The sequence below is a fragment of the Syngnathus scovelli genome, chromosome 11, assembly GCF_024217435.2.
Source record: "Syngnathus scovelli strain Florida chromosome 11, RoL_Ssco_1.2, whole genome shotgun sequence".
Classification (NCBI taxonomy): domain Eukaryota; kingdom Metazoa; phylum Chordata; class Actinopteri; order Syngnathiformes; family Syngnathidae; genus Syngnathus; species Syngnathus scovelli.
Genome location: NC_090857.1, coordinates 4,088,775 through 4,210,670, shown reverse-complemented (window position 1 = coordinate 4,210,670; position 121,896 = coordinate 4,088,775). Strand labels below are relative to the sequence as shown.

The window sequence follows — 121,896 nt, the reverse complement described above, 5'->3', positions numbered from 1 at the left end:
TATTTAGCATATTCAAAAAGGAAGAAAGCTTCAAAATAAATGCTTTTACAAAACCTCACCTTTTTGACTGTCAAACAACTCATGTATAATCTAAACTTTAAAAAAGTGTTTTAGGGTTCCTTTCGTTTGCAAGTCATGTGAAAACTACCCCGTGCAGTTTTCTGAACGAGCAGCAGACGGCGCTGCGAGTCAACTCTGCGCAAAAGGCTCCAGACGCGTGAATATGACGTCACAAGATGTTCCTTAACTTGCAGCTACCAACTTACGTCGCCTGGATTCAAAGTAATTTTTAAAAACCTTCGACATCACGTAGATGCTAGTGACACCGTTGGTTGAACTGCATCCACTAAAATTAATATTATGCACACAAAAAATACGTAGCATAATAATTCTGGTTTTACACTGACTAACTAACTATGCTCTGTGTTGATCGAAAAGTGAGTGTTTAGCAACGTTGTATTTTCTACAGAACGTGCAGTTGTCTAAAAGTGTTTCAAGTGTCTTGTTTCCTGTCATTGTCACTGTCACACGAGAGGCAGAATATTACGTCAGAATCTCTCAATATGATGCAATGTGCACTATTGTAACAACCACACGAATCCAGCATGTAGAATAATTTGGTAAATTAATTACGAACACGCCCATATAAGTGGTTATTTTATTTATTTAATAGGATTGCTGTCCAGTCCATGGTGTATCCTGCCTCAGCCTCAAAGTCAGGTGCTACTGACTCAAGGTAAGCTGCATCCCTAATAAGCAGCAGTATATTAAAAAATAATGGATGGAAGGACATTGGAGCTACGTGTCAAAACAATATTCTGGAGATTCAGAATTCAAAAGATTGTTGCTGTAGGGCCTAGGCCTAGGAATAAATGTACCACAACATGTGGCTGTCACTGAAGGTTGTTCACTCATTGAGTCGCTCTTCTTTTTTTCCCTCCCTGCTCCAGGCAACTCCTCGACTCACTTGCGAGTGACTGAGCTGGCGTGCAAAATCAAGGTAAGCGAGGTGACTGTGCTCAGAGTATGTCAAATATTCTCATCCGTGGTGCATATTTGAGACTTTTTCCCGTTTCGCGTGTGCATTTGCAAAAAGAGGAGCGATGCCCCCTTCCAATATTTTTTATTGGCACTCGGAGTTATTTTCATGCACGCTCAAATGGGTTTAAGTCTGGAGAATGCTACATGACTGCTTTCACCCGTTGTTTTCAGTCTTTCGTTACAGCTCTCCAAATGTTTCCGTCGTTATTTTCCTCGGTGTACCCTTTCGACGTCTGTTAGTACATCTGCGGTTTCTCTCTTCTTCACGACATTCCAAATGGTTGTTCGGGCTATGCCAATGTTTGTCCAACAGGCTTTGATTGATTCTCCTGCTTATGTCAAGTTCCCAATAACTTGTTTTTCATCTGTTGAAGCATAGATTTCTTGTCTCGGAGTCATCTGTTGATGTCAAAACCAAATGTTGGGTGGCTTCTTCAATCATTCACTGCCAGCCCAATGGATATTTGACGTCTATCGCCGTCAATGGCAGTGAATGAGTTAATTTGCGAAAGCCAAAAGTGAACTTTTAAACGGACTCACAAGCGTTATAGGTTGGTTGCCTTTCGTCTGCTTGTCTTGTCTCCCCCTCCCACGCTGCCTACCCTCCAGTGTCTCATCTCCATCCATCTGTGCTCTTCCCTCCCTGACTTCTCGGTTCCTCCGAAGGCTTTTCAGCCGCATTGTGTACTGTTTTGATGTGTTTTTACTTCTAATGAGCCAATTGTTCCAGTGTTTAAGTACCCCCTTAGGGAGAGAAACGTAGCTCACAAAAACAGTTTAAAACATAGTCACCACCGCTCCAAGGAGAGATTAAGGCGAGGAGGGGAGCGGGGTGCGGGGGTAAGAGAAAAATGGCCCAGAGCACGTACAAAGTGAAAAATGTGCCGATGACAGTTCATGACAGCGCATTCTTTTCCCGTCAATTAAGACTGCGGTTATTCAAAAGCAATTTGCAACTCCCTGCAGTGGAAAATGTACGCCATCTCCCGGGGCCGTGCTCTGTGATTGTGTAAGTGATGGATCCATTCCATTTCTCCGTGTGGGTCCAAGCTGAAGAAGCAGAAGTATTATTAAGGCTCGATCCGAGTCGAGCCGCAGCACTCCATCTTTGGTAGTGCTCTTTCACAGACAGCCACGAGCTGTGCGCGCATGCTGAAAGAGGCCGCCGAGTATTGATAGCACCGGTGTTGCTGTTCCTGATTAATTGACATGACATTTTGCTATTCCTGCTAAATGTCATAGCCCATGCTGCGTGCTCAGTTCAAGGACGTCTGCCCATTGCAGGCAACTTCCTCCCTTTTGTCTCTTTCGCCATCCACCTCGTCTTTACCCAAAGGTCAGACTCTATGTGATTCATGAGCTAGAATTGATACGTGACTGTGATATCTTTTGATGTCCGTCCCTTGGACAGTTCCTCCAGGGCAGCTTCGCGGCCTCCAAGGTTCATTTCCGTCCTCATCATGACAGCAGCAGCTCGAAAAGAGCTTAAGGTGGTGTCCTTCGCTTTAGTTTGCAGTAAAAGTGTGATGATGAGAGGTGATAGCGGGGAGCGCTACCTTCATGTACGCTCCGTCCCCCAAGACCCAATTTAGGTTTGTCTCTATATCTCCGATGGGAGGGGGAGGTTATGGAGAAATAGCTTTGGTTCGCAAGTGAATGAGTTTGCTCTATCTTAATGAGGTTTGTCGTGTCGGAGGGAACAGTTCACCGCCTGCATGCTAAACAGGCAGAAATTGGACCAGAGTATTAGCAAGCCCCCCCCGAACTACAAGAATACATTCTTTCACTCCACTTGTACTTCCAACTTTGCTACGCAATTACCCTCATACACAATTTTATCTTGTCGCTTCCAGATGAGAATAAGAGCGCCCACCATCTTGTATTTTTCCATTCTTTTAGGAAAACTAATTCCAGAATCTAATTAACTGCAGCAAAACATGCCACCAGTCAAATTGGAGACATTGAGTGCAAGTTATGCAAATGAACCCGAGGATTGTCGGATGCCATTTGACAGAATCTCATTCTGGATGGTGCCAGAGAAGATAGAGAGATTACCCGGCCGTATCTGAGCGCCGGCAAACAGGAAGCGACGAGCCTCGTAATTTATTGTGTTGGTATTTCTCTTGTTTGACTTGAGACAGCTCATTACGGAGCCTCTTGTCACACGGGCCGGACAGAGAGACAGACTTTAATAAGCCGTCTTGCGCTCTGTCAGCATCAGCGCTTTCCTGCCCTACGCCGTGACGTCTTTAAAATGCACGGCCGGCTGAGGTTTTACACAATTCATCATCTTGCTCCCTCTCCCGGGAAGGAGTTATTTCATCCTCCCACTTGTCGTTAGCCTGCTTGCAGGGCTGCTTCGGGGCAGCCGTTCAGACATGGCCACTGGGTAGAAATAAGGAGAGGCACTTTATAAAAAGCTGCTTGTGGGCTTTAAGTGTCACTCTGCTGAGGCTGCTCAAACATCTGCATATGCTCTCACAATCCTCAACGTCTCATTAAATCGCTTCATGTTTTGCTTTTATTTGGCGTACAGGAGAACAGAAATAAACAAAGTAGCTCCCTGCAGCGCCGATGTTTTCTCAATGCCGATGTCATTTATCTGCGTTAAAACCCGTCAGCTTCTCATTGCGTGCCTTCCATATATGCGCACGAAAAAGAAGAAAGGTCCACTCTGCTACAAACAAGACATTAATTATTGAGAAAACCAAACACGGCCGTTTGCTAATTTACATATTTGTTGAAAGTCTTTTCATTTACAATTCAGGCCCGTCACTCTCGCGACTGACTTGAAAGATTCTAGTGGTGCATTCAAGTGCACTCTTAATGGAAATGGAATATTACATACTTGCTGGAAAATCCACTCAGGAATGATTGGTTAGGTGTACCTAATTAAGTGTCTGGTAAGTGCTTGAGGATAAAAGATATAAACACAAAATATACAGATATAAATGTAAACCTGGAGGAAATGTGTTCATCAAGTAACCAGTCCATCTGATAACTAGCCATATAAATAATTTTGGGAACCTGAAGGAGGAGGAATGAAATTATTAGTCCCAGTGGTTTTGCGCCTCTGCGTCGCCGCCCTCGTGACGCTTTAAACTGATTACAAATGTATTTGTGCGGAAAACACCGGGGTGCCTTGTTAGACAAGCCCACAAGCGCTTCTTATTAATATGTTTGGCAGACATAACGCCGAGCGTCGTACATCCCGAATGCAAATAACGTGCCGTCAAAGGGGGTTCGACTAATTGTCTAGAAATGTGCTGGCTCTTGGCCCCTAGCGCCTCGCGTTCCTTGAGATCGCAGACCTCTCGGGGGGGGAAAAGGCGGTTTGATCGGGAGCAGGGGGGTTTGGAGGCGGGAGGGGGGGGTCTCTTTGATGTGTGGATCTCACGCTCTGCAAGCAGTTCTTCAATGTCTGCCAACCTGCTGTGGACTTGAATACAGTAGATCGGGAGGTGCGGGTGCCCCTTCTGCACATGTTCGTGGAACTGAGTGAGACGCTACTGTGATTTTCAAAAACGCTCCCAGAAATGACAAAGGCCTGGAGACTTTTGCCGCTTACAATATCCTCCAGCTAGTCTCGCTACGGCAAATGTTCTCAAATGCCGTTGTGCACCGCTTGCTAATATCCACAGTTATTAATTGTGAAATATGTTTTTATGGATATAATCTTGCTGCTGTATCCGTTTACTTTGGGGAGCTGTTGACTAAAAAGCTGAGCTCAGGTGGAAGTAATGAGATGCACAACACAGACACACAAAATACACAAACACGGGAAAAGCACAAGACGCTCCAGAGGCCCTAAAATAAACAAAAAAGTCCCGACAGCATTGCTACGCTTAGTTTCAATAACGTGCAGTATTGTCAGAAACATTGAAATTAAAACGGTAAGGCAAAAAAAGCAATCGTTTTAGAATCGGTTATCCAATCGATTATGACTGGATGACTTGAGTAAAGGTAATCTAGTAAAAAAAAATCCAGCTATGGAATCCATCTGGTGTTCAATGCTAAAGCCAATTAGAAGACAGATGAAGAGCATGCAAGAGTGAGCGAGAGAGTTGTGGAGCATGAATAATCCATGTGCCTAAGTATTGTCAACAGGCTGCTGTGTTGCTATGACGCCACCACTGTCTCTTAAGCATTGCGTACAATCCATCAAGCAAGTTACAGAATTCTTTAACGTACAGGGTGACAGCCTCAACATCATCTGATAAGCATTGATATCATTCACATCACATGACCAAAATAAGAAAGCAGGTGAGCCGTGATTGGTTGTGACCCAAGCAAGCAATTATGATGTCATTTTCAGTCGACAACAAGTGGCAAAATGGCCGCCCCCTGAGTAGGATGAAAACAGGTGGATTTTATGGCATAATTCAAATTCCACAAACACAATCAGAATATCGTCTTCAAACTAGCGGAGCTACGTCGAACAGATTCTTGTAAAGACATTTTTCAAACTGACTTGCCCTTTAAATATATTTACGTTTAGGTAAATTTACATATTTTCTTAGCAGCGTGGGTTTAACTTTATCCATTGACGTAAAATTCAGTTTGGCCAAGATGTAGGATGAATGATTCATTTTCAGGCTTGTAATTGAAAATATTGAGTGAGGGTGGACAATTAATCTTTCTCTGCCTCTGCTTCAAATTTCCATGGCGAAATACCTTCACACTCAGATAATAGTTTAGATTGATGTTGTTTGGGGAGGAGTTCTCCATCACCAATCTCTCTGGCTGTGACTGCATCTAAATAACCTGCAGAAAGGGCTAAACAGTTGCATCCATCATGGAGGACAATGATTGATATCTCTGCCCTCTGCTTTGCCTCTCCCTCCACGGTCGGGGTTAGGAAGTGACACGTGAACTCGGGAAATACTATACCTGGTATCAAACAAGGGGGAGAAGCTCCAACCTGATTGTTGCTGAGCGATTGCTCATCCAGGCTTGAATTGTCCTCTCTCTTGGCTGTGTAGGATTACCCGTCTTGGTAGATACTGTTTGTTTTGACAAAAATAAATGATTTTTCTGGATTTGTGGTGTGAAGTCAGTCGTGAAAGGGGTTTGCATGCTTGTGGAGACCGCCCCGGCGTTTCGCTTCTGTTTGTGTGCCGATGAGCCCGATCCCGAGTGTTGCCTGCTTGCTGGCCTCGGATGTGCCAGCCTGATGGATATTGTGTGTGTGCCAGGCTTGGCGAGCCTTCCCTCCCCTTCCCCGCCCCTGCCCCACTGAAGATTGATCCCTCATTCCCTCCCATTTCTTTCTCTCACTCCCCTGTGTGCCTCTTTGCTTTTATCAGCCTGTGAATAGGTGAAGCTCTCTGGCTCCGACAGATGGTCAGAGATGCAGATGAGAAAGTGTTACCAAAGTAAGCATCGCATGAGAAGTTAAAACTTGAGAGAGCGGGTCAGGTGAAGGTTGAAAAAGCCACGAGGATTAAGGCTGACGACACGATGAGGGAATGAGGGAGAGAAATGCGGGAGGGGAGGGCTGGGGGTAAATCAGGCAAAATTGAATTGTAAATAAAGAGAGAAAGTCTCTCCTCCCTCGTTCCCTCCCTCTTGTATTTATCGAGTGTGAGACCACGCCTCTCTCCTTTCACTTGTCAGTGAGCTATCTGCACCGGGGCTGCACGGGGGGTGGGAAGCGATCCTCACTTCAGGCGACCGGATCTCAACACACCGGACAAGGATTAGATGCTACGGACTTGCCGGCGCAGGTGTGTGCTATTCTATTTGTGTGCATGACCAAAAAGGGACCTACGTTATGTGTGAGCCTGTAGGTGGTCGCTCGGTCCTCTGTCAGACTTGTCTGCTGTGTAGAAGATTCAGGGCTGAAGCTTTGCCCTAGTTTACACATGAATGCTCTCATCTGTTGTGTTCGTCAATGAGATGTAGCGCTGCTCGTCGGGCTAAGACAAAACTGGACTTCTTGTATTATGCGGCTGGCTTTACCCTGAGCCTTTTGCTACTTGGTATCCAGGGGCAGAAGTTGCAACTTGACTCTTTTTATACTCTGTGTTTTCCAAAGTGTTTTCACAACTGTTGTTTCCCGCATCAGGATGTTTAATTCATCATCAGATGTGATGTTGAGCATCTGCTGGATGAAATGGTCTCAGCGTTTAGGTGTGGACTCTTTGTCTCAGCTGCTGCTGTTTTTAAAATACGCTACATTGTGTCAGCCTCAGTTTACTCAGCCAAATATAAGCTGAACACTTGCCGAGTCTAAATTTAGAGGCAACTTCAAGGCTATCCCCTGTTGGACACTTTTGGATTGTTTACCTCTTCCACATCTTTTTTTTTCCCCAAGCCACTCACCATCCGTCCATTCAAGGCTCGCCATTATCGCGATCGCTGCTGCCTCTCCCATATTCTCGGCACGCCGATATACTCGCTATCCGTGTTTTGTCAATATCTTTATGGGTCAAGAGCTTGTGTCACCACTTCCCACTAAGCCACGGAGGTTATGATAGTGGAAGGGGGCTCAGAGAAGTGACCCGGAGGCTGAAATATTCATGTTGGAGCCGGCTCAATGGTCCGTGCTGTTAGCAAGCGATATGGCTGGATGGATGAACAAATGTGAGGATGGAGGGATGCAAGAAAGGAAGGAAGCTCAGGGAGAGACTTGTTCTTAAAGCATTCATTATTTATCGCCACGCACTCTTCCATGGAAGCTCTGAGCCCCACATCAACTGGCCTCTTTTCTCACCGAGATGCCTGCGGACTGAAGTAGGAGGATGCTTCTTAGACTGAGTCCACCTGTCTGCTTGTCCCCAAGGCAATACACGCTCACGCACAGACGTCCATGCACACCCACAAATGCGCATGACCTTTTTTGCATACTCACTGCATAAATGGCAAGTGAGCACAAAATCACAGCCACTCCTGTGGTAGTGTGTAAGTCTAGTATTTTTCACCCTACCTCATTTCTGAGGCAAATTCAAATTGAGGAACGGCGACCTTGAGACCTGTTGATGTTTGCGGCCAACGTGGCGTGAATACTTAAGTGACCGCGTGGGATTCGTAAGCCGCTCGACGTGCCGATTTCTAAAGTGGCCGGCAAAAACTGTGCGGAAGAGGTGGCGAAGTAGCCCAGGCGCTCGCATGAATATGGATTGCATGCTAATGCGGCGGCTGTTGACTCAAGCTGTTGATAAAGCAAAGGACATCGTCCTCATGGCGTGCTATCGATAAACTCATTGTGGATGGATGCGGGCTGACAGGTGGCGGCTATCAGTGACAGTTGGCAAGGTGACACCACACAATGATCTCTGGAGGCATCACAGATGACTAGAGATGCACTGACTTTTGCTCACTTGACTGTCACCATGACAAAAAAAAAAAAATGCATATATCCATATATATCCATATGTATATATAGATTTATTTTAGGGCTTCACAATATATTGAAAAATATACTGTATATATACATATATATATATATAAGCAGAAGAAAACATCTGACATCAGAAACAGTACAGTAGTACCTGTAATAATAAAATAATATATATATATTAGGGCTGCAAAATATATTGAAAAATAAATAGCCGTGAATCGCACCCTGTCATCTTTTGTTAACTGGGCATGCTCCGAAGCAGCATCTGGAGATCTGTGTGTAAATCACAGTGCTGCCATTCCAATGATACAATGGCAGAGGGTCTCTTTTGATGAGCCCTCGCACACTCTCCCATCCCTGCAAGAGCAAATACCGCGCTGTGTGTGCGTGCATGTGTGTGCTTTAATTCCAGTGTGGATGGGACGTGTTTGAGCAATCAAGATTCCAATTATTTCTCCATATGTGTCTGAACCGCAGCGGTGCAGGTGCCGGACGGGCTGCTGCAGCGAGACCCCTGCTAGCCTTTGAGAGGAAATTCACTGCTCTTTCAGTCCCATGAGACTCGGTGTCATTAAATAGCAAAGATGATGCTAAAGTCTTGTAATATTTTATATTGGGGCCTTGCTCCAATCAAATTTGAGATCCCCGGGTCGTGGCTGACCTTTTGCTGCAGTTTTGTCGCAGCTGTGAATAAGTTATGACAGTATTAAATCGCTAAAGGCGGCGAGTGGGAGGTTGGCAGCCCTCCCTCTGCAGCGATCCCTGTCGGATAAGACAAATCTCATTTCCATAATCGTAATTACCACCGTAATTATTTTAATCTGCTTCATCCAAAGTTTGAGTGTCAACTATAGATTTGAAGCGTTTTTAAGTATTTTAATCTTCTTGTCTCAACTGCCATCTAATGAGTGCAGTGGCCTCCGGTGTCTGCAGCTGGCTCCTCAGGTGCTTCAAAAGTAAAGTAGCAGACACAGGCCGACTTTGTGAAACATCGAGGGCACTCAACGACAGGCTGAGAGGTTTGCACAATGCTCTGAAGATGTGGGGGCACGTTAGAAGAATGGATAAAAACAATTCCCCAATTCGATTTGGATAAAACCCAAAAGGAACCACCAGATGAGATTTGCGGAAGCAAGAAAATGCATGACAGTATTGCGAAACCTCGCACCTCTCAGTACTGATAACAACACAGATTTATTTATCAATGAATTAATTAATCACTTAGGGAGTGAAATTACTTACCACCAACACCTAGAATATTCTGTGGTATTTTGCACTTCATATAAAATTGCGGACATTCGTGGACAAAAATAATGCCGTTGCAGACTTTTGGGATATTGAGACGTAACAAATAGAGATTCCCGCTAACTACATTCACATTTTCGTCTTGCGTCTTATGTGACAAGTCCCCTTTTGTTTTGTTGTTAGTGTGCTTTGACAACAAGGCTGCTGGCCTAATGGGCCCCCCCCATTAAGGGAAATTCCCACATCCCCTTGTGTCAATTCAATGTATACGTGCAGGTGTGTCACTCGACACGGGCCAATGTCAGCCGTCTCTTGAGGCCACCTCCGGCTCCAGGCTCGAGGCAATGACACCCTGTTGTGGTGTCTCTGTGCCTGCGTATGGACTGCTAATGAGCGAAGCAATCACTGACCGCCCACTTGCTAATTTCACCATGGGAGCCTCGCTCGCTCGCTCAGTCATAGTCAGAAAAGCAATCCGCTTATTTTCCCCTTCCCTTATTTCTCACACTCCAACTACCTCCATTTCTGTGTCCGTCAGACTGCTCATGCCCCACGTCGAGCTCGGTCACACCTCCGGCACGCAGTGTCCCTCCGCTCCTACGTGCCTCGGGGTGCAGCAGCCATTGTGTTGCCGTAATAAGGTTTATGGAATTACAGATCTCTGAAATTGGATTTTCTCACTCTGCCATAGCGGTGCGACTACAGGTTTAAAACCTCGTGCATCAGGGAAACAAGTGACCTCCGACTGAACTGCTTTTCTCTTCGACAGAATCCTCAAGGTAGGCGAGAAAGAACACATGTCAATTAAATCCAATCCGTCAGGAATTGTTTATTCTCCTCCCAAGTCAACTCAACTCATAAACAAAAATAAAACTTTGGCTTCTTTGCTCCCGCAACTTTGACAGCGCATTTGATGTAAATCTTACCCAGTTCATATTTTGATCTACTTTACCCGACACTCATGTCAAAGTCGCTATAAATTCTTCAAATATGGCTTTTCCACGTGAAGAAAGTCATAGGAAATCTTCCATCCTCATCAACTTCTTCAAAAGGTTTTGAGTGGAAGAGTAGTGGGCAAGTGAGGCCGAAATAGGAGAGAAGACACCAAAGAGTCACATTTAGGTGTTGGCAAGGACTTGGCATTCATTAGGAGTATTCTATAGTGGCGGCTTAGTGAACTCTTAATTGGAAAAGAGAGAGCGTTTGGGATGGGGAGGATCAATAGGGGCAGTCCGGGGGGTTCCAGCCCACTGAAATCAATCAGCCTCCTACCAGATGAGGAGACGGCAGACAATCAAAGAAAAGACCATCAGGGCCGCTGCCTGCCCGTTTATCCTCCCGGCCCAAAGTCATCAGGCTCAACCTGAACAGATTCATTCCAGCCCATCGCACTCGGGGAAGGAAGGGAGGGGCCGAGTGGAATCGAGAGCTTTTCCCTGTTGTTGAATAAATTTGATCTCATTGCATGACAATCCCCATGCAATAATCTTGTAACAAAGCATAGACATAAAAATAATAAAAAATAAAAAAAAGTCTCATCCCCTCCCACCTCTTTTCCAATTCGGTTGCCTAAAACCTTCCTATTCTCTTTCCCTTACTAAGATGCAAATCCTTCTCTGTTCATTACATAACGTTAAAATGATTGTTCCAAATAAAATATGATTAATACTCGGGGATTCGATGGAAATATGAAATGAATCCCCAGTGTATTTCTTACTCTGCCGTTAAAAATAATCCCTTTCTCCTCATTTTCTTCCGGCGGGTAATAGCCATTGCTCTTCCCTGTGACTTTTTGATATATGGTGCTCTTCTTCACATCAAGGACAAGGCCAGGTGTCGCATTTTCTCTCAGTTGTCATGCCTGTCACACGACGCTGTTGCCCGCAGCCTGTTTCAATCCATTCCTCTCTTCCTCCCCCTCGCTTCTTATTTATATTCAACCCGTCACTCCTTTATTGTCACGAGACAAACGAAAAGTATATCTCCCTTGCAGACTGCCGCATTAGCTGGCGTACACAAAGTAATGCCCATGTCGTGTTGGGCCAAATAATCCCGTCAAAATGAATAATGTCTGCCGTGTCCTCGTTTTTGTGCCCCTGATTCAGAAATAAGAGCAAAGTGACGATCTTATTGGGTTTTGATCGCTCCAAATGGACAGATGGGAGAGATTGACAGGCACAGGTGTCCAGTCACCTCTGTTTGATGCCCGTGAGCGCTTTGGTAGAACCGTACCGGAGAGAGAACAGCTGGGATTAGAGACGTGCCTTGGCACAAACATATATGTGAGCTTACCCGCCTCTCAGGCGGATTCTAAAACTGGCGACACATTTGTGTGTGTCCGTACGTTGGGCTAAACGTTGGAAAGGAACCCCAAAAGGAGGGGCCGTGCAGTAATTAAAGTTGGATGGGTTCATCTCACACTAGACACTGACACATGCAAAAAAAAAAGTAAGAATTAGAAATAATTTCACTGACTGTATAATGAGTTGTTCCAAATTTGCGACTTACCTCAAATGCGCCTTTGCGGTGTTTCATAAAACTCTTCAGAGGGTTTTTGTTCTGTGTTGCCATTCCCAATGTTTATAAAGAGAAGTTTTTTTTTAAAAAAGAAAGTAAAAGTATGTCGGAACTGTTTGAAACTGAAAGAGAGAAGTGTTCCAAAACAAAAGTCACTCATTAAAAGACATTTGGACTTTGTGTTTTGCTTCACAGTGAGCGGCTTGTAAAGCAGACAGCGTCCGGCTCCTCTTGTTCTAAAGGCAGCTAAGCTTAATTGGAGACCTGAGGTAACACTTGTTTTCAAATGACCATTTTGGGATGCACTTACAATGTGATTGTCATTAGTGTGGTCTATGGGTCATAAAAACATTTTCACTGTGGACTGAAAGTGAGTTTTGACTTTTCACTAAAAGCCACTAAGCCTTTGCATTACCTGGCTTCAGTTCAGGTAAATAACAATGAAGATTTAATCGGCGTGAAATCGGCGCTCCGATATTCAATCTGTCCGCTTCCGATATATGGTCTCATTATTTGTTTGGCTGTTACACTAACTGATTTGTATTGGTTCATATGCATGTTTATTCCATTTTATTATTTTTATTATGATTGTATTACCTTTATTTATTTATTTATTTATTTATTTATTTATTTATTTATTTACATTTTAATTATTTATTTATTTACATTTGATTCATTTTCATTTGTTTACACTTTTTTTTTACATTTAGTCTGTCTGATTATTTCTTCGTGGATGTACGCCACGGGAATGCGCAGGTGTACCTAATGAATTGGTTTTTCTTCAAAGAGGAATACATTCCAACTCCGATTATTGTTCCCACTTTGGTCGATTTGTCATACCTTGGGTGAGACCAACAATACAGCAGACTTTTGTTAACCTCCCCCAATTTTTTGTTTTTCTATAAATTTGTCACATCCCAGAGACAGCCCAGGCATCTTTTGAGTCCTCGATTCGTCACTTCAATTCATCTGTCTGACCATGATGAGCACAAAGAGGAGAGCGTGCTCATTGTTGGCTCCTTTGGATGAATCGGTGATGGTATGGCCCAGTAGTGGTCTCAGCACATTTGCCCGCTCTGGTTGTCAAGGCTCTATGCTAATTAGGAAGAGACGAGGATAGAGTGAAATGAAAAGATCGAGGAGAGAGTGAGCAAAAAAAAAATAGAAGCATTAATGAGCAAGGCAAGGAAAGATGGGATTATTAAAGCAATAACTGGAAAAATAGCCTTCACGTCTCAAGGCTTGAAGCTGTAAACCCGCTTTCATCTCTAAACAAGCAAGGAATGCGGGCCTGTTTCATGCTTGAAATTACTTTTTGAGCTCTTATGGGTTTTTTTTTTTTAGTGGCGTATCAAATAATTATTTGGACATCTCACTGACTGGAGCCGTTCAGTGTGAATCAAAGCACGAGAGTCATGTCCAGGAGCCAAATCAGAATCATTTGATGGCCAGCTGTTCATTTAGTAAGTCATAAAAAAAATACTGGACAAAGCTGCTCATTTTTGTCTGCATCTGGAAATTAAAATCCTGTTTTTATGGATCTCCAGGGGGAAGAACTTTGATTCTCTTTTTTTGTCTCAACGACACTATCAGGAGTCGACAGGTGAATGATATGCCTTTGGTAAGCTATTCTGTTTGAGGTCTTCAAGTCCCCAGTATGAGGACACAGCTTCCAATTCCCTTTTCTTCTCTTCTCTGTGGCACAAGCCTGCTGCAGTGCAGGAAAGCCCAAAGTATTTCCATCTGGAAAATTGTTCATTCGGCATATGTCGATTTCATCAATCGCATCAACTGGCCTTCCGTTGAGCTTGGTGTGTTTTTCGAGCGAATTTTTCCTCTCAGCTGCTTGCAGGCGTGTGATCTGATGTACTTTCTCATCCCGCGAGGGGGCAAGAGGTTATTTTCCCTTTCCAATGTGACCATCTTGTTTGAGGCTTTTTCTCACCTCCTCCATGGGCGCATGCAACACACCGCACGGTCCCTTCAGTGTCCCTCATTTTCTACATCAGCAAGACTGGAAGTGCCAGCTTGCTTCCATGCTCCACTGATTAGAAGTCAAATATTAAAGTGCTGTGTTGTGAGCTCAGCCTAATTGATTCCTTCCGCATGGTGCACACATAAATGGCCTGACAGCAGGCGATACCAGGCTTTGTCAACAATGGGCACGCTGCCCAGGATGGCACCCCGGTGTAGCCCCTCCCCCCCCCCCGAGTGTGCCAACCTGCGGCCCCACATGCACAGAGGCTGCTTGGCAGACTCCCCAGCGGCAGCTCATTGTCGGTGTCATCAGTCGCCTCCTTACTGGCGAGGGAGTGGTTAGCAAGAGTGTATTTGTGCATCATGCAAAAAAAAAAAAAAATTCAGACACCACTTCTCTGATATCATCACAATTCCCGCGCTCTCGCTTGCCCTGTTAACACACCATTAAGATAATTGCTCTAATAGCTTTTAACGATACGCGTTTAACAAGGAGCTAAACAAGCTAAACGTGGATCATCGCTGTCCGCCGTTGTTGAGAAAGGCTAGCTATGGATCCCCCGTCCCTCTCTTGGCTACTTAAGCCATGAATTTATCGGCCATTTTATGTGCATCCTGAATGGACCTGGATCCGTATTTATTTTTAATGCCTGTGATGCAGGCAAGGCAAGACCCCGTGTCACGCCGTGTTCACGGAGGACACACATTCGTCCACGGTCGTCTTCTCATGAATCTGATTGACCTTCTCGCTCAGTGTGACCTACGGTAAATGCTGAAAGGTGCCTATTCATCTCCTGCTGATTGGAACCCTCGCAGAATCTGCTGTTCTGGCTGATGGTCCATTTTCTATAGAAGGGGGGGGTGGGTGTTGTCGAGTTTGTCGCCAAGTACGCTAATTGCACTATTACTGAAACGGAACCACGCTGACATTCATTACGACACGGGGTGATAAACTCGATCAGGCCGTTGCTGTTTTCTATGAAGTGGGAAAATATTGCGAGTGAACACAAATGGAAGGTGGTAAGGAGAGAGCTGGTTGTTATTGGGGGGGGTGGAGTGTTTGTCCGTGTGGAACATTTGGACAAAATCCCAACATGTAGCCTTTTCCAGCCATGAAAATCCTCCGAATTTCATACTCGAACGTTTCATTTCGCTGTGACCAATCAGCAGCACAGCTGTGAAACTCGGGGCGGCTTTGGTTGTCAAGGCCACAGAAAAGTAATCACAATGTCCTCTCCCCTGAGAACCCAACAGGGTTTTCATTTCTACCTCCGTCCTGCCACTTTGCTGCCATAGATCCCGGCTGGGGGTGGGGTGAGGGGGGGGACACGGTCTGACTGGGGGGTCGTGATTGCAACCACAGGAGGGGGTGACAGTTGGCTTCCTCTCTGATAGCAGTCTAATCGAGGTCTAATGGGAGTCCCGAAGACCTCTGCTGTTATGAGGGAAGCTGTAGAGGGACAAAAAGGTGAGAAGAGAATAACAGGCCAGTCAACCATCCCTCTTTCTCTCTTTCATTTCTGTTTGATTTTTGCTGACTTGAGAATCTTTTGACAAGTAAAATGGTGGATGCCACTTAAGCTGCACAAATACTGACTTGTATACACATCACACAAATCTGCTAATTTGGGTTGCCTTTGGCTCTATTTTTTTTAACTAAATGAATATTTATTCGAACATTAGAAAGCAGACAACCCTTTGGAAACAACCAATAAGAAGCATCCGCCGTAAAGGGAGAAGGAATGATTACTAGCTGATCAATCTGAGCGCTCATTAAAAGGCTGCCAAGGTCTCGGCAACCCGATACAACATCAATAGTGTAACAGCCGCAGTCCTACGGGCATGTTTGGCAAGCTGCTGGCAGCTTCACTGTCATTCCGAGGTGGGCAACATGCCAGGGACCCCCTTGGCGGGGCACTTAGGCCTCCCCGCGGTCCCCAAGCACAGGTCAGGACAGACAGATGGGCCGTCTGGGCAGCTATCCCACGGCGAGACCGCAGCGAGATGGATACCGACCTATCGAGACGCCAGCCATGTGCTCTCCCAGTGTGAGGCCCGCTTTGCCAATTGACTGCAGTAGCGAGACCTTTTTGTTTCATTTTGAGGCCCGTCGCAAACTCAAATGCGTCTTTCACATACTACCCGCTGAGCTTCTTAGCTGCTACACGTTGAAAAAAAACAAAAAAAAAAACATCATTAGGTTTTGATACATCTCCCCAAATTCCTGCTGGGAAAGCCACATTGACGGAATCATTCACTGTGGTGATTTTGGAGCAAAGCGCACACACACAGTGGAAATACGCGTAAGCAGCCGAGCGGAAAAAGTCTGTGTAATTTCAGGTCTTCCCTCTGTGCTCCAATCTTAAACCCCCTGTGTGGCTCCAATAGGGGAGGGAGCGAAAACCCCATTAATCCCTTGACAAAAGGTCCCACAGAAAGCTAGCTAGCGATGCAAGGGGTTACAACAGCGAATGGGTGGAGAGCAAAAGTAAAGGTGCTCCCCTTGCCTCCTGAGCCCCAACTCCCAACGGCATCCTTAGACAAGATGAGATAATGCACCCTCCAACTGTCATCACCCCACAAAATAATCCCACACAGCCAATGGCCTTGAAGTAGTCCAAGCTGTTGTCATCAAATAAATTTTCCTCAAATCTCCGGTGATCACTTCCGTGGCTGTTGAACTGTAACTTCCAAACATCTTGGTGATTTCCTCTGTGAATAATTCAGCGGGATAGAAAGCCTTGAATGGATGCTGGGTGTAATCATGGCTAAGCAAAAGCCATTATGAAAAGTCCCTGTTGCAGATGCTAATTAGATTGCGGTCATGATTAAAAAAAACAAAAAAAATAACAGTTAAATTATCTAAGAGCCTAATTATCTAGTAACACGTTCCCAGTATTTAAACTAGCTGGTCATATTTGAGAAAATTAATATCACGATTGAGAGATGTCAACAAATCACAACATGTCTAATTGGTTTTAGCAGGGTGGAAGTCACGCGCATTGACGTCTCTGGGAACTTGCTAAATTGGTCGTAGCAGCGCAACAATGGCGGCTGACTGATTTGTCTGTAATCCATTTGACCGAGATGTGATTCACTGTAGGGGGGCTTTGCTCGTTGTTAGTAAGTGCCAATAAGGAACGGCCATCACTCAGCGGGCTGTCCTGTCCACCAGCTTGCTCGCTTGTTTCAACTGTCAAGCCCCGGCTCAAAGGAGCGAGGCCAGGCCACTGGGCCGCTCTGTCACAGGAACCACAAATAGCTCCTTATCAAAACCACAATAGGACAGAAAAGGCTGAGACATCAGCGGACTGTAAAGCAGCCGATCGACGTGGACGCAAAAAAAAATGCTCTGATGTGAAAACAGTTGCGTGTTTACAAAACGCCATTGACGGGCTCTTCTTTCTTCCTTCTAAATCCGTGGGGGGGGGTTAACCCAAAGTCGGGCACAATCGGGGGTCTGTGTGTGTTTTCTGTGTTCTCTTTTTTGGGGCTCTCTTGGAGCACACCACCGAGTTGCACGGGAGGAGGGGCAAATGTCGCGACCCCTCTTTAGGACCACCACGCTAGCGCTACATGCCACTTGGTTGTCCCGGATACAGCCAAATGACAAGCGTCAATGTCATCGGAGGCGGGGCATAAATTCAACCGGCACAAAAAACATCGTTATATGGGACGTGGCCGCAATCCAAGTACAAATTCACTTTTGTTGGATGAGTGAGTGTGTTCAGTGTGGAGGCGACACAAAAGGCAAATCGGCGGGTGCTTGATGGCCCAACGCTGGGCGCGACAATGCGCACTCTTCATATTCTGCACATTCACAGACAATTAGTCTGACTCTTGTCCTTCTCTTTTGTCAGGGGAAGATTTGACGTCTGATACACAGCATTAGTGCATGTTTTTTTGTGCGTATCACTTTTTGTGTGTTTGGGGGGACATTTATACTCAGCAGAGCGAAGCCGGAGAATCCGTCACAGCTCTTTTGTTCTCTGAGGAACATTTCCTCACTGGTCCTTGATGTCTCTCTAGCTTCTCATCCTCGCCTTTTTATTTGCCAGTAAACTCTTCACCAGGCATCCCATCTCACAGAGTCAGAAGCATTTAAAAGATAATGGACCTTGTAGATCACAGACTTGCCGAGATGGCACACCGGCGTGATTAGTAGTTATTATCTAAGGTCTGGGTGAAGTCCAAGCTCTTCAATTGTTGGGAAGCCTTTCAAAATACAGCAAGACCACTCCAGAGCTTATTATTACACAAAATGGAGGTTCAACTCACTCGTAGTTGTGAATTTCTTCTCAGCTCAAACTGTTCTATTTCTGGAAATCAATGTCCAGTATCTGCCGCAAGAGTCAGAGAGGCACTCAACGCCTACTGGCGAGTTCACATGATTTCTTCTTCTGGCAAGTTAGAAGGAAAAAAATGTCAGGCAAAACTTGAGAACAGTGACTTGGAGACTAAAAATACAGTTGGCTGTTTTCTGATCTGTATCATGCAATCTCTAAATCAAAAAGTGCCTCGTCAAATTTGGTGATTTTTAATTTTGTTTTTCCCCTGCTGGCCATTTTGACTCATGTTGTCAATGTGAATGTTTTTTTTCTCTCTCTTTCTTACAATTGAAGACCTGCCTTTGTTATTACCTTCGCATGTATGAGGTCTATATTTGAATATAATTTATTTCATGAAATTATAACGTTCCCACTCAGTAGAATCGAAACACCCACGCATGACTCTCTCTCTCTCTCTCGCTCTGCTGCGTTCTGCAAAAACCTTTGGCATACACGTATTTTTCTATTGTAACAGCTTCTACTATTCTGGGAAAGATTTATTAGACTGTATCCGCGGAAATTTGCTTTACATTATTACGGTTGCTGGATGTTGCGCAATAAGCACGACTTTGCGCCGAGCTCTAAGCTTTTTTTTATCCAGGCAGGTTTTTATGAATGTACAAATTATATTTTATAATTATGCTGATTTATTTGGAAGCCGCTGCTCTAAGATCACAACAGTTTGATGGACTACCCCAGATTGAGTTCTAAAAGTTGGAGTTGACTTTTTAAAGTTACATTAAACTCTGTCAAGCAGCATTTTACTCTTACTGTGGAGTCATCAGACTCACTGCAGGATTAACAATGCGTTAAGCACCTCATTTGCTCTCATTCCTCACCGATTGCCCAAACAGCACATTCCACATCGCATTAAGGATTAAGAAAAATGGACCCATCGAGGAAAAAAAAAAACACAATCAGTAACTGTTGTACGGCGGCGAATGCCACTCAACGCAACCGTTGACAACTCTGATTCTCACAATTTATTTTAAACTTAGATTGGTAATAGAGAAATGACAAGCAGGTTCTGACAGCTGTAGTAGCGAGCTTATCAGAACCTTAGGCAAATCTAAATGAAATCTCGGCGTTGAAGGGGAGCTCAGCTTTTGCATTTATCTCTGTCATTCTCCAACGTTGCACATTAGGAAGTAAAAGCACATCTTGGAAAAAGACAGGCAAGAAGAGTCAGAAATCAAACTGTTGGTGTATACTCCAAGTATCCCCATAATATAAACTTTTAGTAGCGTAGGAGGCCTACATTTTTTTTCCAAACTTTACAGCAGTAGAGGAAAAGCTGATGATGAAAGATGGCTGTTTAATATTACGCTACAAAAAAAAGGGTTCAATACTGTTTTGACAAGTCCGAATTCATTCTTCCGAGTCCACGGCCAATTTCGCTTTCTCGCTCCCTCTCACGCACAGCAACTGACAGAAGTTTGCCTCATATAAATGTATGCCGTTGCAGAATTTACATCTCAATGCCAACTTTTGTTGGTAAATTGAAGGGTCCTTGGGGATTTCTCACATTCTGTTCCGAGGGAGGCGTGCCAATGGGAACAAAGTCACACTTGAGCAAAGCCCTGCCAGCCTCAATTACCACCAAAAGAATCGGCTCGGTAGCCTTCCGGCAGACAACCTTGTTTTTTTTTTTTTAACTCTCATATTGCTTATTTAATACAAGCAACAAAATATCGATCATTCTGATGTCGAGCAAATCCGATCTTGTGTTTTATCAACGCCTCGAATGTTAATGTCGACTCCATCTGCTACTGAGGTGCTTCCGCTTTGTTCCTTCCTGACTACACGCCTCGAGCTTCGTTCCTTTCTTCAAGCCTTCTCCGTCTTCTTCCCTGCGTCTCTTTTGCTCTCAAAATTCGTTTGCGGGAAAGATTTGGAGCCTGGCCTTTCTCATCCCCGCATACAAGATCCCACCGACGTGATTAGATTGAAACGTGTAATGTGCCTGGACTTGTTTCCCTTCAGTTTGTAACAAACATCTCCCCCCACCATGTTTTTCTCATATTCTAGCTTTCAATCTGTCTCAGGGGGTGGCAGAAGGGATGAATCAGACTTTTATGCCTCGCAACACCCCGTGTGTTTTATTTATAGGGGAACAGTACATTAACGCCTCGGCAAAGTCTTTGGAAGATTTATCAAGCGCTCGCTGCCTGCCTCGCTTGAGTTGGGAAATGTAAAAGCGCCGTTATCGGCCAGTGTGACGAGCCGATCCGGTTCGCGTAGCCACCCGTGCCACGGCGGTCTTGCCATGGCGCCCGTGCTGCGACACTGTTGTCGCTGCATTTATAATTCAGTTTGTTCAATAAAAGATGTGCAAGCGTTAAGTTTTTATCTAGTGATGCGGCGCTCCCGCTGTCTTGAGCCTCTTACAAGCGCATGACTGAAGAGCACAAGTTTCCTTCGCCGGCGGCATCACTTTGCATTAGCGTCCCCTTACGTGATCCGTGTTCCCCGTGCATGCTTTTAGTAGCTCATTCCCTATGATATCATCTTCTGCCCTTTCTACCTTGTTTGCCAGCAAGTGTTAAGATTTTAAAGAGTCTTGCCGGGAGTTACTTATGTTGTTCCCTAGTTTGAATTGAAATAAAATATGTTCTTTTAGAGTGACTCAGCTATTCAACCGAGAGCTGAAACAGGAATGAGAAAGAGAAACAACATGGCTTCCATGTTGACACTCTTTGTCTGCTTGGAGATTTTTATGCAGGCAGATAATAAAGGGAGATGAAAGAGCGTATGCGGGGAGAAAATGGAATAGAAAGGAATATGTGTGAGTTGGAGCTGATGAAAGCCTGAAAATCCAATTAGTCCTTTAGGTATCAAGTGGGTCTCTTGGGAGAAATGTCAGGACATATCCTCAGCCGCAGTATGTCAATAGTCCGATAATTCACATACTCCGCTATTGACGGAACACCAAGTCATGTTGAGCTTCAAATGTTTTCACGGGAACAAATTTGGCACCTTTTTGTCCGCAACGACTCGGAAGATCTATCAAATGGAAACGCTGAACATTGCAAACCACAAATGATGAAAAGCGGACTTGGTCGCAGTGGATCGTTTTAATTCCAGCACACTGAGTTCATTCTTTGTCAGCCGTAGATGCCCTTGAATCCGTTTTCGTCACCGGGTATTTGCTGCTGGTTGCAGCCTTTTAGGGGAGTTTCTTTCTGTTGCCAAGCCTTTTTTTTTTCCTGCGCGGTTTCATAGCCGGTGTTTTTTCTCATGCCAAAAAAGTCAAGGCAATAAAAGCATGGAGAACATTCTAGTCATGTGGTCTGCTTTTCCGTTCTCATTATGGTTATTTTGAATAAACCAAAGTAGATGAAGTGAATGGCAGCCATCCATCCGACATTACTTCTTTATCTTTATAGATTTTTTGGAGCTCTGCTCATCTGTGGCTCGGTGATGTCATCTGAGGTGAATGGCGTGTCTTTTGCCTAGTCATTTGTTAAACCCCGCTATATTTCTGTAACGCAGGAGTCCCACTGGACTCAATTGTTGTTGTTGTCTTCATCTGCAGACAAGAATCGTTCTGACCGCATCCTCCTCGAGGTTACACGCACGCGTGTAACGCAACACGCACGCTTTCCTCTTCCTGACAGCCGAGCGTCTCGGCAGCCATGCTTCAGCTGCCTGCAAAGTGTTTATGATTCTGGTCACTGGGGTGTCTGTCTGCTTTGATTGTGTCATTAGATAAACACATTATTGCGGCGCTTTAGTTCTGCTTGGCAGCTCAATCGATGGCGTGGGGTGCCGCGTTCTGTAATTTGGTTTATTTAGTCGGCTCTGTGGGGTTTTATTCATGTAATAATTGCAACGGTGTTATTGAAGGTCGATGTTTCCTGTAGAGTGTTTAAAAATAACTCACTGCAGAGTGATGCCTTTAATAGATAGGTTTCGGCGAAACTACCGAGATGAGTAATTACTGCACGCTGCCATCATGAAACCTTTGTTGTGAGCCTTTAGTTCATCGTATGGTATTGTGTAAATAGCTAATCATCACAATGTACTCTGTATTATTTTGCTTTGTTTTACTCACTTGTCTACACCCGGCGCTGCAAATGGGAATCTCAATTGCCTTGACTGCTAATTAAAGTTGAATAAAAAAATGGTTAATAATATAAATAGTGTTTTCCTTTTTTTTTTTTTCATGTAATGCTCAAGTCACCCACGTCAAAGTAAATATGTTGCATGAATTTTTTCTTTGCACCTTTCACTTGTAGTGTTGCGTTTACTGACGGTAGTAATATTTTTTCTCGTTTGCACATTTTTAATTAATCTGAGTTTGATTATTTTCGGAATCTTGCTGCTAATTGACCTCTGCCCCCATTTCCATCCTGTCATCCCCTTATCCTTTTGAGTCCACCTCTGCTCCCCATCCCTCCCTCCCTCTCACAGGGTGGTGGGGGCCGAGCTGGCCCCCAGCCCAAGCCCATTAGCCCCCTTCCTTGCAGCCATGTGTTCATCACCAGAGATCATTACACCAAGCCAATGACACCACTCTAATGCATCATTAATGATTGATTAACGAGCTGAGCTCAGCTCAAACGAGCGCATTCGTATGGAAGAGCAGCCCGGAATGGCTGCGTCAGGCTTGCATCTGCTCTTCCTCACCCGTTCTCTGTATACGTGATGCGCATCATTCTCAATCCAGGCCTTGTCTCCTAGGTCGAGGCAGCGGAGCGCAAAAGTGGCTGTGTGACGGAGGTGGAAGTGACCAGCGTCATGGCAGAGCTGCGACTTTCCACCCCTCTTCCACTTCTCCTCCTTCTCCTCATCCTTGGAGGAGTTCTCCCAGCGGCACAGGGTTCCAGTTATCTGTCGGGCTATCGCACGAGGTCTCGCCTCCAGCGGGACCGGCAAATTCGCAACGTTCGACCAAACATCATTCTCATCCTCACAGATGATCAGGATATCGAGCTGGGTAAGAGTCTTATTCTATTTGGGCACTCCATCTGTCCGTGTCCATCTCCCATGCACATGATTATTCTGTCCAGAACCAGAAAGTTGGCCTCGAGCAGCCTCTTGGCACTGTGACAACTGGCTTAGTCAAAGTCATGTGCCTCGCTTTGCCTCCCTCTCCCATGGCTGGCATGAAAAACAGGCCGCCTATGCCGAGCATTGTTAAGGTGCCAAACGCTTGCCTTCTCCCTACCCACTTAGGGTCTTTAGTTGGGATTGGACCAGAGTGGCCGCATAATAGCCCGGGTGACATCTTTTGTCCTCCGTTGATGGCTAGTGAGAAGACTCTCGGTGAAAAGCAGGAATTTATGGTCAAGCATCTGTTTCCCCAAACAATTACCATCAGCTTGAAAAGCCTTTACGACACACGAGTCCAAATGGGTCACACTTAAGCAAAAAAGATTGATTCTTTCACGGCCGCGCACGTCTTCTTCTTCTTCCCGCCATCCGATGTAATGGCTTTATGTTTATTTTTTCACTTTGTACCCTTTTACTCGCTTTTTAGCTCTTCAACTGTTGTCGTGTTTCTTTCATTTGTTTCTGACTCTCACCCCCCCCCTCCCTTCCACCCTCTCTACTGTTTTGTCCCTAGGCTCAATGCAGGCCATGAATAAAACTCGGCAGATCATGGACAAGGGCGGAACCCATTTCACCAACGCTTTCTCCACCACGCCCATGTGCTGCCCGTCGCGCTCCTCCATCCTGACCGGCAAGTACGTCCACAACCACCACACCTACACCAACAACGAGAACTGCTCCTCGCCCTCGTGGCAGGCCCACCACGAACCGCACACCTTCGCCGTGCACCTCAACAACTCGGGCTACAGGACCGGTAAATGTCCAAACAGATTCCAAACATCACATCATTTATTACGTGTAACGATGTGTGTTCTTTCATGTTGATTGACTAGCTTTTTTCGGAAAGTATCTCAACGAATATAACGGCTCCTATGTGCCCCCTGGCTGGAGGGAGTGGGTAGCGCTGGTGAAGAACTCGCGCTTCTACAACTACACACTCTGCCGAAATGGAGTTCGAGAGAAACACAGCAGCGACTATTCAAAGGTACCTTCGAAAATTCAGTTTTGTCGCTCTGACTTTGTGGCTTATTTTATCTCCGTGCCCTACCACAGGATTACCTAACGGACGTCATCACCAACGACAGCGTCAACTACTTCCGAATGTCCAAGCGGATGTATCCCAACCGTCCGGTCATGATGGTTCTGAGCCACGTTGCCCCTCACGGCCCAGAAGACTCGGCCCCGCAGTACAGCTCCGCCTTCCCCAACGCTTCGCAGCACATGTGAGAACTTAAGCGACCTTCCCAACGCACACATCAAGCCCACTCCAGTCTAGGTTTAATTGCCCCTGAAGCTTTTTTTTTTTCTATATGGACTTGCAACTCCATTCAAGCCATCTACTTATGCAGCTCTACTTTATTACCTTATTAATCGTCACTGATGAGCACGGAGATCCATTTTTACATTTTGACACGCACGGCTATAAACTCGCTCGTAAGTCATCTTCACATTGAAGCTTCATTTCATTCCACCAATAATTCAATAATCACATATGGGTGATCTCTTCCTCCACTTGCCGGGATGTTGTTGGCAGCCGAGCCTCTCGTGAGTGCGGCTCCGATTTATTTGGCTGACGTGTCGTTCGCACCGTCGGCGCCGCTGTAACGAGTCCTGCTAATTTGTTCCATTTTGTCAGGAGAGATGTGAATGTTGTCAAGCTAATGATGACAGACTCATATCGTCCGACACAGCAGAGCGCCGTTGTCTTTTCGACGCCTCGTGCTCCTTCCTGACTGGCCGACCCATACCGCTGGCTAATAGAAGGTCCGCAATGGGCCTCAAGGGAGAATTCTCAGACCAGTAATTAGACTGTGTTTTGCACCCCCCCCCCTCCCTTCTTGATGAATCTAATCCCCCCCCTAGCATCATTAACCTGTGCCACGCAGGCTATAGGCGCTGAATATTTCTAAATTCAGCCCCAGTGTCTTCTTGCAAACTTTTAATTGCTCTTCTTCCATACATTTCCATCCCTTGGGTCATTTTTCAGTCTGCGTCTGTTTTTCTGTCTGCATCTCCCGCCTGTCCTCAATGAGCGCCAGTGATTTCCTGTTGTCCTCTGTTGATGGACCTTCCCACCTTGGCACCTTGTTCACACTACATTTCATTTGCTACTGTGAATCCAAGCGCACAACTTCCGCCTTTATTTCAGTTTCATCGATCCCATTTAAGAGATTAAATTCATTTGCTTCCAGAATGGCCTTGATTTAGTGTTGTTTATTTCCAAATAATGAAACATCCATGTGCTTTGGAGAGGATATTGATCAAACTGTGCAAGCGCATTGATTGTGCTGCTTTGCATTTTACATGTCTGGCAGTTTAGCATTGCATTAACATTTTTCCCGTTACTTTGCAAAGAAATAGGTCAGCAGAAATCGACAAAGGTCATTACTGAAAAGTTTCCATGCTGTAGAGCGCAACATGAGGTCAAAGATAATCCATCCACAAAATCTAGCTCAGGTTCTCTTGTATATTCAAATGTTAATGACTTCAAGTAAGATTGCATTAGGAAGTGGAGAGAGAGTTTTGCCGAAGGCTGGGTAAGGTCATATAAATAACCAACGTCTATGATATCACGGCCGGACATTGTAAATGACTGTTGCCATGGTAGCGAGGAGCTCCATCGATGGCGGGCTATTCTTTGCTGTAAGTGCATTCAGTTCGCCACCTTTTGATGTCGGTTGTCATCTCGCAAGATATGTGGAGGTGTCTTCATCCAAAAGCACCTATCATTTAAGCAGTATTGAATTTCTGAAATTCCACTGTAATATCATTTCCAGTTGAAGATCAAATATGACAGAAAGTAGCTCTCCATCTTTTCCATCTCAGAAAATATTCTCTTCTCCTTCCAGAACGCCAAGCTACAACTACGCTCCGAACCCGGACAAACACTGGATCCTCCGCTACACGGGGCCGATGAGGCCCGTGCACATGCAGTTCACCAACATGCTGCAGCGCAGGAGGATGCAGACCTTGCTGTCTGTGGATGACAGCATGGAGAAGGTAGGAGGGCAAGCACACAGCCTCTCTACGCTTTGGCAAAGACACACCGTACATGCGTCAGCGCACCCGCAGAGAAGAAAAGCAGACCTTGAGACTTATTAATACATTCACCGGCGCACTTCAGTTTTGGGTTCAAACTTGTGCTGCAAAGCATTTCTTTTCATCCCTTTTAGCTGTATAATGTTTTGGTGGAGACGGGCGAATTGGACAACACCTACATCGTCTACACGTCGGATCACGGCTACCATATTGGCCAGTTTGGGCTCGTGAAGGGCAAATCCATGCCTTATGAGTTTGACATTCGCGTTCCTTTCTATGTACGAGGGCCCAATGTGGAGCAAGGTGCCATGTGAGTGACAGATTTTTTTTATTCATACAACTTGATATGACGTAATGCTGGGTGATTTTGAGCTCCTCTGAAATTCCAAAGCCAGGTAATGTTTTGCATTTGTTGCCATGTAGTAACCCCCATATGGTCCTGAACATTGACTTAGCACCAACTCTGCTGGACATGGCCGGTGTTGATATACCTGCAGACATGGATGGAAAGTCCATCCTCAAGCTGCTCGACACTGACAAACCAGTGAACAGGTGATTGTTTATTTTTATCCCTGTATCAAAAGTTTAAAATGAGGTTTGAAAAAGTATGTTTGATTTAAGTATTATTTATTTATTTATTTTATTTACACTTGAATGCTTACAATGTTTGTTCTCCCTTTTAACAGGTTCAATTTGAACAGGAAAGGGAAAATGTGGAGAGACTCCTTCCTTGTCGAACGAGGGTAAGTCTCAATGCTACTTTAATTACGACATGTTTTTAAATGCGGCGTTGTCCTCTGCTGACACCAGCCTCGTCGTCCCTGACTTCCTTGCTATGTTTCAATTCTTTGTTCCTACAGAAAGCCTCTGCACAAGAGGGCCGATGGGAAGGAAATGGCTCAGGAAGAGAACTTCCTGCCCAAATACCAGCGAGTGAGGGAGCTGTGCCAGAAGGCAGAGTACCAGACTTCCTGTCAACAGCCGGGACAGGTATCTGTCACACATATTGGTCATTGTACTGATAAGATTTGATGATGATGCGCATTAATAAAGCAATTAGTCTTTTTGCTTTTACGTGAATATCAACATTCCGTTTCCCACTAGAAGTGGCAGTGCGTGGAGGACCCTTCTGGCAAGCTGAGGCTTCATAAGTGCAAAGGCATGGCCAGTCTCTATGCCCCCCGGATGCAGGCCCTGATGGCCAGCGGTGGTCCCCAGCTGTCGCTTTCGTCCACTGCAGACGGCTGCGACTGCGGCAACATAGGCTTTAAAACAGCCGTCTTGAAGCGAAAGAAACTGCTCACTAAGAAAAGTAAGCTTTTTTAAAAATTACTCACTATTATATAGTTATTAATAAATCCGTTTTTTTTATTGAGATTTATGTTTTTTAGTTTCAATGTCCTTGCAAATCCATATAATATGGGATATTATTTGCAACAAGGTTTTGAAGGGTCATGAAAATAGAAAAATGGACCTCTGCTGCCATCAAGTGGTCAAAACGAGATATGTCGTTTTTCCTGATAGCATCGTTGTCAAGTCACAATAAATAGAAAATGAAATAAGTGGCTCGGCTCTATAAAAGCTGGGAAACACTGCACTCATGTGGAGGTCTTGCATATCACCGTAAAAAAAATATTTTTTTAAATCATCTTAAATTAGGATATGCAGTGTAAGCACATTTTTATTTTTTTCTCAAAAATAACAGATTGTTTTCTCATCATAATCAAAGCTCTCCGTCTTGTCCTTCCCAGAGATCAAATCCATCAAGTCTGCCTCTAGGCAGCGTTGGGCTCGCTCAGTGTCCTTTGAGCTGGATGGAGATATGTACGCTGTGGATCTTGAAGAGTCCCACCATCCCGCAGTGTCCCACAACACCACTTGGTCTTCGGACAGAAGCAGAGGAGCATGGCACGAGGAGGATGATGACGAGTTCAGCGGGATAGGCGTCACAGCTAGGCCCACCACTGACAACAGTGTGACTTCGCCTGCTGCTCTCAAGGTCACATACAGGTTTGTATGGACATCTAAAAATATCACATCATTCACATGAATTGACACCTTTGGCGTTTTATCACGACAGATGCTCCATTCTAATGAATGACACCGTAAAATGCGACGGTGGCCTCTATAAGTCTCTGCAGGCATGGAAAGACCACAAAATGCACATTGAGCATGAGGTATGGTTTTGATTGGATTCTTATGAGACTTTCTACCTTGCTTAACTTGGCTGTGTGTGTTGTTGCTAGATTGAAACCTTGCAGACAAAGATAAAGAACCTGCGTGAGGTCAAAGGACACCTGAAACAAGTACGACCAGAGGAATGTCAGTGTAACGCTCCCAAGTGAGTATTCATCTCTGGCTGCCGCTGGGAAACTCAGAAGAAAAATCTGAGCTCTACTTCCTCCACACTTTTCTTGATCGACCACTTCATGACTTGATCTGCTTTTTATTACCCGGCAGTTGAGTCCAAATGTTTATAGTGAGAGTTTTTATTTTTGTCTTTACAGCTATCTGCTCAAAACTAAAGAGAACTTTCTGCTGGGTACTGGACGCATACATTCGATGAGGTACATATTATTGTGTATGGCATTAATGAGCAGCGGGTGTTTGTGTTTTAGCTTTGTTTATCTCCTTTCATCAGATTGCCAAAGCAGAAGACGCAGTGGCTGCAGAAGGAGCAGAAGCGCAGGAAGAAACTCCGGAAATTCCTGAAAAGACTCCAGAACAACGACACTTGCAGCATGCCGGGCCTCACTTGCTTCACCCATGACAATCATCACTGGCAGACTGCCCCCTTCTGGACAAGTAAGAAATTGCACACAACATTTCTGGCTTACCTGTTGTTGAGAGTTGGGGAGTTTTGTTTAGACCAAAATAATGCTTTGCCGCCATTTTGTGGCACTAACCTTGTTGAGAGGCATCAATGACTCATGTATTTTTGTTTTTCGTGGCAGGGCTCAATGAATACATGAACTTGTCACTTGTGATGGGCGTTTGCTGGAAACTTGGTCTATGTTTAGCTAGCGCACATCCCAGGACAGCAATGATGAAAACAATAGTTTGGCTAGCTGCTGTGATTAGCTTTTTCCATCTCTCTCAGTGGGGCCGTTCTGTGCCTGCACCAGTGCCAACAACAACACCTACTGGTGCCTGAGGACCATCAATGACACACACAACTTCCTCTTCTGTGAGTTCGCCACCGGCTTCCTGGAGTATTTTGACCTCAACACGGACCCTTACCAGGTACGTCCTACATGGAGTGCGCGCAATCACATTTTCACATCTTCACCTTTGTTATTTGGTTACGTTTGGATTGTCACCGCAGCTGATAAATGCTGTCAGCACCCTGGACCGCAACGCTTTGAATTCGATGCATCAACAGTTGATGGAATTACGGGCTTGCAAGGGACACAAGCAGTGCAACCCCGAGAAGGGTGAGCGTACCCCGAGGCAAACGTGATGGATTGCAACCGCTCCGCTCATGTCAGAGTCAGACTAATGTTGCTTCCATTTCCTTTCAGGAGGCAAAGAGCGAAACTACTTTAGTGAATACAGGTATTTTTTTTCCCCACTTTTCTTTCTTCTGATTACTTTTACAAACGCCGCAGATGGAATTCACGTTACAATAAGAACTCGGGGAGGTTTCGGCTTTCCTGATAGTTGTTTTCCTGCTCAAATTACTTTGCCGAAGTTCCGACTGCCATGAAAGCCTTTTTACTCATCCACGAGCAGAAAATACAAGACTTACATTTTACGTCTAATTTCTCTAATCGCTGCTGTTTGTGTGCGTGTGTGTTTGTGTGCGTGTGTGTGCATGTGTTTGTCTCCTTGCATTCGCTCTGCACGTTCCCGTGCTGTGCATGCTTCAGGCCGGTTTATCGTCGAAAGAGGCCAAAAGTGAAGAAACCATCGTCCAAATCGCTGTGAGTTTGTCAAAAGCCATCTGTCCTTTTCGTAGCACGCCCAGCTCCTGCCTCAAGCCTTCTGAGTGTTTCCTGAGCGTCTTGAATTGTCCGCTTCCTCGTATGCTCTTTGTCCACACTCTTCAGACCATGACACGTGACTAGTGAGGCACTAGTTGATATCTGTGTGCTACTAGTCCGACGAGTGACATTATAAGACTACTCGGTAACGTCAAAGACAAAAGACTTTCACATCTACCGCAAGTGACTTAGCTTTGCAGAAGTTAAGCAGGCTCATCTTTAGCCGCATTGCAAACATGTCAACCTCTTCATCTGTTACGTTGCGTCCTTACCACATGTCTCGTTATTGTCATTTCTCAATTTCCTCATCTTCCTTAGCAGGAAGCGACCACAACCGGAGCCGCGCTGTCAAGTAAGTGTCTCCAATCACGGATTAATTTGTCGCGTTGTCTCCACAGGGGGCAGATTTGGGACGGATGGGTGGGCTAATCACCCGTTACCAACCATGAGAGGCGGTCCTGACACGCTCTGATGACATCATCGGTTTTGATTTTTTTTACTGAGCCCCTCACCCGGGCAGGAGATATGAAGATACTGAGAGGATGCTCAGAAACTCTGTAATTACCATTTGTTCTTCATCAAAATCCCTTGGTGTGATTCAGACGGGACAGTATGTGTATGCACAAGCCACTCAGTTTCACTGCGTGTAGATAAGTATTAGCTTTAATCAGCGTTCATCCGAGCCGTCGACTCTGCTGCTACTCATTCAAGTTACTCACATGTAGAACAGAAATCATAGCAATATGATCCACGGCCGTGATAGCACACATGTTGTCCGTGCCCACCCACACCGACGCTTCTGTACAATGTCGTGCGAACTTTTGAATCCAAACTAACCGTTTGCTTAATATGCTTTGTATCATAGTTGGACTCTACTTTATTAATGAATGTCCTCCCCCCTCAAACAAGCCACTTGTGAGGCATTAATAAAAATTTCTATCAGTGTTAGCCTCACCACTGTTTGAAAAAGGTCCTAATGAACCCATCTGTGATTCCAGCCGTCCAAAAGATTTGTTCATTGGCAGAATGTACATTATTAATGCCATTTCTTTTCTTCTTTACACACAGTAGATGTCCCAGTCTAGCTTGCTTATACATGGTGCTACAGGATAACCATACAGAAGTAAACTTGCTGTACAGTACAAGTTTGTAATTGAATGTATGTTGTGCAATTGATATAAATGTTTACAATATTTTTATAATACCCAAGAGGCGGACCTCATTGTGCAAGTTGAAACAAATGGACTACTATCAAGGGGAATGTATAGATTGTCCTTTGCTTCTTTACATGAGAAAAGCACTTAAAAGGATTCACTGTGAAGACCTAGAACGTTTATTATGTGCCACAGGAACAACACACTCATGTTGGTGTGAATCAAGCGATCGGCCTTTTATGTTTGTTTGTTTTTTTAGTTTCTTTCATTTTGGTTTCTTAGCAGGGCATAGACCTGAGTGCTGACAGTAATGGTGAATAAAGTGTTGTTTGACCAAAACATGACGTTACTGCTTTGTGTCCAGCAGGGGTCACTGCTTGTCCGCGTGGTAATTCTTCAATGTCTTTTTGAGCTCGTTTAGTTGATGATATTGACTTCTATGACTATCTTAAATTCGGAATATATATGTATATATAACATTATAATTAATATAGTAGGAAATTATAATGACAAATCAAAGTTATTCTTGTTAGTGTGTTGCTTAGCAACCGAATATCTAGTCAACTCTGGGAAACAGCAGACTAGCAAATTAGTTGAGGTGACAAAATGTCACATATTTACAAATAAAATACAGACTGGTAAAAGCAGGGGTAGGATAGTGATTCAACTTTGATATGAATGAAGGTGACAGCACATTAATGACCACGGTAACTGATTCAGAGGTAATTCCCCAATTTGTCTCGAAAAAGTTCATAAAAGAGAGAAACTTGTATGCAGAGAACGTCGGATAACGGTGTCCGTTCATCGTTCCGTCTTCTCCAGACATCTACAATGTGACAGGGTGGACAAACACCCGCACCCGTTCCATCGCCACCTCCCGTCCCCACCGCTGCCTCACGTGCTGGGGCGGAGACTCCGGTTTTGGATTCACCAGTGCAGGACCGTCCCTGCACACTCCCCACTTGGACGGACCGCTCGTTGTGCTCCGTGCAACGACGCTCATCCCCCGAGCACAGACCTTGTTTTAACCTGTTTACGTCGCTATTTAAAATGTGAAGAAAATGGCCGAGACAAGGTAAGTTTTATTTATTATTATTTTAAAATTTCACTCTGCAAATTAAACGCCTGAAAGTGAAGTGGAGAAACTTTTTCTTGCCCCCTCGCGAGCAATTTGCCGCCCACAGCAGAGTACAATGGATAACTTGCAATGCTTCGTCACTCTTCTCACTTTGCGTCGCTCGACTCATTGAGTCCAAACATGCTTATGCGGCAAAATATTTTTTTGGTTTATGACCGATTTAATTGTGACGTCACTTCTGCTTTAAACGTGTAGCGCCACATGTAATGTTCTTTCTATTATTAGCGTTGGGGACCAGAGAGAAGCTTGATTTACCAAGCAGCAACATATTTTACACGCCGTTTGATCAAGTAGCTCTGGTATGTTTTAAGAGCACCAATAACCAAAACGGAAAGCAAATGTTGCCAAACCATTTGCCATTCTAAATTACACTTGCAAGTGGTGGATTGCAACTGGGATTGGCTCGAGTTCCTGGTTTGAATTTCCCCACATGGCACTTTCCTCAGCATCTACCAAGGCTGCTTTTAATCTCAGGTATTTATTACTTTACTACTTTAGTTATTGTCCTTACATGCACATTGAAATCTTTGGATCATTTAAAGGAGTGGTGTCTGTCCACTGTGCAGCTGCAGTATAAATAAAATTTGACATGGCCCACAACTAGTAAACTTTTAACAAGATATACCGTAGCAGTTTTTCCTTATTTAATATTTAAAAGCAATCTGTAATTGCTTGATGGATTGTATTTAAAGTGTTTTAAATGTAATGTATTTTTCTGTATGTAGCCATCAATTGGAAAAAAAAAAATCTGATTTATTCTTGAGTGAACCTAACATGGATGTTTTTGGAATGTGCAAGAAAACATGCAAGCACTGGAAGAACATGTAACCTCTAACCTATAACCTCAAAAGTGCGACACAGTTATGCTAACCTTATCTGTGCTCTCGATTCTAAATGTTTGGCCCACATCTGATGCAGCTGTAGTTCAGATAGCCTCAAGCAGTTTGGCATGTCAGACAAACCTCGCCACCCCGACCGGGTCGGTTTCTGCTTGTCAACTGATATCTTTATTTGTTCAGCAAACTTTACGTTGTGAGTCATGCCAATAAGAGGTCAATTTGCTGCCAGATTTAGGTTTTCTTACCTCATCGTGGCCTTGAGTGTGTGAGGAACATACACTAAAATAGAATGTTGTCATAGGAATATGGTGAAAAAAGAGAACAAAATATTTCCCCAATTAGCCTGCAGATACACAAGCAGGATGTCCATCCTTCGACTCTGTTGAGAGGAAGTGATGTTCTCAAATCTGCATGACAGCAACACTGTTGTCTCTGTCCATTCCACCTTGCGCTGATCCCATTAATGTAGATTAGCAGGCCGACACGTTTCATATGTCTGTCCATAGCTGGCCTGCCATATTGACGGCGTAATGAGGTTAAGGTGATTTGCCTTGACATGTTTTGCGTCCGACTTACCGCTGAGGTTTTGATTAACGTCTGCTTTAACAGTCTGCCCATCATGTGCTAAATTAACACACCTAAAATCCATCAAAGCATGTTGTTTTTAGGTTGGTATTATTTTTAGTATTTTGTGTCTACAGAAGACTTTTTTTTTTGTTTTGACAATTGTCAGTGGGGGAAAAAAAGAAAAAGACCCACAGAGGTCCAAGCATCAGCTTGTCCTGCATTTCTAATCTTGGCGGGTCCGCACCTTCACTTCCTCTTGAGGACAATCGGTCCATTTCTTTCCCGTGTGGATCTGTGGTCAACCGCTGACCCCCCACTCACCCTGTGACTCGACTCTGGGATTAAACGTGGCCTCGTTTGTCATGTCAGCAGGGAGATATCGGGGGGATGGTGAGCCCGAGACGGCCGTCTTGCTCAAAATCAAGTTACAAACTGCTACTGGTGGTCGACGTGCAGGGAGAGCTTGCTTCGGTGGCTCCTCATACTGTCCCTGTTAGGTCGCTGGGGGTGGTCAGAAATGTCCCCCGTGCATGAGATGATCACTTTGCATGATTAAATTCTCTCATATCTTAACAGGTTAATTTATCTTCCCTTGTTTGGCCAAGCGACCCCATTGTTCTGCTCTGACAGCTGGCGAACTAGACAGAAAGGTCTCCGTGTGTGTAGTAAACACACACATCCCCTCCTCTCCTTTCCAATGCATGTTTGCATTCTTCTAATCTTTTCTGCCTCAAAACGTGGAAATAAAGAAAAGGAGGAGGATTTTAGGGATGACACCGACTTGTTTGGTCAGGAGGAGTGTATGGAGCCTTGGACAGACTCAAGTCTGAGACAGAAAAGGAGTTGTAGAGCCGAGTGGGATGCTACTTGCTAACTATAAAAATGTTCTTCGTAAAGTTGGCACTAGTATCTCTCACTTGAGTGGGAACTATTTTTAAAAATTAAGTGGGGGGGGAGGGAATTAATGAATGTAATTAATTCAGAAATGCTAGCTTTGGCCGGACGACCCCGTCTAATCCTGTGCCGTTGGCGAAGGCAACCCGCGCCTAGTTTTGGATTAGGGCAGCTGTTAAAGTGCGTCACCCCAAACCTGTTGGATTCCCCTCCCCTTTTGCCTTTCTGATTGGCTCGTCACTGAGCGCTCGCTGAATGAAGTTGGCCTGTTGAACTGACAATAGTGGCCATTGTTTGAACGGGGCTGCGTTTCATGGCCTTTGTCATGCATATGACCGTAAGCCATCACAGGACATTCTTTCAACTTGGTAACCATTTTGAATTCAAACCAGACCACGGACTCAACTGTAGGTGGCCTAGATAAGATTGTTTACACAGGGTAATTTATAACTGGAAACATACAGTCTATAAAATGTCTTTGGGTTACATGTATGGATAACAAAGTGTTTTGGAAAAATTGTTAAAAACTAGGGCTTGGGGGGGAATGTGTTTATTTGCTTCTAAGAATCCTACTGCAATGTGCTTGAGTCGGAGAACATAAGGTGGGGGGGACGTCTATCCTGCCTGACACGTTTTTGCTGTGAAAGACGAGCCCTCAAGCAGCAGCGGCAGTGCACTAAATGGGAAATGACACTGGCAACTGCTGCTGGGGGGTGGGGGGGGGGGGCTGAGATTCCAAACTGTCAGTTCATTCTCAACATTTTATATGGATTTAATCACAAAGCCTCCCATAAGTACACTTATTGGCAATATTTAGTCAAACAAAAAGTCAAATCCTCATCAAAAACAAATAGCCCGATACTAATAGATGTTTTAAATGCCTGCTGAAGTTTTGGATTTTATACATTCAAGAAAGCATCAGATAAAATCTGGTTATTTAAAGAATTTAATCCAAAATCAATGAAACAAAACAAAATGACCCCATAAAGTACGTGCACCATTTAGAAAAAAAATGATGCCTACATAATATAATTGATTTTCATCCTGGCGATACGGCTTTGAACGATCGATCATCTAATGTATTTGCGTCACGTTGCAGGCACGTGGCTGCTTCTGTAGCTTGAAAGTAACGGCAAAGGTTACATTGTTATATACACTTCTGATTTCTGCTTGCAGACATTAGACTGGGACTATCCTCTGAAAATCAAGACCCCTAAATCATGTAAAGCTTTTCTATCCTATAAAAATCAAAAGGGCACATTTATTGGCAATGAACAAAAAGTCCTTAGACCTCTAATTTGAACTTTGTGAGAATTGCTGGGAAGAATCATGCGGTCGCTCTGAAGTCTTTTTACATGACTACACCGAGTCACCTTGAACGAGCACACCGACACGTGACTCTGCGTTCCGAGCTTTACCGACCTTTGAACCTGTCGATACAGCAGGAATTGGAGGTGTTAAACAGAAGGGAAAAAAGAATTTGTGCTTGACAGGTGCGCTGGCTTTTTTTTTTTTCCGCTCCTGTCATCTGAACCAGGGGCGCCCTGCCCTCTCTCCTCTGCCGTCCTCTCTTCTAGATGCCTGAATGTAGGGCTTGTTGCTCGATCTTTTGTACGCAAAGAAAGACCCGTGCACACCTTCCCAGCCTTCCATAAAAAGGAAATAGTTTGAATGGCCTTGAAAGGAAATGAACGCCATTTTCGAAGCTACATAATGGTGGCGTTGATGTGTAAAATTGCTCGATTAAGCTTTTTTTGTAGTCCCAAAAAAATCAGACAAGGTAATTATCTCAAACTGAAGCTCTGTGTACTGTCAGTCCAAGCATTAGAAAAGTTACAAATTTATAGTATATGTATCGTTTGTTGCGCAATATTTAGATAAGCAAGTTGACAAGCGCGAATAGTTATTAGACTTTGTACACGGCTGGCAAACATCGTTTACATGAGGGAAAAGGTCAATTTACTCTGGAAGAGCAAACCTTTGATACGGAGTAGTTAACCTGGTGAGGGTAAACACTGTCTATTTTGAGTTATTTATTTTAAGATCTGTCGCTAAGGAGAAAGGACGGCCATGACTCGAAAGAGGAAAATGGAGTCAGTCGATTTTTTTGAACAACTTCATGTGGTTAGCACTGTCGTTTCGCTTTTCATATAATTCGGGCCAAGTTGAATTCAAGGCTGGATTGTGCAACTGGCAGCGCTGGACAATGACACCGGGCTTCATGTTTGCTCGTTTCTAGCCAACGTATTGTCCAGTCCGGTCCTCTCTGTTTACTGCTCCCGGGAAAAGTGCCAGCTCCATTTTGGCGTTGATGTGGAACAATGGGGCAGATTCCATGAGCTATATGCTGTTGTTTCCCTTACACTGAGGGACATGTTCTCATTTTAAGTTATTTTGGGAGCCAGCTATCAGTCCTGGATGATCGAAGATTTATTTTGCTCCTTTTCAAGGAGAACTCTGGGCCCATTAGACTTGGAAAGAGCAAGGTGGTTGAGAAAGGGCACTTGTGTGAAGTGTGTAGCATTTGCTATTTGTCTGTTTATGCCTGCAGGACCCAAAGGCAGACTTCTTTCGGCATTTGTCAAGCTATATTTTTAGTTGCCAACAAGTAAATGACCTCAGTATGCACAAGCTTCTCCTTGACCCAGAAAGACAAAAGGCCCAGTGTAGTCCACAAGTGCCGCTAAGTCCAACAGAGGCTGGATGTCTTCGATTTCAAATTCCGGGGACAAGAACTATGTTATGGCTCTAGGATAATTAATCAGAAAGTTTTTTTTTCTCATTTGAGTAATGCTGTATACAAATAATGTTTGTTTTATTTTAAAAGCAAACAATGGTGATTTAAGAACTAATGGAAGCAGGCAAGGGCTGTCTTTCAATGGTGTTAATTTTAAATCTATAGCAAACCTTTCAGTCAGACATTCGCTGAGCTGGTGCAGACTGCATTCCAAACCATTTATGAACATTTTCAGGATGAGGCGGGCCGCCACGCTACGTTGGACTTTTGCTCTCTGTACTGAAAGCCTTTTTCAGTCAGTAATTGCTCATTTTCTTGCTGTTACTAAAGCCTCGTCAAGAATAAATGAAGGAATAACAATGACTTTTGCTCTGCTCAGTCTTTTTGCCGAAAGAATGTTCAGTCTGAGCAATTACATTCTGATTGCGTATTTGTCATCGTGCAAGGGCAGGCTAATCCTGTTACACTCCAGTCCTGTTGTTCCACACAATTGGACTTCTCTCATGTCAAGTACTCCCTAAAGCGACGTTTCAGGAATTTCTGGACCTGAACAGGACTGTCTTCCTGCTTGTCCGAGCGTGTCAACAAAGGGTTTACACTCGGCTCCAAATGCTGTTTATTTTTCTAGAGGGACCGGTCCTTATGCAACCACAACACCACGTGCGAGGGAAACAGTCGGCCTCGACCGTTGACCCGCCGAGCTCGGCTTCCTGTTGGGTGTTTGGGGCGCTGTCAGGGATGTTGAATTCTCTGCCGTTTCCTCGTTGTCATCGCAGCGAGGGATTTTAAGATGCGACGAAGGACGCAACATGGGGTTCACCGCTTCTCATTTGGATTCACATTTGGGAAGATCGGATTGCTTGCGTTTCAACACTTTTTGGCCGGATGAAGACTCGTATGTGCGGGGGTGGTGGGGTGTTGACTGTTTGCCCTCTTGCTTTCAATGCCCCATTATTTCCAATGCTTCCTGTCCAAAGTGGCGCACATCAAGTCAGGCAGGCTTACAAAAGATCATTTTAACTCATGACTCATAACTCATGTTTCTTTTTTTTTTTGTTTTCTAAACTGTGTAATTTTCTGACACGATATAGCTAATCTAGTCACCATGGCAGATTCTTTGATTCATATCGTGTTTGTAATCCACATTTGGAAGACTTCTTGTTCGGGTTAGAGGATATCTGATTTCATGCATTTATTTTTTTCTTCTAACGCTGCCGTATCCAAATGAAAAAAATGCTTGGGAAAGAGTAGCAAAATGTCCGGACACTGTTTTCCCCAAATTCCAGCCAGCGTTAAAAGGCGAGCGTAAAAACACGGTGCTCGTTGCGCCGTGTAAGGTCAGGGCCACTTTCTTAGTGTGTGGGATTGGACCAGATGGCCTCCCAGTGGAGAGAACACAAACACGTGTGAGGGACACTCCTACATCCTCTCAATGGTGGACTTATGTTCATTGGCAACAAAAGTGTATCTATTGTTGACGTGATTAGGATGATATAAAAAATATACTAAATATAGAACAGCAGTTATTCCCACACTGGGACAATGGTACCCTTTGTAATTTTCTAGAAACTGGGTTGTCGCTTTCTCTATTTTCAGTATTTTAACTTTTGGGCCCCGCTACTGTCTCATTTTTGTTGTGTGCATGTATTCTGCTGAGTTGGCTGTTGTTCCTCTGTGATTGTAGCTAAGCGCGGTGGTTTTTGTGTCTGTGGCACCCGGCCGCCGCATATGTTTGTCTTTGTGCCCCGCTGACGCTCTGCCTGGTGGCTCACTGGGTGCATGCGTGTCCACCTGTCACCTTATTCGGAACAAACCTACAAGCAGCACTTTTGCCTAGTACCTTCCAAAACAAATGACATCATTCCACGCATGAATGCAGTTAGAGCTTACACGTTTTTTATGAATATTTTTGTATTTGTTTTCTTCCAGCTCTGATTGGGTGGAGATCCTGGAGCCACGCTCCCGTGAGCGCATGTACGTGAACTTGACCACCGGGGAATGCGGCTGGGATCCTCCTCTCGGCGCTCCCGTTCGCCAGGCAGATGGCAACCAGTGGTGGGAGCTCTTTGACCCTCAAAGCGGCCGCTTCTACTACTACAACTCCACGGGGCGCCGCACGGTCTGGCATCGGCCGCAAGGAGCCGACATCGTGCCCCTGTCCCAGCTTCAGGCCATGAAGCGCCGCAGTGAGGCCAAGCGGGCGGGAGCGAGTGTGGAGAGGCACCAGCATGGGACCACTGGGAGTAGCAGCAGTGCGGCGAGCCAGGCCCTCTGCTCCTCTCTGCCTGAGCAAGATGGAGACAATCCTGAGACACTTGAAGTGGCATCCAACCCAGACTTGGACCCAGCTGTGGATGTCAGATCACAGGCAGACGGATGCGCCAATGAACACAAAGAACCTCCGAGGTAAGCCCGGATAAAGCTGCACTTGTCTGTACTGTTAGTGGAGCGGGAATTGCGGTTTATCCTTTGGCGGATCTCGTTACCAGGGGAAATTGTGAATCGTAGAATGTGGCACAGTGCGTCATAATTGCTTTCGAATGTTTCTGAAACGAGAACTCCAAGCATTATTTTGACATTTGACCAGCTGGGTCAATCTCAAACTGTGTTCCATTTGACTTCACTTATCTCACAGTTCCATATGTTGCCTGCTTTTCTTTGAACCAAATTCAGCAAATGGCTACCAAATGCGACCAATGTACATATTGCAGAGCGCAACATAGCCCCCCCCGACGCCCAAACAGTCAGGTCATTCAAAGATCCCGTCATATGCTTCACATTGCGGCGGCCTCATCTAAACCACCATCTCCTCCCTTCAGATTCCACGCATGCCACTTGTGTTTCGTCTGGCAAACGGCCACGGCAACTATCTCAGTGTCCTTCTGTGTGCTGACCGGCACTCCGAGCTTCTCTGCTCCACTGCTATTTTATTTTCCTAAAACAAATCTAGGCTCGAGGCCATCAAAAGACTCCAAGGCCTCTTAAGTATGAGAGTTGGTGCGGTTACACGAGAGCCAAGTCGGAGAACGCTGCCTGTGATTAATAACAAGCCGAGCCGCCGCATTCCAGCTGCATACAAACAAGGCAACCCCGGGTAAATTTTCAAAGGCTGCGCCATGGTGACTTTGGCTCGGCCACACTCTGTGGTCTTATCATTTTGGATTCTGTGGAATTACAGGATGAACTAATTGCTTAGTCATGGCTCCAAAATGAAACTACTGCCGGGGGGGGGGTGCCCACCGGGTCCAACTCTGCCCTGGTGACTCACCCTTTCCCAGAACCCTTTCCGTCAAGTCCTAAATCAATGGTCAGTTGTGTTCATCGGGGGCTGGTGAATAATTTTCCCACCTGGACTCAAGACCGTAGTAATCCGTAACTTACTATGTCACACTTGACAGAGAAGATGAAATGTGACTGCTCAAAATGGATGTAAACAAACATTGAGACCTGCTTGTCTTCAGTTAGATCTTCACCTTATCGATCGTGACGTGAGTGGATGAATGAGTGAGGGGAGGGGGCGAGTGAAATGAGATAAATATAAAGTTGTAATTGCTGTGCTGGTTTGCGGCTTCACATAATTGACCCATGTGCTCTGATGTTCTCATAAATCTTCCATTTCAGCTTACATATCTCTATTGCTGAGATTTCAGTCGAGATTGTAGCTTTTGGGAAAAACAAAGCAGTTCTCTGTGGAGCTTGTTCCACTAGCAGTTTCCTTTTGTTTTTGCATATTAATATCTGCTCAGAATAGATAAGCGCGCTTCAATAGTTTCCAAATCGCACGCTAGCGTATTACGCTAAGTAATGTTTGGTGTCTTTCCTTCTGTTTTCTATCTGTTCCTATTTAATGTAGCATGCTAGAGGGACATAATCTGTTACTCATTGGCTAAATTTTAGTCCTGGGAATTTTGGGGTACTTTGACATACTGTCACATGTGCAAGAAAGGCACAAACATTGAGATTTAACCTCATTTTGGTTTATGTGTGAAAGGGTATGCACTGCATCTGTGTGTGGGGGGGTTAGGGTCTCCCTCCACAGACCTTCAAGCTTCAGGAGAGCTGCTCAAGCTGACTCACAGCCGTTTGGTTTAAGACGGCCTACGTGGTTCACATGTGGGTCATGCTACTCTTTTGTCGTATGGGCAAGTCATGGGTCTATAATGAACCGCTAAGAAGGCTCACACAAAACCACGGGTTCAAGTCGCAGGGTCAACGAAAAGCTTTCTCTTCTAGCAGGAAGACGATTCATCACGACTCTATGATAATTGGCCAACCTTAGATTTCTTTTTGAATTCTTACGCCTCACTAAAAAGTCAAAACAACTTCCCATGTGCTTGTGATTTTTCTGGCAGTGAGTCATGTTGAAATAATCGCCAGTCGGCTCATTTAGGAAACGAGAGGGGCGTCTTATTGGTTTGATAAAGTTCGGAATGAGTCACATTTTGTCAACGTGTATACAGAGGGACTCTTTTGATCTGCCGACAGTCTCGAGGGTGCGTATAACCACAGTAGTTTTATGTTCACTGGAAATTTGGGTTTTATCGCTCAGCTTCTAGTGTGGGTTGCTCATTTTTTTACTTTTTTCCACATTATGTTGTGCGTGTGTCTATAATAACAAATTGTATAGTTCCTTTTTTCTCTTTCTTGTGGCATATCTATATATCAAAGAAAAAGCAACAAGCAATGTGACTGCCACTTGTTTTATTTATTAATAGCTCTTTTCTATTTCTGGTTCACGGTGAAATTGAAACTTTCTAGGACTATTTTTGAATATTGAACAGTGTGCTGTAATAGGATCTATCGTTTCAAAAAGAGCCGGAGATAGAATTTCAAAGAGCAGAGGTGGGTCTACTGGGCTTTTGCTTTCTGCTAACCCTTCGATATGATCTTCGAGCTTGCCACTCATCACGCCATCACCCAGGCAGTCCAAGCCACAGCTGGTAGACATCTTGGCTCAAGTGGAGGTGTGTCGCTTCAGCTGTTGCGCAAACAGGTGGTGGTTCTCGGGAGATGTTTTAAGAATGAAATAACAGTCTAAAATATTTTATTATTTCCTCTCATTGGTTCGTTCCTGATATGTGAGCAACAAATCAAGAGTCGTCAAGGGGGACTCTGCGGATGGCCTTCCAACAACAGCAGTTACGCTACGCAGGAAAGAATGGAGAGAGACAGCCTGTGACTTAAGTCACAATCGTATCGGGTATATTTAGTTGGTCGGCGAGCCGACCCGATCACAGCACGGACGACATGGCGATCCGAGACTGTGGCTGCGAGACACCAGAGCCGCTGAGACTAATTGAACTTTGCTGACCGTAAAGTTGATTTGCTGCCTCTGAAGCCAATCACATTACGATGCACATTTTGCAAAGGGCCCCTAACTTCATTTCAGCTTATATTTCTCAGTCGCTGAAAGGTCTCACATGCTCTCACCACAGGCTTTTTTTTTTTTTTTTTTTGCTGGAATGTGACTAAAAAATGGTAGGCTTGTTTGAGAGCCATTTTGCCCAAGATTCAGGTTGCACTCCAGTCCCATCCTCCCCCACCTTGCACCCTCCTCGTCGTTGTCATTTACTGAGGCGTCTCCGTGACGATGGCACAGCCATGCATTGTGTGAGACTCCCCACACAGCCACAGAGGCCACTTGAAAGAACTCTGTGGAATGCCAGCCTTCTCACTCATTCCCTTGCTGCACTCTCCCACGACTAATCCCCTCCCCTTCTCATTTACACATGCTCTCACCGTCCTCTTGTGTTTCTGTTCTCCCTTCCTCACACATTCGTCTCCAATTTCCAGTTGGTCCTATTTTCTCACCATTATAATTTATATATTTATTTATTTATTTAAATGCACGAGTTATTTTCGAGTCCAGATAGTAATCGAATATACTAAGCAAACTTATTGTTGGAATTATTATATTGCTGCCATGTGTGAGTGATAAACATCAAACTAAAATCCATGCTGATATCCTGCAAGTTTGCTAATGCTCATCAACATTACATCAAAGTTTTTGGGAAAAATGGGCAGAGTGAACATTTTTATTGATTACCAGCAAACACAATTTTTACATCATGTTTTTGCAAATGCATTCAAAACGTGACACACGTGACAGCTTTAGAATTTGCACAGAACTCTCAGTAGTTATACGCAATAATAGAGTTTTTAAAATAAGTTGAGGTTTTCCTTTACTTGTGTGGCAATTTCTGAGTTGCCATTGATCTCATCGCAGAGCGCAATTAGCCTGCTTTCCAGCAGCTACCATTGTCATTTTACACAATAACATCCAGTCTTCTTTTCAAAGCACGTCCACTATAATTTGCTGACCACGCTGCTGACCGACAGATTATGTTGTTTTTTTGTTTGCCGCCGCTACTTGACGTTGGTACGGCTTTAGAATGTGTCAGATAAGCCGGAAAACATAAGCGTAAAAAAAATAATTAAAAAACATGCATCAGAATAATCATTGCTGTCTGAATCACAAATGAACATAAAAGAAGACCTCGTCTTTCCTTCTATCAATGATTTGACTGCTATGGGAAGGGTCTCTCACAAACGGGAGATTCATGTGGGCCATTGCGTGAACCCCAAAAGTTGATTTGTTTGAGGCCTGATTTGGTTGCGGCTAAGAAAAGGATAATTTGTTTATTGTGGTCTCATGTGTGAGGTCTGTTGTGTTATCTGGCCCATCAGAAGCAGAACCTTGATGTCCATTGGATGCGGTGCAAAGTCGCCAGCTTCGTGTTAACTTCCAACCTAATTCAATCATGTTTGTCTCACCTTGAACAACTCGAGAAGACCAAAGCGACAAAACATAGCGTGCTTCAAAGAGTGCAAACTTTAGCTTGTCAATGTCACGACTGCCCCCCTTTCAACTCCACTTAGCCGCTACGTTAGCATACAATGTCACACATACTTGTGACAAACAAACAGTGGTGATTTGGGCTGAATTGCGTTAGAGCGTCTTGTTTTCACACGTGTCTGTGTCCTGTTGTCTAGTAGGCAATAAATGATGGGTGTCTGTGGTTTTGGTGCCGTCCCAGCAGCTGTCTTGGTGAGGTGCCAGGTGGCACGGACCCAGCTGTTTATAGGCGTCACTTAAATGGTGAGTCCGTGCGACCGTTTGAAGACCAGAGCCAATCGAGCTGCCCGACTGGTGTGACTCAAGCCGTGGGCCGAGAAAGAAAGAGTGAGAGGGTTAGTTCTAGCTAAGAGGGCTTAGAGGAAGTTTGCCGTTGGACTTTGGACCTCAGGGGAATTGTCGCTGCATTGTTCCAGGGTTGTGGGAAGGAGCAAGGGGAGCTCACTCTGCCTTATTCCCGCCTCCCTTTGCGTCCTCTTCCTGCCGTTACAAGCCATTTCACAACTGATTCTCAGAGCTCTTGGAAAACGAGAAGGCGTTGGTTCGGACGTTGGTCTGTAACTATTTTCTTTTGGATTAACGGAACGGGAGGTCGTTAACTTTGGTTTAATTAATCAGGTTAGTGTTGAATGGAGAGTATTACGGTAAGTGTGTCCTTATAAATGCTGCGTCATGTCTATTTCACATACTTGTCCCATTTGAACTGAACAGAGGTGTTAATGTAAAGGGATGTTTTTGTATTGTAAGATTATGTCTGGTTACTTGGAGTTGGTTCAGCCACTCAACCTAAAAGGAAAAGAATTGAAGATTTTATTTAGGCCAATTTTATAATTTGGTGTTATTGTGTCACCCTTAAATGCCTATTAAACAGGGCAACATCCTTCAGTGCATACTGAAAATATTGATCACCACCTTTGCTATCTGTCTTCCTCTTAGGGATGCCCCCCAAAGATGGCAGCCCGCACCCGGTTCTAAGGCAGCAATGTTGATCAAAGTGAACAGCATGAGTCGCAACCAGCCAAGCCCAACTTCACAGCAGCAACTCATCCAGCACGGCGCACTCAACAAAGCCAACACTTTCACACAGCACCCATCCAACATTAAAGCCCAAGGAGCATGTTTAGGCTCCACCCAAGGGTGTAAAACCACGCCCCCTGGGAAAACGCCAGCCGACCCACGCCAGGCCCATCACCTGAGGAAAGCCAGTAACGGCAGCTTCTCTGTCGTGATGTCAGACAGTCGTCAAGCCAGTCCACTCCTTCAGAGGTCGCAGACCAGCACACCACGGCCGGTCTCCCCCCAGTATGCTTGCAGTGCTCCAATCTACGATGAGCCGGTTACAGACTGTCCCATATACGACGAGCCCCCAATAGACATGGAGGTCGAAGGAGCGCACCTTTTCAATGGGCAACATCGCTTGACTCCCTCCCATAGTCTTCAGAAACCAAGACTTCTCCAGCATCCCGGTCCTTCTCTTCCAGGTTCCAGGCACAGGAGAAGTCCTCCTGCCTCTGACTATAGCCCAGCTGGTCTGGAGTGCATCAAACATATGATCAATGTAGACCCCAAGCAGCTCCTGTCTGGTTCCCCTCTACCTACACGCACCCCCTCTCCTACATCCCGGCAGGACCTCGTCCCAACCCAGCCTCAGTCGCAGGCTCACTCTTTGCCCCAAGTTCGAGGCCGAGAAGCGGGGGGAACCCCGGGCCCGAGTACACTGGATAAGAAGCAGAGTTGGCGAGCCCTGGAGGCCACTGTGCAGCGTGCTATGGAGGTACGGCACAGTAGGCAGAGCAGCCAAGCTTCACAGGACTTCCCCTCCTCGACACCTCAGGCAATGGCAAACTATCAAGACTCCGGCTACTCTACTGGGCCCTCACCGAGTTTGAGAAGAAAGAGTAGGAGAAGGATGGGAGGTGCGGGAGGCAGGCCCGGGTCAGTGGGAAGCAGCGGAGAGTTGTGTGCCCTCAATGAGAGGCTGATGGCCGAGATGAGGGAAGTAGTCAGTCGCTCCAACACCATGAGGGAGGTGAGAGCAGGACTGGAACAGGAAATAGGCGAGAGGGTGGTTGTATCCCGGACACGCTCCCCCGTAGACTCGCTAAGGTGGTATGGAGCAGGAGGAGGCGTGTCAGCTGGCAGGTGCTCATCCAGAGAAGACATCACCGGGGCTTCCCGCTCACTCAGTACGGCAGGTAACGCTGCGGTGACCCCTTTCGAGATACCAGGGAGACAGAAGAGGACGTATGAAAAAGTGGACACCTTGGAGATGAGCGTTACTAGCCAGGCCAGCCTGTCTTCACCTGAGACTCCAGGACCACCCTCCCAGGTAAGCTCCACCACTGCATAAGATGTCTCATTCATTTCCCAGGGATCCAGTGTGAGAGTGACTTTAGATTTAAATCCCCACCACCAAATGTCTCCCGATTGGCACGGTAACCTCCACTGACCAAAATGGCTGTGGTCCCAGCATTACCTGCCATCCTCCATCTGTCCTGCTCTGTAGGTGTTTTAGATTTGAATGCCAGCTCTGTGTTGGGATCTCTGGGGCCCATGCCAAAGGAGCGATTCGGGACATGGCCTCCCTTCTTCAGGAAGGAGGGACGCTGTGGTCCATATGGTCCAGGCTTGGCAGGGAAGTTGTAGAAGCGAAATGCTAGTAGCGAGCCGTAATGGCCAGCAGGGCCTACTCACTCTGTCCTGGAATGTTCTCAGACCTGCAGGCAAATCGCTCACACACACATGCACACACACCGACCGTTGTATTCTGGCTCACTAGTTCCGAGATTGATGAATGCGATATTTTCCACTTTTGTGTTTTTGCTGTCAGAACTTTGATTGACCTTGTTCGCTGAGAATGTTTCAACTTCATCCATTTCCACCAAACCATGAATAATTGATTTTTGTTTTATTATCTTAAACTTTTTCCTAATGTAAAAATGTTGCCGCATTTGCAGTTGACTTGAGACACTGAAAATAGTTTTAACAAATCTGGCACGTTACAAACGGATACAAATTGAAAAAGACAGGTCATCATATTACTGTAAATTAGAGTTTTGATTCTGGCTCTCTTTTAAAGTTGTTCTTGGCTGTTTCCACATTTGTCTGGATCACTGCTTTCTCCATTTTGGGAGGCGGGCCGTTCTTATTGTCATAGACCTCACCGCAGGGATCACAGGGAGGTTAAGTTTAATCCTGGTTTTTGTGAGACCCACGTGCTCATTAGAGTGAGACCAGTTGAGGAATTGAATTTACAAGTACTCCTGTCAAGACCATTCCTGATTTTTGGAGTAGTATTCCCCTAAGGAAATGTAAATGTAGATCATATGATGATTTCAAGCCTTGTTAATATGCCATAGCGCTGACTCGGCAGTCTCGCACACAAACACACATTGCTCTTCTGCTATATCCATTTTTACTTTCCATCTAACTCTTATGGCTCACGTCCATCTCTCATTCCCCTGCAGGTGAGCACTCTTGAATTACAGGCTCAGCTGGAGAGCAGAAAGAAAGACATGGTGGATGGACGCAGCGCATCCCTTGGCCCGCACCGACCTGTCAACCACGACAGCAGAGATGGATGCGAAGGAGCAAAAGCGGCAGAATGTTCCCACCAGTTCACCTACGCCACCCTGCGACAGCCACCGGCTCCAGAAGTAGGCATGGAGGACTGGGCCAGCAAGCACCTCAACATGCACACGCAAGGCCTGTTCCGACGCCGCGTCTCCATCGCCAACATGCTCTCTTGGAACCGAGGTTCCATTAAAAAGCCCATGCTGGTCACGAGCAACCGCACCATCAGGAAGGAGGCTTGCGAGATGTTCAAGCTGGTGCAGGCCTACATGGGAGACAGGCCCTCGCGTCTGGACCGCCGTCACTGTGCCCTGCTCATCGTCACCAAGTGCTGGGAGATGCAAGGCCTGCGGGATGAGCTCTACGTGCAGCTGGTGAGGCAGACCACGGGAAACGCCAGTCCCCGAAGCTTAGCGGCGGGTTGGGAGTTGATGGCTGTTAGCTTGGCCTTCTTTGCCCCGTCGCCCAAGTTCCGCTGCTACCTGGAGGGCTACATCCAGAGACACACGGAGCCCACCAGCGACAAGAAATGTGAGTCTCAGACTGAGCAGCAGGGTGGGTCACCTTTTCTAAAAGTCTCTTTATTGTCACCTTTATATCATGTAAGACAAAAGGCCGTGCCTTTCATTTTCCTCCCTTTTATCCAGCAATAATCAATGCATGAATGATGGCTGGATTGATCGAATTAGTCTAAGGTCAAATCAGAAATGTGAACTTAATCATCTTTTTTTTTTTTTGACAGTGACTCAGTTCATATTAGAACAGCAGGAACTAAAATTAAAGAAAAATTCCAAATCAAGGAAAAAGCGTAAACAAAACACAGATGAGGAAGAAGGTAAGTTTACTCAATCACTTTGAGTCCCATGATTGTTTTTCTACTTGTCGTAATGAGTGCAAGCTATCAGAAACCGTTTTTCTGTCTTTGGAGCGAAATGGAAAATTGTGCTGGATGCGGTTTGTCAAATGAGGCCATGATGATGTCCTGTATGCACAGACTTGACGAATGGCTTTCACAGAACCTTCATTTGGAGAGAGCGAGAAAAAAAAAAATCTCGGATGAAAATTTCAGAAAGCTCTGTTAGCTCTCAGTGGCGTGTTCTGTGAATCATATCAGTGGTCTTGGCCGCCTCATCAGCACGTGGCCCCATTTGAAGAACCCACACAGCCAGCTGTGCCGATGATGTCATGGCAGTCATCTCCGCAGACATCACAGCAGTAGCCTCTCACATTTTACTAGGGTGACTCACACGAACTACTCACGCCAAAGTCCTGATGATACTCAAAAACACTTATTCAGAGGTTCCCCTCAGTGACCGCACCACTATCCAGAAATCTCTCCATGTTAAAAATATCATAATGAGCTCTATTGATAAACGAGCTGCTTGTGGAAAACATTTTTTCGTCCGTAGGTTTTCCGTAGCCGTATTGTTTTCACTCGCCTGTCGTAGTCTCGTAAACAACCGGCAGATGAAACCAAAGTCGTCGCATTCTCCTCAAAGGTTCTGTTTTGGATAATTTTAGCTCAAGCTATCTGTCAACAGGTGTTCCACTTGCCGGGTACAGTAACTAAACCAGAAACCCTAATGAGTTCATGCCGCATCTTTGTGGACTTTGGTTGCCTGGTTGCAGTTTTCCCGCACTTGGGCTTAAATATAGAACACCGGCAGGGTTCAAATCCTTCGCCGCGGCAACACAGGTCCTTACACGCTTGAGTTTCAGTACGAATTATTCTCCTCGCCAAGATCGCCCAATCTATCGCTTGAAATTACTGTTGAACGGATGAGTCAGATTAGCACCGCTGTCGGGTAGTGCAGCATGGGAGTCACCTGTTTGCTATAAATCTGGAGGGATTTGCCGAAAGGAACACGCTGGAACGTGTTGACTACTCTTGAACATCGCATTACTAAGTGTGTCCATCTGGCTGCGCTTCAGGTTGCGGATTCTGGGACAGGGAAAAAAGTTTTGTGTACTAAATGGATATCACGTATCTCTTTCTATGGCTGCGTCTTGACTTAAGAAAGTCAAGGTTTTCATTTTGGCAACGGAATTCAGATCGTCTGTACTGCATCCCAAAACAACAGAACTGTTCTGAATTCAAATCTGGCCTGACAGTAGCTGCGAGACGCATGTTTCCCATTGGTCCCATCTGCCTTTGCGTGTACATACGTTGATGAATCACCTGAACTTTGGGTTTGTAGGTGGATCCTGCTTCTAAAGCTTTTGTTCAACAGCAGTAAATCTGCTCTCAACCTGACAGCTCCTCCAGGCCTCCTCTAATCCCCATATGCTAGAATCACATTGTCAACATGTCTCCAGTTACCACTCCCGGTCACTGCTAACCACTTTGACGCCTGTGGGGAAACTTACAAAATGTCTTCCTTGTGGTAGCAAGTTTTGCTGTTTTTTGTTTTCCTTTTTACTCATGTGTTTCTGGTGGATGTGGGAGTATGTCGTGATGCTTTGGTGTTTAATTACGTCTTCTCTTAACGAACAGGCCTGCCTGTCAGCACATATGCCAAGTTCTGCCATCGGAAGCTGCTAAAGGTGGCCATCACGGGAGGGAAAAAGGTAAAACAGCAACATGGTGGCTCATGGCGTTATAGGCCAGATGACCTTGTATCTTAGAATTATTTTTTTCTTGCTTTGATTCACATCACCAACACAAAATTTGTACATAAAACACCATTTTGATTTTTACCATATGAACGATTCACAAGTGTATATTTTATTCACTGTGTGATACTTAAGTTGCATTTGGGACTAGCAAATTTGTGTTTTTGCTGTAGGGCTATCGAAGTTTAGTCACACTGGCTTCAATCGTAAAAACCGACATAATTATAGGTACACTCACTCCGACGCAGGTTAGACAAGCAGACCCGGTGCGGTTGCCGGCAGAGCCTTTATGGGTATAATGCTTGCTGACGGAATCGGGTCATAAATCTGTCATTCTTTTTTTCTTTGTTGGCCGCTAGGGGCTACGTAAGCCCACCTTGGAAGAGGTCGACCACAGCAGACGGGCCATCATCACCCCCTCCCTGTTTGGTAGCTCCTTGGAGGAAGTAATGGAGCGGCAGAGCGAACTTTTCCCAGACAGGAAATTACCCTGGGTGCAAGTTCAACTTTCCCAGTATGTTCTGGCTCTGGGCGGCGCTCAGACAGAGGGCATCTTTCGGTAAGACGCGACAAATAAGCCAATGGCGTGCCTCAACTTGAGCGGGGCAGGAAATTTGAAGTCGTTTTTGTGTGGGTGCTGTATTGTGTATTCAGTGTGTGTCAACAAATGTGTGTGTGTGGTCTTGTTTGTCCCCTCATATCAAAGTAGCTGTATTTCACTCATGAGAACTGTACTGTTTGATATGATACGCCATAATGTGTGTCTACATAATTACTTGAGGTTTTGAGCATGTGGGATCCTCTCAACTTAGTTTATTTGTTCAGGGCATTTTTCAAAACTGCAACTTCTTGCTGCTATTGATAAATCACACAATAACCCTAAATGTTTTCCTCATTGCTGTGTTTTTTGCTTAGGTTAGTTTCTTGTGTTGTAGTTCTTCTAATGGTTGTCTCAAAAATATAAATAATAACAATTACAAATGGACGTAGGGGTCCCTCTTGTGGCTACGTGGTGTAACTGACGAGTTTTGTTTTATTTTCCAGAGTGCCCGGAGACATTGATGAAGTCAATGCATTGAAGCTGCAAGTAGACCAGTGGAGGATCCCTGAGAATCTGTCAGACCCAAATGTTCCTGGTGAGAATGTGTCCATTTCACATTATGTATTTTTGTTTGTGTGTATTTTTGTTGCTCAGCTGTGTACTTAAAAGGAACTTGTCTCACCCAGCCTCTCTGATGAAGCTATGGTATCGCGAGCTGGAGGAACCGCTCATCCCCATGAACTTTTACAAACAGTGCGTCAACAACTGCGACGATCCAGTTGCAGCCATTGCCGTGGTTCAGTCCTTGCCTGATCTCAACAGGCTGGTGCTCTTCTACTTCATCCATTTCCTGCAGGTAAACAACAGACACACGTGTGTAGCGTGTTTAGAATTGTCTCAACTGTGCGTTAACCAACCACTTTCAGTGTCGGTTAAGCCACTCGACTTCACGGGCAAACAAACTGTAGACAGTTATTATGCAAATTAGTTCCACTGCTCTATAATAGAAGTGCCTGCTCAAAGAAATAGAATGATAAAGATTGACTTGTTGCCAACTATTTCTGTACGAGACATTAAAACGTCAATTTTGAATCTATGAAGATATTTAGGTCACGGGAACTGTCATTTCATTGCTTCCTTCCATGTGTGTGTCTCCAGGTATTTGCTCAGCCCTCTAACGTAGCTATCACCAAGATGGATGTGAACAACCTGGCCATGGTGATGGCCCCCAACTGCCTCCGGTGCCAATCGGACGACCCGCGGATTATTTTTGAGAACACCCGCAAAGAAATGTCGTTCCTGAGAATGCTCATAGTTCACCTGGACACCAGTTTCATCGAAGGAGTCGTGTAGCCTCGCAGAATTGCTCTCTGCAGAAAACACTGGAAACTTGCAGAATGAGATATGACATCTTCATGAGAGACAAAACAAATTGTTTTGGTCAAATGATACTTAACTATCCAGCTACTTAGTGTGAGGCCCAAGAAACTCACAAGTCTGAGCCATCTTTTGGTGACCTCTCATTTCAACCAGTGACATCACGTGATGACGGCTTAACTTCATTTCCTGCCAAAAATAGTTCTATGTGTACAACAACTTGAGTTCAGCAAGGTCTCAGACTGTACAAAGGTTTCAAGTTCTGCTGGTGTTTATGCTCCCTCACATCATTCAAGTGTGCTTGTGTGTATGACCGTCAGCGTAAGACATCTCATGCGTTGATTTATACTGAAAATGCAAAGAAAATCGATCATGTTTTTGTTGTTTTTCTGATCACTGGTCTATTATGCAGGATTTTAAGTAGAGTGAACAGAGTACAAACCATTGTTTTGCTCATTTTCAACAAACTCATTTGGAAGTGCTTCGATTTTCTGACCTACAATATTCATTTAAGGGCAAATGGGAGATGTGTATTTCCAGCATGTCTTTGTGAAGTGGGAGATTACTTATTTAATTATGATGATAATAATCTATAAGAAATATTTCATTTGGACCTCTGTTCTATATTCTTGTGATATATGTAATGTGGCTCAGGTCTTACTGAGGAGAAAAAAAAAAAAACGGGTGTTAGATGGGACTGGAACTGTACTGTTTCCAGTCTTCCCACAGACTAAATGTGTCATCATTGTGTCGAACCCCTTTATGGACAGTTCAACTCTCAAGCATTATGAGAATGTAGAATAAGCTGACGAGTCCTTTTAATGTATATATCGCATGTAAATAGTATTAACAGTTTATTGGAATGAAGGACATACGTGGGAGTTACTGTAAGAGCAATAAAGAAAAAAGGTTTGTTTTTGTTTTTTGTTGTTCTGCTGTACTACCCGCCTTTTGAACAGAAGACTGACTCAACCTGTGTGTGTAATGTGTTCCGCCTTGTTTGATTATAGAACAATTGTCCAAAAATAAAGGGTTGTTCAATTGTATATTTGTTTGCGTCTTTTTTGTATTTTTGGATAGAGTGAAAATTAGGTATGAAAACCAGTTTGGGAATATTAATAGTGCATATTTTAGCACTTTGATTTGTATTTTAAATACATGAATTACATTTAGCTTAGACAAAATGTTATACGTGTTATCTTGTGCTACTGAATATTGTAGGGTAAAGGGAAATAAAATGCCCCCTTGCCTAAGATAACCCCGTCAAGAAATCCCTTCCTGACCACTTGATAGAGACTATTTTAATCTCAAATAGTTCACTTCAAACATTTTATTGTATAAAAAAAAAAAATCATGGACAATGACGCGGGGAGCGTTGTAGGCGCATGCGCACTTGCTCTCCACGCAGCCCGCGCCGGTGGTGAATGCAAGTGAGAAATTCAACTGCGTGATCTGTGAAGCAGCCAGGCGGAGGCGGCGGTACCAGCCTTTGAAAGAATTTCGCCTCGTATTTGACATCCAACCGGACACAAGGTGACTGGGGAACAAGTAAGAAGGCCTAACCGTATTTCTCGTCGCATTTTTGGGCACATAATTGGCGAAAGAGACCGTTTAGGGGACGTATCAACATCGTAGCTGGCGTGGTGCCGCATGTCGGCTTTTTGAGTTCAAAACAAATGTGACGAAGTCGACAACACAGTGTTGGTTGAGGCTGTTGGCGGAGGTATTCGTGTCTTTGCTGATGTGTGTTATTATGTCGCTCCCCGCTTGGAGCCTTAAGGTGGCTATCTGGTGTCGTGGTGGGGAAGTTAAATGCTTTGTGTTCCCACGCCGCCGCGCTCCCACGGAGAAAAGTATGGAGAAGTAAAGGCCTAGCGCGAGGCCCCAGCGCGCTAGCCTGAGTGACAGCTGCTCAGCCAATCAGAATGCTTCTCCCCGCCCATGTGTGACTCTTTCCACCAATCGGATTTGCGTACATCCTGACGTAGACAAAAGGGTTTTCCCGCTACGCCTGCTGGTTATAAAAGACCACTGTACTATAAAGTATCAAGTCCAGGTCTACGTGCTGGTAAAAAGCATATTAAACAAGTGTATTAAGTAAAACATTACGTTTAAAAAATTCGATGCTTGAGATTTTTAAGATATGTGAAGAATCGTGTAGGCGCATTCAGTTTTATATAATGGCGCAATGACATGATCTCATAGATAATTTGTAACGGATTACGATTTTAATGAGTCATTTTGTCGTGTCACCGTGATTGTTTTAATGGTCGCTGCATCCCCCAAGCATCGTTTCCTGTGTCTGCCTTGGTGCGGTTATGTACTTCCATTGCTATGCCGATAGTCGATCACGTTTCTAGCTTCACGTAAACGTTACGTGATCGACGGTGTGAGCTAGACGGTGCCGGCCACGCACCGGAGCCGTTACCATTGTCTCCTATTGTGTCTGAACGTGAGATCGGCTGATCTGCAAACACGTGGGCCCAGAATCGTGAACATATCCGGTTTGTAGCTTGACTGTGCAGCGTCGCCCTTTAAACACGCCCAGACGGCTCCATGAAAGGCTTTTTTTTTTTTTAATTCTATAGTATATGTATCCGATTTGAATATGAATAATGGACTCTTATAGTTGAATGATGGTCGACACGTGCTGCTATTGGAACATGCTTGCATACTACAGTTGATTATAAATTCATTCATAAAGGTTAGGGGAATGCTGATCCCGAATCTGAACAAGAATGCTCATCTCATTACCATTTAAGGGGCCTGGCTCACCTTAGCGTATTTCCCCCTTCTGCATCATCTTCTAAATGTGTGTGTGCTTTGTCACGCTCCTATGTTTTCCCCACACAGAAGATGCTCAGTACAGATACGGTGGTAGTGATGATACTAAATTCTAAATAGTGTCATTTATGAGTAGTATAGTTTTGGAATAGTGCCTTTATGGGTGGATGTGTTTGTTTGTTGTGTGTCCAGGAAGAGAGCCTTGATGTGGGCAGTATGAGTAAGACGCCCCCTAACAGAAGAGGGATAACATTTGAGGTGGGAGCTCAGCTCGAGGCCAGAGATAGCCTCAAAAACTGGTGAGTCATGGCCTCATTCATTCCTTTCCATCCTTGAAACTCGCCACCACTTTCACTTTAGTGTTTAGTTGTTGTACTCTCCTTGCCAACCTTGTATGGAATGCAAAAGTCAAACACAAGCTGTTCTGTGGCAAAGAACTTCATTGGTGCATGCAAAGTTTTCATTTAAAGGGGAAATGAAGTCAAACATTTTCTTTACAATAATATGTTCTATGCAACCGCACTAATGTAAACACGGCATTCTGATCATGGTTGCCTGTGTGGAATCTGAATCGAGCAGCAGGATCCTTCCGTTTTTGTCCATCTCAGGGAGCGGCCATTTTGGCTCTTGCTGTTGACTGAAAATGACATCACAGTTGCTCAGGTAACGACCAATCACGTCATGCGACATTCGTAAACTGAGCTCTTAAGCCACTGTGATGTCGTTTTCAGTCGACCGCAAGTGGCAAAATGGTCACCCCCAGAACAGGTGAACTTTGCCACTTGATTCAAATTCCACAAACGCAGTATTAATCAGAATTTGTTGTTACAACTTTCTACTTGTACCCGCAACTTTCAAATAACAATGTGAACTTATTTCTTTCTTGACATTTGTTGCTCCCTAGGTATGCTGCCAACATAGAAAAGATTGATTACGACGATGAGAAAGTACTAATTCATTACCGTCAGTGGAGTCATCGTTATGACGAGTGGTTTGAGTGGACAAGTCCCTACCTGAGACCCGTAGAGAGGGTCTCACTGAGGCGTCAAGGCTTGCAGGACGACGCTCCCGTGCCTGTAAGCCAGTTTTTTTTTTTTTTTAATGCCCTTTGATAAAATGGTTGGCTCTTGAAAGTGGTATTATTTACTTTTATATGCCTTAAGCCATAAAAAATTTTGGGGGGTGACAAACATGACACTTAAGCATCACTTATTCATACAGACTTGTCTACACCTTCACTGCTCCCCAGAAAGCAAAGATCGGCCGCAAGGATCCATCCGATCTTGAATTGCAGTTCTTCAATGGTTGTATTGAAATGTTTCTCTTTGGTTTTGCCAGGGTTTTCAAGTCAATGACAAGGTCCTGGCAAGCTGGTCTGACTGCCGTTTCTATCCTGCAAAAGTCATCTCGGTCAATAAAGATGGTGGGTGAATTCAAAAATGTTTTTTAATATGAATAGAATGAAATAAAACCTACAGTTTTAAAAGTCAGTTGTTTATATTATTACAGTGTCTTATACTGTGAAGTTCTTTGATGGCGTCATCCAGACAGTGAAAGGAATACACGTGAAACCTTTTATTAAAGAGGTGCGTGTTGAATAACCGTAGCCGTCGTCCGTTGCTACCCAGCTATCAGTTGCTCATCCACTCTGTTTGCTCACAGAGAGGCGTGGGAAAGTCTCGCAGTTCGGAGAGAAACATGGTTCGGAGAGTCCCGAACCGCAAAGACCGGAGACCTCCGGTGAACGGTGAGTCGCGGAACAAGAGGGCCCGACGCAGCACCTCCGACCAGGAGAACGACAGTAACAGCGAAGAGGAGGAGCGGGAAGTGAGGATGGTGAACGGCAAAAGCAAGAGAGCAAATGGTAAAATGGAGGCCTCGTCCGCGCTGAAACAGGCTGAAGAGAAATCGGGGCAGTCGGAGCAGAAGAAGCCCGCTGCTGCAGAAGATGGCGGCAGCCCACTTACAAATGGCGCCAAGGACTGCCATGACGACAAATGTCATGAAAATGGAGATGTAAAACAGGAAGAGGAGGAAGTGGAAATGGAGGCCAAGCCATACAGTGACTCAGCCAAGCCATACACGGAAGTGCCCGATCAACCGGAGCAGACGGCCGTTGAATCCAATGGAGATTTGGAGCAGAAACCAAACGTAAAATCCGAGAGGTTGCAGCCTGATGCGACCTCCCCGCCTCAGCCTGTCAAGCGTAAGTCTGTCAAATTATCAAGCAAAAGAAGCTTCTCTTTGAAAATGATGTGCAACAAAAATAATTGTCACTTGACATTATATTGGGGCTCGAGAGAGTCCAGTCCATTCATGATATTATCTGCTTTTTACAGCTGTGAGGAAGCAGGGATTCCACAACCCCAACAGATTTAGCAGAGAACCACGTAGGTTATCTTCTTGAATGACGAGCACTTGTTTTCCTAGGCGCTCCCTGACTCGTACCTGACTTGTGCTTGCTCTGCAATGCAGTGTACAGAGTGATCAAAAACCAGCCTCCCCCCGTACTTTCCATCAACCTCGACCACAACCCCTTCAAATGCAGCGTCGCCGGCTGCGCCAAGTCCTTCCGCAAGGCCAAGCTGCTGCATTACCATATGAAATACTACCACGGCGAGGAGCAGCCTCCGGAGGAAGAGTGCAGCCCCACGAGAAGCAGCCACGGCAGGTCGGCGGAGAAACAGGCCACGTGCGGCACTTTGGATGGCCCAAAGAGAAGACGAACCGTTTCTGCTTCAATGCGTGAGTTGTGCACAAGTTTGATTTGTCCTGATGGAACAGGGAAGCATATTGCTCCATCTCTACATACGGACCCTTTAAATTTTTTTGTAGACACAGTAGCTGCGGCTACTCGGGGCGAAGTGAAGGCTGCAGGCAGACGCACTTCGGCTCCCTCTGCAGTAGGGACACATGGCCATCAGCAGAGGGTGCTGCTAAGAGAGAAGAGCAAAGAGAACCAGCTTGGCAGCAACGGATGCCAGCCGCACGATCAAGACTCAGACAAGCGTGGCTTTGACGGTGGTCAGTAACAATTCCCAAACGACTATCTACTTAGTCTTCAGAGTGTCAAAAAGCTGCGTTTGATCCCTTGCTAATTTGCAGATTCATGTCATCGCTAGTCTTTTTTTGTTTCATATCTTTGTCCCAAGAAGTTATGTTGAACTGAGGTGAGAAGCTTCATATAGTATTTTGCTGCCATCTATTGGCAAGGCAGCAACTATGCGCAGATAACAGGGGAAAACGCCAATAAAGTTTGAAGTTGAATCGGACAAATAAAGCCTGCAACCTTTCCAGGTCCAGTCAAAGATAGACCAAAAGAAAAACTCAAACAGAAGGACTTCCTTCGCATTAAGCTTAAGAAGAGGAAGAAAAAGAAGACAGCTCAGTCCGGTAAGAAGGGATTGTGCGCATCAAGCCCCGTCCCATCTCGTCGCATCGCTGCTGCTTTGCATGTGCACTCGCTGTTAAACTGCAGAAGTAGCTTGTCTGCAAAGTGTGAAGCCCTCCATTTTGTCTTCTTGGCATGGGTGCTGCCGTGTGTGTTTTAAGTGTTACATGTGCCACTGGACCCACTAGGCCAACCCAATTTCGGCTATGACCAGTTTAGTTCCATGACCAGTCAGTACTGGCAAAACGATAATGACTAACTCAAACACAAAGTCCAACATTGTTAACTGGAATTCACTGCCAGCGAATTAAAATGACGTTGAGATATGTAAATCGTCAATAAATCAGAATATCAATCTCACACGTCATAATGAGCACTTTGGTAGAGTTATTCATTCAAGAATCTCCCACCATTGGAGTGTCTAATGCTTTAAGTGTACTGTATTAACTGTTTCTAAATATTTGTTGACAATCTCAAAACAGCGTCTCCTTAATTGTTCCAGAAATGTTTGCCTCCCCCAAATGGACATGTCAACTGAAATGAATCTTCCAACTGTGTATCTACATGTGCTTTCCCCTCCTTCCCTGTATTAACAGACTGCACAGATACTGAGGAGAATTTTGACTTCTCAGTATCGTGCCCTCCACCCAAATTGCAATTGCCATTCAAATATGCCCCCTCACACAATTACAAGCGTGAGTCCTACCGCTGCAGGCCTGGATACAGCGACTCGGTGCAGATAAATGTGGATGGTGGGTATCTGACCGCGTGTGTGTGTTTGTGCGTCTACTTTGTACATTGTGTCTGTGTGACTGTTCATGGCTTTCTCTCCTGTCCCATTTCTGCTATAGCCATCGTTAGCCGCATCACATCTGAGTTTTCCTAATCTTGCTCATGTAGTGCACAGCAAACCTGTCGACGTCACCGCTCAAATGTACTGTTGCTTGATTAACTGCTGAGCAGTTCTTTACTCGTCGCTTTGCCGAGTATTCCACAAATAGCTCTGCAAGTACAAACAGTTATTGGATAGTTGGACTTGAGGTTTAAATAATGACATTGATACTTGGGATTATGAAGGAACTCCAATTCTGTTCTTTGTCCTTATTTCTGTAGATGATGATAGCTTCAGTGACTGGTCCACTGACAGCTGTGGGTGGAGTGACGAGGACTACGGTGTGGATGTGGACGTGACAAGTCCCCCTTTGAGCATGGACTGTGGCGCTGACGGTAACGACCAAGAGATCGTACGGTGCATCTGCGAAGTGGAAGAGGAGAATGATTTCATGATCCAGGTCATTCTTTAGAAATGTCTCCTGAGATAGATTTTCAATGATTTTCTTTTGAGTGTTTCACTGTGTCCTTATCTTGTCTTGCAGTGTGAAGACTGTTTGTGCTGGCAGCATGGCACGTGCATGGGCTTGCTGGAAGACAATGTCCCAGATAGATATGCTTGTTATATTTGCAGAGACCCTCCAGGTGAGAAGACCATTTGAGTCACACCACTGAAGTCAAGCAGTGCTCTCACACTTGTCATTATTTATTTCCAGGCCAGAGGCAGAGCCTGCGCTACTGGTATGATCGCGAATGGTTGAGCAATGGCCACATGTACGGCCTGTCCTTCTTGGAAGAAAATTACTCCCACCAAAACGCCAAGAAGATCACCACCACACACCAGCTGCTTGGAGATGTGCACCATGTGGTGGAGATTCTCAATGGACTGCAGTTGAAGATGAATATTTTACAGTGAGTCCCATGAAGGTGTTGGGGTTTTTTTTTTATGGCCAAAAAGTAGAAATTGACAGATGGTGTGCCTCTTTTTTTTTTTTTTCTCCCCAGGAACAACACGCATCCTGACCTGAAGCTGTGGCGGCAACCTTGGAAGAGAGTTGCTCGGCCACCAACTTGCTCAGACTCTTATCGGGGCAGCAACGCGGCTCCCTCTCCTGTCACGCCTGATGAGGACATGAGTCGGGGCGAGATCTTGATGTCCAACGCCCTAGAAAAGCTGAGCCGGGCAGCCGCCACCGCCTCGTCCTCGTCCAGCTCCTCGTTCCCGTTCCCGTCGTTCCAGGACTCGTACATCATCAGTGAACACTGTTACCAAAAACCACGAGCCTACTACCCAGCCGTGGAGCAGAGACTGGTGGTGGAGACCCGGCAAGGCTCCGAGCTCGAGGACAGCATGCGGAGCACCGAAGAACTACTGGAACGCGAGCAGCGCTTCGGCGGCCTGCTGGAGACGGACAAGCCCAAATCCGTCAGCATGAGCAACAAGGTAATGAATGAATCCAGATGTTCTTTTTGTGCTTCTTGTGTGTATTGCACAATAAAAGCCCTTTTTTGTTGTTGTTGTTATTATACCTTATTCGACATGATCATCTCCAGGCCACATCTGGGGGCTCTTGGCCTGGCGTTGAAATAAAGAGCGAGGTTTGGAGTCATCCTGAAGAGTCTTCAGATAACTGCAAGACACAACAACAGTGGCAGCTCAACTTGCTGGATCACATAGACGCCGTTCAAGATGAGGTCTCGCACAGGATGGACTTCATTGAGCGAGAGTTGGACGGTAAGACCTCTACTGGCCTTAATTGACTTGAAGTTTAATCAGAAGATTGAAAAATCCCAAATGTAAGACATTTGCATTGAATGTAGCTAACTAAGCGTAATTGTGCTTGTATGCAGTGCTTGAGAGCTGGTTGGACTACACGGGGGAACTGGAGCCTCCTGAGCCGCTGGCCCGTCTGCCTCAGCTCAAACAGCGCATGAAGCGGCTGATGTCGCAGCTGGGAAAGGTGCATCAGCTCACCCTGTTGAGCTCCACATGAGGGCGCCACGGAACAGCAGTGGTTGGATTCTCACGGAGTTTGGCAGCAAGACTTGATTTGTCTGCAGCCGCTTCTCCTTCCTTTAAGGGTTTTGTGTGGTGAATTCAGATGCTACAGCCACTGACATCCTTGTATGGAAAGTCAGCATTATGAATCAGGATTAAACACAATGAGTAACCTCGTACCCCTGCAGGAGAAAGTCCGTCGAATCAGATTACACAATGGTTCCCATGCAACTTGATGGTCGATGCCTTTTGTCTGCCTGTACGGCTAAAGGTGGCTCGTAATTCTCTCAGTGCATAGTGCATTACACACAAGCTTTATATTCAGCTTGCAGTTAAGTTCCGTAAACAAATATGAAAATATTTTTGAACATGTTTAAATATACGTTTCCAGTCGTGCTTTTTAACTGTCTGTTTCTGTTAAAAGGCTTGATCTCGACGACACCCAGTATGTAATGGCACTTTACAACCAGTCTTGACAAACTGACTTTCTTTTCTTCTACATTGTGAAGTTGTTTTTGTCTTCAATCTTAAGTTTGTTTTTCAGCTTTTGAAATGAAATGAAAAGCGTGATTATTGTTGCGTGTTGAATGGTTGCGCTTCCCTCCAGTTAGTGTGCCAGTTTTGTTTACTTTTTTATTTGTTTATCAGTCGCAGTATTCCTCACTACACTGTCTCTGCATTATTGTTGCTGTACCACTTGACGGTCCACTGAAGACTTGTCCCCGACTGGATCTTGTACTGTTGCCTATAACAAATACGGTTTTGACGAGATGAAATTGTCTTCTACTCTCAATTTGTTATACTTGTTTCTTTACAGTACTTTGTAAATATGTCCATCTAAATGTGCTTTTCTTTCCTGAAAATATTCTCTACACAGATGTCCTACGCTACTGTACTGTCTGGCTTAGAGCAGGGAAAATGTTGAACGATGCAAACAAATCTGCTGGTACATAAATAAACCATCATTAGTAACCATGTCAAGCTTTGTCCGTAGTTAACTTTTTTTCCCCCCCTCCCATCTTGTTATCCATCTGGCACACTGTCACTAAATTAAAGTTGCATCATCAGTTTTGATGTAACATGTTTTCTTAGCCGATTTGGCCTCTTACACAATCGGATCAAAATTGGTGGCAGCATTTTGTGACGAAATGTTTATAGTGCTGGACACCAGCAACAGGACTGATTCCTTTTCTGCCCAAGTGCCGCTGAGCTTGGCGATCATGCTGGCTGGGGACTCAGACAAACACAACATAACAAATTGCGTGCAGACCTGATATGATTCCATCATAGCTGATTGGAGCGGTTACATAATACATTGTAGTTAATCGTGTTAGTTAACCGGCAGAACAGAATAATTTGTCCAAACTAAACACTGATTTTTTTAACAGTCAGGACGGGAATATTCGTAAAGCTGTTTTATGTTTTAAAAAAAATTCTTGAAATCTTTACAATATCTCTATTTTTACTACAATTTGCAGTAAGAGGCGCAAATCTTATTTACATCCACATATTCGTCCTGTTTCTTTCAAATGACTATTATTTATTTATTTAGTCAACATTATTATTTCTTTTATCTTTCTCAAATAAAAATAGAATAGTCAAAAATAAAAAAGTTTATAAAAATGGGAAAAAAATGACCTCTGTTTCTTCTTCCTGTCGCTGCTCGGTAGCGTCTTCTCCGATTGGCTGTCCGACTGTCTCCGACGCAGCGCGTAGCACCGCCCACAATCACGTCGAAATACTAGTTGGAGCAGAGGAAGCGGCAAGCCAGCTTAGTGCGGTGAATCTTACGTTTGACGATAAAATAGCGCAGCGCTCTTCGTATTTTACCCCAAAACCAACAGCGAAACAAAACGCTACTATTGCATCGTCAAGGTAAGCATGTGCCGTGCAGCGTTATCCCTTCGGTATTGTAAATTACAGATGTGCCAAGAGATAATCTGTTCGTCGGATCCCCCCCCCCCTCCAACCTGTTCGTGTTGCTGTCATGGAAGCGTCGTGACCGCCGTCGCTATGCATGTAGCATTTCCATATTCATTCAAACATTTAGGTTTAGAGAGCGTGAACGAGGCGCTCCGCTGCAGTTTCAATGGAGTTCCCAGCAGTGCTGCTATGTTGCTTCCCTTTTCTTCCCCGTGTCGCCACTTTTCACCCTTACTTTGTCTTCTATCACCTACGCAAGCTAATGGAAGCGCACACGAGGCTGTTTCTATTCCTACGCCGTCGGTCAGCAACCATGACATAACATGGAAAGTGTGCGCTTTTGCTATAAATAGTCATATTTATGCTTTCGCTTCGCATATGCAATGCGTACACTCGCATCTTTTTTTTATGGAAGTCATCCGGATTGCATTACAACGGTGCGTTAGCATTTGTAATGAAGTGTTCCTTTGGGTGTTATTACAAGTGGTGCTATGTTGGCAACTGATCTATGCGCTAATACAAACTCTTAGACCGAGTTTTTAGTCTGAGAGTTTGCATTAGCGCAATTATCTTTGAATGTTGTCACTCGAGATGTTACTATGACACCGACTGTGTGTCTGTGACAGTTTGTGTAGTCACATCCATCATTTTATAGTTGAATCAAGTCAAATTCTAGAACTGCAATGTCAGCACATTATGGTGGACAATGTCACTGGTGGCACCTTGAAGGTCACACAGGTGGGAAGTAAAGCGGCAGGTGTTGGTTTTAATGGCTTGCTACGTGTAAAAGGGAGTTATTATATATGTATTTTGTAAATTGTTGTGTGTTATAAAGGCTAAAAATACCTTTAAAAAAACGAATGACAATTTGACCTTATTCTACAAAAACCTTATTGTTCAAACTTTTCTTTTTTTTGCAGAGCTGCTGTCAAGTTAGGGTTATATTGCTGACTTCCTCACTCAAGCCAAAACTTCATCTAAAATCTTTGTTCGTCCCGATAGTTTTCGGGAAGTTACTTTTGCGAGTGTCAAGCCCACAAGTTGCCTCACCTGCCTCCACTGAAAATTTCCATCATAAGCAGGCCAAATGGGGAACTTTACTTTGAATCCCACGAGGCACCTTACCTAATCTAAACATCATTGTTAAAGACACGATGGCTTCATCTAACATATTTCTCAGGAAAATTCCAGTCTTCATCTCCCACGACCCCTCCAGCAGTCACATGACCTGGAAAGCGTGAAAGGAGTTTTGACTGTAAACAAGCAGCAGAGGTGTTTCCACTTACAACACTGTCATTGTTCAGACTGGAAGGTTCCATGGCTAACTATTAACAGAACAGCCCTGTTGCTGTTAACCAGCCTTTGTTTACATAGCAAAAGAGGTTTATTGCTGTATCCTAGGAGGTATTCTTCTCTTGGTTGATTATTATACAAAACATATAGTTGGCTTGGAAGCTAATTCAGTGTGAGCAGATTTTTGTGATAGATTTGTTAGGAAACATTCTCATTCATATGCACTAGACAGCTGATAGGGCCCGAAGCTCGAGTCCGAATATCCAATTTCTGACAGTAATTGACGGATAATGACTTTTTTTTCTTTTGTAACAAAGGAACAGAGTCGAGGGGGATTACTGATGGTTTCCTAGATCACACTTTTTAGCATAAGCTTCACAGAAGCCTAAAAAGAAGTCAAAATTGAAAGGTAATAGCACTGAATTGCTCAGTGACCTCAAACATGGGTGTCCCCCATGCCGTTAGCATCGTTAGCAGTGACACAAAGGTTGCAAAAGTTGAATAAAACTTGTGTTTCAGGAGGCGTTACAAATTGCATAAAAAGGACTACTGGGATTAGAGCGTATTATAAAGTGATAAATCCTTTTTGGGCAGGATTGAATGTCAAGGAAGAATATTTGCTGGAGATACGCTGGCAGTAATTAAGACAATATGCTGATAGCTAGTAATCACTGCGCGTGTGTGTGTGCGTCCAACTTTGACGTTTAATGTTGCTCGGAAATGAAAACAGCTCTCCAGTGTGGATGCACTTGTTTGCTGTGGGTTTTTTTTTTTGTGTCGATCCGTTCTGCTGTTTCTGAGTTGCACCTGTAGTTGAAGCTGTAGGAGGGATGGAATTACAGCTTTGCACAGCAGCTTCCAAACGGCCGAACAAAAACAGCTGAGGCCAACACGCGCGTGAATCCCTCTCGCCCCGAACCAAACCCAACGTCTATCCCTTGCGTGCTATCTAAAAGAGTATTTTGAGCTTGCGCCTCGCAGTTTGCAGTCCTCTTGTTCCATTTTAGCAACACAGAGGTACTTGTTCATCTAAGGTCTTACATTTGGACTTGAGATGTGCCCCTTGATAAAAATTGAATGGAGATATTGTGATTGTAATCATATTTGTTTCCCAAGGAAACACGTTTTTTTTTCGTCCAACAGTACAAAACCAGTCATTTCCTGACTATAACATTTTTCGTATTTTGGCTCTTGGTGCTTATACACAGATGTGACTTGTATATATTACAATTTGAGCCTGGACTCAAAACATGTGTCATACATAAATTTTCACATTTTTCTGTTTGGGGAGGCACAGCTACTCAAAGTTTAAATAATTTTGGTGGTGATGGTTGTTGTTGCTGCACCTTCCCTAAAGACTATATTATCCTCACGCCGCCGGCCGTGTTGCGTAATGCACTTCAGGCGGGGTTCCTTGAAGCATCTGTTCAATTGGGACACCCAAAATGAGATGACTCGCAGTCACAAGTGTATTGGTAATTCCGTCTTTGTGGAGTTTTTTTTTTCTTTTTTTTACAAACGCAGTTTCATACATATTAGAGTTTAAAATAAACAATATGAGCTTCATTATATATCATTTTTGTCAACTTCAGTAAGAGTTTTAGAATCGTATATATTAGTATTAAAAAGTTACTGTGACTTTTTTCAAATTGAATTGATATTTTTTTTAAATGAAAGCTATAGAGTGCTGTGTAAAGCCTTCCACGTTTGAAACGGTTGCAGAGATGCTAACCCCTTCACGTACATGGAGGTGAAAAAGGTCATTCGATCTCAGCAGCACCATCAGGATAAAAGACGAGTTGCCAAGGACACCAGCGGCCTCCACGGCGGACATCTGAGAGGGGCGCCGTCAGAGGAGCCACCCCTTGTGTTTCTCAGGCCGATTGAGTTGTCAGCCGTCATGACGGCACGCTGACCGCATGGGGTGCTTCGTTAGCTGAGCTTGCGTTCTCGGGAGGCTGCGTGCCGATTGCTTCGCTGGTGCACTTGGCGACATGCTGGGCGTTCGCAATCTGAGGTCTTTGCACCGTTGACCTGTCATGTCTTTGGACTGCGGTCATGTTTTATGAATGCAGTTTTCAAATGTTTCCATCCAGTGTGTCGGAGCGGGTCTGACCCCCGAATGTTGCATTTTTGGCCTTTCAGGCTCTTTTCACTGCAGCAGAGAATCATTCCTGAAAGTTTGAAGAACAGATGAAGATTTTGGTTGGAACAAAACAGGAGGATTTCTTCATTCAGAATCAAAATGGTTCTTGCTTGTTGCACAGCAATTTGAAGGGAAGTGGGCCAGCTATGTGTTCACTCACCCCGCACGACAATTATGTGCTTTCATTGAGGGTTGTGCATCGTTTGGATACGCGTGATTAATATATTATTGATCGATGATCCATGAAGAGGTTATAAAATATTTGCAGCCGTCTGTGTGAATTTGGTGGGCAGGATCTGCAGACACACTGGCGCCACCACTGCTGCGTCTGAATTTATACAGTCGTCTTTAATAAAGTAGGATGGTCCTCGAACACATTCATCATTTTACGGATGGGCAATCACTTCAGAATGTCCCCTATAAAGATGCAACTGCCCTTGTTCAAGAGATGTGCATCAATCCTATGCCACAAATGTGTGTGTCTGCGCGCCATTGTGTATGTGTGCAACCTTGAAACCGGTAATGTGCCCATGCGTGATTTGATGTTGTAATATTTGATTTGTTAACATATGCCTGCACTGTCCATAATGATTTTTTTTTTTTTTCTTAAAAAAAAATTGTCTGACCAGATTGTGTTTGGATGTGCGACTCTATCCATTCTGAAATTCAAATCCAAAGCCGGCTGTGGCTGTAAGTACCTGTTTTCATTTTCAAAGCCACCATCAGATAAGAATAGACCCTCGAGGCAAAAGAAAACATCAGAGATGTATTTCGTAATCATTTTTGTGATGCATTCAGAGGAACAAAAGCGGATCGGTCTGCGTGTGTGTCATGAGGATAATCATCAAATTGCACAGATAACAACGAAGTCTTAGGACATAGGTGTCAAACACAAGGCTCGGGGGCCAGATGCGGCCCGCCACATCATTTTATAACTTCGTGTCAATACTAAAATTTCAAATTGTCTTCACTTTTAAAAATAAAGACACTGCTAGCATTTTTTATTAGCATTCACATTTCAAAATATTTAAATAGTTTTTACTAGTCTCTGATTTGAAAACTAGTAATTCATCACTTTGTTGTGCCGCCTATACTGTATATAATATAAAGCGTTGACATTCATAATGGCCATCTGAAGAAAACTATGACTACATTGCGGACTGCGACAAAAATGAGTTTGGCACTCTTGTTTTCGAAGAATATGCCGGGAGATGATTAGAGATGTTTGCTGGTGACAAATTGGCATTTTGTTAGGTGCTACCTCAGCAATGCACACATCATTTGTGCCAGCGTCGCACAAAGAAAAAGGGACATACCCACCCGTAAGGCTTTTGTGTTGGTTGGCAGCAGCAACAGCATCTCTGGAATTTGTTCTGGCCTACTTTCTCTTGAGGTGTGAAGTCTGCTAGTTCCTAGTTAATACCGAGGCGCCGGTTAAGCACAGACACGCTTGTGTTCCTTACTTTTGGATTTGTCGTATGGAAAAGGCGGACTGACAGATGACGCATGCCTCCTCTTTCTGCTGTGATTCATCATCCACAATGGCCTACTCACAATTTAAGATGCCACCTACCACGTGGAAACAGGGATTTCCTTGCCGTGGCTGAAATCTACATTTCCTAATATTTTGCTGCAGTTACACCGCCGGTGCTTTGCTGTCATTTCGAGCGGCCGCGCATGACTCACTCGAGCCTCGGCGAGGGCTAAATGTCACCAAAGACGCATTGCCCCAAGGAGCAATGCTTCATTCATTCCTAATTCCGAGCACAATGTATTGCCATTCTTTCCTCGCTTCACATCTTTTCCCCCTGGGGATATCCCATCTTAGAATAAACATCAGCAACAAGCTTAGTCTCCATGGCGACGGCTGCACACGCTCAACAGTCGAGCGGCTCTGTTGATTTGCGTTGACTTCGATTAGGCTGAGGGGCTCGATTCCCTTAAGGAAATCGGTTTTGTTTTTGTCGGTCACCTGAGCCACTTTGTCCCGAACTGCAAAGATTGTACCACTGACCGCCTACAATTGTGTAATTCAGCGATACGTGCAAGGAAGTGTTGGATTGAACAGGTCAATCTGCTCAAGCATGCACAGTATTTGTTGTTTTTTTATTCCTGGTTCACTTGTCTAAATATTATTTAGTCGGCACTTGAGCCGGATTTGTCAGCAGGGATTTGGTCGGTCTTGTTCCCCCCCCCCCCCCCCCCCCCCCCCCCCCCCTCACGGCCATTCAAGTTGTTTTATGTACAATTTGCTTCCTGCTGCTTTCTTGGTTTTTCTTTCAGGGCATTGACACCATCTCTTGCTAGAACAGGACGACCCCTGACCATATTCGTGCGTCACCAGGCCTTGCTATGTCTGTGGTGGGAGAGTAACTGACACTTTGAAATGATTGTTGCTGGTACCTCACACTGTTTGTTGGCTGCTCGACTGAACCAGCCGTCAAGGTTGTTCCATGTCTGCAATCCAAGGTCACCCTCAAAGATTTTCTCACTGCACAGGAAGTGTCGAGGCTGCCCATTTAGCGCAGTTGTCTCAATGCATTTTTGTCCTCACATGGCGCACGCAGGGAAATTTCCTGGGGAAGGGTGTAGGCGGACATTTTGATGTCTCTGATCTTGTTCGCTAATTATGAACAAGCGTCCCCCCCTTCCAAGGGTAAAAGTCGGCCTGATTTGTTTTATCGCGCACGCGTGCACACCACCTGCGACAACAAGCCGCGTGACCTTTCTGGTGAAACGAATATCACAAATGCCAGCCATATCTCCTGATCATTTCTTTGTTTTCCTCTTTGCTTGAAGCGCTCCACGGTGACCAAAAAGGATCATGGATGAGCTCCAGGATGTACAGCTGACTGAGATCAAGCCGCTCCTGACCAATAAGGTGCGTTGGTCTAAAATGCTGCTGGTGACCCCTGCCTGAAACCTCTTCACTGAAACAAAAACACCCACACACACACGGTGGGGGGTGTAACACAGTTAAAGCCACAAATAGTGCTCGCCTTCAAATGCGTCCACTAATAGACCACAAATTCCTACTCCGCAGTACTGTTCATCAAAGTGAATTATTTATGTCCTCAATGGTGCGGAAGAAAAATATCAAAGGCAAAAGTAGGACAAAAATATAAATATTTTCTACTTTTATTGAGCTGGGACAAATCCTAAGTGTGCTCTAAAAAAAAAAAAAAATCTCTGCCTTGTCCCGATTTGTCTGTATCAGATATAATGAAAAAAAGATTTGTCAAGGGACCCCCTGGAGTGTTTGTCGTGTACTGCAGCCAATGTTTTCACGATGCAGTTACAGAGAGCATTAGAGGATGCTGTTATCAGCTCTTCATCCTTTTTGACTGAACTGGGGGAAGGAACACTTCTCAAAGAAGCTCAGTCTTTGAAAGACAGGCTGGGAAATGGATCGTCTTCAAAATAAGGAGACTGCCACTGTCCTCTCACTCCATCTAGTGGCTGGCTCATTTTCAACAACCCCCCCCAAAAAAAAAGCAATCATTGCAAAGCACAATGCAGCAGAGCAAAAGGAACCGCGTTATCAAAATAGATTTATGTGGAGCACAAACACACTTAGTGAGCTTAATTAAGCCCGAGACGCCGTATGCGGACATACTGGCCAAAGTGGTGCGGCAATTTGTAATCCCTGACAACCAAGTGAGGAAGTCAACAATTTTTTTTTTTTTTAAATAATATGCTCTATACAGGCCCCACTAGTCCAAGCACAGTACTGTTCATGGAATATTAATCAAGCAGCAAAAAATGTTTCCATCGCAGGGGGCAGACATTTTGCCACTTGGACATTACACTGTCCAGTTGAAAAGAAGATATTTTCAATGTGCACACAACTATTATATTGGTTTTCGATAAATGACTTTAATGTTGGAAGTAATAAAGACCTCATTTTAGGTAACAAAAAGAACGTAATTCAAAGGAATTTGTTTTTGTTTTTTTTACAGAATGCACGCAACTTTCAGGATTTTGACTGTCAGGTGAGTGTGTTGTCTGTCCCTGTTTTATTTATTTGGGAAGCAGAAATTCAAGGCTGTTCTATTAATGGTTGGGAATATAGTTATTTTGATCCCGCCTGTTTGTTGACCTTGATGTGAACATTGCTACCTACCCAACAATGTTGTTCATTATACATGCTGACACATGATTTAGAAAAAATTCTTATCTGTTGACAAAAGTTTGAATACAAAACAAGCCTTCCTTTGTCAAAAGTCTATCAGAGTCAGATTTTAATCAGAATAAGGAATGTCATGTTATTATTTTTGCGAACCGATAATTAAAAAAGTGAGCCCTCCTGTAGGACAGGACAATATCACGAGGCCTCCTGTGGAGAGTTTTTATCACCAATGTATGGAAGTCTGGAACTGCTGATGTAAACTAAAAAAAATGTTGACTGGCAAATATGTATGAACCTACTTGCAGATACGCATTTGCCAGTACGTTCAAATGTATTTCTTCCCCCATAATGCCACGGGGTTTGTGAACGCATGTCCAGCTTTTCTTCACATTTGTGCCTCGAAAGATCCACTGACATGCCTTCAAAGATGAAGCAATATGGCTGAAAGCGCAAAACCTCTGTGGAGGGTGTGGCGCTGCAGTCCTGTGTTATGACGTCCCTGCCGGACTGTAGGTGGCGTGACTCAGCCTCCTCCAACCATGGGACTGCAGGCCTTTATTTACTGTATGTTCTACGCGGGGCTATTTCTTCAAGAGCAAATCCTCGACTGTCCCCTTAAAGGAAGTAGTGAATTTAATGTTTGCTTTTTCCTGTGCTTTTCATTTTATGAATTCAATTTTATGTCAAGTCGTATTTCTACTGCTTTATTTGCGGTGGGCTGAAATGTCCCCTGTTCTTTTGGACAGCTTTCTTCTTGCCACAGTGTATGCAAAGCATCACTGGCAATTTCTAACTGTGCCAAGAAGAGGGCACTATTAGCTAGTTTATTGTGGTGCTATATAGCGCTGACTTCAAATTGTACTCTGCTTCTCGTTCTCATCTCATGCATGCATTAGTAAGTAGATGTTGCAGAGATGTGACCTTATACTAATTTGGAAAATAAAGAATCATTTATAGTCAAACATTTAGAGGAGGCACCATCACCGTGTGAGTGGAGTGGAGGTAGCTGAGAAGGTTGCATCATATTTTTTAGGGGGGATAATTTTTTTAGCAGAACGCAATATCTGTTATAGTCAGAAAAAAGGGCAACAGTTCATTTTCAGTGTGTTATGAAAGCTGTCCTTTGTCCTTTGCATTTGTACATTCAAATAGATTTGGTCCACTAGCGCCCTCTATTGGCTGTTTGACTGTAGACTTGGTGAAAAACAAGTTTGCTGCTGATGCATGGTGTGACCAATGAGAATCCAACGTTTTTCCTTTAGACCCACCTATGCTGCTGCTTATTGGCTGCACAGGATTGGCAGTTTTTAGGGACGAGTTTGAGACAAGCGTCCTCCACCGTTCTCATCTATGCAGGGGACAAAAGGGAGAGTTCAAAACTGTCGAGCAAAATGACTCCAAAATCATTTCAGATGAGATTGATCCTCTCACATCAGACATTTTATTTCCAATATGATGACTGAACATAATATTTAGTTGAGGAGACACATTTTCAAGTTCAACCAGCGTGCCTGACTGAAGGATGTCAGCATCCTTCCCGTATTCCTGGATGGCCTCTGCATCTTTGCACTATCATCACCCCCCACCGTTCTTTTTTCCCCCTCATGGCTCCACCCTCTACCCACCTGACTCTCCGCAATCCAATTAGACGCACCGAAGGCTGAACGTGCAGACCCACTGTGACTACTAAGCACAATCTGCGTGCTTCCAATCCTCCTCCTCCTCCTATTCCTCGTGTCTTCCACCCTCCCCGGGTCGATCTGCATCCTCTGCTTTCATTCAGATTTGCCCATCCCTTCCTCACTTGCTTTGCTGTGTTCCTCTCTCTCTCTCTCGTTTCGTCTTGTTGCTGTTACCGCCGCCACCAAATCTTATCCCTGCTTTCCTTCCAACCCCTCCTCTTCCTCCTCCTCCTCCTCCTTTCGGAGCTCTTCAAAGCTGCCTAGCACACAGTCATACATAGCATAACACACCACTCTCCAGTGTGGGGGAACAATGTCAGCTATTCTGGATCTGGACCAGATTGCATGCTCTGGCAATGGAGTGGTGAGTGACAAATGCCTCTCGATACACCTGACTGGATGCTCGCAGCTAAGCAAGCTCGGGTTTTTGATCGCGACTAGGCTGGCTTAATGTGTGATTTCCCCAACGACTCAGCAATAGCAGCTGGGAAGGAGAAAGCTTTGGTGGTCCTTGTCATCACCTCCAGGAGACAGCAGAGACTTTTTTTTTTTTTTTCCATGGACAGCTGCTAGTTTGGCATGACCATTTAGTGTGTTTGTGTGTGCATGTCCATACTTGGAGTCAGCTCAGCTTGTAAATTGCCATGATGTTCAATTTCGTGCAACTAAAAGGTGCGTACGTGCCTGCCAGGGAGAGCGGGGTCATGTATGTTTGGATTCATATCTGAGGCTGCAGGTGTGTTTGTGTCACGACCACCTTTGTGGTTTCACATTGCTTTTCTTTTTGAAGTCATCAAGGTCTTTTTCTGTCCTCACCTAAAAACGCTGGGAGGTCACACATCCCAACACATTGTAGCAATAATTCGCTGAAATCCAATGTAGCAGCTTCTCCTGGAGACCTTGAATCTGCACTTGCGAGATTTAATGACACATGCATGTTGATTCGCGAACAGTGTGATATTATAATAATATTATTTATGCTTGGCAGTTAAAAAAGTATCAATGCCGTGGCACAGCAAAAGACTCGGTGTGTACGTGCATGTGCACACGTCATTTGGCAGTTGCTGACTGGTCAGGCTTTCTGCCATGTAATGCTTCCCTCATCGGTGATTGATATTCCAAGCAGGGTGGTGTGAGCAGGCGAGGGGCGCGTTGATAAGAGGAGAAAGGACAGCGTGACATACTGCGCTTGTTTTCCTCCACCTCACCCTCATCTAATAAATTTCTTCACCTTGCCAGTTGCCTGTGGCAACCTCCTGAGCCACAAAAGCTGGTGCGGGGTGAGCTTGCCCATTCAAAAAACTGTCACACAAATAAAAAGCCAGTTGAGCTGCAGTCACACGGCCCCACCCCGATTTTGTTTTTCCCCCCGTCGTGATGCTGCACTGTGTTTGTTTACAGGAAATGATTTCAGACGCATCTCCCGGATCGATAATGCTTCTGAGCAGAACCCTTGCCGGGAGCTAAACGGCTTTTCAAGGCCTGCTTCTCCTCTCATATTTGACAATCCTTATTTTCTTGTTTTTCTTTTGCGGCATAAGTTTTCAGGGAAGGCACGAAATCTGAAAATGGATGCCTCACGTCCGTTTTAATTAGTTATGCCAGACTTGTCTTTGCTACATTTGTCAGCCCATCTCATCTTGTTTTACTTCATGCCATCATTTTTTGGCTGGTGGGACATCGTCTTACTTTTATTGGCCGATATATTGCGGGCAACACGTGACTTCTTGTGTCCTTGCCGACGTCATTGGCTAAAATACTTTGAAATACAGTCGCCACTCTGTTTCTATGTGCTTGTAGCAGTTTTCATTCATCGTCAATTAATCAGTTATCAGATAGATTATCAATTTTAATGCTCGAGAAGCCTTGTTTGATTTACAATTGTAGTTATATTTAGTGAGGTTATATTTAGTAGCTTCCGATGCTTGCTTGCAGCTGCTGGCTCCCTCCATGTTGTTTTGTTGCCCGTAATTGTGTGAACCAGACCGTGGCCACACCAAAATGAAAGTGTTGGCATGCCCGTCACTGTTTGCTCATTTCAAACGACTGCAACCTTGTCCTTGAGACCCCGACAACTAACCTTCAGCACCTCTGTCAGGTTGTCCATCATCTCAAAGCATCAAAATATATCGCTACAAAAATGGCAGCGTGCCGAGAGTGTTTCTCTCTTGATATCCCAAGAGGCCTTGAGACCAGTAGAGCGCAGTGACCTGCTTGCTCTTTCATATTTCAGATTTATTTTAATGCGCTTATCTTACAATGTAACAGTAATTTCGAAATAATGCCCAAAGCCTCACCTGCATGATTTTTCCACATTGTGTTAATTCACCGTTTACATTCCAGCATCTTCAAATGACCCCACTGAGCTATTTACTTGGATGTTGTGTGACTAAAGCGGCTCTTGTGCTCAAATGAAAAGAAAATGCTGGTCTGAATTTAAATGCCTCCCTCCCTCCCTCCCTCCCTCCCTCTACGAAGACGCTTGACAAAGCAGTTTTTGCAGCGTCATACTTGTCAAAGCGCTGCATGCAATTTTTAGTGCTCACCTTTAAAAGGACATTTTTCTTGATGAAAAATCTTTGTCCAGCAGCTCATTCTGTGTTATTTTTTATTTTTTTTCTATCCAAGGGCACAGGGGGCGTTTGCTGGAGAGGAGCTTGCTGCATGCTCTGCATCCTTAAAAGAGAGACTCTTTAAATATGCAAATGCTTTGCTCGAGTGGGACTTTCTAAATCATTCATCCTGTTATTCTGAGACTAAAATCCCTCTTCTCTTAAAGTTTTATAACAAGTGAAAGGAGATGTCACTCCAATAATTGAATCAGACCCCATAGAAATGTCCCGTTACTGTATTTTTAATATTTCCTTGTTGTGGGGCAGAAGTTGTTTCTTCAACGCCCAAGCAAGCAAGTTGTTTTTATAGCAACCTTTTAATTCATCAACTCTTCATTTGTTCTTCTTAGCCTGAGAGAGAAATATGCCGCATTGGCAGTTTTGTATATGCAAAAGACATCAATTTTGTTGGTTCATGGGATTTATTCATGAAACTGTCAAACAGCCGTTGGGCGCACTTACATAAAAGCAATTTTGTTTTCTTTAAAACCGTGGTCATCTCTTGACTCCCCCTCCCCTCCCCATTTGTTGCTACAGGAGCATGACATTGAGACTCCTCATGGCGTTCTCCATGTGACCATGAGAGGTGTTCCCAAGGGCAACAGACCCATCATCCTCACCTATCACGACATTGGCCTCAATCGTGAGTCAGCAGAACATATTCACAACCCGAAACATCTGAACCCTTACCCAATTTGCGCTTTCCGCTCGCACATTTCCAGACAAGTCATGCTTCAACACCCTGTTCAACTACGAGGACATGCAGGAGATCACGCAGCACTTTGCGGTGGTCCACGTGGACGCGCCCGGCCAGCAGGAGGGCGCACCCCCCTTCCCCAGCAGGTGAGATTTGCTTTGCATCTGCTGATAACACTAATCACCTACATTTTAGTGCAAATAGAGGAGCTTTGTTTGCTAATGGGCACCTCCATTTATTTGTGATGAGCTCAACTTGCCGTATTAATTTACACATAAAGACCCAAGGAGGTTCATATGCTCTTCTGTGACCAATGTGTCCCCCAGCTATCGCTATCCAACTATGGATGAATTGGCTGAAATGCTGCCATCCGTGATGACTCAGCTCAAGTGAGTAACGACCGTGACAGCCGTCGTCTGCGTATATTGGCTAACCGTCTCGCTGTAACTGGCACTTTCCCCCGCAGGGTCAACAGCGTCATTGGCATCGGTGTGGGAGCAGGAGCATACGTCCTCTCTCGCTTCGCCGTGAGTCCAAACATCTGTATAAGAAAAAAAGGCTCTTCCAGGCCTCGCGTCTGGTTTGGCGGAGTTCCTTTGCTTCGTTCCTCATCAATCTGTCTGGCTGATGAATTGTTTTCCGACTTCTTTTCCCCACGTGAAGCATTAGAGCTCAAATGAGCGTAATCTGTGTTAATAAAAAGAGAAAGAATTAGAGCAAAGGAGACAAAGTGAGAGAGCGTGGTTGGAAACAACCTTAAGGAACATCACAGTTGTCTTGTTGAGAATGAAAAATGGAGTCCGACATTCATTTGCTTTAACTGAGTAGAGTCACAGCATCCGTGGTGGCGTTTATATTTTTTTTAGCTTCCTTCTCACATTATTTATTTTCTCAGTTGCCATGAAGACATGTTGCCTCATTTGCCTTAATGGCTTCATGCTAAGCCTCATCTGTAATCAGGGTGGTGCTTGTTTCACCCCAAAGACCAGACAAGATTTTTAAATCCTCCTCCATCGTATGAGCTCTGACCGCTGTTCTTGCCTTTGCAGCTGAACAATCCTACGCTGGTGGAGGGGCTGGTGCTCATCAATGTTGACCCATGCGCGGAAGGTTGGATCGACTGGGCGGCTTCGAAAGTCAGTACAACCGTCGCAGCGTTTCAATTATTTACCAGCAAATCCTCTGCGCTCGCCTGTCTTTGCACGCCATTTTAGTATTGCGGGATGCTTTCATCTAATGTTCTCTGTGTATTAAGAGGTTAATGGTTATTTCCTTCAGACAACACAACTCGAAATGCATTTACTGCTCAGTGGGATGTTTTAAAATCAAGCCTCTGATGTTCAGTCGTTTGAAACGAATGTCAGCTTGAATGCAGCAGATTTTCACAAGAAGGCAGCCTTTGTCTCTTTTGTTTATTTTTATTTTTTTTCCTTCTGGTGCACAGCTGACTGGATGGACCAGTAACCTGGTGGATATCGTCATGTCTCATCATTTCAGCAGTGTGAGTTGATGCAACCTCATTTGTCAGCATTTGCTTGCTTATTCTCTGTTTATTGTTATTCTTTTTTTTCTTTTTTTTTTTTACACTTAAAACTCAATTTTATCTTTCAAATAATGAAAAAAAAGTGACATTGCAGGCAGAGACTTGACCTGCCAGTCTTGGAATAGTTCTGATTTAATTTGGCTTTCTACTAAATACTTTTTTTGCGACGTACAGTATATGACCTACATAACTAAATTTCCCAGGACACTTTCACCTCATCTTGCAAATAGACTTTCACTAATTACTTTTTCTGTCCTCATGAGTTGTATGCAGGCTAGACGCTTCTATCATTCTTTGCTGAAGTCACCGTACAGCAGCATCAATGTTCTTCTCTCCTTTCCCCTAGGATGAGCTAACAGAGAACCAGGAGCTGATCCAGACTTACCGCTTACATATCGCCCAAGACATCAACCAGGACAACTTGGCCCTCTTCTGTGGCTCCTACCAATAGTATGATGCAACATTTGATTGATTTATTTCATGCAACTGTTTCTGTAAGGCCTCTAACCTTGCCTCGTTTTTCTTCCGCAGTCGCCAGGACCTGGAAATCGAACGGCCCGTCGTAGGCTTGAACGAGGACACCGTCAACACGCTAACGTACGTGTTCATGGCCGCCGTTGTTACGATTAAGTTGGAGTTGTGTGATTTTTTTTTTTAGCCTGCGAGGGTTACAACTTTGTCCTTTCCAGGTGCCCCGCTTTGCTGGTGGTAGGTGACACATCACCCGCTGTGGACGCTGTGGTAAATTACAAACCGTCATCTTTGTTCCCAAAATCAAGCTGTGGATTTCGACATCATCTCAAATTTGCTCTTTCAGGTGGAGTGCAATTCCAGGTTAAATCCAACAAAGACCACTCTGCTGAAGGTGAAAACTTTTACAACCCTTTGCAACATGTTGGTCGTCATACTTGGCTCCAACTGATGGTGTTTCTCAATTGTTTCAGATGGCCGATTGTGGAGGCTTACCCCAAGTTGTTCAGGTACTCACTTCTTCAGGTGCATCCGTGTCAATGCTTCACTTTGCCTTCTAACTTCTCCGTCATGTTGTCTGCTGACAGCCAGGAAAACTTGCTGAGGCCTTCAAGTATTTTGTTCAGGGAATGGGCTACAGTAAGTACACCTGTTTCTCTTGTTATGTAAAGTATTTTACGACATAATCAAACCGATTCCAACGCGCAAGTTCAACGCCAGTGACGTGTATGTGGTCACAGTCTCCTTCAGTGCACTTCCTGTTGACTCGAGTGCAGCGGCCATGTTTTGCTGTCTGCACACTAACAGACTAATCCGGTTTGCCCTTTTGCACCCTGTAGTGTCCAATAGGACCGCTAACTAACAGTAGGTGAGGTGTGAGCGTGACTGGAATGATGCAAACACTTGAAATGGTGGAAATATTTCAAAGGAGCGCTTTTTGGTTTGCTCTGATGTGGTTTTGGTTTCCGTGCAAACTGTCTCTGGTTGCAGTGTTCAACTATGTTCACCTCGATTCGTGCAAGTCCGCAAAAAGTCACTGATTGTAAAATAATAGTAATGGGAAAAGTGCAAGCTCCAGAGGTTCTGCTGATAACGATCAAGGCCTCGATCATGTGAGACGTTGCGCATTCATTTTTCAGTTCCACTTTACAGTTTATAATAGAAATGTCAGTTCATGCTTGTTCAGAAGGTACAATGTAATTTTCTGCTCGATTGCTCAACACACAAGGCTGCATTTTTTTTTTTTTTTTTATTGATTTTAAGCAGGTGGAGGCATGATGATGTCAAGTGCAAACCTGTGTTTTTGGACATTCAAGACAAATGCGAAATTCAAATTCTGCTCTTGTGTTCCAAAATGAGCGAGGTGCCCTTTGGTGCTTTTGCCTGAAATGCCGTCGAGTCCTCCTGTTGAGCAAATGCCACCGTGGGATTAGTTGAGATTAAAAAGAGTGTTTCCATCCCGAGAGAGGCTGGAAAATAAATCGTAACACCTCAGCATGCTTCTGAAAGCTACTTTTCCCTCATTAACACAATGCCACTGTGGGGATTGCTACGTGGTGGAATGTAGGCTGGGGGTGGGGCAACAACAAAAAAAATCTCATTTGCTCTTATATTGTGATTTGTTTTGGATTTCAAGTCACAAATAAGCTAAAAGGTGGATTGAAACAAGAGAACCTTTTCAACCTTTCTTCCTCTTTGTTTCCTTCTTGAATCATCGCCTACAGTTCCCTATGTCCTTCTCAGTCACCTGAGCAACGAATCAGGTACCAGGGTTTTCCAAAGCTGCCCGACTTGAAAGCTTTGAAGGCTCACAACACCGCGCGGTGGATGAATGGCATGCAGAATGTACGCAGAAATCCTCTCTATGACACGCTTTACAGGGTCACCATGTGTTTTTTTTACACGAGGATTTCTGGCATACTTTGATGCACATTGATCCCCCTTTGGAGCCTAGTTTAGATCCTTTAGCATGGATTATTTTTTATTTTGCATGAACTGATGGTGTTATTTAATTGTAAACACTTTATTTTTTCTTGTGATACCTCAATATATGTTTCAAAGAAAACACGCTTAACTTTTTTGTTCACTTTACTTTCTTCATATTTGCACAGCTCTTTGGTAGTGCTTTACATCAGACAATGCAAGTGCGCTTTGAAGTGGCGGGGATTTTCTCAAATTCCCTTTCTTTTTTTCTCCACCTCGCCAGTGCCGTCAGCAGGAATGACTCGGCTGGCTCGCTCACGCACCGCCTCCTCATCCAGCATCACCTCCATGGACAGCAGCCGCAGCCGCCACAACTTGAACAGCCTGCTGGAGAACAACGCCCCGGTCGCACCGCAGACCATGGAGGTGTCCTGCTAAAATCTTCTACCCATGTACTCGCTCACTTTGTAACTTAAATGTACTCTGTCATGCGCTTTCTCTCCCTCGAGTCATCGCCCGCAGGTTCCGTGGCGAACCATGTGATTTAGAAGAGGGTGTAATAACCATATAACAGAAACCTATTATCTCGTGATAACAGAAACACATTCCTTAACCGTTCTGATGTCTTGTATATTCACACGTGATCCACTCACCTTACTCGTATTTATTGTTTTTTTATGTTTGTTCCACGGTACTAGAACATAACTTTGTTTTTATCGGCGTACGCTGTAATGCTAACTTGGTTTTAATGCTATAACGCTAACTTTAGTTTGAGATCTAAAGAGGCTGCCTCCATGAATTGTGAGTCGCTGTATATTTGTGCGTTTTTAGACTTGCGGCACTATGATGCAGAAAGTGTATAAAAGTGACAAAGCATTAGCCTAGAAGCGGAACTGCCTTAGTCATGTTTGAACGTTTTAGAAGATAAGAAGTGTCTAGTTGACTTGGTTTGGCACATTCCAGGACCTGCATAACTGTGGAGGAAAAAACAAAACAAAAACAAAAACACCATCACATTGGTAATATTTTTTTTTTGTCAATTGTGAGTCTGTGACAATACGTTTAAAATGACTCGGGCAGTTCTGCAGTTTGCTTAATGAAACGTTGCTGCAGAAGGAAGATGGCTGTGTGTACCTAAGGTCAACTGAACATGCCAGCTAAAATCAGCTTGAAGTAATATTTAGCATTCAAATGTGTACTACTGTCTTGTCCACCTTGTTTACGCTGAATGTGTTTTATTTCTGCATCGTTAATCTTTGTGTTGATTTTACTGCACTCGTGTCATGTGACCCAGGCGTTTGTTCCTCTCACTTGTCTGCTGACTCTTTTACTTACTACTCAATAAAGAGGTAGATGATGACAAGTACTTCAGCTGGTTTTTTCACATTCTATATAAAACCACTAGCTTGGTTTTGTGCTTTCAGTGATCGCTTCTGCTTTTGTTAGTGGAACAAATAAAGTGACTGTGGTGAGTTGTCTCCAAGCCGCAGTGACTTCCGCAGCATGTTCACCTCTTGTCACAGATGAGGGCATCTATATTTAGCAGCGCATTTGCAATTTCTGTGAAAGATGTGATGAACTTGATTCATATTGAGATTACTTTTATCACAATCTGATATCTCATTTTGAGCAGATTAAACTGTTTGCTGTCCCTTAGCAGATCATTTGGTAAACCACAAAACAAATCATTCAATAGAAAGATTTCATGCCATTCGGCTACATCAGCTCCAGCTTGAAAAAAAAAGTCAAAAAGTCAAAGTCAGCTTTATTGTCAATTTCTCCACATGCCAAAGACACACAAAGAAACCGAAATTTCGTTCCCCCCTATCCCACGGTGACAAGACATGGCTCACAACAGACAAACAAGTAAACAAGTATAACAAAAGTTGAGGATGGGAAACCTCAAACAAAAGACCGTAAAGTACAAAGTGCATGTGAATGCTCTTGAGCAGTACACAGGAAGCTTCATCCACAAACAAAACCACCCCACCCACTCATTTGCTGCTGCAAGAACAGAGCAGCCTTCCTGGTTGCACAGCAGTCATACAGATTGACCTTCTGTAGGTCTGACAGAGAAGCTGAGCTTCCATTTGTATGGCAGATGAGCACATTTTCGTCAAGACACCTCGGAACTGGCTACGGGTTTCAGCCACCAAAAGAGATCAAACAACATGGGGATCAGATCCTCCAAGTCCAAATACAACGTGACCGTCTTCGAAAATCCACCAGAACCTCTTTCGTCAGGTATGATTTATCCGCTCAAGATTTTCTGTTCCAACATTTACCCAAATGCAACTTTTGCGCAGTCCCCGAAGACACCTTCATATCCCTCTACGACTTTCCATCATTTGGAAGCACAGAGTTGGCCATGAGCATCGGGGAGAGACTTACCATCATATCAGAGTACGCTTTTAATCTCACAATAAATTTCACATTATCGGGCAAATATGCTAACATTTCTATTTTCTCCTCAGTGATGGTGATGTTTTGATGGTCAGGTCCATCACCACAAGTAGAGAGATGTACATTCCAGCCAAATACGTTGCCAAAGTGACACATAGGTAAGTTATGAGATTCTTGTCGTCGTGAAACCCATTTGAGTTATTATTTCATATTTACTGTCTCCTCTCTCTCGCTATACAGGTGGCTGTTCACAGGCATCAGCAGGCGCAAAGCAGAAGAGCTTCTCATGCAACCAGAAAACCGCATCGGAAGCTTCTTGATACGAGAGTCAGAAACGCACGCAGGTCCACTTTGTGTTTGAGATGAGTGGCTCGTCACATTACTGCCTATTTTGTAATTTAATGCTGTGTGTGTGTTCTTATTGCTTCAGGTTGCCTTTCTCTGTCTGTCCGATGTCGAGTCAATGTTCTATACTCCAATTGTATAAAACACTACCTCATCCATCGACTCCAAAATGGCCGGATCTACATATCTCCAACGTGCTCCTTCGCTTCTCTAAAACATCTGGTGGAACACTACTCAGGTTTGTTGACTTGGTGGTCAATTATGAAATATGTCCAGCAATCATCAAACCTGCCTAGGATTAATGTTAATGCTCTGAGCAAACAGGAGAAACGACAAAAGAAAAAACATTTTGTTTTTCACTTCACACCTACCTGTAATCTTTCTCATGTTCGGTGTAACAGAGTATACCACCCCTGATTTTACAGAGTTTGCAGATAAACTTTGCTGTCGGCTGGATTGGCCTTGCTTCATCCAGGGTTTGACCGTCCCCAGAGGGGACGTACCCGCGGCCAACAGGAAGCCCAGCAAAATCAGCAGGTGTGAGAAAATCCAGTTTGACTTGTCCCGTGGGACCGTCGTGAGACATCACATCAAGAAATGCAAACATTTAATGAAGTATCATGAAGCACCGCTCCAATTATTTTTCAGATCCATGTTTCTAAGAAGGAGAACAGGGTCGAGGGTCTTAATGGTGAGCGAAGGCCTGAGGGAGTCCATCAGCTCGTACCTCCAAATGACAGAAGGCAACGATCACGGCTGGGACACTTGAACCAAAAAGTTTCATCTGGCTACAAAGACTTATATTCTTTTGAAGACCCCCGGACTAAACAGTAGTTGAGACTCATTTTATTTGACTACTGATGAAAAGCCGATCCTGTTCTTAATTTATCATTTACTGCAGTTTGAATGTACAATATACATGAATGTGTGACTATTGAATGTTTATGAGAATAACTTTTTTATTTTAATTGTGGGAGTTGCGATGTGTGTTGCCACCTTAATGAATATTTTTTCTGTTTCTATAAACTAATCAGATCCTAAAATGCAGATGTGTTGTGTTTTCTGAATGATGAGCACATACATTTATAGTACAGTAAATATAACTGATTGTGAGTCATCGTTTTGATTTACAGTGCTTTTTATATCAATGTAACCGATCTCAAGTGGCAATCACTGGAGAGGGAGTAGTGGAAAAGCTTTCCATGCTGAGATATGTTTCTATTTATCACTTTTGGAAAATTCCATACTGTAGATATGTTGGCAAGTGACAACAATCAGATATATAATTGTTCGGTGGGGAAGAATGCTTGCTTAGTTTAAGTCGCGCTAAGCTGTTGTTCCCTACTCGGCCAGCAGGTGGCCCTTAACTACCCTCCAGGTTGATGATAGCTTCCATCCACTTCCTGCCTGGACAGCTCACTTCAGGAAGAAGAAATAATGGCGACGCTCAAGGCGTCCGAGTCCCATTGCACAGGGGCAAAACAAAGAAATTGTAAAAGTAATATCGTGTTCAAGTTCACCGAGAGCAAAATCACAGGGCAGACGTTTAGTCGCGGGACACAGGTAAGCGACACGATGTTGCGTTTGGATACAAAAGACGTCGGAAAGTTGCTCGCCCCAAACCAGGGATTTGCGTTCTGGAGTACTGCCTGAAAAGCAAGACGCAATCGGGCAGACGTTATTGGCGACGCACCGCCTCGTTAACATTTTGCAACAGAGTGCAACATTTGCGGTATTTTCCGAACAAAGAAGTAGAACGTGCAGCGCTCCTCCTTTAGCTCTTCTTGCTAATGGGGCACAAATGTTGGCGTAATCTTTTGTTGTTAGCGCAAATTAGCTTAGCATAAGCAACAGGGAGGGTTCGGCGGAAGCAGTTTGCTTCACGTTGCCATAGTCTCGTGAATCCTGTTAGGGAGCAACATCACTGCAACAAACTCCTTCACCGTTTCTGTTTCACGTTGCAGTAAACGAAAGCAAGCAGGCAGCTAACTAGCTTAGCCAGCTGAACGGCTCAGGCGATTACGTAATGTCCACCGACCACTATGCGAGTGGTTTCCATAAAAGGAGCCACTGACAACAGCTGTTTTGAAAAATTTGACTTGATCAAGTTAGCTACTTCTCGTATTTTAAGCAGCACAAGCTGATTTTTTTTTATCCTTTTATAGGCTTGTGTTGTTCAGTCAAACACCAGTTCAGAAACACCTGTCACGACATGTCTACCCTTTAAGTACACCAGATTTTCAACTCAAGAGTCACATGCGAATTAGCACCAACTTTTTCACTTTGATAGCATAATCAGGATGGTCCAGATGTCCTTTACAACCTCTTCGAACCTCGTATGTTCTAATCTTGCTTGCCTCTGATTGTCCTGCGTAGCTCCCAGGGGGTCTCCTTCAGGAGAGAGACAAGCGAGCAAAGTGGCAAGGCATTCCCACTTTGCTCCAGAAGCTCTACAAGAGCAGTCATCCCAACAGTGACCTTTTGCACGCCCATGGCCTCATTAAGGTGAGAGGATTTTCTAGTTCTAGTTCAATTTTATACTGTCATTTTAATTCTGTAATAAATTAAGAGCGTGACGATATATGGCTTTATGTTCGACCAGGTGTTATCGTCCCAGCTCTCTATGGAGGCCATGTCTTTTGTCACAGAGGACAGAAAGTCTGCTCAGGAATCCACCTTCCCCAACACGCACACCTTTGACCTCTTTGGTGGAGTCCATGTAAGATTTACACGTCCCACCCCGTCCCACCCCACTGCATTGTCATGCATGAGTATGAGTACAATGGAATGTAACCTGAAAGACTCACAACACTAATGGTCACTTTGTCTTGCAGCTGCTTGTAGAACTCTTGATGAGACCCACTTTAGCTATGCAGAAGAAGAACCCCAAAAGTAAGACTATAAGTCACAGCTGTAGTTGAATTCCAAGAGGAGACTAACTTAAACCTGCTGACTTGCAGATGCTGTTGCAACAGTGAATGATGATTTGGTGAAAGACTGCCTTAGCGTTCTCTACAATTGCTGCATTTGCGTAAGTATTCCAATTTGCATACGCGGCCTTCATTTTGTGTGCTGCTAATATGAACTGACTTGCAATTTTGACTTTTATCAGACGGAGTGGGTGACAAAAAGTCTGGCTGCGAGGGACGACTTTGTTCTGTTCCTTTTCACACTGATGACGAACAAGAAGACCTTTCTACAGACCGCTACGCTAATTGAAGACATACTCGGAGTTAAGAAGGTAATGTCTTTTTCTGCCCCTAAATAAATACAAAGAAATTATTTTTGTAGTTCAAAAGCTCCGGAAATTCCCTCGTATTGCATCTACTGTATTTTCACATCTATCGGTACATCGTATTTTGCATTTGTCAGGAGATGATCCATCTCGAGAGCATCCCTAACCTGTCAGGCCTGGTTCAGAGCTTTGACCAGCAACAGTTGGCCAACTTCTGCCGCATCCTCTCCGTCACCATCTCGGAACCCGACTTAGGCAACGACGACAAGCACACGCTGCTGGCCAAAAACGCTCAGCAGAAACGAAACTCGAGTCCCTCACGCGCCGAGGTCAATCAGGGTAAGCTGTCGTCAGAGAGCGCTTTTGTTTTGATCTCCTGATTGAGGATAATACGGAGTCACCTCTGGCAACAGTCACCTTGCTGAACATCCCCGGGTTCATCGAGCGTCTGTGTAAGCTGGCCACAAGGAAGGTGTCGGAAGCAACAGGAGCCAATTTCCTGCAGGAGCTGGAAGAGTGGTACACGTGGCTGGACAACGCCTTGGTGTTGGACGCGCTCATGCAGATGGCCACGGAGGAGGCGGAGCAAAGCAGCACAGGCAAAGACGACTCTCTTCGCCACTTAATGCTATGTTCCGAACACGCCGACAACATTTCTCTTTTTGGGTCTTCAGAGTCATCAGATGAAAGCTCGCTGGTCCCCAGCCCGCTGAGACATCGTCTGCCCCCATCCATGAAAATTGTCCATGAGATCATGTACAAAGTGGAGGTGCTCTATGTGCTGTGTGTGCTCCTCATGGGCCGACAGAGGAACCAGGTAGAGCGTCGCGCACGATGTGGCTTTTTACACGGGATGTGCTGTTACGCTAACCTTTTTTTTTGGTGTGTCTCTACAGGTCCACAAGATGCTGGCTGAGTTCCGTCTCATCCCAGGTCTCAATAACTTGTTCGACAAGCTCATCTGGAGGAAATTGACTCTCTCCAACCACGTGGTGCACGGCCAGAATGAGAACTGCGACTGCAGCCCTGTATGCACTTTGACAACGTTTCATGAAATGGCATCATTCTAACATCATTTTGTCTTTTCGTACGCTGCAGGAAATCTCTTTCAAAATCCAGTTTTTGCGTCTTCTTCAAAGTTTCAGTGACCACCACGAGTAAGTCGTCTTTCAACCTCGAGCGCTCTCGCTTGAGATTTCCGACGTGGCCTCTCAAAGCGTGACCTTTGTGTCTCAGGAACAAGTACCTGCTGTTGAATAGCCAGGAGCTGAATGAACTAAGTGCCATATCCATGAAGGCCAACATTCCCGAGGTGGAGGCGCTGGTCAACACTGACAGAAGTCTCGTGTGCGACGGCAAAAAGGGGCTCCTCACGCGCCTCCTCACCGTCATGAAGAAGGAGCCACCAGACTCATCCTTCAGGTCAGCCATAGCGTGAACAAGATGGTCCTTTTTTTTTTTCTTTTTTCCTTAATTGTCTTTCTTTGGCTATAGATTCTGGCAGGCAAGGGCAGTGGAAAGTTTTCTGAGAGGAGCCACTTCTTATGCAGACCAAATGTTTCTCCTGAAGAGAGGACTTCTGGAGGTAATTGAACTTGTTTGTAATCTGTGAGAACTTTAAGACACAATTTCTAGAGCTCTGTTGGTAGAGTAGAACAAACTGTTTGTAGCTCCTAACTCTTCTTCCCTCTCGTGACAGCACATCCTATTCTGCATCATCGACAGCGGCTGCACCTCCAGAGACGTCTTGCAGAGCTACTTCGATTTGCTCGGAGAGCTCATGAAGTTCAACATTGATGCTTTTAAAAGGTTCAATAAGTACGTCAACACGCCGGAGAAGGTATGTTTGTCTCTTCCTGGCTACTAGTGTAACTCTTTTGTCGCAGTTGACAAGATTTTATTTGTCCTGTGCAGTTCCAGACTTTCTTGACGCAGATCAACAGTTCTTTGGTGGACTCCAACATGTTGGTGCGCTGCATCGTGCTTTCCTTAGACCGGTTTCAGAGCCAAACTGAGGATGTGAAGGGTAAAGAAAAATGTTATTCAGACAATGTACTGTTTTTTTGTTGCACCTTTAACTAGCGATTTATTTTTTCCATCGTCTGCTGTACTACTTCTGTAAAAATACTTTTTCTTACTTTGCTTTTTGCTCCCCGACAGTGGTGGAGGTGCTGTCCGAATGCTGTCTGCTGTCTTACATGGCCAGAATGGAGAACAGACTGGCCTTCCTTTTCCGACTAGTAAACATTATCAACGTGCAAACGCTCACGCAGGTCCGACAACAACTTACTGCACTGAAGTGTTTAAAAAATAAAAAAATAAGCCGATTTAGAGCCACTCACTTCTGCACGCGTGTGTCTTTTTCTCAGGAGAATGTCAGCTGTTTGAACACCAGTTTGGTCATCCTCATGCTCGCCCGCCGAAAGGCCAAATTGCCCTTCTACCTTCACGCCTTGCGCGAGAAGGAGTACGCCGAGAAGTACCCCGGCTGTCTGCTCAACAACTTCCGCAACCTGCTGCGCTTCTGGCAGTGTCACTACCTCAACAAGGACAAAGACAGCACCTGTCTGGAGAATGTGAGTGCGAGGCCTAGAGCGACCCCTAAGCATGGTAGAGCATTATACGTTGAGAGCAGTCTAGCTGTCTAGCGTTGCTGTATTTCAACATTGTTTCCCACCCCTTTTGTGCTCTTCAAGCTACATCAGGTTGCTATTTTTATTAGAGCGAGACCAGCGGTCGGTACAAGGCAGGGAGTGTCGTTGAACGGAGCGTGGCATGTCTTGAGCCAGATGTTGCTCGCAGCAGTTAGCGAGGACCAAAGGAGAGCTAAAAGGAGAGGGAATGTTGAACACATGCCAGAGAGGAACGTAACACCGGCTCACATGCATGTTGCCAGCCGGCAGCTGCTTTGTTGAGGGCCAACTGTTTGCCGACAAGGTGAAGTCAAGGTTGTGTTATGACTTTTGCCGCCGTTGCCTTCCCGTGGCAGCTTTTGCATTCACTGCGACACATGTTCTCACAACTATTTTCACAACTTGAAATGGCATCATAGTGCTTTTTCTTTTTTTTAAATATAATGGACACAGTATTTGTCAAAAATTCAGTGAGCTTATCTTTTTATGCATTTCTGAGTGTGTCAGTGACAAAAGTCCTATCTCGACGATCAGATTCACGATACTGCTGAAAGAAATGTAAACAAGAACTTTGTTTTGAATCTAAAAATGGTCAAGATGAGAAGCGTTAACTTGTCAATCCGCTCCAAGCTTCCATGGCGGTCAGGGAGGAGTTGCTGTCAAGATGACTTTTCCCCCTAACGGCATTTTGTCTCCACAGAGCTCGTGCATCCCCTTCAGCTACTGGAAGGACACGGTGTCAGTGTTACTCGGCTCAGACAGGACTTCCCTGTGTGCCATAGCCAGCTACATTGACGAGCCCTTTGTGGATCTGGACAGAGATCTGCTGGAAGATTGACCGCAAGCGGGTGCACTGTGCGGTTTGCTTGGGAGAGGGGGCAGTGGGGGGCGGGGCTCGCAGGTGAGGCGGGGCACTCGACATCGCTGTGGACTCTGCTGAGCTGAGCCATGGAAGCGCCCGCCGGCTCTCCCATTTGTGCCGCCCTGACGTCGAGGCTGACACCCGGCTGTCTCGACGAAGGAAGCCAGCCAGCCAGCCAGCCGACCCCACGCTATGGCAATGTACGGACCTTTGGAAATCACGCCTGCGTCGATCGTTTGCTTTGGCCGGAACAAAATAGAGCCTTTTTATATAATCTTTACAAAATGTTATGAAATAAGTTTCACTCGACAAGTGTCGCGAGAGTACGTTTTCACCGAGCCGCCTCAGTTTGCGTCAAAATGGCTACATCCAACTGCGAGTCTTCATCGGAGGCCATCCCCATTTCCTGTCTCTTGTTGCCGTTCATAGTCGGCCACCGTTTGGTGCTTTCTGGCCTGACCAGCACATTGTTTGCCCAGGGCTCTTCGTTTCAAATCATCCAATCTTTAGAAGCTTCCTAAGCTTCTTCAAGGGACTCTTTGTTTTGTTCTGTTCTAAATAATGGCTCTTAGCTCTGGATTAAATGTAGAATAAAACGTTGCACAGATCCACTTGTTTTTATTGCTTATTATAACACCTGTTGATTAAAGCTTTTCTTTTTGTAACAAAGTTTGGTTGTTGTCAGAGATGATTTGAGAAGAGAATAAACTATGCAGGCACTCGAGTTCGGGGAACCTTTTCATTTGAGTTGCATGGTCTGGCCAACATGGCTCCAGCACTGCTGTCGGTCGTCTTAGGGCAGGGGTGTCAAACTCATTTTTAAACGGGCTGCATTGTAGTCATAGCTTCTTTCGGAGGACCATAATGACTCAACCCAAATAAATGTATGAACACCTATTATTATATACAGTACAAGTTGTACTGTAAAACATGGAAAACATGTTGGAATGCGGCCCCGAGGACGAGAGCTTGACACCTGTGACCTTTGACCATGATATTTCCCTAATAAAGTGGCCTGTAATTAGGTACACTTGAAAATGGCATTGTACCTAATGGAGTGTCCGAGTGATTCCCTCGTTAAGTGCAGGTGCGTGAAAAGTTTTAGCTCTTTTTGAACGTGAAAGTGGCTAAAACTTTTCACGCAGGTGCGCTTAACAAGGGTCTCTTAGAAAACATGTTGGAACGCGGCCCCGAGGACTAGAGCTTGACACCTGTGACCTTTGACCATGATATTTCCCTAATAAAGTGGCCTGTTATTAGGTACACTTGAAAATGGCGGTGTATCTAATGGAGTGTCCGAGTGATTCCCTCGTTAAGTGCAGGTGCGTGAAAAGTTTTAGCTCCTTTTGAACGTGAAAGTGGCTAAAACTTTTCACGCAGGTGCGCTTAACGAGGGCATGTTGGAAAACATGTTGGAACGCGGCCCCCAAGGACTAGAAGTATTGTATTATAGAAAGAAATGTGTTAATTACCCGAGCCAATTAGTTTTGGGGTAGTTGTATTGTTTGATGTGTATGGGTTATTTCCACTGGATGTTATAAAAAAAAAAAAAAAAAAAAAAAAAGCCATATCATTGTGTGTGTGTGTGTGTGTGTGGGGGGGGGGGGGGATTCGTTGAACGATTTGTTTGAACGAATCTTTTGAGTGAACGGATTCTAAAGATTCTTTCACCTAAAAGAACTGGAATGCACATCACTACTGCAGGGTATCTATCCAAACATGTTCGGTGTTCAAAGTTTCAAAAGATAGTCCGAAGCAACCCTTTCCACAGTAGTCACCATGACAGGCGACCACCTGGTGGCGTCAGTGTGCCGAGCGCCGTTGGACGATCAGGAGAAGAAGATTTGAATTGACGGATGTGACGTCAGGGCTTTAGGTAAATTGAAAACAGGTGTGCTCAAGGGGAGCTTTGAGGACTGGAGGAAAGGAAAGGTAAGTCAATACGATGTGAGATGATCAGATGATGAATGAGGAGCTTCTTGTTTGGTTCAAATTGCTCATGTGCCACCATAGGCCGGCAACCACGGACCATGCAATCCAGCAAGTCGGTGACTCTTATGCCCTTCAGGTCACTCTGACACACCAGGACAGGTAAGTTAGCTTTGTTGAATTTATTATAGGATGATATCACACACAATTGACATGGCTGACATAGCTTGCCTGGAGGAACTGTTACCATTTCAAACCACACCACGTCAAGAAAGCTTTTCGATGTCTAAACGTACCTATATGGATACACCGTTTTTCTTTTATCAGCAGGTGGTAGGGAACCTGCTCACCCAGGCCCTGTGCTCCTGGACCGCAAAGACGGACAACCATCTGAACTTTGAAAAGGACGATGTGATTCAGGTGCTAGAACAGCAGGACAGCTGGTGGCTGGGAAACCTGAAGGGAGAACAGGGCTGGTTCCCCAAGTCTTACGTCACACTTGTGGGTGAAGGGGACAGTTCAGAGTATGTATTCAAATACACACAAAAAAAAAGAACAAGATCGTTTTACCATGTTACAATATTTTTTTTCTGAAAGCCTTGGTGGCAAAACGTCATGCAATCAAATTTTCAGAATAGATAAGTTTAAGTCATAACAAAGTAAAGTTTATTTCAGCAACTCTGGGAAATATCATTAATACTGCTTTGTAGTACATATTAAATTCTCCTGTGTCTGAGTGTGTGTATATAATTAACCTGCTAATATAAATTTACATGATAAATATAACGATAAACGAATCTTAGATTATAAGAAGATAAAAATGGGATAACCCTCAATGTGTTTTCTGCCTACTAATCAACTGCCACGAGGCAGATTGAAGCCTTGGCATTTTCATTCATTTGCGCTCATCTAACCACTTGTGGCATTTTGAATCTTATCTTTGCGGTCATTTGTCAGAAAATCAGCTCACACTACAGATGTAAAGGGATGCCGCTGTCCAGCTTCCTGCTCAAGCCCATGCAGAGGATCACACGCTACCCACTGCACATCAAAAGTGTATGCATGTCCAACAGCTACTTTTGTGCAGTTTTGTGTCCAAGAAAAACAGAAGTAAAAGTATTCTCTCATCTTAGATTCTGGAGTGCACTGCAGAGGGCCACCCTGATAGAGGCCCTCTGAAAGAAGCTCTGGAGAGAGCAGAAGAACTTTGTCAGCAGGTGTGTAATGCATTAAGTGCATTATCCTATTTTGGTGTCATACGAATTGATTTAGGTGTGGATCAGACACGCTTGCTTTTTTGATGAGTATATTTTAATTTATGCCAACCAGGTCAATGAAGGTGTGAGAGATACGGAAAACTTGGATAGGCTGAGTGGATTCAAAATCACGTCCTGTGACGGTGCAGCCGAGGTGTTACGTTGAAACTTCTAGCAAATTGAAAATGATTCAATGCAATTTGAATTCATAAGTAAATTTAAAAATATATATATTTTCCCCCCCTTCTCTCCCTCCACAGAATATTGTTTTTAACTCTATCACCAACTGTTTGGGCCCAAGAAAATTACTCCACAGTGGGAAGGTGACTGATGTAGTCGACACAAACATTTCAACCACTATTCCACCACGTTTTGTCACCTTTATGTTTTATTCCTTATTCAGCGTGGATGTTAATTAGCATTTGTCTTTATTATGTTTGCAAGATCTACAAAGTCAAGAGCAACAAGGAACTTTGGGCCTTCCTCTTCAACGACTTCCTGCTCTTGACTCACTCAGGGAAACAATTCACCTCATCTGGCATTGACAAACTGTTCAGCACCGAGAACAACACACACCTCAAAATGTACAAGCCGGTAAGACACAAAATATCATGCTGTCAATCAACTTGACGTAGTTTTTATTATCATTCTTTTTTATTTGCATTGATATCTGCTGACTGTTTTCCTGCAGCCTATTATGCTCAATGAAGTTTTGGTGAAGAAGGTCAAATGAAATGAACCTGTTAATGTTAAACTGTTTGTGAGTAGTATATGTGTAATTTAGGCAGCCCAAATAATCAATCTGATGAAATGTGCTGAGACTTGATATTGACTCTTCAGATGCGCTATTCTTTCGAGTCCAATTAAAAAGCCTACCGCACTGATTGCCCTCATATGCGCGTGTGTGTGTGCGTGTGTGTGTGAGATGTGTTCAGGTACACCCACTTGGCATCCATGTGTGACTAGACCACAGTGTGGGGGACCTGATGCTAAGCCGACATGACAGACGCAAATAATGTCTGCTCCCGTTATCTTCTCTTCCCCCTCGGCCCTGCAGGAACCTTTTAAAGGGCCAAACACTGATACAAACACTCACGCACAGAGATGCACATATATATACAGTATGCCGTGGGTATGAGCCGTGTACCAACTGCACACATATGTATGCCCGTGTAACATGACGTTGCACAATCCAAAATTCTAAGAATGACTCCTGTTGGATTTTGTCCACAATTTAGGGAGCGTGTTATCTGCGCTTCACGGCAAAAGCCATTGCCAATCACCTGTTATCCAATTTATTCACTGTGTGCTCGTTTGATTTCTTCCGATTTAGGAAAATGCTAAGACACTGAAGCAGAAATCAGACTTACACAGGTTGGTTGAGTTCAATCACAATTCTTGTTCAAAAAGCTCTGTCTTAAGGAAAGTACAATACAGCGCTGGGCCTTTCAAGAGCGGAAAGTCTCCATTCAGAAAAGGCAACATTCAACATTTTTTGGTCAGTTTATATTCAGTTGCACATGCCAGTGTGGGCCGAGTTTGATGGGTGATGAGTCTTTGGGGCGGGGCAAGTTCGCAGGAGAGTCTAATTCCATGGGTGCTGGTTCGGTGAGAGCTGGTTCCGTGGGGTTGGGTGCTGATTATGGGCGATTCGATATGTGGGGGCTGTTTTCCTTTCCGTCTTTCAGCCTTGACGATCATCTTTGGCTGGGCTGTCTCCCTCTGGCACCTGCTGGTTTTATCTCCAAGTGACCTTCCTGTAAACATTCTCCTCCATTCTTGCACATACACTGTCTCACCTAATTCTTTCAGTTTTGTCATTTTGTACGAAATTATGTGAGCTTTTGGCTGTGACATCATTAATCTATTACTGTTCCCTGACTATGCAAAGTTTGTTCTTTTGATCTCCATGTACTTGCTTACGTCATCATATTCTTAGTTTAATCATGCTTTCAACCATATCTTTTCTTTGTTAGGCAAAATATTTCCCTCTGTCCAGAACGTTCAGTAGTAATCGAAAACGGGCGTCTAGCATTAGTCAAAACATAAGATACAATCAAGTACTGAACATTTTTAGACGACTTTGGCAATTATTGTCAGGTATTTTCTCTGACTGTCCGTGATTTAGAAAATCATCAGGCATGCATTACACAGTTCCTTAAGGGTCATTAAGCTATTTAGGCAATATATCAAAAGACATTTGTCATTTCAAAGTGCTCAGAAATATATATCAGATCATAAAGTTAGAAAAACCTTTCTCATTACCACTTATCAAAAATGTCTAGTTATGTCTTCTTTATTGATTTGGTGTGTAGGTATAATTAGCACCAGCTTCAATGGGCATTACTGGCATCTACTAGTTGAAGTTATATAAAAGGAAAAAGGAACGAATCACTTTAGGAAGTGATCACTTCCTAAAGTGATTCGTTCACTGAAAAGAGTCGTTCCTTTTCCTTCCGAATCGTTCACTCACCGGCCAACACTTGCGCGGGTGTAATCACATCCCGGCTGCCTCCATTCTAAATTGCGGTGAAAAGCATGAGGTAAGAACGATGTATTGTAAATTAACTACTACAAACTATCGTAATAATATGGAGAGTTGAATAATAAACAACTTTATTAAAAGATGTGATGAACTATTGTACTAATATTGGTAGTATTGTAGTAATTGTTCTCGTTCGCGCGCAGTTTAGCGCTAACACAGCATTCGGAGCAACACGACGGAGTTTTAGCTTGTAGCTTGGCCTACCATCCTTCACGATTTTTTCCCTCCTCTAAACTGCTCTACAAATGTATGGAAATGGTGTGTACTGTTAGAATGGTTTATAGACTTGCCCCTGAAAATGGGCAAACCTAAAGGTAAGTCTCGTTAAAAATGTGTTTATCTCGTTTATTTGAAAAAAAAATGATGTGCCGTGTTGCTTCGTTTTCAATTGGTTGATGTTAAAGTATTTTTGGTGTCTTTGACTGCCCAAAAGTGTTAATAACCAGCTGGAACATTCTGGAATATTAATATTGCCATATTGTGGCCTAGTATAACTGTGAACTGCGCATGCGTGTGTAATAAATTGGCGGCTGTCTCCTTTTTAAATTGCGTTGAAACGCATGAGGTAAGAACGATGTTAACTACTACCAACAATTGTAATAATATGGAGAGTTGAATAATAAACGACTTTATTAAATGATACGATGAACTATTGTACTAATATTGGTAGTATTGTAGCAGTTCTCGTTCGCGCGCAGTTTAGCGCTAACACAGCATTCGGCGCAACACGACGGAGTTTTAGCTTGTAGCTTGGCCTACCATACTTCACGATTTTTTCCCTCTAAATTGCTCTACAAATGTATGGAAATGGTGTGTAATAGAATGATTTATAGGCTTGCCCTTAAATATGGGCAAACCTAAAAGTATGTCTCGTGAAAAATGTGTTTATCTCGTCTATTTGAAAATATTATGTGCCGTGTTGCTTCGTTTTCAATTGATGTTCATACAGTATTCTAGTGTCTTTGACTGTCCAAAAGTGTTGATAACCAGCTGGAATATTAATATTGCCATATTGTGGCCGAGTTTGAGGGTTTAAGCGTTCTAGAGAAGTAATGTTAATCTAATTTCATATTACTGTATTGGCCCAAATATAAAACAAGACGACCCCCTCTTTTTCAAGACTCAGGTTTGAAAAATGACTTTTTGAACACCAAATTTAATTTTTATTCAGAAAATAATTACATCTGAAACAAATGATTATACTAATATATTTGAAAGAGTAAGCATATTATTTTGCCTCTTTCAAATCATGCAAAATCTGTCACATCTTAATATCTGAACATTTAAATATGTAAACTAAAGTGCAATTATATTTGTAAATGAATGGCTACTGGTTTTTAAAATGTAAATAAACCAATCTACTGTGATAAAACAACAAAATTGCAATCACTGCATTAAACATTAAAGTGAAGTCTAACTGTAACTAATCTTGAAACAAATCTGAATAAGGAAAAACTTTGCAATAAAATAATGCAAACTGCTACCGCTATTGTTGGGGAGCCTGAGGACTGTATCGGGGGTTGGCTCAGATGGTTATGCTCTTTTTACCCCCGGCTGTTGGTCAGAACACAGGAGGGAAAACGTGGTTTAGTTTTGATTGCTTTACCTTACTAGTATACTATTTCATGATATTCTAATATTTTGACAAAGGATATTTGAGTTTTCTTAAGCTCTATGCCATAATCAGCAACATTAAAATAATGAAAGGCTTGCAATATTTCAGTTGATTTGTAATGAATCCAGAATGTACGACATTTTTCTTTCTTTAATTGCATTACAGAAAATAAAGAACTTTATCACAATATTCTAATTTCCTGAGACAGTCCTGTATATTATGTATACTAATAACTGATTGAAGTTTAGTGGCTCAACTCTTTGTATTATACTGAAGCATGAAATCGTTATGTACAACCCTTTCTGTAATTCTTTACATTCTTTTCAATTATGCTATTACTGTAGGTTTTTATGAAGTAAAAAACAAACAAAATAAACTATTTTTGTTTTGTATTGTTTTTTTTAGGGGCCTGCGCGAGTTGCATTTGCCTGCATTTCAATGGTGTAGTGGATATTCCATGTGTGTTCATTTGGAGTTCCAAAATTACGTCAGCCATTATGATCTGAATACTTGAGAACAGCAAACAAGTAAGTCCATCCATCCATCCATTTTCTGAACCGCTTAGTCCCCACGGGGGTCGCGGGCGTGCTGGAGCCTATCCCAGCCATCATCGGGCAGTAGGCGGGGGACACCCTGAACTGGTTGCCAGCCAATCGCAGGGCACACAGAGACAGACAACCAATCGCACTCACACCTAGGGACAATTTGGAGTCTTCAATCGGCCTACCAAGCATGTTTTTGGAATGTGGGAGGAAACCGGAGTGCCCGGAGAAAACCCACGCGGGCCCGGGGAGAACATGCAAACTCCACACAGGGAGGGCCGGAGGTGGAATCGAACCCGCACCCTCCTAACTGTGAGGCGGACGTGCTACCCAGTGCGCCACCGAGCCGCCCAACAAGTAAGTCATTATCACTCATTTACAAAAGTCACTCTTTACGACAAGTATTTTAGCATCTCCCAGATGTTTTAGTTTTGTCTGAGCTTAATGTTAACATACAACGCTAACAATTATAGATCAATGTTGCAGTTGTTATAACTCCAATATAACACCAATATTTGATCACAAACTTTGCAGCAACACTTATAGGCAGAAAATATAACAATACTCACGCGCATATATTATGTATACTAAAAATTGATTGATGTTTAGTGGCTCAAATATGCTGGTGACTGCGAACCACCCAATACAGATTTGACACAGTATGTGAAGGAAATGTGATGAATGCTAAGCTTGGTTAGCTTGATGCTAACGCATTATTGAAAGCACCATTGACAGACTAACACAACCAGCATCAGTCTTTTGTTTGCGGCTATGTCATGTGCCTGCATCTGGTTGAAACTGCCCACCCCTGCCCTGCCCTGCGCCTGCGTTGAGATCAGTGTTTCTCAATCATTTTCTGAGATGCCCCCCCCCTAGGGAGAAGAAAACATTTTACGCCACCCCCAAGCTTGTATCCTTATTAACATTAAACTTTAATGTTTCTTTAATGATTAAAGAAAACAAAAAATAAATAAAAAAGAAAGATCAACTTACAATAAAGAATAATATTGTTTTTTAGTTTGTAACAGAACAGATTCAATGTGCATCACTTTGCCTGAAATTAAGATAAATTATGGTTATTTAAATGCTAAACATTCTTGACCAACTGTCATTTTATGCTAAAAAAATACAATAAAATAATAATTAACATACATAATATTAAATAACAGCAATAAATAATATTCAATTCAAAGTAATTAGCACCATTAACTCTGGAGCACAATATATAAAACATTTTAACCTACAAAACAAAAATAAATAAAACAATTTGTGATGTTTTTTTTAATGAAAATAAGGCAGCATGACGGAGACCATATATCCACGGCTGCAGGTAGTATCAGCTTTTCTACAAAAGTGTTGATAACCAGCTGGATTATTATTATTGACATATTGTGGCCGAGTTTGAGCGTTTAAGCGTTTTAGAGAAGTAATGTTAATCTAATTTGTTTGTTTATTTTCACATACAAAAACATTTAAAATGTACATAGATTAAATACATGTGAAAAAGAATGTCTAAAAAAACCCTCCAGGGGCTTGCAAAGTAGCATTCTCCATAAATATGAATACATTTAAGGTAAAATTTCAATGGATAGAGAAATATGCATCCTAATACATGTCATACAGATGAAAAAAGAAACATTAATAACGGGAAAAAGCACACCAAAACTATAACTAAAGAGAATAATGAATGGATCCAGCCAGGTTCATTTAGCATACCATATGGAAAGTATTTAGTGTCTAAGATAAGTGATTTCAGAGCCTTCTTAAATTGGTGAGAAAAGTCCCATAAAAATAGTGGAAGCGAATTGTAAATCTTTGACCCTCTGTAGCCTAGTATGTTAAATTGAGTTTGGGCTGTACGGGCTATTGGTGGTCTGAGGTCATTTGAGCTGCATGTGGGGTAATTATGGACCTGAGAATTCTGTCTAAATAAGTTATGAAAAAATAGGGGAAGGGTTCTCCCCAATGAGCCATGAAGCAAGAGACCAATTTGAAGATGATTGACTTGAAAAACAGTGAGGATACCTAGCTGAGTAAAAAGAGGCTGAGATGAACGTTACGGATGTACACAACATATTACTCTTAGAGCTCGTTTCTGCAGACCATATATAGGCTCAAGTCTGTTACAAGGATGAAATCATTATGTGCAAGCTGTTTTTATTGAATTCTTTACATTCTTTTCAATTATGCTATGACTGTAGGTTTTTATAACGTAAAAAATAAATTAAATGAACTATTTTCCTTTTGTAATTTTTTTTTTAGGGGGCTGCACGAGTTGCATTTGCCTGCCTTTCAATGGTCGACTGTAAATTCCATATGTTCATTTGGAGTTCCAAAAATTACGTCAGCCATTATGATCTGAATACTTGAGAAGAACAGCAACAAGTAAGTCATTATTTCTCATTTACAAAAGTCACACTGTACGACAAGTATTTTAGCAACTCCCGGATGTTTTAGTTTTGTCTGAGCTTAATGCTAACATACAATGCTAACAATTCTAGATTAATGTTGCAGTCACATAACTCCAATATAACTGATATTTAAACACAAACTTTACAGCAACACTTGTAGGCAGAAAATATAACAAAACTCAGAGGCATATATTATGTATACTAAAAAGTGATTGAAGCTTAGGGGCTCAAATATTTTGGTGATTGCAAACCACCCAATACAGATTTGACACAGTGTGTGAAGAAAATGTGATGAATGCTAAGCTTGGTTAGCTTGATGCTAACGCATTATGGAAAACACCATCAACAGACTAACACAACCATGCTAACAATTCTAGATTAATGTTAGTCATTATAACTCCAATATATCACTGATATTTGAACACAAACTTGGCAGCAACACTTGTAGGTAGAAAATATAACAATACTCACAGCATACAATATATTATGTATACCAAAAACTGATTGAAGCTTAGTGGCTCAAATATTTTGGTGGCTGCGAACCACCCAATACAGATTTGACACAGTATGTGAAGAAAATGTAATGAACGCTAAGGTTGGTTAGCTTGATGCTAACGCATTATGGAAAACACCATCGACAGACTAACACAACCATGCTAACAATTCTAGATTAATGTTACAGTCATTATAACTCCAATATATCACTGATATTTGAACACAAACTTGGCAGCAACACTTGTAGGCAGAAAATATAACAATACTCACAGCATACAATATATTATGTATACCAAAAACTGATTGAAGCTTAGTGGCTCAAATATTTTGGTGGCTGCGAACCACCCAATACAGATTTGACACAGTATGTGAAGAAAATGTGATAAATGCTAAGGTTGCTTAGCTTGATGCCAACGCATCAATGGTGGAAAACACCATCGACAGATTAACGCAACTAGCATAAGTCTTTTGTGTGCGGCTATGTTATGTGCCCGCATCTGGTTGAAACTGCCCACCCTTGCCCTGCCCTGCCCTGCCCTACCCTGCCCACCCCTGCCCTGCCATGCCCTGCGCCTGTGCTTAGTTCAGTGCTGCTCAATCAATTCCCTGATGCCCCCCAGGGAGAAAAAAACATTTTGAGCCCCCCACGCTTGTACCCTTATTGACATTAAACTTTAATAATTCTTCAATGATTAAAGCAAACAAAATTAAATAAAAAGGAAAGATCAACTTACAGTAAAGAATAACTTTATTATAACATTGTTTTTGTGTCTGTAACAGAACAGATTGAATGTGCATCACTTTGCCTGAAATTAAAAAATAAATTATTATTATTATATTATTTTAAACTCTAAACATTCTTGACCAACTGCCATTTTATGCTGAAGAAAATACAATAAAATAATGAGCAAACATAATATTAAATGAAATAACAGCAATAATTAATATTCAATTCAAAGTAAGGAGCACAATATTTAAAACATTTTATCCTACAAAACAAAAGTAAATAAAATGATTCCCTTTTTAATGTAAATGAGGCAGCATGACGGAGACCATATCCACGACTGCAGGTAGGTCTTGCAATGGTGTTTTTTTTTTTTTGGTTGCACTGAGCAATTTGGTACGCTGCCTTGGAATTTCCTGGATGAAGCCAGGACTGCTTCGAATGCGCCTGGACGAAGCAAAGACCGCCTTGGATGCGCTTGGACGAAATCAGGACTGCCTGGGATGCGCCTGGACAACGCCAGGACCACCTTGAATGCGCCTGGACGCCGCCGTGACTGACTTGGATGCGCCTAGTCGACACCGGGACTGCCTTTGATGTGCCTGGACGAAGCCGGGCCTGCCTCGGATGCGCCTGGACGATGCCGGAACAGCGTCGGATGCACCTGGATGACTTCAGGACTACCTTGGATGTGCCTGGACGACGTCAGAACTGCCTTGTATGCGCCTGGACGATCCTGGGACCGCCTTGGTGGCGCCTGGACGACACTGAGACCACCTTGGATGCGCGTAGACGATGCTGGGACTGCCTTTGATGCGCGTTTGATGCGCCTGTGCGACACCAGGACCGCCTTGAATGTGCCTGAACGACGCCAACATCGTCTTGGATGTGGCTTGGATGCGCCCGGACGACGCCTAGACCGCCTTGGAATGAGCCTGGACGACGCCGGGATCACCTTGGATGAGGCTGGATGACTCAGGGACTGCCTTGGATGAGCCTGGATGACGCCGGGCCTGACTTGGATGCGCCTGGACGACGCAGAGACCGCCTTGGATATGCTTGGGATGCGCCTGCACGACGCCAGAACCGCCTAGGATGCACCTGAAAAACGCCGGGACTGCCTTGAATGCGTCTTGTATGCGCCTGGACAACGCCGGGACTGCCTTGGATGCTGCCTGGACAACGACGGGACTGCCTTGGATGCTGCTTGGATGCGCCTCGGATGCGCCTGTACAACACCAGGACCGCCTTGGATGTGTCTGGTCGTTGCTGGGACCGTCTTGGATGTGCCTTTTATGTGCCTGGATGACGCCAGGACAGCGCTGGATGCGCCTTGGATGCCCCTGGACAACCCCAGGACTCCCTTGGATGAGGCTGGACGACTACTGGACTATCAAGGATGCACCTTGGATGCGCCTGGACAACGCCGGGACTGCCTCAGACATGTCTTTGATACGCCTGGATTACGCCAGTGCCACCGTGGATGCGCCTGGATGACTTCGGGACTGCCTAGGATGTGCCTCGGATGCGTCATGGATGCGCCTGGACTATGGCAAGACCGCCTTGGATGCACCTGGACGACGCAGGGACTGCCTTTGTTGCGCCTAGACGACACCGGGACCACCTCGGATGCACTTTGGATGCGCCTGATCGGCGCTGGGACAGTCATGAATGTGCCTGGACGATGCTGGGAATGCCTTGGATGCGACTAGTGACCTCTGGAACGCCTTGGATGTGCCTGGACAACGCCTGGACCGCCTTGTATGCGCCTGGACGATCCTGGGACCGCCTTGGTGGCGCCTGGACGACACTAAGACCACCTTGGATGCTCGTAGACGATGCTGGGACTGCCTTTGATGCGCGTTTGATGCGCCTGTGCGACACCAGTACCGCCTTGAATGTGCCTGAACGACGCCGACATCGTCTTGGATGTGGCTTGGATGCGCCCGGACGACGCCTAGACCGCCTTGGAATGAGCCTGGACGACGCCGGGATCACCTTGAATTAGGCTGGATGACTCAGGGACTGCCGTGGATGAGCCTGGATGACGCCGGGCCTGACTTGGATGCGCCTGGACGACGCAGAGACCGCCTTGGATATGCTTTGGATGCGCCTGCACGACGCCAGGACCGCCTAGGATGCACCTGAAAAACGCCGGGACTGCCTTGAGTGCGTCTTGTATGCCCCTGGACAACGCCGGGACTGCCTTGGATGCTGCCTGGACAACGCCGGGACTGCCTTGGATGCTGCTTGAATGCGCCTCGGATGCGCCTCTGATGCGCCTCTGATGCGCCTCTGATGCGCCTGTACGAACCAGGACTCCCTTGGATGTGTCTGGACGTTGCTGGGACCGTCTTGGATGTGCTTTAGATGTGCCTGGATAACGCCAGGACAGCGTTGGATGCGCCTTGGATGCCCCTGGACGACCCCAGGACTCCCTTGGATGAGGCTGGACGACTACGGGACTGTCAAGGATGCACCTTGGATGCGCCTGGACAACGCCGGGACTGCCTTGGATGCTGCCTGGACAACGCCGGGACTGCCTTGGATGCTGCTTGGATGCGCCTCGGATGCGCCTCTGATGCGCCTGTACAACACCAGGACCGCCTTGGATGTGTCTGGACGTTGCTGGGACCGTCTTGGATGTGCTTTTTATGTGCCTGGATGACGCCAGGACAGCGCTGGATGCGCCTTGGATGCCCCTGGACAACCCCAGGACCCCCTTGGATGAGGCTGGACGACTACGGGACTGTCAAGGATGCACCTTGGATGCGCCTGGACAACCCCGGGACTGCCTCAGACATGTCTTTGATACGCCTGGATTACGCCAGTACCACCGTGGATGCGCCTGGATGACTTCGGGACTGCCTAGGATGTGCCTCGGATGCGTCATGGATGCGCCTGGACTATGGCAAGACCGCCTTGGATGCACCTGGACGACGCAGGGACTGCCTTTGTTGCGCCTAGACGACACCGGGACCACCTCGGATGCACTTTGGATGCGCCTGATCGGCGCTGGGACAGTCTTGGATGTGCCTGGACGATGCTGGGAATGCCTTGGATGCGACTAGTGACCTCTGGAACGCCTTGGATGTGCCTGGACAACGCCTGGACCGCCTTGTATGCGCCTGGACGATCCTGGGACCGCCTTGGTGGCGCCTGGACGACACTGACACCACCTTGGATGCGCGTAGACGATGCTGGGACTGCCTTTGATGCACGTTTGATGCGCCTGTGCGACACCAGGACCGCCTTGAATGTGCCTGAACGACGCCGACATCGTCTTGGATGTGGCTTGGATGCGCCCGGACGACGCCTAGACCGCCTTGGAATGAGCCTGGACGACGCCGGGATCACCTTGGATGAGGCTGGATGACTCAGGGACTGCCTTGGATGAGCCTGGATGACTCCGGGCCTGACTTGGATGCGCCTGGACGACGCAGAGACCGCCTTGGATATGCTTTGGATGCGCCTGCACGACGCCAGGACCGCCTAGGATGCACCTGAAAAACGCCGGGACTGCCTTGAATGCGTCTTGTATGCGCCTGGACAACGCCGGGACTGCCTTGGATGCTGCCTGGACAACGCCGGGACTGCCTTGGATGCTGCTTGAATGCGCCTCGGATGCGCCTCTGATGCGCCTCTGATGCGCCTGTACGACACCAGGACTCCCTTGGATGTGTCTGGACGTTGCTGGGACCGTCTTGGATGTGCTTTAGATGTGCCTGGATAACGCCAGGACAGCGTTGGATGCGCCTTGGATACCCCTGGACGACCCCAGGACTCCCTTGGATGAGGCTGGACGACTACGGGACTGTCAAGGATGCACCTTGGATGCGCCTGGACAACGCCGGGACTGCCTTGGATGCTGCCTGGACAACGCCGGGACTGCCTTGGATGCTGCTTGGATGCGCCTCGGATGCGCCTCTGATGCGCCTGTACAACACCAGGACCGCCTTGGATGTGTCTGGACGTTGCTGGGACCGTCTTGGATGTGCTTTTTATGTGCCTGGATGACGCCAGGACAGTGCTGGATGCGCCTTGGATGCCCCTGGACAACCCCAGGACTCCCTTGGATGAGGCTGGACGACTACGGGACTGTCAAGGATGCACCTTGGATGCGCCTGGACAACGCCGGGACTGCCTCAGACATGTCTTTGATACGCCTGGATTACGCCAGTACCACCGTGGATGCGCCTGGATGACTTCGGGACTGCCTAGGATGTGCCTCGGATGCGTCATGGATGCGCCTGGACTATGGCAAGACCGCCTTGGATGCACCTGGACGACGCAGGGACTGCCTTTGTTGCGCCTAGACGACACCGGAACAGACTCGGATGCACTTTGGATGCGCCTGATCGGCGCTGGGACAGTCTTGGATGTGCCTGGACAATGCTAGGATTGCCTTGGATGCGTCTAGTGACCTCTGGAACGCCTTGGATGTGCCTGGACAACGCCTGGACCGCCTTGTATGCGCCTGGATGATCCTGGGACCGCCTTGGTGGCGCCTGGACGACACTGAGACCACCTTGGATGCGCGTAGACGATGCTGGGACTGCCTTTGATGCGCCTGTGCGACACCAGGACCGCCTTGAATGTGCCTGAACGACGCCGACAACGTCTTGGATGTGGCTTGGATGCGCCCGGACGACGCCTGGACCGCCTTGGAATGAGCCTGGACGACGCCGGGATCACCTTGGATGAGGCTGGATGACTCAGGGACTGCCTTGGATGAGCCTGGATGACGCCGGGCCTGACTTGGATGCGCCTGGACGACGCAGAGACCGCCTTGGATATGCTTTGGATGCGCCTGCACGACGCCAGGACCGCCTAGGATGCACCTGAAAAACGCCGGGACTGCCTTGAATGCGTCTTGTATGCGCCTGGACAACGCCGGGACTGCTTTGGATGCTGCCTGGACAACGCCGGGACTGCCTTGGATGCTGCTTGGATGCGCCTCGGATGCGCCTGTACAACACCAGGACCGCCTTGGATGTGTCTGGTCGTTGCTGGGACCGTCTTGGATGTGCTTTTTATGTGCCTGGATGACGCCAGGACAGCGCTGGATGCGCCTTGGATGCCCCTGGACAACCCCAGGACTCCCTTGGATGAGGCTGGACGACTACGGGACTGTCAAGGATGCACCTTGGATGCGCCTGGATAACGCCGGGACTGCCTCAGACATGTCTTTGATACGCCTGGATTACGCCAGTGCCACCGTGGATGCGCCTGGATGACTTCGGGACTGCCTAGGATGTGCCTCGGATGCGTCATGGATGCGCCTGGACTATGGCAAGACCGCCTTGGATGCACCTTGACGGCGCAGGGACTGCCTTTGTTGCGCCTAGACGACACCGGGACCACCTCGGATGCACTTTGGATGCGCCTGATTGGCGCTGGGACAGTCTTGGATGTGCCTGGACGATGCTGGGAATGCCTTGGGTGCGTCTAGTGACCTCTGGAACGCCTTGGATGTGCCTGGACAATGCCTGGACCGCCTTGTATGCGCCTGGACGATCCTGGGACCGCCTTGGTGGCGCCTGGACGACACTGTGACCACCTTGGATGCGCGTAGACGATGCTGGGACTGCCTTTGATGCGCGTTTGATGCGCCTGTGCGACACCAGGACCGCCTTGAATGTGCCTGAACGACGCCAACATCGTCTTGGATGTGGCTTGGATGCGCCCGGACGACGCCTGGACCGCCTTGGAATGAGCCTGGACGACGCCGGGATCACCTTGGATGAGGCTGGATGACTCAGGGACTGCCTTGGATGAGCCTGGATGACGCCGGGCCTGACTTGGATGCGCCTGGACGACGCAGAGACCGCCTTGGATATGCTTTGGATGCGCCTGCACGACGCCAGGACCGCCTAGGATGCACCTGAAAAACGCCGGGACTGCCTTGAATGCGTCTTGTATGCGCCTGGACAACGCCGGGACTGCCTTGGATGCTGCCTGGACAACGCCGGGACTGCCTTGGATGCTGCTTGGATGCGCCTCGGATGCGCCTGTACAACACCAGGACCGCCTTGGATGTGTCTGGTCGTTGCTGGGACCGTCTTGGATGTGCTTTTTATGTGCCTGGATGACGCCAGGACAGCGCTGGATGCACCTTGGATGCCCCTGGACAACCCCAGGACTCCCTTGGATGAGGCTGGACGACTACGGGACTGTAAAGGATGCACCTTGGATGCGCCTGGACAACGCCGGGACTGCCTCAGACATGTCTTTGATACGCCTGGATTACGCCAGTGCCACCGTGGATGCGCCTGGATGACTTCGGGACTGCCTAGGATGTGCCTCGGATGCGTCATGGATGCGCCTGGACTATGGCAAGACCGCCTTGGATGCACCTGGACGACGCAGGGACTGCCTTTGTTGCGCCTAGACGACACCGGGACCACCTCGGATGCACTTTGGATGCGCCTGATCGGCGCTGGGACAGTCTTGGATGTGCCTGGACGATGCTGGGAATGCCTTGGATGCGACTAGTGACCTCTGGAACGCCTTGGATGTGCCTGGACAACGCCTGGACCGCCTTGTATGCGCCTGGACGATCCTGGGACCGCCTTGGTGGCGCCTGGACGACACTGAGACCACCTTGGATGCGCGTAGACGATGCTGGGACTGCCTTTGATGCGCGTTTGATGCGCCTGTGCGACACCAGGACCGCCTTGAATGTGCCTGAACGACGCCGACATCGTCTTGGATGTGGCTTGGATGCGCCCGGACGACGCCTAGACCGCCTTGGAATGAGCCTGGACAACGCCGGGATCACCTTGGATGAGGCTGGATGACTCAGGGACTGCCTTGGATGAGCCTGGATGACTCCGGGCCTGACTTGGATGCGCCTGGACGACGCAGAGACCGCCTTGGATATGCTTTGGATGCGCCTGCATGACGCCAGGACCGCCTAGGATGCACCTGAAAAACGCCGGGACTGCCTTGAATGCGTCTTGTATGCGCCTGGACAACGCCGGGACTGCCTTGGATGCTGCCTGGACAACGCCGGGACTGCCTTGGATGCTGCTTGAATGCGCCTCGGATGCGCCTCTGATGCGCCTCTGATGCGCCTGTACGACACCAGGACTCCCTTGGATGTGTCTGGACGTTGCTGGGACCGTCTTGGATGTGCTTTAGATGTGCCTGGATAACGCCAGGACAGCGTTGGATGCGCCTTGGATGCCCCTGGACGACCCCAGGACTCCCTTGGATGAGGCTGGACGACTACGGGACTGTCAAGGATGCATCTTGGATGCGCCTGGACAACGCCGGGACTGCCTTGGATGCTGCCTGGACAACGCCGGGACTGCCTTGGATGCTGCTTGGATGCGCCTCGGATGCGCCTCTGATGCGCCTGTACAACACCAGGACCGCCTTGGATGTGTCTGGACGTTGCTGGGACCGTCTTGGATGTGCTTTTTATGTGCCTGGATGACGCCAGGACAGCGCTGGATGCGCCTTGGATGCCCTTGGACAACCCCAGGACTCCCTTGGATGAGGCTGGACGACTACGGGACTGTCAAGGATGCACCTTGGATGCGCCTGGACAACGCCGGGACTGCCTCAGACATGTCTTTGATACGCCTGGATTACGCCAGTACCACCGTGGATGCGCCTGGATGACTTCGGGACTGCCTAGGATTTGCCTCGGATGCGTCATGGATGCGCCTGGACTATGGCAAGACCGCCTTGGATGCACCTTGACGACGCAGGGACTGCCTTTGTTGCGCCTAGACGACACCGGGACCACCTCGGATGCACTTTGGATGCGCCTGATCGGCGCTGGGACAGTCTTGGATGTGCCTGGACGATGCTGGGAATGCCTTGGATGCGTCTAGTGACCTCTGGAACGCCTTGGATGTGCCTGGACAACGCCTGGACCGCCTTGTATGCGCCTGGACGATCCTGGGACCGCCTTGGTGGCGCCTGGACGACACTGAGACCACCTTGGATGCGCGTAGACGATGCTGGGACTGCCTTTGATGCGCGTTTGATGCGCCTGTGCGACACCAGGACCGCCTTGAATGTGCCTGAACGACGCCGACATCGTCTTGGATGTGGCTTGGATGCGCCCGGACGACGCCTAGACCGCCTTGGAATGAGCATGGACGACGCCGGGATCACCTTGGATGAGGCTGGATGACTCAAGGACTGCCTTGGATGAGCCTGGATGACGTTGCGACCGCCTTGGATAGGCTTGAAAGACGCCAGTATCACCTTGGATGCGTCTGGATCACGCCATGACCTACTTGTATGCGCCTGGACGAAGCCGGGACTGCCTTAGATGTGCCTTGGATGCGCCTGGATGATGCAGGGACTGCCTTGGCTGCGCCTTGGCTGCGGCTCGGCTGCGGCCCGGCTGCGGCCCGGCTGCGGCTCGGCTGCGGCTGGGCTGCGGCTGGGCTGCGGCTGGGCTGCGGCTGGGCTGCGGCTGCGGCTCGGCTGCGGGTAACGCCTTGGACATGCTTCGGATGAACCTGGAAGACACCGGGACTGCCTTGGATGCGCCTGGACGACGCCGGGACTTCTTTGGATGTGCCTTGGTTGCGCCTGGACGACGCAGAGACTGCCTTGGATATGCTTTGGATGCGCCTGCACGACGCCAGGACCTCCTAGGATGCACCTGAAAAACGCCGGGACTGCCTTGAATGCGTCTTGTATGCGCCTGGACAATGCCCGGACTGCCTTGGATGCTGCCTGGACAACGCCGGGACTGCGTTGGATGCTACTTGGATGCGCCTCGGATGCGCCTCTGATGCGCCTGTACGACACCAGGACCGCCTTGGATGTGTCTGGACGTTGCTGGGACCGTCTTGGATGTGCTTTTTATGTGCCTGGATGACGCCAGGACAGCGCTGGATGCGCCCTGGATGCCCCTGGACAACCCCAGGACTCCCTTGGATGAGGCTGGACGACTACGGGACTGTCAAGGATGCACCTTGGATGCGCCTGGACAATGCCGGGACTGCCTCAGACATGTCTTTGATACGCCTGGATTACGCCAGTGCCACCGTGGATGCGCCTGGATAACTTCGGGACTGCCTAGGATGTGCCTCGGATGCGTCATGGATGCGCCTGGACTATGGCAAGACCGCCTTGGATGCACCTGGACGACGCACGGACTGCCTTTGTTGCGCCTAGACGACACCGGGACCACCTCGGATGCACTTTGGATGCGCCTGATCGGCGCTGGGACAGTCTTGAATGTGCCTGGACGATGCTGGGAATGCCTTGGATGCGACTAGTGACCTCTGGAACGCCTTGGATGTGCCTGGACAACGCCTGGACCGCCTTGTATGCGCCTGGACGATCCTGGGACCGCCTTGGTGGCGCCTGGACGACACTAAGACCACCTTGGATGCTCGTAGACGATGCTGGGACTCCCTTTGATGCGCGTTTGATGCGCCTGTGCGACACCAGGACCGCCTTGAATGTGCCTGTACGACGCCGACATCGTCTTGGATGTGGCTTGGATGCGCCCGGACGACGCCTGGACCGCCTTGGATGAGCCTGGATGACGCCGGGCCTGACTTGGATGCGCCTGGACGACGCAGAGACCGCCTTGGATATGCTTTGGATGCGCCTGCACGACGCCAGGACCGCCTAGGATGCACCTGAAAAACGCCGGGACTGCCTTGAATGCGTCTTGTATGCGCCTGGACAACGACGGGACTGCCTTGGATGCTGCTTGGATGCGCCTCGGATGCGCCTGTACAACACCAGGACCGCCTTGGATGTGTCTGGTCGTTGCTGGGACCGTCTTGGATGTGCCTTTTATGTGCCTGGATGACGCCAGGACAGCGCTGGATGCGCCTTGGATGCCCCTGGACAACCCCAGGACTCCCTTGGATGAGGCTGGACGACTACGGGACTGTCAAGGATGCACCTTGGATGCGCCTGGACAACGCCGGGACTGCCTTGGATGCTGCCTGGACAACGCCGGGACTGCCTTGGATGCTGCTTGGATGCGCCTCGGATGCGCCTCTGATGCGCCTGTACAACACCAGGACCGCCTTGGATGTGTCTGGACGTTGCTGGGACCGTCTTGGATGTGCTTTTTATGTGCCTGGATGACGCCAGGACAGCGCTGGATGCGCCTTGGATGCTCCTGCACAACCCCAGGACCCCAATGGATGAGGCTGGACGACTACGGGACTGTCAAGGATGCACCTTGGATGCGCCTGGACAACGCCGGGACTGCCTCAGACATGTCTTTGATACGCCTGGATTACGCCAGTACCACCGTGGATGCGCCTGGATGACTTTGGGACTGCCTAGGATGTGCCTCGGATGCGTCATGGATGCGCCTGGACTATGGCAAGACCGCCTTGGATGCACCTGGACGACGCAGGGACTGCCTTTGTTGCGCCTAGACGACACCGGGACAGCCTCGGATGCACTTTGGATGCGCCTGATCGGCGCTGGGACAGTCTTGGATGTGCCTGGACTATGCTAGGATTGCCTTGGATGCGTCTAGTGACCTCTGGAACGCCTTGGATGTGCCTGGACAACGCCTGGACCTCCTTGTATGCGCCTGGATGATCCTGGGACCGCCTTGGTGGCGCCTGGACGACACTGAGACCACCTTGGATGCGCGTAGACGATGCTGGGACTGCCTTTGATGCGCCTGTGCGACACCAGGACCGCCTTGAATGTGCCTGAACGACGCCGACATCGTCTTGGATGTGGCTTGGATGCGCCCGGACGACGCCTGGACTGCCTTGGAATGAGCCTGGACGACGCCGGGATCACCTTGGATGAGGCTGGATGACTCAAGGAACGGCCTTGGATAAGCCTGGATGACGCCGGGCCTGACTTGGATGCGCCTGGACGACGCAGAGACCGCCTTGGATATGCTTGGGATGCGCCTGCACGACGCCAGAACCGCCTAGGATGCACCTGAAAAACGCCGGGACTGCCTTGAATGCGTCTTGTATGCGCCTGGACAACGCCGGGACTGCCTTGGATGCTGCCTGGACAACGCCGGGACTGCCTTGGATGCTGCTTGGATGCGCCTCGGATGCGCCTGTACAACACCAGGACCGCCTTGGATGTGTCTGGTCGTTGCTGGGACCGTCTTGGATGTGCCTTTTATGTGCCTGGATGACGCCAGGACAGCGCTGGATGCGCCTTGGATGCCCCTGGACAACCCCAGGACTCCCTTGGATGAGGCTGGACGACTACTGGACTATCAAGGATGCACCTTGGATGCGCCTGGACAACGCCGGGACTGCCTCAGACATGTCTTTGATACGCCTGGATTACGCCAGTGCCACCGTGGATGCGCCTGGATGACTTCGGGACTGCCTAGGATGTGCCTCGGATGCGTCATGGATGTGCCTGGACTATGGCAAGACCGCCTTGGATGCACCTGGACGACGCAGGGACTGCCTTTGTTGCGCCTAGACGACACCGGGACCACCTCGGATGCACTTTGGATGCGCCTGATCGGCGCTGGGACAGTCTTGGATGTGCCTGGACGATGCTGGGAATGCCTTGGATGCGACTAGTGACCTCTGGAACGCCTTGGATGTGCCTGGACAACGCCTGGACCGCCTTGTATGCGCCTGGACGATCCTGGGACCGCCTTGGTGGCGCCTGGACGACACTGAGACCAGCTTGGATGCGCGTAGACGATGCTGGGACTGCCTTTGATGCGCGTTTGATGCGCCTGTGCGACACCAGGACCGCCTTGAATGTGCCTGAACGACGCCGACATCGTCTTGGATGTGGCTTGGATGCGCCCGGACGACGCCTAGACCGCCTTGGAATGAGCCTGGACGACGCCGGGATCACCTTGGATGAGGCTGGATGACTCAGGGACTGCCTTGGATGAGCCTGGATGACTCCGGGCCTGACTTGGATGCGCCTGGACGACGCAGAGACCGCCTTGGATATGCTTTGGATGCGCCTGCACGACGCCAGGACCGCCTAGGATGCACCTGAAAAACGCCGGGACTGCCTTGAATGCGTCTTGTATGCGCCTGGACAACGCCGGGACTGCCTTGGATGCTGCCTGGACAACGCCGGGACTGCCTTGGATGCTGCTTGAATGCGCCTCGGATGCGCCTCTGATGCGCCTGTACGACACCAGGACTCCCTTGGATGTGTCTGGACGTTGCTGGGACCGTCTTGGATGTGCTTTAGATGTGCCTGGATAACGCCAGGACAGCGTTGGATGCGCCTTGGATGCCCCTGGACGACCCCAGGACTCCCTTGGATGAGGCTGGACGACTACGGGACTGTCAAGGATGCACCTTGGATGCGCCTGGACAACGCCGGGACTGCCTTGGATGCTGCCTGGACAACGCCGGGACTGCCTTGGATGCTGCTTGGATGCGCCTCGGATGCGCCTCTGATGCGCCTGTACAACACCAGGACCGCCTTTGATGTGTCTGGACGTTGCTGGGACCGTCTTGGATGTGCTTTTTATGTGCCTGGATGACGCCAGGACAACGCTGGATGCGCCTTGGATGCCCCTGGACAACCCCAGGACTCCCTTGGATGAGGCTGGACGTCTACGGGACTGTCAAGGATGCACCTTGGATGCGCCTGGACAACGCCGGGACTGCCTCAGACATGTCTTTGATACGCCTGGATTACGCCAGTACCACCGTGGATGCGCCTGGATGACTTCGGGACTGCCTAGGATGTGCCTCGGATGCGTCATGGATGCGCCTGGACTATGGCAAGACCGCCTTGGATGCACCTTGACGGCGCAGGGACTGCCTTTGTTGCGCCTAGACGACACCGGGACCACCTCGGATGCACTTTGGATGCGCCTGATTGGCGCTGGGACAGTCGTGGATGTGCCTGGACGATGCTGGGAATGCCTTGGGTGCGTCTAGTGACCTCTGGAACGCCTTGGATGTGCCTGGACAACGCCTGGACCGCCTTGTATGCGCCTGGACGATCCTGGGACCGCCTTGGTGGCGCCTGGACGACACTGTGACCACCTTGGATGCGCGTAGACGATGCTGGGACTGCCTTTGATGCGCGTTTGATGCGCCTGTGCGACACCAGGACCGCCTTGAATGTGCCTGAACGACGCCAACATCGTCTTGGATGTGGCTTGGATGCGCCCGGACGACGCCTGGACCGCCTTGGAATGAGCCTGGACGACGCCGGGATCACCTTGGATGAGGCTGGATGACTCAGGGACTGCCTTGGATGAGCCTGGATGACGCCGGGCCTGACTTGGATGCGCCTGGACGACGCAGAGACCGCCTTGGATATGCTTTGGATGCGCCTGCACGACGCCAGGACCGCCTAGGATGCACCTGAAAAACGCCGGGACTGCCTTGAATGCGTCTTGTATGCGCCTGGACAACGCCGGGACTGCCTTGGATGCTGCCTGGACAACGCCGGGACTGCCTTGGATGCTGCTTGGATGCGCCTCGGATGCGCCTGTACAACACCAGGACCGCCTTGGATGTGTCTGGTCGTTGCTGGGACCGTCTTGGATGTGCTTTTTATGTGCCTGGATGACGCCAGGACAGCGCTGGATGCGCCTTGGATGCCCCTGGACAACCCCAGGACTCCCTTGGATGAGGCTGGACGACTACGGGACTGTAAAGGATGCACCTTGGATGCGCCTGGACAACGCCGGGACTGCCTCAGACATGTCTTTGATACGCCTGGATTACGCCAGTGCCACCGTGGATGCGCCTGGATGACTTCGGGACTGCCTAGGATGTGCCTCGGATGCGTCATGGATGCGCCTGGACTATGGCAAGACCGCCTTGGATGCACCTGGACGACGCAGGGACTGCCTTTGTTGCGCCTAGACGACACCGGGACCACCTCGGATGCACTTTGGATGCGCCTGATCGGCGCTGGGACAGTCTTGGATGTGCCTGGACGATGCTGGGAATGCCTTGGATGCGACTAGTGACCTCTGGAACGCCTTGGATGTGCCTGGACAACGCCTGGACCGCCTTGTATGCGCCTGGACGATCCTGGGACCGCCTTGGTGGCGCCTGGACGACACTGAGACCACCTTGGATGCGCGTAGACGATGCTGGGACTGCCTTTGATGCGCGTTTGATGCGCCTGTGCGACACCAGGACCGCCTTGAATGTGCCTGAACGACGCCGACATCGTCTTGGATGTGGCTTGGATGCGCCCGGACGACGCCTAGACCGCCTTGGAATGAGCCTGGACAACGCCGGGATCACCTTGGATGAGGCTGGATGACTCAAAGACTGCCTTGGATGAGCCTGGATGACGTTGCGACCGCCTTGGATAGGCTTGAAAGACGCCAGTATCACCTTGGATGCGTCTGGATCACGCCATGACCTACTTGTATGCGCCTGGACGAAGCCGGGACTGCCTTAGATGTGCCTTGGATGCGCCTGGATGATGCAGGGACTGCCTTGGCTGCGCCTTGGCTGCGGCTCGGCTGCGGCCCGGCTGCGGCCCGGCTGCGGCTCGGCTGCGGCTGGGCTGCGGCTGGGCTGCGGCTGGGCTGCGGCTGGGCTGCGGCTGCGGCTCGGCTGCGGGTAACGCCTTGGACATGCTTCGGATGAACCTGGAAGACACCGGGACTGCCTTGGATGCGCCTGGACGACGCCGGGACTTCTTTGGATGTGCCTTGGTTGCGCCTGGACGACGCAGAGACTGCCTTGGATATGCTTTGGATGCGCCTGCACGACGCCAGGACCTCCTAGGATGCACCTGAAAAACGCCGGGACTGCCTTGAATGCGTCTTGTATGCGCCTGGACAATGCCCGGACTGCCTTGGATGCTGCCTGGACAACGCCGGGACTGCGTTGGATGCTACTTGGATGCGCCTCGGATGCGCCTCTGATGCGCCTGTACGACACCAGGACCGCCTTGGATGTGTCTGGACGTTGCTGGGACCGTCTTGGATGTGCTTTTTATGTGCCTGGATGACGCCAGGACAGCGCTGGATGCGCCTTGGATGCCCCTGGACAACCCCAGGACTCCCTTGGATGAGGCTGGACGACTACGGGACTGTCAAGGATGCACCTTGGATGCGCCTGGACAATGCCGGGACTGCCTCAGACATGTCTTTGATACGCCTGGATTACGCCAGTGCCACCGTGGATGCGCCTGGATAACTTCGGGACTGCCTAGGATGTGCCTCGGATGCGTCATGGATGCGCCTGGACTATGGCAAGACCGCCTTGGATGCACCTGGACGACGCAGGGACTGCCTTTGTTGCGCCTAGACGACACCGGGACCACCTCGGATGCACTTTGGATGCGCCTGATCGGCGCTGGGACAGTCTTGAATGTGCCTGGACGATGCTGGGAATGACTTGGATGCGACTAGTGACCTCTGGAACGCCTTGGATGTGCCTGGACAACGCCTGGACCGCCTTGTATGCGCCTGGACGATCCTGGGACCGCCTTGGTGGCGCCTGGACGACACTAAGACCACCTTGGATGCTCGTAGACGATGCTGGGACTCCCTTTGATGCGCGTTTGATGCGCCTGTGCGACACCAGGACCGCCTTGAATGTGCCTGTACGACGCCGACATCGTCTTGGATGTGGCTTGGATGCGCCCGGACGACGCCTGGACCGCCTTGGATGAGCCTGGATGACGCCGGGCCTGACTTGGATGCGCCTGGACGACGCAGAGACCGCCTTGGATATGCTTTGGATGCGCCTGCACGACGCCAGGACCGCCTAGGATGCACCTGAAAAACGCCGGGACTGCCTTGAATGCGTCTTGTATGCGCCTGGACAACGCCGGGACTGCCTTGGATGCTGCTTGGATGCGCCTCTGATGCGCCTGTACAACACCAGGACCGCCTTGGATGTGTCTGGACGTTGCTGGGACCGTCTTGGATGTGCTTTTTATGTGCCTGGCAGACGCCAGGACAGCGCTGGATGCGCCTTGGATGCCCCTGGACAACCCCAGGACTCCCTTGGATGAGGCTGGACGACTACGGGACTGTCAAGGATGCACCTTGGATGCGCCTGGACAACGCCGGGACTGCCTTGGATGCTGCCTGGACAACGCCGGGACTGCCTTGGATGCTGCTTGGATGCGCCTCGGATGCGCCTCTGATGCGCCTGTACAACACCAGGACCGCCTTGGATGTGTCTGGACGTTGCTGGGACCGTCTTGGATGTGCTTTTTATGTGCCTGGATGACGCCAGGACAGCGCTGGATGCGCCTTGGATGCTCCTGCACAACCCCAGGACCCCAATGGATGAGGCTGGACGACTACGGGACTGTCAAGGATGCACCTTGGATGCGCCTGGACAACGCCGGGACTGCCTCAGACATGTCTTTGATACGCCTGGATTACGCCAGTACCACCGTGGATGCGCCTGGATGACTTTGGGACTGCTTAGGATGTGCCTCGGATGCGTCATGGATGCGCCTGGACTATGGCAAGACCGCCTTGGATGCACCTGGACGACGCAGGGACTGCCTTTGTTGCGCCTAGACTACACCGGACAGCCTCGGATGCACTTTGGATGCGCCTGATCGGCGCTGGGACAGTCTTGGATGTGCCTGGACTATGCTAGGATTGCCTTGGATGCGTCTAGTGACCTCTGGAACGCCTTGGATGTGCCTGGACAACGCCTGGACCTCCTTGTATGCGCCTGGATGATCCTGGGACCGCCTTGGTGGCGCCTGGACGACACTGAGACCACCTTGGATGCGCGTAGACGATGCTGGGACTGCCTTTGATGCGCCTGTGCGACACCAGGACCGCCTTGAATGTGCCTGAACGACGCCGACATCGTCTTGGATGTGGCTTGGATGCGCCCGGACGAAGCCTAGACCGCCTTGGAATGAGCCTGGACGACGCCGGGATCACCTTGGATGAGGCTGGATGACTCAGGGACTGCCTTGGATGAGCCTGGATGACGCCGGGCCTGACTTGGATGCGCCTGGACGACGCAGAGACCGCCTTGGATATGCTTGGGATGCGCCTGCACGACGCCAGAACCGCCTAGGATGCACCTGAAAAACGCCGGGACTGCCTTGAATGCGTCTTGTATGCGCCTGGACAACGCCGGGACTGCCTTGGATGCTGCCTGGACAACGCCGGGACTGCCTTGGATGCTGCTTGAATGCGCCTCGGATGCGCCTCTGATGCGCCTGTACGACACCAGGACTCCCTTGGATGTGTCTGGACGTTGCTGGGACCGTCTTGGATGTGCTTTAGATGTGCCTGGATAACGCCAGGACAGCGTTGGATGCGCCTTGGATGCCCCTGGACGACCCCAGGACTCCCTTGGATGAGGCTGGACGACTACGGGACTGTCAAGGATGCACCTTGGATGCGTCTGGACAACGCCGGGACTGCCTTGGATGCTGCCTGGACAACGCCGGGACTGCCTTGGATGCTGCTTGGATGCGCCTCGGATGCGCCTGTACAACACCAGGACCGCCTTGGATGTGTCTGGTCGTTGCTGGGACCGTCTTGGATGTGCCTTTTATGTGCCTGGATGACGCCAGGACAGCGCTGGATGCGCCTTGGATGCCCCTGGACAACCCCAGGACTCCCTTGGATGAGGCTGGACGACTACTGGACTATCAAGGATGCACCTTGGATGCGCCTGGACAACGCCGGGACTGCCTCAGACATGTCTTTGATACGCCTGGATTACGCCAGTGCCACCGTGGATGCGCCTGGATGACTTCGGGACTGCCTAGGATGTGCCTCGGATGCGTCATGGATGTGCCTGGACTATGGCAAGACCGCCTTGGATGCACCTGGACGACGCAGGGACTGCCTTTGTTGCGCCTAGACGACACCGGGACCACCTCGGATGCACTTTGGATGCGCCTGATCGGCGCTGGGACAGTCTTGGATGTGCCTGGACGACGCTGGGAATGCCTTGGATGCGACTAGTGACCTCTGGAACGCCTTGGATGTGCCTGGACAACGCCTGGACCGCCTTGTATGCGCCTGGACGATCCTGGGACCGCCTTGGTGGCGCCTGGACGACACTGAGACCACCTTGGATGCGCGTAGACGATGCTGGGACTGCCTTTGATGCGCGTTTGATGCGCCTGTGCGACACCAGGACCGCCTTGAATGTGCCTGAACGACGCCGACATCGTCTTGGATGTGGCTTGGATGCGCCCGGACGACGCCTAGACCGCCTTGGAATGAGCCTGGACGACGCCGGGATCACCTTGGATGAGGCTGGATGACTCAGGGACTGCCTTGGATGAGCCTGGATGACTCCGGGCCTGACTTGGATGCGCCTGGACGACGCAGAGACCGCCTTGGATATGCTTTGGATGCGCCTGCACGACGCCAGGACCGCCTAGGATGCACCTGAAAAACGCCGGGACTGCCTTGAATGCGTCTTGTATGCGCCTGGACAACGCCGGGACTGCCTTGGATGCTGCCTGGACAACGCCGGGACTGCCTTGGATGCTGCTTGGATGCGCCTCGGATGCGCCTGTACAACACCAGGACCGCCTTGGATGTGTCTGGTCGTTGCTGGGACCGTCTTGGATGTGCTTTTTATGTGCCTGGATGACGCCAGGACAGCGCTGGATGCGCCTTGGATGCCCCTGGACAACCCCAGGACTCCCTTGGATGAGGCTGGACGACTACGGGACTGTAAAGGATGCACCTTGGATGCGCCTGGACAACGCCGGGACTGCCTCAGACATGTCTTTGATACGCCTGGATTACGCCAGTGCCACCGTGGATGCGCCTGGATGACTTCGGGACTGCCTAGGATGTGCCTCGGATGCGTCATGGATGCGCCTGGACTATGGCAAGACCGCCTTGGATGCACCTGGACGACGCAGGGACTGCCTTTGTTGCGCCTAGACGACACCGGGACCACCTCGGATGCACTTTGGATGCGCCTGATCGGCGCTGGGACAGTCTTGGATGTGCCTGGACGATGCTGGGAATGCCTTGGATGCGACTAGTGACCTCTGGAACGCCTTGGATGTGCCTGGACAACGCCTGGACCGCCTTGTATGCGCCTGGACGATCCTGGGACCGCCTTGGTGGCGCCTGGACGACACTGTGACCACCTTGGATGCGCGTAGACGATGCTGGGACTGCCTTTGATGCGCGTTTGATGCGCCTGTGCGACACCAGGACCGCCTTGAATGTGCCTGAACGACGCCAACATCGTCTTGGATGTGGCTTGGATGCGCCCGGACGACGCCTGGACCGCCTTGGAATGAGCCTGGACGACGCCGGGATCACCTTGGATGAGGCTGGATGACTCAGGGACTGCCTTGGATGAGCCTGGATGACGCCGGGCCTGACTTGGATGCGCCTGGACGACGCAGAGACCGCCTTGGATATGCTTTGGATGCGCCTGCACGACGCCAGGACCGCCTAGGATGCACCTGAAAAACGCCGGGACTGCCTTGAATGCGTCTTGTATGCGCCTGGACAACGCCGGGACTGCCTTGGATGCTGCCTGGACAACGCCGGGACTGCCTTGGATGCTGCTTGCATGCGCCTCGGATGCGCCTGTACAACACCAGGACCGCCTTGGATGTGTCTGGTCGTTGCTGGGACCGTCTTGGATGTGCTTTTTATGTGCCTGGATGACGCCAGGACAGCGCTGGATGCGCCTTGGATGCCCCTGGACAACCCCAGGACTCCCTTGGATGAGGCTGGACGACTACGGGACTGTAAAGGATGCACCTTGGATGCGCCTGGACAACGCCGGGACTGCCTCAGACATGTCTTTGATACGCCTGGATTACGCCAGTGCCACCGTGGATGCGCCTGGATGACTTCGGGACTGCCTAGGATGTGCCTCGGATGCGTCATGGATGCGCCTGGACTATGGCAAGACCGCCTTGGATGCACCTGGACGACGCAGGGACTGCCTTTGTTGCGCCTAGACGACACCGGGACCACCTCGGATGCACTTTGGATGCGCCTTATCGGCGCTGGGACAGTCTTGGATGTGCCTGGACGATGCTGGGAATGCCTTGGATGCGACTAGTGACCTCTGGAACGCCTTGGATGTGCCTGGACAACGCCTGGACCGCCTTGTATGCGCCTGGACGATCCTGGGACCGCCTTGGTGGCGCCTGGACGACACTGAGACCACCTTGGATGCGCGTAGACGATGCTGGGACTGCCTTTGATGCGCGTTTGATGCGCCTGTGCGACACCAGGACCGCCTTGAATGTGCCTGAACGACGCCGACATCGTCTTGGATGTGGCTTGGATGCGCCCGGACGACGCCTAGACCGCCTTGGAATGAGCCTGGACAACGCCGGGATCACCTTGGATGAGGCTGGATGACTCAAAGACTGCCTTGGATGAGCCTGGATGACGTTGCGACCGCCTTGGATAGGCTTGAAAGACGCCAGTATCACCTTGGATGCGTCTGGATCACGCCATGACCTACTTGTATGCGCCTGGACGAAGCCGGGACTGCCTTAGATGTGCCTTGGATGCGCCTGGATGATGCAGGGACTGCCTTGGCTGCGCCTTGGCTGCGGCTCGGCTGCGGCCCGGCTGCGGCCCGGCTGCGGCTCGGCTGCGGCTGGGCTGCGGCTGGGCTGCGGCTGGGCTGCGGCTGGGCTGCGGCTGCGGCTCGGCTGCGGGTAACGCCTTGGACATGCTTCGGATGAACCTGGAAGACACCGGGACTGCCTTGGATGCGCCTGGACGACGCCGGGACTTCTTTGGATGTGCCTTGGTTGCGCCTGGACGACGCA

At 46.8% G+C, this 121,896-nt stretch overlaps 7 protein-coding genes and 1 long non-coding RNA gene across 28 annotated transcripts; all 8 read left to right on the top strand.

Annotated features, from left to right (window-relative positions):
* The first annotated feature begins 201 nt into the window (after positions 1 to 201).
* Positions 202 to 32,020, top strand: sulf2a (sulfatase 2a). 7 transcript variants are annotated; one of them, XM_049733906.2, is made up of 24 exons: positions 677 to 736; positions 951 to 1,000; positions 10,320 to 10,407; positions 12,341 to 12,414; positions 23,134 to 23,389; positions 24,020 to 24,259; positions 24,339 to 24,490; positions 24,559 to 24,728; positions 26,355 to 26,505; positions 26,679 to 26,854; positions 26,968 to 27,096; positions 27,231 to 27,287; positions 27,405 to 27,534; positions 27,649 to 27,856; positions 28,296 to 28,554; positions 28,625 to 28,721; positions 28,791 to 28,885; positions 29,052 to 29,111; positions 29,186 to 29,349; positions 29,645 to 29,787; positions 29,870 to 29,978; positions 30,066 to 30,099; positions 30,414 to 30,467; positions 30,926 to 32,020. In XM_049733906.2, the coding sequence occupies exons 5-24, from the start codon at positions 23,191 to 23,193 to the stop codon at positions 30,954 to 30,956; spliced, it is 2,658 nt and encodes an 885-aa protein (XP_049589863.1). In that variant the 5' UTR covers positions 677 to 736; positions 951 to 1,000; positions 10,320 to 10,407; positions 12,341 to 12,414; positions 23,134 to 23,190; the 3' UTR covers positions 30,957 to 32,020. The 7 variants fall into 7 exon arrangements, with proteins under 7 accessions (XP_049589859.1, XP_049589860.1, XP_049589865.1 ...); XM_049733902.1 differs by lacking the exons at positions 10,320 to 10,407; positions 12,341 to 12,414 and adding an exon at positions 202 to 282 and having other exon boundaries at positions 674 to 736; XM_049733908.1 differs by lacking the exon at positions 10,320 to 10,407 and having other exon boundaries at positions 674 to 736.
* Positions 32,021 to 32,598: 578 nt separating this feature from the next.
* On the top strand, positions 32,599 to 53,862 carry arhgap46a (Rho GTPase activating protein 46a). Of its 6 annotated transcripts, none has more exons than XM_049733898.2 (10): positions 32,599 to 32,756; positions 39,786 to 40,262; positions 45,649 to 47,041; positions 48,180 to 48,840; positions 49,028 to 49,120; positions 50,780 to 50,853; positions 51,258 to 51,457; positions 51,943 to 52,034; positions 52,126 to 52,295; positions 52,598 to 53,862. In XM_049733898.2, the coding sequence occupies exons 1-10, from the start codon at positions 32,743 to 32,745 to the stop codon at positions 52,790 to 52,792; spliced, it is 3,369 nt and encodes a 1,122-aa protein (XP_049589855.1). In that variant the 5' UTR covers positions 32,599 to 32,742; the 3' UTR covers positions 52,793 to 53,862. The 6 variants fall into 6 exon arrangements, with proteins under 6 accessions (XP_049589855.1, XP_049589856.1, XP_049589854.1 ...); XM_049733897.2 differs by lacking the exon at positions 32,599 to 32,756 and adding an exon at positions 32,904 to 33,293 and having other exon boundaries at positions 48,180 to 48,816; XM_049733896.2 differs by lacking the exon at positions 32,599 to 32,756 and adding an exon at positions 32,904 to 33,293.
* Positions 53,863 to 54,214: 352 nt separating this feature from the next.
* LOC125976842 (PHD finger protein 20) lies at positions 54,215 to 62,802 on the top strand. 4 transcript variants are annotated; one of them, XM_049732784.2, is made up of 17 exons: positions 54,215 to 54,349; positions 55,793 to 55,899; positions 56,505 to 56,676; positions 56,939 to 57,023; positions 57,110 to 57,186; positions 57,263 to 57,806; positions 57,940 to 57,990; positions 58,076 to 58,345; positions 58,436 to 58,624; positions 58,898 to 58,993; positions 59,588 to 59,743; positions 60,105 to 60,283; positions 60,368 to 60,467; positions 60,539 to 60,734; positions 60,828 to 61,266; positions 61,377 to 61,557; positions 61,674 to 62,802. In XM_049732784.2, exons 2-17 carry the CDS (start codon positions 55,817 to 55,819, stop codon positions 61,814 to 61,816), a joined length of 2,961 nt encoding a protein of 986 aa, XP_049588741.1. In that variant the 5' UTR covers positions 54,215 to 54,349; positions 55,793 to 55,816; the 3' UTR covers positions 61,817 to 62,802. The 4 variants fall into 4 exon arrangements, with proteins under 4 accessions (XP_049588741.1, XP_068508429.1, XP_049588740.1 ...); XM_068652328.1 differs by having other exon boundaries at positions 54,215 to 54,364; positions 58,442 to 58,624; XM_049732783.2 differs by having other exon boundaries at positions 54,215 to 54,364.
* A 726-nt stretch (positions 62,803 to 63,528) lies between these two features.
* ndrg3a (ndrg family member 3a) lies at positions 63,529 to 81,606 on the top strand. Of its 3 annotated transcripts, XM_049732786.2 has the most exons (17): positions 63,529 to 63,696; positions 69,983 to 70,064; positions 71,143 to 71,175; positions 76,144 to 76,249; positions 76,329 to 76,449; positions 76,630 to 76,692; positions 76,770 to 76,830; positions 77,353 to 77,439; positions 77,748 to 77,804; positions 78,193 to 78,296; positions 78,378 to 78,443; positions 78,536 to 78,587; positions 78,664 to 78,711; positions 78,791 to 78,826; positions 78,905 to 78,956; positions 80,042 to 80,080; positions 80,524 to 81,606. In XM_049732786.2, the coding sequence occupies exons 2-17, from the start codon at positions 70,008 to 70,010 to the stop codon at positions 80,676 to 80,678; spliced, it is 1,137 nt and encodes a 378-aa protein (XP_049588743.1). In that variant the 5' UTR covers positions 63,529 to 63,696; positions 69,983 to 70,007; the 3' UTR covers positions 80,679 to 81,606. The 3 variants fall into 3 exon arrangements, with proteins under 3 accessions (XP_049588743.1, XP_049588744.1, XP_049588745.1); XM_049732787.1 differs by lacking the exon at positions 80,042 to 80,080 and having other exon boundaries at positions 63,530 to 63,696; XM_049732788.2 differs by lacking the exons at positions 63,529 to 63,696; positions 69,983 to 70,064; positions 71,143 to 71,175 and adding an exon at positions 72,909 to 73,358.
* A 642-nt stretch (positions 81,607 to 82,248) lies between these two features.
* On the top strand, positions 82,249 to 84,035 carry sla2a (Src like adaptor 2a). The gene is made up of 7 exons (XM_049733972.1): positions 82,249 to 82,484; positions 82,547 to 82,643; positions 82,715 to 82,801; positions 82,884 to 82,987; positions 83,074 to 83,226; positions 83,414 to 83,525; positions 83,637 to 84,035. Exons 1-7 carry the CDS (start codon positions 82,412 to 82,414, stop codon positions 83,755 to 83,757), a joined length of 747 nt encoding a protein of 248 aa, XP_049589929.1. The 5' UTR covers positions 82,249 to 82,411; the 3' UTR covers positions 83,758 to 84,035.
* Positions 84,036 to 84,392: 357 nt separating this feature from the next.
* On the top strand, positions 84,393 to 90,387 carry trpc4apa (transient receptor potential cation channel, subfamily C, member 4 associated protein a). 3 transcript variants are annotated; one of them, XM_049733702.2, is made up of 19 exons: positions 84,393 to 84,551; positions 85,365 to 85,493; positions 85,591 to 85,707; positions 85,823 to 85,880; positions 85,949 to 86,019; positions 86,101 to 86,229; positions 86,361 to 86,562; positions 86,637 to 86,822; positions 86,898 to 87,040; positions 87,120 to 87,251; positions 87,322 to 87,380; positions 87,460 to 87,645; positions 87,718 to 87,808; positions 87,923 to 88,063; positions 88,138 to 88,249; positions 88,384 to 88,496; positions 88,593 to 88,799; positions 88,920 to 89,160; positions 89,557 to 89,705. In XM_049733702.2, the coding sequence occupies exons 1-18, from the start codon at positions 84,426 to 84,428 to the stop codon at positions 89,136 to 89,138; spliced, it is 2,421 nt and encodes an 806-aa protein (XP_049589659.1). In that variant the 5' UTR covers positions 84,393 to 84,425; the 3' UTR covers positions 89,139 to 89,160; positions 89,557 to 89,705. The 3 variants fall into 3 exon arrangements, with proteins under 3 accessions (XP_049589659.1, XP_049589662.1, XP_049589660.1); XM_049733705.2 differs by lacking the exon at positions 88,920 to 89,160 and having other exon boundaries at positions 89,557 to 90,387; XM_049733703.2 differs by lacking the exon at positions 88,920 to 89,160 and having other exon boundaries at positions 86,637 to 87,040; positions 89,557 to 90,387.
* A 1,072-nt stretch (positions 90,388 to 91,459) lies between these two features.
* Positions 91,460 to 93,796, top strand: LOC125976908 (intersectin-2-like). Of its 2 annotated transcripts, none has more exons than XM_049732905.2 (9): positions 91,460 to 91,650; positions 91,732 to 91,809; positions 91,978 to 92,171; positions 92,605 to 92,703; positions 92,781 to 92,864; positions 92,977 to 93,057; positions 93,164 to 93,226; positions 93,348 to 93,497; positions 93,595 to 93,796. In XM_049732905.2, the coding sequence occupies exons 4-9, from the start codon at positions 92,635 to 92,637 to the stop codon at positions 93,634 to 93,636; spliced, it is 489 nt and encodes a 162-aa protein (XP_049588862.1). In that variant the 5' UTR covers positions 91,460 to 91,650; positions 91,732 to 91,809; positions 91,978 to 92,171; positions 92,605 to 92,634; the 3' UTR covers positions 93,637 to 93,796. The 2 variants fall into 2 exon arrangements, with proteins under 2 accessions (XP_049588862.1, XP_049588860.1); XM_049732903.2 differs by having other exon boundaries at positions 91,975 to 92,171.
* Positions 93,797 to 94,529: 733 nt separating this feature from the next.
* LOC137840779 (uncharacterized) lies at positions 94,530 to 102,169 on the top strand. 2 transcript variants are annotated; one of them, XR_011087803.1, is made up of 4 exons: positions 94,530 to 95,446; positions 97,469 to 97,590; positions 97,762 to 97,962; positions 99,868 to 102,169. It is a non-coding gene; the product is annotated as an uncharacterized lncRNA (long non-coding RNA). The 2 variants fall into 2 exon arrangements; XR_011087804.1 differs by lacking the exon at positions 97,762 to 97,962 and having other exon boundaries at positions 94,534 to 95,446.
* Positions 102,170 to 121,896: the final 19,727 nt, after the last annotated feature.

Coding starts and splice junctions, on each gene's coding strand:
- ndrg3a (XM_049732786.2), top strand. CDS start 70,008: ATGGATGAGCTCCAGGATGTACAGCTGACTGAGATCAAGCCGCTCCTG. Junction 71,176..76,143: donor TTCAGGATTTTGACTGTCAG/GTGAGTGTGTTG, acceptor TTGTTGCTACAG/GAGCATGACATTGAGACTCC. Junction 78,827..78,904: donor GCTTACCCCAAGTTGTTCAG/GTACTCACTTCT, acceptor GTCTGCTGACAG/CCAGGAAAACTTGCTGAGGC.
- sla2a (XM_049733972.1), top strand. CDS start 82,412: ATGGGGATCAGATCCTCCAAGTCCAAATACAACGTGACCGTCTTCGAA. Junction 82,988..83,073: donor AGAGTCAGAAACGCACGCAG/GTCCACTTTGTG, acceptor TTATTGCTTCAG/GTTGCCTTTCTCTGTCTGTC. Junction 83,227..83,413: donor TCTGGTGGAACACTACTCAG/GTTTGTTGACTT, acceptor CTGATTTTACAG/AGTTTGCAGATAAACTTTGC.
- trpc4apa (XM_049733702.2), top strand. CDS start 84,426: ATGGCGACGCTCAAGGCGTCCGAGTCCCATTGCACAGGGGCAAAACAA. Junction 85,881..85,948: donor GCAGAAGAAGAACCCCAAAA/GTAAGACTATAA, acceptor GCTGACTTGCAG/ATGCTGTTGCAACAGTGAAT. Junction 87,041..87,119: donor TGGGCCGACAGAGGAACCAG/GTAGAGCGTCGC, acceptor GTGTCTCTACAG/GTCCACAAGATGCTGGCTGA.
- arhgap46a (XM_049733896.2), top strand. CDS start 33,250: ATGGCACTTTCCTCAGCATCTACCAAGGCTGCTTTTAATCTCAG. Junction 49,121..50,779: donor AAACACAGATGAGGAAGAAG/GTAAGTTTACTC, acceptor CTTAACGAACAG/GCCTGCCTGTCAGCACATAT. Junction 52,296..52,597: donor ACTTCATCCATTTCCTGCAG/GTAAACAACAGA, acceptor GTGTGTCTCCAG/GTATTTGCTCAGCCCTCTAA.
- LOC125976908 (XM_049732905.2), top strand. CDS start 92,635: ATGCCGCTGTCCAGCTTCCTGCTCAAGCCCATGCAGAGGATCACACGC. Junction 92,865..92,976: donor CAGAAGAACTTTGTCAGCAG/GTGTGTAATGCA, acceptor TATGCCAACCAG/GTCAATGAAGGTGTGAGAGA. Junction 93,498..93,594: donor ACCTCAAAATGTACAAGCCG/GTAAGACACAAA, acceptor GTTTTCCTGCAG/CCTATTATGCTCAATGAAGT.
- LOC125976842 (XM_049732784.2), top strand. CDS start 55,817: ATGAGTAAGACGCCCCCTAACAGAAGAGGGATAACATTTGAGGTGGGA. Junction 55,900..56,504: donor AGAGATAGCCTCAAAAACTG/GTGAGTCATGGC, acceptor GTTGCTCCCTAG/GTATGCTGCCAACATAGAAA. Junction 61,558..61,673: donor CATTGAGCGAGAGTTGGACG/GTAAGACCTCTA, acceptor GCTTGTATGCAG/TGCTTGAGAGCTGGTTGGAC.
- sulf2a (XM_049733902.1), top strand. CDS start 237: ATGTTCCTTAACTTGCAGCTACCAACTTACGTCGCCTGGATTCAAA. Junction 23,390..24,019: donor TGATCAGGATATCGAGCTGG/GTAAGAGTCTTA, acceptor TTTTGTCCCTAG/GCTCAATGCAGGCCATGAAT. Junction 24,491..24,558: donor ACAGCAGCGACTATTCAAAG/GTACCTTCGAAA, acceptor GCCCTACCACAG/GATTACCTAACGGACGTCAT.